Source organism: Myotis daubentonii, chromosome 5, assembly GCF_963259705.1.
Source record: "Myotis daubentonii chromosome 5, mMyoDau2.1, whole genome shotgun sequence".
Lineage (NCBI taxonomy): Eukaryota > Metazoa > Chordata > Mammalia > Chiroptera > Vespertilionidae > Myotis > Myotis daubentonii.
The window spans coordinates 33,598,797-33,734,696 of NC_081844.1; the positions used below are offsets into that span (position 1 = coordinate 33,598,797).

At 54.9% G+C, this 135,900-nt stretch overlaps 7 protein-coding genes and 1 non-coding gene across 16 annotated transcripts in view; 4 read left to right on the forward strand and 4 right to left on the reverse strand.

The window, feature by feature from the left end:
• Window positions 1–1,723: 1,723 nt before the first annotated feature.
• TRNAN-GUU (transfer RNA asparagine (anticodon GUU)) lies at window positions 1,724–1,797 on the forward strand. The gene has a single exon. It is a non-coding gene; the product is annotated as a tRNA-Asn (tRNA).
• Window positions 1,798–1,964: 167 nt separating this feature from the next.
• NDUFS7 (NADH:ubiquinone oxidoreductase core subunit S7) lies at window positions 1,965–10,862 on the forward strand. Its single transcript, XM_059697387.1, has 8 exons — window positions 1,965–2,066; window positions 3,270–3,303; window positions 4,383–4,451; window positions 4,977–5,094; window positions 7,109–7,288; window positions 7,362–7,408; window positions 8,282–8,370; window positions 10,696–10,862. Exons 1-8 carry the CDS (start codon window positions 2,051–2,053, stop codon window positions 10,791–10,793), a joined length of 651 nt encoding a protein of 216 aa, XP_059553370.1. The 5' UTR covers window positions 1,965–2,050; the 3' UTR covers window positions 10,794–10,862.
• A 714-nt stretch (window positions 10,863–11,576) lies between these two features.
• GAMT (guanidinoacetate N-methyltransferase) lies at window positions 11,577–14,840 on the reverse strand. The gene is made up of 6 exons (XM_059697386.1): window positions 14,579–14,840; window positions 13,554–13,699; window positions 13,330–13,393; window positions 12,931–12,998; window positions 12,681–12,791; window positions 11,577–12,143 (listed from the first exon to the last, which is right to left on the reverse strand). Exons 1-6 carry the CDS (start codon window positions 14,757–14,759, stop codon window positions 12,003–12,005), a joined length of 711 nt encoding a protein of 236 aa, XP_059553369.1. The 5' UTR covers window positions 14,760–14,840; the 3' UTR covers window positions 11,577–12,002.
• Window positions 14,841–27,824: 12,984 nt separating this feature from the next.
• On the forward strand, window positions 27,825–83,662 carry SBNO2 (strawberry notch homolog 2). Of its 4 annotated transcripts, XM_059697388.1 has the most exons (32): window positions 27,825–27,942; window positions 41,179–41,370; window positions 48,521–48,582; window positions 49,206–49,302; window positions 65,002–65,163; window positions 69,547–69,630; window positions 69,927–70,023; window positions 70,452–70,606; window positions 70,788–70,921; window positions 71,003–71,093; window positions 71,182–71,324; window positions 73,668–73,786; window positions 74,149–74,254; window positions 74,920–75,073; window positions 75,925–76,101; window positions 76,627–76,724; window positions 77,385–77,467; window positions 77,855–78,046; window positions 78,300–78,469; window positions 78,873–79,004; window positions 79,492–79,627; window positions 79,742–79,854; window positions 79,971–80,042; window positions 80,123–80,231; window positions 80,412–80,486; window positions 80,567–80,710; window positions 81,078–81,172; window positions 81,249–81,341; window positions 81,521–81,652; window positions 81,923–81,999; window positions 82,258–82,448; window positions 82,542–83,662. In XM_059697388.1, the coding sequence occupies exons 2-32, from the start codon at window positions 41,251–41,253 to the stop codon at window positions 83,009–83,011; spliced, it is 4,083 nt and encodes a 1,360-aa protein (XP_059553371.1). In that variant the 5' UTR covers window positions 27,825–27,942; window positions 41,179–41,250; the 3' UTR covers window positions 83,012–83,662. The 4 variants fall into 4 exon arrangements, with proteins under 4 accessions (XP_059553371.1, XP_059553374.1, XP_059553372.1 ...); XM_059697391.1 differs by lacking the exon at window positions 75,925–76,101; XM_059697389.1 differs by lacking the exon at window positions 65,002–65,163.
• Window positions 83,663–84,815: 1,153 nt separating this feature from the next.
• On the reverse strand, window positions 84,816–87,234 carry GPX4 (glutathione peroxidase 4). 2 transcript variants are annotated; one of them, XM_059697394.1, is made up of 7 exons: window positions 87,079–87,234; window positions 86,020–86,114; window positions 85,802–85,946; window positions 85,517–85,668; window positions 85,389–85,413; window positions 85,144–85,203; window positions 84,816–85,069 (listed from the first exon to the last, which is right to left on the reverse strand). In XM_059697394.1, exons 1-7 carry the CDS (start codon window positions 87,160–87,162, stop codon window positions 85,037–85,039), a joined length of 594 nt encoding a protein of 197 aa, XP_059553377.1. In that variant the 5' UTR covers window positions 87,163–87,234; the 3' UTR covers window positions 84,816–85,036. The 2 variants fall into 2 exon arrangements, with proteins under 2 accessions (XP_059553377.1, XP_059553376.1); XM_059697393.1 differs by lacking the exon at window positions 87,079–87,234 and adding an exon at window positions 86,387–86,628.
• Window positions 87,235–96,471: 9,237 nt separating this feature from the next.
• On the forward strand, window positions 96,472–103,470 carry POLR2E (RNA polymerase II, I and III subunit E). 3 transcript variants are annotated; one of them, XM_059697405.1, is made up of 8 exons: window positions 96,481–96,684; window positions 98,949–99,123; window positions 100,922–101,037; window positions 101,685–101,765; window positions 102,093–102,151; window positions 102,255–102,333; window positions 102,564–102,648; window positions 102,967–103,120. In XM_059697405.1, exons 1-7 carry the CDS (start codon window positions 96,628–96,630, stop codon window positions 102,627–102,629), a joined length of 633 nt encoding a protein of 210 aa, XP_059553388.1. In that variant the 5' UTR covers window positions 96,481–96,627; the 3' UTR covers window positions 102,630–102,648; window positions 102,967–103,120. The 3 variants fall into 3 exon arrangements, with proteins under 3 accessions (XP_059553387.1, XP_059553386.1, XP_059553388.1); XM_059697403.1 differs by lacking the exon at window positions 102,564–102,648 and having other exon boundaries at window positions 96,476–96,684; window positions 102,967–103,470; XM_059697404.1 differs by lacking the exons at window positions 101,685–101,765; window positions 102,564–102,648 and having other exon boundaries at window positions 96,472–96,684; window positions 102,967–103,470.
• Window positions 103,471–113,165: 9,695 nt separating this feature from the next.
• Window positions 113,166–125,669, reverse strand: ARHGAP45 (Rho GTPase activating protein 45). 2 transcript variants are annotated; one of them, XM_059697396.1, is made up of 23 exons: window positions 125,431–125,669; window positions 124,275–124,605; window positions 121,345–121,488; window positions 121,046–121,130; window positions 120,893–120,965; window positions 120,717–120,783; window positions 120,459–120,596; window positions 120,294–120,358; window positions 120,015–120,125; window positions 119,860–119,940; window positions 118,205–118,393; window positions 117,885–118,022; window positions 117,598–117,788; window positions 117,363–117,481; window positions 117,180–117,263; window positions 116,931–117,035; window positions 116,652–116,824; window positions 116,292–116,480; window positions 116,061–116,198; window positions 115,571–115,797; window positions 115,280–115,487; window positions 114,254–114,362; window positions 113,166–114,160 (listed from the first exon to the last, which is right to left on the reverse strand). In XM_059697396.1, the coding sequence occupies exons 1-23, from the start codon at window positions 125,518–125,520 to the stop codon at window positions 113,829–113,831; spliced, it is 3,387 nt and encodes a 1,128-aa protein (XP_059553379.1). In that variant the 5' UTR covers window positions 125,521–125,669; the 3' UTR covers window positions 113,166–113,828. The 2 variants fall into 2 exon arrangements, with proteins under 2 accessions (XP_059553379.1, XP_059553378.1); XM_059697395.1 differs by lacking the exon at window positions 125,431–125,669 and adding an exon at window positions 125,244–125,352.
• Window positions 125,670–127,151: 1,482 nt separating this feature from the next.
• The window catches only part of ABCA7 (ATP binding cassette subfamily A member 7), a 19,597-nt gene continuing 10,848 nt past the window's right edge, over window positions 127,152–135,900 (reverse strand). Inside the window, exons 29-46 of one of the 2 annotated variants that reach the window (XM_059697398.1) lie at window positions 135,517–135,804; window positions 135,278–135,310; window positions 134,980–135,157; window positions 134,724–134,893; window positions 134,274–134,451; window positions 133,934–134,049; window positions 133,488–133,632; window positions 133,277–133,400; window positions 132,794–132,923; window positions 132,601–132,721; window positions 132,464–132,526; window positions 131,519–131,625; window positions 131,191–131,332; window positions 128,953–129,087; window positions 128,770–128,873; window positions 128,355–128,447; window positions 127,535–127,775; window positions 127,152–127,428 (exon numbers count right to left, since the gene is read on the reverse strand). In XM_059697398.1, coding sequence (XP_059553381.1) covers window positions 127,273–127,428; window positions 127,535–127,775; window positions 128,355–128,447; window positions 128,770–128,873; window positions 128,953–129,087; window positions 131,191–131,332; window positions 131,519–131,625; window positions 132,464–132,526; window positions 132,601–132,721; window positions 132,794–132,923; window positions 133,277–133,400; window positions 133,488–133,632; window positions 133,934–134,049; window positions 134,274–134,451; window positions 134,724–134,893; window positions 134,980–135,157; window positions 135,278–135,310; window positions 135,517–135,804 — 2,524 coding nt within the window. In that variant the 3' untranslated portion in view covers window positions 127,152–127,272. Of the gene's footprint in view, window positions 127,429–127,534; window positions 127,776–128,354; window positions 128,448–128,769; window positions 128,874–128,952; window positions 129,088–131,190; window positions 131,333–131,518; window positions 131,626–132,463; window positions 132,527–132,600; window positions 132,924–133,276; window positions 133,401–133,487; window positions 133,633–133,933; window positions 134,050–134,273; window positions 134,452–134,723; window positions 134,894–134,979; window positions 135,158–135,277; window positions 135,311–135,516; window positions 135,805–135,900 lie in introns of both variants that reach the window. The other variant, XM_059697397.1, reaches the window with a different exon arrangement.

Below are 135,900 nucleotides of genomic sequence, written 5' to 3' on the forward strand. Positions count from 1 at the left end.
GGTTTTGGCCTAAGGCCCACCCCACACCTCTCATTCCCAAGGGACCTTGAGCTCCTTAAGATCAGGGACCAGGCCTTGCTTTGCTCAGTACCAGCACAGACCAGGGAGTGGTCCTGCTAGGAGACCAGCTCTGTCACTTACCTGCCTTTGCCTGTTTGGGCCTCAGTTTCACCGTACATAAAATGGACAGAACAGCTACCTAGCAGGATTGTCAAAATGAAATGATATACAAGGGGAAAGTGTTCTTGAAATCTATTTTGCCAGTTTTGATGTTCAGTAATGTTTGGTTTTACAATTAACACTGGTTCTAATGCTATCACTTTTTTAAAAAATTGGGTTGCCCTGGCCTGTTTGGCTCAGTGGATGGAGCGTCAGCCTGCGGACTGAAGGCATGCCTGGGTTTCGGGCTGGATCCCCAATGGGGGGCGTGCAGGAGGCAGTCAACAATGATTCGCTCTCATCATTGATGTTTCTATCTCTCTCTCCCTCTCCCTTCCTCTCTGAAATAAATAAAGAAATATATATTTTTTAAAAAGAAAGAAAAAAAAAAGAAAGAAAGAAAGAAAGAAAGAAAGAAAGAAAGAAAGAAAGAAAGAAAGAAAGAAAGAAAGAAAGAAAAAGATTGGGTTGCTCCTTAGCCAGTTTGGCTCAGTGGCTAGAGCGTTGGCCTGCAAACTGAAAGGTCCCAGGTTTGATGCTAGTCAAGGGCACATGCCCGGGGTTGTGGGCTGATCCTCAGTGGGGGACTTGCAGGAGACAGATGATCAATGATTCTCATCATGGATGTTTCTATCTCTCTCTCCCTCTTCCTTCCTCTTTATATTAAAAAAAAAAAAAAATTGGGTTGCCCTGGCGGGTGTAGCCAGTTGATTGAGCATCATCAGCTCCTGCACCCAAGTTTCAGATTCCCGGTCAGGGCACATGCCAGGGTTTCAGGCTCAATCCCAGGTAGGGGGCGTGCAGGAGGCAGCCAATTGATGTTTTCAATCTCTCACATGGATGTTTCTCTCTCCCTTCCTCTCTCTCTAAAAATCAATAAAAATATTTAAACAGAAAAAACCTAATCATTGATTTTTTTAAAAATCGGGTTGATGGAAGGGAACGTTTAGGTTGGAATCATAGTCTTGGAGGTGGGGACAAGGGGTTTTGAGTGCAGGATTTGAGTGCCTTGCTCTGTCCTTCCCACGTTGGCATGAGTGGCAGCCCTGCTCTTCATCTGCAGAATGAGGACACATTCTGGTGAAAGGACAAACTGCACCAGCTGCGAAAAAGGGTAATGATGCCCCCTGGCGGCCGGCCTGCGTGGCTCAATGATTGAGCGGCGAGCTATGAACCAGGAGATCACGGCTCGATTCCCAGTCGGGCCATATCCCGGGTTGCAGGCTCGATCCACAGTGTGGGGCGTTCGGGAGGCAGCCGATCAATGATTCTCTCTCATCATTGATGTTTCTATCTATCTCTCCCTGTCCCTTCCTCTCTGAAATCAAAATATGTTAAAAACAAAAACAAAAACACACGATGCTCGGGGGCGCTGAAACGCTCGCCGAAACTCGGGATTGAATCTGCCATCCAGCTCTTTTCCAAATGAGCTTTTCGTGGGCGTGGAAGGGTCCCTGTCGTTTTCATTTCGCCCCATTCCGCGGCGCACACAAGTGTGGTTCGCCCTGCATTTACCGACCGCGCATGCCTTGTAAGGTCCTGTCTGGAAGAGGACTGCAACTCGGTCTCTGTGGCGCAATCGGTTAGCGCGTTCGGCTGTTAACCGAAAGGTTGGTGGTTCGAGCCCACCCAGGGACGCAATCTTCCTTTTGCCTCTCTGGTGAGGAAAAAATGGTGCGGACGCCTGCATTTTTGAAGGCGGACTCCCCTGTCTTATTGTCCCTCGTGGGGCGTTGGGGGCGCACAGTGTCGGGGACGTCCACACAGGCGGAACGTTCTGAGCCTGGGTTCCGTTTTCCCTCAGCAGCCGAACCGCTTTGGGTGACGGCCCCGGGGACTCGGAGAGCTAAAACGGACGGACTGCAGAGGTTATCTGAAGGCCGAGGCCAAGATGGCGGCGTTGGCGGGTGAGCGGTCCGGGGCGCCTGGGTCAGGGGCCCCTGGGGAAACTGAGGTCCGGGTAGCGACGCAGGACGCCCTCCCCCCCCCCCCCCCCGCAGCCTCGGGAGGGCCCCGGAACGGGCCCTGGAGGAGCCCAAGGGTCGGCCCGGGGAGCTGCCCTGCAAGTTCCCGAGAGAGAGGTGGCCTGAGATTGCAACCCGGACCGGCGGGGAAACTGAGGCCCGGAGGGGTGCCGGCACAGCAGGCGTCCCACTTGCCTGCTCCCGGGACCTTCGTCCCGAGATTAGTGATTAAACGCATAGGATGAAACCCGCAGGGTTGCAAAGGAAAGCAGTTATCCCGAAATCCAGCGGCAGGTCCGAGTAGTGGTGTAGGGATGGGTGAGATGTCTGCAGCCCTGGTGACACCGTTGGGAAACGTCCGTGCTTTCTGTTGGTGAAAACCAGGGGTCCTGCCAAAAGGGGCCCTGTGGTTTGTTGGCGACAGGATGGAAAGGAAGGCCAGTTTTCAGTAAGACGGCGACCAAGAGGGTATCTATTCTTTCCCGCGCAGGTTCACAGGTCTGCTGACCTGTGAAGGACATTTACTGGGCTCAGTTTATGCAAAGCCCTACGTTTTCAGGCGGGGAAACAGGCTCGGAGAGGGGCAGCTCCAACAGGAGTCGGGCTGGGCAGTCAGCCTGCCTTCCGTGCTGGTGCCAGTAGGTTTGTTTACTCAACACACACCGCCCAAGGCCGAGGCTGTGGGGACCCTGGAGGCGCTCGCAGTGCCGAGGAGGCAGGCACCACACCAGCAGGCACAGGTGGTGATCGGACCGGTGCCAGGATCGAGGGGGCCTCGGGGGGCGGGTGCTGCTGTGAAACCGGCCCCCGAGGCGCTGGCCTGTGCACATGTGGGGCGCCGGGTGCCCCCCGCGGCCGGCACAGCCCGTGGCCGCACCGAGGCAGGGAAGGGGGCCTGGTGAGGAGCCTGGCTTGGCTTCCAGGGGCCGTGGGTTTAAGCAGGGGATTGGCACTACCCGGTTCATATTCTGAAAGACCCCTCTTCACCAAACGTTGGTTAAAGTAGAATTTAGAGAGACCGAGGGTCGAGGGGAGGCCACCAGGCAGGAGGCCTGAGGGGCAAAGACCTGGCTGGCCCAGGCCCCTGGGCGTGTGGCCTCTGGTGCTGTCCAAACTGACGCCTGCGCCCTGTGGTTCTTTCTGCAGCTCCCGGCCTGCTCCGCCCAGTCCTTGCGCTGCGGTGAGTGCCTGCGTCTGCGTCTCTGGCCCCGGCCTCCATGCAGAGGCCCTGGAAGGGAAGGGGGTGGGATCAGTACCCCTGAGCTGGGAAGGGTGAGCAGCTCCGGCCGGGTCCTGCCTGCTGAGTCACACGCGAGCGAGTTGGGGCAGCCCTGGGACTGGCAGCTGCTCTCCAGCAGGTGATGGGCCGGCCCCTCTGTCCATGTTGTGGCAGCACCTGGGTTCGGACCCTTGTCCACCTGCCCTACTGCCCTCAGGACTCACTTGCTGCCAAAAATAATCAGTGCGTTTGCTCAGGTGACAACCCCCTGCGGGCACCTTCAGGACAGGAAGGCAGGTAGCACGGGGGCCTCGTTAAGGGCAGACCCTGGAAATCAAACCCCCAGGTCCACAGGATCCGGGACATGACAGATCCAAGGAGAGGGTTTTCCTAGGGGAGAGAAGTCGGGGGCTTTGAGGTGGGCACAGATTTGGGCTGAGTGTGGTTTGGTTTGATAAAGTCTTTTCCCTAAGGATAAACTACATATTCACCATAAAATGAAGGGAAAAGGGGAAAATGAAAACCAGGCACTTTGTCTCTGGAGGGCCAGATGGTAAATGTCTTTGGCTGTGCAAGCCAGGTGGTCTCTGCTGAGACTGATCGCTGTGCCTTTGTGAAAACAGCTGCAGACCACACAGAGACAGATGAGTGTGGCTGTGTCAATAAAACTTTATTTACAAAAACAGGTGGCCCTGGCCAGTTTGGGTCAGTGGATAGCACGTTGGCCTGGGGACCAAAGGGTTCTGGATTCGATTCTGGACAAAGAATCGGATCCTTGGTCGCAGGCTCGATCCCCGGCCCTGGTCAGGGCGCATCCAGGAGGCAATCAATTGATGCTGTCACATCGATGTTTCTCTATGTCTCGCCCTCTTTCTTCCACTCTCTCTAAAAATCAGTGGGAAAATATCCTCGGGTGAGAATTAACAAACATAGGTGGAGGGCCGAATGTGGCCACTAGCCCCACCCCTGCTACAGTGCAGCCCCTGTAACAGCATCTCAGGTGCCCCAGGCTCCTCTTCATGTGTGCTCTCTCTCTGCAGCTCCTGTGTGGGTGCGGCTGTTCAGGGACGATGTGTCCATGCCAGTTTGGCTGCTGACAGCCCAAGCAGGTGAGGCCAGCCTTCCCAGTGGCCCGAACACGCTGAAGCACCCACCCCCTCCAGCACAGTGTACCCGCGGTTACTCCAGGGCCCCCCACAGCCAGCAGAGCTCTGAGGTCCCTGCCCTTGGAGCTCTGTCCAGACCAGTGGCTGCACATCCCCAATCCAGAAGGGCCTTTGCCGAAGAGTGGGTCAGTTGGCCCCTGTTTTCCAGATGAGGACACTGAGTCCCTGAGAAAACAGAGGCCTCTTGGGGCCACAGCCAGGCAGGCTGAGGCACATCCATGCCATCTTTAATTCCTTTGTTTAGCAGACCCAGTCCTGGGTACTGAGATGCTGCAGCCCCAGGGTAATCCCTGGCCCCGTGGCTCCTCCCATTACTGCCCTCAGGACCAGCTGTGACCATAGCTTTGACCTGTGCTCTGCGAGTTGCTCTGTGTTAGGTTACAGGGTAGAGGTTGTGGGGGTAGCCAGCGTTCCTTTCCTGGGACTCCTGCCTGGCTAACACCTCCCTGTGCCATGTCCCACGCCCAGCACTCAGCCTGCCATGTCCAAGGCCGGAGCCGTGGTCTCCCAGCCCAGCTCACTTCCCAGCAGCCGGGGCGAGTATGTGGTGGCCAAGCTGGATGACCTGGTCAACTGGGCCCGCCGGGTGAGCCCCCAACCCTCCTCCGTCTCTCCAGCCTCTGCTCTTTGCTTGCACACTGCACGTGGACAGCACGCACGCTCACTGCCCCTGTGGTTCAGGAGCCCAAGAGGCTCGTGATTATGTCAGGATTCATCCTCTGCACCTCCTGCCCTGCCAGCTCCTGGCTATGACATCCCCTCATGTCTCTGTCCCGTCCCCTGTCTCTCCCCCAACCCTTGGTGAGGACTGCCCACTTCCCTTCTATAGTTGTCTTCTCTTCATGCCTCTTTTTTCTCTTAATGTAAAAGTAATCTTTTTAGCTAGAGAAGTAATGTGTGCTGAAAACAGTAACTCCTTCCTGGCAAAAATTTAAAAAGCCTGCCCTGCCCCTAGCATCAGCCACGAAACAGTTTTTGTCTTGTATCCATCCCTTAGGTCGCGTCCATGGCATGGCTCCCATTGGACATATGTCCTGTCTCCCAAGACAGAGGCTCCTTTCGGTGCCCACGGGGTGCTGGGCTGGCTAGGCCACCCTAACAATCTCTCATGGACGGCTCTGCACTCGCACAGTCTTTTGTGTGTCTGTGTGTCTCACACAGCACCACAGCAAACATGCTACTAGGGCAGTGATGGCGAACCTATGACACGCATGCCAGAGGTGACACGCGAACTCATTTTTTTGGTTGATTTTTCTTTGTTAAATGGCGTTTAAATATATAAAATAAATATCAAAAAATATAAATCTTTGTTTTACTATGGTTGCAAATATCAAAAAATTTCTATATGTGACAGGGCACCAGAGTTAAGTTAGGGTTTTCCAAAATGCTGACACGCCGAGCTCAAAAGGTTCGCCATCACTGTACTAGAGCCTCCAGCTCCATGACAGAAATGTCCACTGTAGCCTTGTTTATGACTGAACACCCAGAAATGAGGTCAGGGTCAGGCAGCTCAGGTGCTCGGTCAGTCAGGTGGCCTAGCCATGTTGGGCAACACTTGGACTGTCCCCTGCACTCGCACATTAGTAGGGCAGTGGGGGGCCACTTCGTAGTCCCAGATTCGATGCAGAGCAGCAGAGAAAGGCCTAGCCAAGGAGCACGGCTGTGGGGAAATCAGACACCAAACAGATGAGTCAGACGGTGCTCAAGGCCATCCAGGAGGACTTCCTGGAGGAATCGGCATTTGGAGATCTTAGACACCAGGGGTGTCCAGAACAAGATCCTCAGAGTTAGGCCTGTGCCACATGTGGCTGCCAGGCACTCAGAGCAGCAAGTGCCCACATTGGAAGGATGGGGTTTAGGGTGTACTAGGTTACATCAGTGGTATGAAAACTAATTTTACCTTTTTAAAAAATTTATTTGCTTTTTAAAGATTTTATTGACTTCAAAGAGGAAGGGAAAGGGGGAGAGAGAAACATCAATGATGAGAGAGAATCGTTGATCAGCTGCCTCCTGCATGCCCCTACTGGGGATTGAGACCACAACCCAGGCATGTGCCCTTGACCAGAATTGAACCTGGGACCATTCAGTCCGCAGGACGATGCTCTATCCACTGAGCCAAACTGGCTGGGGCTGTTTTTTTTAATTTTTTTTAGAGGAAGGAAGGGAGAAGGAGAGAGAAAGAGAAACATTGATGCAAGAGCTGAACATCTATCAGCTGCCTCCTGCATGTCCCCTACTGGGGATCAAGCCTGCAACTCGGGCATGAACTGGCAACCTTTCCTTGCACAGGATGATGCCCAACGAGCTGCCCACACTGGCCAGGACAACTTTTTTTTGTAATGTGGCTATTGGCAAGTGCTGACCCACAGGCCTAGCTCCCTTTACCTTCTTATCGGGCAGCCCTGGGCTGGGGCAGGCAGCAAGCTCAGGCTAGGACTGAGGGGTCTGGAGGACACGTGGTTGCTGTGTGGGGAAGTGGGTGGGGAATAGCTGATGTGTCGTTTTTCAAGAAATCTGTTTTTCTCTGTGAAATTGCCCAGTTTCTTTAAACATGATGGGCCAACTGTCCACTCACGGGTTAACCACCCTGGCCCCCTCAGAGTTCCCTGTGGCCTATGACCTTTGGCCTGGCCTGCTGTGCAGTGGAGATGATGCATATGGCAGCACCCCGCTACGACATGGACCGCTTTGGCGTGGTCTTCCGAGCCAGCCCACGCCAGTCAGACGTCATGATTGTGGCCGGGACACTCACCAACAAGATGGCCCCTGCACTCCGCAAGGTAGGCCTGGCCCGGACCCCACCCCTCCACCGCCCAGGATTGAGCTGCACATAGACCCTGTCGTCTCTTCCAGGTCTATGACCAGATGCCAGAGCCTCGCTATGTTGTGTCCATGGGGAGGTGAGTTCCAGTGGGGCCGGGGGCCATAATCTGGCTCCGGGGACGAGACATACCTGTGACACACGGTTGTGTTTCCCCCCAGTGTTTTATCTGGGCTTCTGTCTGATCAAGGTCATGGAGGTATAATTTATACTCAGTAAAATCCCACACCTGCAGGGAGCCGAACGGTGACTCTGACACTCTGCTATGTAGACTACCCCCTCCCAGAATGTTCCTTCCTGTGGGTTATTATTGCTCTCTACCCCAGCAGCCCCTCTGATTTGCCTGTTTCTTTATGAATACATAAATGATATCACCCTCTTAGACTGTACATTCTCCTTGCCTTTTTAACTTGTAGTCATTCTCTCCATTGTTAAAACCTGTTTAATCACTTACCTTTTTTTTGTTGAGATAGAATTCACATAACAGAAAGTTCACTCTTTTAAAGTGTGCGGTTCAGTGGGCTTTAATGCAGTCACAATGTATAAAACTATCCCAACTGTCTAGTTCCAGATGATTCCATTATCCCACTGTAAGCCCTGTCCCCGCCTCAGCACTCACCTCCCACCCTCTTTCCCAGCCCTTGGCAACCACACCCGTTTCCTGTCCTGTGCCTGTTCTGGACATTTCATATAAAGGGTATCACACACTGTGGCCTTTTGAGCCTGGCTCCTCACTGAGCATCATGTTTTCAAGGTCCATCCATTAATTTCTGCTCTGCCTGGTCTCAGGTGACTGTTGTCTTTCCTATGACTTCATATCCCTTCTTGTCATTTTTGGCAGGCTAGGCACCTGCCTGCAGTTGAAGGCGGGTGTGGGTTAGGGAAAGGGCCCTGAGGAGGGAGCAAGGGCAGGATGGCCAGCGAGGCCCTCACACCACTCTTCCCACTCCAGCTGTGCCAACGGAGGAGGGTACTACCACTACTCGTACTCCGTCGTGAGGGGCTGTGACCGCATCGTGCCTGTGGACATCTACGTCCCAGGTAAGTCCACTGCCTTGACTCTGGGCAACCAGGCCTTCAAGTCCCCACAAAGGAGTCCCAGTACCCTATAGACATGGTGGGCTCTCCCTGTTTTAAGGATGAGCAGATTTGGCCTGGCTGACGTGGCTCAGTGGTTGAGCATTGACCTATGAACCAGGAGGTCACAGTTCGATTCCAGGTCAGGGCATGTAGGAGGCAGCCAATCAATGATTCTCTCTCATTGATGTTTCTATCTCTTCTTACCTCTGAAATAAAAAATATATGTTTTTGAAGAAAAAAAGAGCAGATTTGGGTCTAAGAAGAGTGACACCCCATTCTCTCCTTTTTGTCGTTTCTTCATGGGCTCCCCAGTTTCATCCAGATGTTGGACCAGGCCAGCATCAAAAGGGTCAGGGTGAGCTGTACAAAATTGCTGATATTTGGCCATTTTTAAGCTGCAGTTTTATATGATTCCACCTAATAGAAACCAAACCCAATAAATGCAATTAAAAAACAGAAAAAAGTTCCTGGAGGACATGAATAGCGTCTGCGAGGTCTCATACTCATGATGGGTGATGAGACCCCACCCTGCTTAGACCCAGGATCATCAGGGTGTCCAAGTTCAGCAAATAAAAATGCAGGGACCCAGTTAAATTTGAATGTCAGAGAAACAATAATATCTTTTTCATTATAAATATATCCCATGATATTTGGGATATAGTTATACTAAAAAAAAGTATCAGTGGTTTGTCTGAAGTTTACATGTAATTGGGTGTCTATTGTATCAAACTATCCTGCAGAACTCCCTCCTCACCATGCCAGTCAGCAGGGGGTGGCCTCCTGGGCATGTGCTGGCACCTCCCAAAAGCAGAGAAACAGGTTTCCACATTGGATTAGAGCTCATTGGAAAATGGCATTGATTTGTTTAACATTCTGCAAATATTTATTTTTAATCTTGAACATCAGATTCTTTTCTTTTTATTTAAATACTAGTAGCCCTGCGCACAAATCTGCACCAGTAGCTCGCTGCCGCCCTCCAGTAGCTCTCCACCCGCTGCCCCACCCTCCTGTAGCTCCCCCTCCCCCCGCCCCCTCTCATAGCTTGCTGCCCTGCCCCCTCCTATAGCTCTCCGCTGCCTCGCTGCCCCACCCTCCTGCTGATCCGTGATCCAGTCTTTAAGCAGTCGGTTACTCTTCACAGGGTAACAGCCATTTGCATATTTCATCTTTATTATATAGGATATTTTTGTTGATTTCAGAGAGGAAGGGAGAAGGAGAGAGAGATAGAAACATCAATGATGAGAAAGAATCATTGATTGGCTGCCTCTGGCATGCTCTACACTGGGGATTGAGCCCACAACTGGGGCATGTGCCCTGACTGGGAATCGAACCACGATCTCCTGGTTCACGGGTCGATGCTCAATCACTGAGCCAGACCAGCTGGGCTGCAAATATTGAGTGCATTTTCTAGGCCTGGGCCTGGCTTGGGCAGCACTGGGTCCTAGAAAGGTCCCATCACCAGACCAGGCCCTGGGGAACCCCCAGGTTGGGGGGGATGGAGCCTGACACAGACATGCCCCACCCCACCTATTGTGTAAGACTTTGAAAGATGCATAGAAGTCTATCCTGCAGGCTTGTTAACCTTGACCAGGAGCCAGACCCTTGGTCAGTCGCTGCTTGTTTGACCCATGACCTCAGGCAAATCTCTCCAAGCCTCAGTTTCCCCATCTGTCAAATGGCCATTGTGATCCTACTGTCCGGCACTGAGCACCCCAGAGTCAGCTGGAAGTAAATGACTGACAGTTCTTCATCCAGCCTCCCGAGGTGGCGGGCCTGTCAGGTCCTGGCATGTCCTCCAGGTGGCAAAGTGTCTCTCTGCTTCTTCCACCTGAGACACCCGGGATGGAGACTGTGAGGACTGTTTCTCTGGGAGTTTCCTTCTCAGTCTGTGAGCCGCCCCGCCCTGCCCACCTTGCTTGCTACTTCCAGTGATGGGCCAAACTATCCACCTCCTTCGTGCATTCTTTGGATGCTGGGGTGAGGGTTCTCAGCCCTCCCCACCATGGGAAGGCGTCAGCCAGCCCTTAGCCCACCTGCAGCTCCCAGGTCACTCTTCCTAGGGCCTTGGGTAGCCCAGGCCTTTCTGCTCCATTTGGCCGGTAGTTGCTGCCCCCAGCCGGACCCTTTGACCTTCCTTCTGTTTCATGTGCCCTTTGCCAGGCAGCAGGGAGAGGGGTGGTGCCCCAGTAGGGCCCAGATCCAGTCACTGGTCAAGGGCTCCTGGCAGAGCCAGAGCTGTGGGCCCCCTCCCCATGGGCAGACACTGAGGCAAGGTCCCACCCCCAGGCTGCCCACCTACCGCCGAGGCCCTACTCTATGGCATCCTGCAGCTGCAGAAGAAAATCAAGCGAGAGAAGAGACTCAAGATCTGGTACCGAAGGTAGTGCCACCCGACTGCCACCCTGTATCCTCTTCGTCATCCTGAGAGATGGTCAATAAACCTGAGAAACCCACTGGCATGGAAGCCTGCCTCAGTGTGTATGGGCAGGGGGTCCTGGAAAGTAGAGAGGTGCCCACAGGGCAGAGAGTACCCCTGTGCTGGGTGTAGGTGGGCGAGTGCTTCCTTGGTCAGGGTCAGTCCTTAGAGATGCTGAGGCCCTGGAGGCAGGTGGCTCGGTCCACATCAGCCCCTCTTAGGGGCCTTACACCTCATCTCCTAAGGCCCCACCGTGAGGAAGGAGAACCCAGAGCATCCCCTGGAGCCAGGTGGGGGCTGGGCTGCCTCTGCACTGACTGAAGGGGATGTTGAGTCAGAGGAAACGAGACAGTGGGAGAGTGTCAGGCCTCAGCAAATGACGCTGCACTTCACGAGTGGCTGAGGGTCCTGTGAGTCCAGATGTAAAAATGTTGCTTTATTTTGAAGTTCAGCCTGACTTGGTGGGACCAGAAAATCCTCCTCAGTAGCCTGAGGACCTGGGCCTAGAGCTGCTACCCTCCTTGCAGTCCTGACCTAGTTCTGCACCCCCCTGGACCCCAGGTGCCAAGCACAGGGAAGGGAGGGGCAACCGCCCTGGATGGCTGAGGGACAGGACCATCGGTGATTGATTGGTGATGTCTCCCTTGGGCAGGATTGGGTTCACTAACTTGTACACAATGGAGCATATAGCTCACGGATCAGCAGATGCTCCTCATATAGCTTGCCCACTGAAAGTCCAATAACAGATTGCTTTTTTAAAAATATGTTTTTATTGATTTTAGAGAGAGGGGGAGATAGAAATAGAAACATTGATGAGAAACACCCCTCCGCTGGCTTGCACACCCCCTACTGGGGTTTGAGCCCACAACCCAGGCATGTGTCCTAACCAGGAATCTTGGTGCATGGGACACTCCAATTGATTGACACAAGCCGTGCAACAGATTTTTCTTTTTGGAGGAGTGAGAGCACACTTTTGCAATGTGTGCTGATTGGCCAGCCTAGTGTTAGCATTTATTTCATCCCTGTGACCCCAGAAGAAGGCTGATACTGGTACTCTTGCAGAGGTTAGGGAAGGTAGCTGGGGTCTTACAGCTGGTGCTGCTTCAACTAGAAGCTGGGCTGAAGCCAGAGCCCGAGCTCCTGGCCAGGAAGGCACTCAGAGGGTGGCGCGCCAGACTTAGTGCTTGGTGACCAGGGGTGTGATCATCTGTGGGAAGGCATAGTAGCGGCAGTCAGCAGGCGGGACCAGCTCCATCACCTGCGTGTGGATGTTCTCCCGGCGGAAGCCCGACTCCAGCAGCGCCGGCACTTGTGTCTCCTGAGACAGGGAAGCGCCAGGTTATGTCCAGGCTCTGAGGACTCACACACGCACACCCGGTGCCTCCCCTTCCTTGCACAGCATAGTTAGTGCCAAGGCCCCAGGGCTGCAGTAGCCTCTACCCCAGGCCCAAATGCTGAGACAACGTGGGAGCCCACGTCTGAGTGGCAGTCTCCAGGTGTCTAAACTCGGGCAGCAGTTTCCCGGCTGTCACAGGCCGTCACCAGGCTGCCCAACTGCTCCTCCTGGCAGGCAGAGGAAGAGTTTGGTCAAAGGCCCTGCACAACAGGGGCATCCTGGGTAGAGGAAAGCCGAGTGAGGAGTATGGGGCCTGTCAGCCAGGTGGAGAGCTTGGGTTGAGTCCTATGTCCCAAGGGCACTGGGGAGTACCTTGCCTGATCGCCACACAGAGCACACAATCTACCTAAGAGCAGTCCGGAAGCAAGGGACCTTCCCAGTCCAAGGTGACTGCAGCTGCCTCCCCAACCTGCCCTGGTGGGTGGGGGAAGGGAGGCCCGGGGAGCTAGGCTGCTGCACCTCAAACATGGTACTGATGTTGGAGTACTTGGACTTCATCAGTTCCCCCCAGGAGGTGAGGTTGCAGTAGGTGAGGATGCCCCCAGGCTTCAGCAGGCGAAAAGCATGGCCCTGAGAGGGGGACAGAGGTGGGGAGGAAGATCAGAGAACCAAGTGGAAGGAGGGGTGCCCTGTGTGGGTGGCAGATGCCCCCACCCAGCTGAACTCCCATGCTGGTGGCTGCAGACCCTATCCCTCCGTGGGGTCCTACCCTGATGAAATTGAACTGGTGCGTGTGCCAGGTTTCCTCAGACAGTGGATACGTGTCGTACAGGATCCCTGCGTGGGAGGATGGAAGTCACATGGTCAGGGCCAGGGGCAGCCACACCAGGACAATGGCTCCACGCGAAGGTGGAACTTGAACATGGCCCAGGAACCCCAGCAGCCATACCCCAAGTTCACTATGCTGCCACCACCTCTAGATATCACGTGCAATTCAGCCATTCCTTTAGGCATCCTGCTGAGTGTCAGGTCTGTGTCTGTGCCCCCTTCCCAGACCCCGTTGGCCCAGTGACATGTCAGCCCCTGTGTTCTTTACAAGGTCCCTCAGCAAGTGAGGAGGAGATTCAGGCAGAGGCTCCCCCTCACCCAGTACCCAGAGTCCCCTCACCATCAAAGTGACCATCTGGTAGGGTGGGTGCCACCTCTTCCCACAGGCCTTTCAGGGGAACCACCTTGAGGTAGGGGAGAAAAAGAAGGCTGAGGGTCAGAGGGATCCCCGGGACTTCTCCGCTGTAAGAAGGAGGGCAGAGGAACTCCCACGGAGGACACTTCCCCCATCCCTGCCCGAGACTGCCCCAGGAGTGGGAGGGGGCCTGCAGGCAGAGGTAGCACCTTGTGTGGCTGCCGCTGGGCCCAGTCCTGGAGCCGCTGGAAGACACCGTCGTTGCACTCAATGATCCAGTGCTCGTCGATGGCAGCTTCCTGCACCTTGGTTGCTGCGATGGCCATGCCAAAGCCCACCTCCAGGACCCGGCCCCCTGGACACAGAAAAGGCGGGGGCTGGGGAGACTATCTAGACGAGGAGGCTCAGGGGCAGCGCCTCGGCACAGAGAAACTAGGACAGGAGGGCACAGCAGACATAGGGACACAGTGGCCCTGAGAGGGAACAGTGTGGGCCCTGGCCGGCGGCCAAAAAAGGATGACCTGCCAGGGAGGCAGCAGAGCAGCTTTTGGGTCGGGTATTTGCGGGGGGAGGGGTCAAAACCTGGACTTTGAGCCTGATTCTGGCTGTGTACACCAGTGGTGCTGATGGCATGCCACTGGTGCAGCTTATCTTTTGGTTACTTTTCTTTCCCCCTCCCACGTCCCCACAATGAAGTTCACAAGAGAAGGGCAAGGGAGGAGGAGGATCCCAGGCCAGGGCCTGGAACAATTGGGGTAGGGGTGGGGGGTGGTACCCACTGCACTACAGCCAGAGGCCTACAGGCCAGGAGCCCAGCCCTTGGGGGACCTGAGCACTCTTAGGGCCCTGACACCGGAGGGCAGGGTCACCCCGTCACAGCTGTCTCCCAGCCTCAGCTTTCCCAGAGCTATTCTTAGCTGGGGCGGGTGGGGTGTCCAGCCAGGGAGGCTCCCCACGTGTGTCTGGGCAGCAACCTTCTCCAGGCCCCCTGTTCCCGATCTCAGGGGGGGATGCGGGCGGCCGGCACCTCATTTCTCCTGGAGAGGAAGTTCTCGATACTTAGGGGGCGCCTACTGGGTGCATGCCCCGTGCCTGTAGCACCCCTTTTTGTTCCCCATTGTCGTCCCCCAGTAGCAGCCCCATTCTCCAGGCTAGGAAAGAGGCTCCGATGCGCATCAGCCAGAGAGCTGGCTGGCATGGGCCTGGTCACCCTCGGGCCGGACGCAGAGCTAACCTCTGGAGGCGGCGGCGACCGCCAACGCGTGCATGTAGGGAGTCTCCCAGCGCTCCATCACTGGCTTGCCCAGGATCTGCAGGTGCATGTCCGACGCGTCGTAGGACGCGGGCGCCGCCAGCCACGCAGGCCTGCAGTTCTCTCCAGGCGCGAAGATGGGGGTCGCGGCGGGGGCGCTCATATTGCAGGCGGACGGGCAATCCTGACTGTTCCCGAGGCGAAGGGTTGGTCCCTGCAGAGCCTTCTGGGCCGGAGGGTGTGACCATGACTGGCGGGGGCGTGGCCGAGGGCGTGAGGTGCTGAGGACCCGCCTGGAACCCGTGAGCGGACTGCCCTGCGCGAAGACTCCAGTGCCCTCTAGCGGCCGTAGAGCAGAAGACGGCTCCACATGGGTCGGGCCCCGCTCTTCGCTGAAACTCCAGCGCCTGCTGGCGAACTAGGCACAACAGCTGAGAGCCCTCAAGGTCTGTAGCCTCGCCTTTTCACTCTCCTGCCTCAATTTCCTCATCTGTCACTGCCGCAGAAAAGCCCCCTTTCCTTGCTGGGGTGGGAGGATCTAATGATTTTCCTGGCGCTGTTGGAAGTGCTTTAGGTATTTTAAAAAAATCATTCAGCCCTAGCCGGTTTGGCTCAGTGGATACAGCGTCTGCCTGCAGACTGAAGGGTCGCAGGTTGGATTCCGGTCAAGGGCATGTACCTTGGTTGCAGGCACATCCCCAGCAGGGGGTGTGCAGGAGGCAGCTGATCGGTGTTTCTAACTCTCCCTCTCCTTTCCTCTCCGTAAAAAATCAATAAAATATATTTTTTAAAAATCATTCAATCTTCAGAGATGTCGCAGTGGATTTTTATTGTCCTCATGTCACAGATGGGTAAACTGAGGCACGGAGAGGCACAGCCAGCAGTCTCATGGCCATGGATGTGGGTGGGTGAGGACTCAGGATTAGAACCCTGATAGTCCCCACTTCGACCACATGCCGAGCTGCCTCTCCTCTTTCAGGAGCTCACTTCACATCCCCATAAGCTGGTGGTCACCCAGGATCCTGATGGGGGTGATCACCATGCAGAGGCTTGCAGTCCTGGGGACCCAAATGTGATCCCAGCAGTCTGCTGTCCCTTACACCCAGGAAGTTGGATAGGGCAGCCCTGCCGGGACATGGGATTGAGGCCTTGTCCCAGCCCAGGGCAGCCCTTGAAGTCAGCTGCATCTTCTGCCTGCCTGCCTGCCTGGGACCTACCCACAAGCACTGGCCTCCAGGCTCTGTAATGTGACTTCCCTTTTCCAATTCTTTGCACATCAGGCCATGAGCCCTAAACACTCCATTCCTGCCTTCCCACTGAAAAACTGAGGCCCAGAGACGCTGTGGTCACAGGGTTTGAACCCAGGCAGCATCTTTTTTATTTTTTAAAATATATAAACAGCCAAACCGGTTTGGCTCAGTGGATAGAGCGTCGGCCTGCGGACTGAAGGGTCCCAGGTTCGATTCCGGTCAGGGGCGTGTGCCTTGGTTGCGGGCACGTCCCCAGTGGGAAGTGTGCAGGAGGCAGCTGGTCGATGTTTCTCTCTCATCGATGTTTCTAACTCTCTATCCCTCTCCCTTCCTCTCTGTAAAAAATCAATAAAATATATTAAAAAAAAATATATAAACATATCTTTATTTTTATTTTAGCAAGAGAGTAAAGGGAGAGACATCAGTTTGTTGTTCCACTTTTTTTATTTGATTGTTTTTTGTTAATCCTCACCTGAGGATAGTTTCCCATTGATTTTTAGGGAAAGTGAAGAGAGAGCAAAAGAAAGAGAGAAATATGGATGTGAGATAAACACATCGATTAGTTGCCTCCTGCATGCTCCCCAACCAGGGCCAGGGCCAGGGAGGAGCCTGCAACCAAGGTACGTGCCCTTGACCAGAATTGAACCCAGGACCCTTTGGTCCACAGGCCGACACTCTATCCACTGAACCAAACTGGCTAGGGCTGTTCCACTTATTTATCCATCCATTGATTGATTCTTGTATGTGCCCTGACCGGGGATCAAACCTGCAACCTTTGAGACAGTGCTCTAACTAACCAACTGAACTACCCGACCAGGGCCCAGGCAGCCTCTTAAACAGTTCTCGAGTTTGGTCACTTCCCTGCATCTCTGTGACCATCTCTCATAGTCCTGACTGACTGAGCTTCAGACTACTCCCCACAACCCCTGCCCACCATCTGCAAAGTGCTCCTGTGTCACTCCTGCCTCCGGGCCTTTGCACATGCTCTTCCCTTGACCTGGACAGCTTCTCCTTTCTCCTGACTTGGTGTGGCCATCATGCTTGAGCCCATACCTCCTCTGGAAGGCCCCCAAGTCCCCCCAGGCTCTCTTATCCCTGAGTACTTCTCCTTGGCATTTCTCTAACTGAAGGTATTTATTTCTTCATGGCTCTATTGTCTGTCTGATGGGCTGGGTGCATAGAAAGTGCCTGCTTGATAAATCCTGAGGGCACATTGGGATCTAATATAGTCTAGATATAACAAGTCTGATTTCACAAGAATCTCAGGAGTAGGAGGGATGAGTAGATGCCATCAGACTTCTGAGTTGGTCTCATGCTGCTTTTTGCCTCACATGAGTCCTTTTGGTCTGGTTTCCCCATCACCAGCCACCACCATGGGCACCAGGATGGACATTTTGTGGGCCTATATTCCAACATCCTTGTGCTGCCCAAAGGGCATGTCCCAGGATGCTCCCTTGTGCATCCCATGTAAATAGGTGGCACTCGTTAAATGTCACCCAACTCAAGGAATACCCTGGAATGGCTGCCTGAGACAGGAGGAGGCTGTGTTCATTAGCACTTGCTATGTAACAAATCACCCCAAATGTAGCCGCTAAAACAAGGCACATTTATGAGCTCAGTTTCTATAGGTCAGGAATCCAGGTGCAGCCCAGCTCAGTCTTCTGCTTCTCAGCGTCTCCCAGGCTGCAGTCAAGGTGCCACTGGTGCTGAGGACTCATGTGAAGGCTCAGCCAAGGAAGGGTCCTTCCCAAGCTCACTCACTGGTTATTGGCAGCATTCAGTCCTTTTGGGCAACGGGCCCCCAGGCCTGAGTTCTTGGTCATGTGGGCCTCCCCCGTGTAACAATGGGCTTCATCAGAGCCAGAAAGAGAGAGCCTGCTAGCAACAAGAACTGGCACCCTTTTAAAAAATATTTTTATTGATTTCAGAGAGGAAGGGATAGGGGGAGAGAGATAGAAACATCAATGATGAGATAGAATCATTGGTTGGCTGCCTCCTGCACACCCCCTACTGGGGATTGAGCCCGCAACCTGGACATGTGCCCTTGACCAGAATCAAACCGGGGACCCTTCAGTCTGTGGGCCATTGCTCTATTCACTGAGCCAAACCAGCTAGGGCAAGAACTGGCACCCTTTATGAATTCATAAGCATCAAACTCCAGCAGGTGTTAGGTGAAAAGGCAGGGTGGAGGGGAAATGTAGAGAGTGCCACACTGTGTGACAGGTGTGTGTGTGTGTGTGTGTGTGTGTGTGTGTGTGTGTGTGTGTGTGTGTTTGTATGTGTATAGACTGGAGCATTGTCTCACATAGATTACCCTGGAAGGACACTCAAGGATCTGATCATCATTGATAGGGCACTGTGAGGGGAGATTTTAACCCGGGTACACATTTATTGTGGTAAAACACACGTAACATAAAATTCATCATCTTGTCCTTACTGGTGTGGCTCAGTTGGTTAAGCATCATTCCATGCACCAAGCAGTCACCAGTTTGATTCCAGGTCAGGGCACATGCCCAGGTTTCTGGCTTGATCCCCAGTAGGGGGCATGCAGGAGGCAGTTGATTGATGTTTCTCTCTCTCTCTCTCCCTCTCCCTCTCTCTCTAAAATCAATAAAAACATATTTTTTAAAAAGTTTACCATCTTTTTAAAAAATATATTTTTATTGATTTCAGAGAGGAAGGGAGAGGGAGAGAGAGATAGAAACATCAATGATGAGAGAGAATCATCAATGATGAGAGAGAATCATCAATTGGCTACTCCACACTGGGGATCGAGCCTGCAACCTGGGCATGTGCCCTTGACAGGAATCAAACCTGGGACTCTTCAGTCCACAGACTGATGCTCTATCCACTGAGCCAAACCGGCTACTCACCATCTTAACCATTGTTTTTGTTTGTTTGTTTGTTTTTTAAATATATTTTTTTTATTGATTGATTTTTTACAGAGAGGAGGGGAGAGGGATAGAGAGCTAGAAACATCAATGAGAGAGAAACATCAATCAGCTGCCTCCTGCACGCCCCCCACTGGGGATGTGCCCACAACCAAGGCACATGCCCTTGACTGGAATCGAACCCGGGACCCCTCAGTCCGCAGGCCGACGCTCTATCCACTGAGCCAAACCGGTTAGGGTCTTAACCATTGTTAAGTGCATGGCTCAGTGGTATTAAGTACACTCATTGTTGTGCAACCATCAGGATCATCCATTAAACACCAAGTCCCCATCCCCTACTCCAGCCCCTGGTTCCCACTATTTTCTGTCTCTATGAACTTGACTCCTCTAGGGATCTCCTATGGGTGGAACCGCACAGTATTTGTCTGGCTTACATCACTGAGCATCATGTTCATCCACATTGTAGCAAGTGTCAGATTGTCCTTTTATTTTTTGTATTTTTAAAAATGTGTTTTTAATAGATAGAGAGGAAGGGAGAAAGATAGATAGAAGCATCGATGAGAAACATCATTGATCAGCTGCCTCCTGCATGCCCCCTACCAGGGATCGAGCCTGCAACCTGGGCATGTGCCCTTACCGGGAATCAAACCAGCAACCTCTTGGTGCATGCATGGGTTGATGCTTAACCACTGAGCAACACCGGCTGGGCAGAATGACCTTTTTATTTTTATTTATTTATTTACTTATTTACTACTTATTATTGATTTCAGAGAGGAAAGGAGAGGGAGAGAGAGATAGAAACATCAATAATGAGAGAGAATCATTGATTGGCTGCCTCCTGCACGCCCCACCCTGGGGATCGAGCCGCAACCCAGGCATGTACCCTAACCAGAGTCTAACGATGACTTCTGGTTCATAGGTCGATGCTCAACCACTGAGCCACCCCGGCTGGGCTGTCCTTCCTTTTAAAGGCTGACTAATATTCCAGTGTATGGATGGACCATGTTTTGTTTGTCCGTTCATTTGTCCATGGACACACCTTTGGCTGTTGTGAATCGGGATGCTGTGAATAGTTATGTACAGGTAGGTATCCAAGTCCCTGCTTTTAGTTCTCTGAATTTGAAAGGAGTGGAGCTGTTGGATCATATGGTGATTCTATATTTAACATTTTAACCAACCCAAATTTTCTGCCCAGGGTTACTCCCCATGCTTCCAATCCAGTCCAGAGGGTTCTCACCCTAATGGCTAACTGCATATTCCACATTGACTGACATCATAGGGTACTCACTCCATTGGCTAACTCCATATAACCATGTGACCTCCCACCTTATCCAATCAGAGCTTTCCATTGCTTGGTCACAACAATCGATTGAACAAGGACATGTGACCAAGGTTGGGCCAATCAGAACCTTCCCTTGAATTTTTGCTACCTCTTTTTGGGAAGAAGTGCTGACCTGCTGGGGCTGTTAAGCTAATGGAACTGATGGCACCATCTTTGTCCCCACAAGAAGTGAGACTGTTGAGGTAAAAAGCCAAGAGAGAGGATGACGGAGCCAAGGGACGGAGAGATGGATGAATCTTCATGCGCTGTTTGAAGGTCCTGGATCCAGTCAAGCCTGAAACTAGTCAGCCAGTGTGTCTCAGCCAGGGATGATTCTACCCCCCAGGGAACACTGGGCAATATCTGGGGACATTTGTGGTTGTCACGACTGGGGGTTCTCCTGGCATTGAGCAGGTGTGGGTCAGGGGTGCTGCTTAACACAAAGAAACATCTGATCCTGCCCAGCTGGTGTTGCTCAGTGGTTTAGCATCAACCCATGAGCCAAGAGGTCTCTGGTTCAATTCCTAGTCAGGGCACATGCCCAGGTTGCAGGCTCCATCCCCAGCAGGGCGGGTGTAGACAGCAGCCAATTGATGATGTTTCTCTCATCAATGTTTCTATCCCTTTATCCCTCTCACTTCCTCTCTCTCTAAAATAAATAAAAATGTATTTTTTTTTTAAAAAAAGAAAGTAACATCTAATCACAAATGTCAGCCACGCTGAGGGGAAAAACCCTGATTTACATCTATCCCTGGACCTTTCAGTTCTATGAGCAAAAAGTTCCCATTAAAGGAAAAAAAACAATAATACACTTTCAGTTTCTGTGAGATGCAACAAAAGATTCTAACCAAATTGGGAGGTAAGACACATGCAGGGGGTTTGTGAGATGGAAGCTGCAGATGGTTGGCCTGGGGCTTCACCTCCATAAGCAGAGCATCCTGGATGGGATCAAGAACCAGGTGGAAGGACATGGGTCAGGCCCTATACTTGGATTATTTTTTAACATAGACTTAGTTTCAGATTTATAGAAAAGTTGCAAAAAAATATGGAGAAATGCCTGGTACCCACTTTCCTCTCTTAACATCTCATGTTAGTGTGGGACATCTGTCATTTATACATTATTATTACCAAAAGTTCTCAGTTTATTTGTGTGTGTTAAATATATTTTTATTGACTTCAGAGAGGAAGGGAGAGGGAAAGATAGAAACATCAATGATGAGAGAGAATCATTGTTCTGCTGCCTCCTGTAAGCCCCCTACTGGGGATCAAGCCCCCAACCTGGGCATGTGCCCTGACTGGGACCTCCTGGTTCATAGGTCGATGCTGAACCATTGAGCCATGCTGGCCAGGCTGTTTTTTCAAATTTCTTTAGTTTTCCCTTAATGTCCCATTTCTGACCCAGAACTGCACCTGACATTTAGTCGTCATGTTGCCTTAGGCCCCTCTGGGGTGTGACGGTTTCTTAGACTTTCCTTGTTTTTGATGATCTGGACAGACTTGAGGACTGGTTGGTAGTTTATAGAATTTTCCTTCATTGGGGTTTGCCTGGTGTTTGTCTCAGGGTTAGTTAGAATGTGATGGGTTTTGAGGGCAAGACCCCTTTCTCATTCCATCAGATCAAGAGTCCCTGCTGTCCACACGGCTGATCACAATCAATGGCCACGGAACCTCTCTGGTGTGTGGCCTGTCCATCAGAACCAGAGCCCTAACCTGAACATTAGCAGGTCTGCAGCATTAGTATCAGATGCCAGGAAAAGCCAGCTGTGACATTTATCACTCCTTTAATGGCCAGGGTTGATTACCTTCTTTTTTTATTTTGGTGAAATCATATACAATTAACCATATTAAAGTGTACAGTTTAGTGGCATTTAGTACAGGCACAATGTTGTGCAGCCACCACCTCCCTCTAGTTCCAGATCATTCCACCACCCCAAAAAGAAGCCCCTTCCCCATCAGCAGTCATTCCCTTTCCCCTCCCCCAGGCCCTGACGACCACTAACTTGTGTCCCTGTGGATGTGCCTCTTCTGGACATTTCACACGGTGTGGCCTTTTGTGTCTGGCTTCTCTCCCTGAGCATCATGTGTTCAAGGTCCCTCACATTGTAGTGAGTGTCAGTGCTTTGCTCCTTTTCGTGGTCGAGTGATATTCCAGTGTGTGGTAGGCACATTGTGTTTTTCTGTTCATCTGCTGAGGTACATTTGGGTTGTTTGCACTTCTTGACTGTTATGAGTACTGTTGCTATGAATTTGTCTCTTTAAACATTTTACCATGAAGCCTTCACCACATCCCAAGTCTCACTCCAAACACTTAACACATACTGGTCCTCACCAAATTCTCACAAAAACTCTCCAAGAAAGCCCAGCTGGTATGGCATAGTGGTTGATCATCGACCTATGACCCAGGAGGTCATGGTTCGATTCCCAGTCAGGGCACATGCCTGAGTTGTGGGCTCAATCCCTAGTGTGGGGCATGCAGGAGGCAGCTGATCAATGATTCTCTCTCATCATTGATGTTTCTACGTCTCTCTCCCTCTCCCTTCCTCTCTGAAATCAATAAAATATATACATATATATTTTTAAAACCCTCCAAGAGAATTACTATGGTTGTCCTCATTTTGTAGATGGGAAAACTGCGGCACAGAGAGGTTAAGTAACTTGCCGGGGGTCACACAGCTACTGGGTGGCAGAGCTGGATTTTGAACCCTCCAAGTCTTAACCCTGGTACTCTGCTGCTGAAGCTCCACTCTGCAGAGCATACTTGCAGCCCTGGGGACACAGAGATGACCAACAGGGGCGGAAAAACATTGTAAACCAGCTCCAATACTCATCCCCAATAGCTCCCCTGTTGGAACCCAGATTCTGGCCTTTGCTCTGTAGATTGTGATGGGGACGCCCTGACTGGGACTGGGGAGTCTGGCTTCTTTCCCGCCACTGGGACCTGATGTGAGTCACCCAGCCTGGCTGCCCTGGAATTTCCCATGGGGCCAGGCAGATCCAAGGTGAAGGTTCAGGAAGTCCCAGTGCAGGTGACGTCAGTGCTCAGGGAAAAGGGGTGGGGGTGGGGTAAAGCCTGGGAGAACAGGGAGGCTCCATTCACCTTCTCAGATCCTCACCTGGTACTCAGGTTACAGGGACTGGCCAACATATCAATGGAAGGACCAGGAAGGACCAACATATCAATGCCCTGTCCTGCAGGGCTGTTCCATTCCCTTGTGGGCCAGGAGCATCATGGGATAGGCTCTGTTCTCCACTGTGTCCTTGGGAACTGGCCCCAAAAGGCACCCAGTAAATGCTTCTCAGATGGATGTGTGGCCTCCCCTACCTTTTGACCCACCTCTTCCTGTGATCATCTCCCCCCCGCCCCCCAACCTCCACACACACCCTAGCTCCATCTCCCCTGGTGCTCTAAATCCCCCCATAACTCCCCATTGTTCAGTTACAAAGCCAAGCCAACTCCCTCTCTGGCGTGGGGTTGGGGGTGAGGGGACATCCTGAGGGTCCTCCCCCCTCCCCCACCTCATCCCTTCAGTTCCAGCCTGGTTCACACTGGGCCCTTGATAGAAAGAAATCCAAAGTCTGACCGCTTCTCTTGGCTTCAGGCAGCAGGTCAACTTCCATGGCCTCAGTCTTGCCACCAGATGAGCTTCAGAGATGTGGCCCCTCAGTCCCACCTAGCCCAGCCATGTGGGCAGATCCAGTGACCTCCAATCCCATCCTGACCATACCACTCCATTGCTCCATAACCTTCCGTGGCTCCCTACTGCCCTAAGGATAAAGGCCTCCTAGTTCTCTGGGGCCCCCCATGATCCCACCACTTCCTTCCCAGCCTTAATGCCCTACTCCCTGATGCATTTCCCCCTGAGGTACTGTGCCCTGTTCTTAACAGTCCCCCTCCTCTGGGCTTGACTGGTGGACTGCTGATCTTTCTTCTTTCCCACCTGCTTCCCACCCTCAGGGCCCAGCCCTGGCCCAACCTGGGGGGTGCCCTGTCAGGTGTCACCCTCCTGCAGCCTGGGTGTCCCAGCCTCAGGCAGAAGTGGTAAGGCCTGTCTGGGGTGGATCTCAAACCCAAACCTGTTGGACGGGTTGGCTGTTCCCTGAAGTTGCCCTGGCTCAGAGGCAGCCTTGGCCTGGCCTGGCAGGATCCTGCTAGGGGCTCAGGCTAGGCCAGAATGGTGTCAAGGGAGCTGCAACCTGCCAGCCAGAGCCACCTGAGGAAACCTCAGGGCAGGTGGCAGGCCAGGGTACAGGGACAGTGTGGTGGCTGAAACAGGTGCGGCAGACTTGGTTAGGAGAGGGGAGGGTGGCTAGCCAAAGACTGAGATCGAGGTTTGAACAAACTGACAGAGATGGTGAGAGAGAAAGCGGTGGGGAGGGAAAAAAGGAAAGTGAGGTCAGGGGACATAGAATAGCTTGTGCGACCTGGGCAGGCCCTGAAGCTCTTGCCTCAATCTCCTCTTCTGCACCATGGGAGGGGTGTGATTAAGGCTAGAGAAGGAGAAAAAAGAGGGCCATGGGAGAAGAGACTGGAAAGAAGGGGAGAAGAAGAAGGACTGGGAAGAGGCGGGCAGGAATGGAGCCACTGGCCAGGGTAGCGGAGTGGCAGTGAGGGGAAGTGGGTGTGGAAAGGAGAAGTGGTGAGGGAACCAGGCCTGGGAGCGGCTGGGAGGGAGGTGCTCCCACTGATCAGGAAGGCTTGGGGCTTTCCAGAATGTGGAGAAACAGGAAGTGGCTTCGTCCCCTCCCCCACATGGGCCAGGCCCACCTGCCCTGCCTCACCTGCCCAGGTCTGCGAGTCTCGCTTCCCTAGACGGGCCCTCAGTTTGCCTCTATCTCCTTGACTGCAAGATGGGCATAGCCCCAGAGTGCTCCCCAGAAGAGAAACTGAGGCTGGGAGTGGGAGGAGCTCCAGGGTGGCACTTCTCAGAAGGGAAACTGAGGCTGGGGGTTTAGTCAGTGGCACCTCCCAGATGGGAAAACTGAGGCTAGCCCAAGAATCTTGTGGGTTCACAGGGAAGCCCCAGGGGACCTGACCTTCGGGTCTGTCTTAAGTTTTCCGCTGTTTGAAGTCATTAAAACAGCTGAGCTGCACTTCAAGCTCACTGCACACCCTCTCCTGTCTGTGTGTTGTGTCTTCTATGTCCCTTTAGCAGGGGTGACACTGAGGCTCAGAGAGAGGCAGCTGCTCCCCAAGCCTCCCAGTCCTGGCTCTGGGAACCCATTTCTTTCTTTCTTTTTAAAATTGTTTAAAGTTTTACATATGTCTCCTTTTTCCCCAATTGACCCCCACCCCTGGGCCCCATTTCTGTCTGTGATCTCCCCACATTGGGTCTCCCAGTTTCATCAATAAAAATACAGCACCCCTGTGTAGATGTGAATTTTAGATATACGAAGGCTGCTTCTTTAATGTAACTATGTTCCAAACATTGCCTGGGACATGCTTACACTAAAAAAGTATTCTTCGTGCACCTGCAATTCAAATGTAACCGGGCATCGTGTCTTTTATCTGGCAACCCTACTTCCACGAGCCTGGTCACAGTGTCTAGGGGCACCTCTGGCCTGTGTGAGCACTGTCCCGCTGCTGATGGGGCCCTGGGCACACGTGATCCGTGAATGTTCACTTAGGTGACCCTGTGGTCCAGAGGCGTCACATGCAGACACCCTAATGGCATACTAGGCACTGTTCACTTAGCTGTTTAAACAACTTAAAAGGCAACTACTGTTATCATCATCACCCCCACTTTACCGGTGGGGAGACAGAGGCACAGAGAGATTAAGTAACTTTCTAGGGCCTCATAGCGTGAAAACATAGCTGCACCGGGGCTGGGGCTAGAGCTCCAGAACTGTGTCCCTTCTGCTCTCTCATGCGATTCCCTGGAAATCCCCGAATCTGACTAATTCTCTAGACATCCCCAGACTTGGCAGATTCCTCCATGAGATGGCTGGACCCACCCTGGCTTGGGCAAATTGCCCCCACTTCAGGCGAAATTACCGGTAAAGACGGTAAAGACCTCATGGTTTCCCAAGGTAGACCTGGCAGAGTTCAAGTCCACGCCTGCTTGCCACTCAGTTCTGCACTTCAGTTTCCCCACTAGCGAAATGTAGGTAACACCAGTCCTTGCCTCTGAGGGACTTGAATTTCACTCAGGCCCTGCACTCAGGGGTCAGGAGCCTTGGTTCAGTTTAATCTCTGCTGCCACCACCTTAAAATTCTGAACCCTTTTTGAACAAGGGGCCCCGCATTGTCATTCCTCATTGGTCCCTGAAAATTGTGTGGTTGGTGTTGTGTAGGAGGACCTGGGAAAATGCAGCTGGGCACCCTCCATCCCCCAAATCTGCTTGTTCACCCTTTTGAATCTTCAGTGCCTGTTGCTCAGTTGGATTTATTTTGATTAGTTCTGAAAAACAGTTCCAAAGTCAGGGTTAGAACCCAGATTGCCAAAGCAATACTCACTCTGGATAAATCACTTCTATCTGGGTCTCAGTTTCCCCATCTGCTCTCTTGTGCTTGTGGGCTTGGACACAGTGGGTCTTTGGCCTGAGTTTTGTAGGGCAAACAGGTTTTAAACATACTCTTCTCCCTTACCAGACCAGTCATTTGAACAGCTTTTATACTTTGCCTGGACTACCCTTCCTATTCTTGTGTGTCTAACAAACTCCTACTTAAACTTCAAAGCCCTAGCATCAATATCCCCTCCTCCCTGCAACCCTCCATGATGCCTTAGGCAGAGACATCACACCTCCCTGGGCCCCAGGCCTGATCTTGCAGATGAGAGTGTCTGGCTCTGTCTCCCCTAATCTGGGGGCTTCCTGAGGCCAGGGCCGAGAACTGCATTCTCTCGGGCCCCAGCTTTGCTCAGCTCAAGGCCAGGCACAAAGTAGCATCCATTAGAGTTCACTGAATAAATAAATAAATACATGGAGAGGTGACTTGTCATTTCAGGGGGTTGGAATGGGTTCAAGAGGCACTGGCTGGTGGTAAGGTGGGTCCAGGGAAAGAGTTGTAGCCCCTTCACTGCTGATAACCTACCTGGGGAGGGAGTTGTGCCTCCTGCACTGAATCTGCCTGAACCAGCCAGCCCACCCCACAGTGAGTCCGGTGGGCTCAAGTCACAGGAAAACTGCTTTCTGTGCCAAAGCCTGGCCCCACCCTCTTCTTGGCAGTGCCCCAAATCTCATGTTTCAGCCCCTGGAAGCCCTAATGGGAAGGGAGCCACTCAGAACCCTCAGGTCCTGCACAAGAGGATTCCGCTCTCTCTCCGGGGGGGCCCCTGAGACACCTCCCCCCCCACACACAACAGACACCCAAGTGACAGGCTCCGTGTGGGGTGTCGAGGGCGGGTCCTAGAACGCCTATTGGGATGGGAAACAGATCAATGAGCCGACTACTATTGATGGGGAGGCGATCAAGGGAGGGAGCATGACTGGGTGGTCAGGGGCCATTTCAGATGGTTGCAAGGAAGTCTCTGAGGAGGGGCTTTCCAGGCAAGATCTGGGCTGTACAAGAACCCCAGTGGCTTACGGTCAGGGGTGCGAGTGCTGAGGGCACAGTCCGCACAAACAGCCAGGAAGTCGGAGTGGTTGGTCCTAAACTCATGTTATAGAGGAGGAAACCGAGGTTCGCAAGGGTAAGCTCCGCGCCAGGGTCTCAACAGTAGGTGGCGGGGTCGGAATTGAAATTCAGAGCCTACGGAGCGTGCCAGCCCCTCATCAGGCTCGGGAGCCAGGAGCCGCGCCACGCCCGCCAAGGCCCCGCCCACCCAGGCCCCGCCCCCCGACATTACCGGAAGTGCCCGGTCCCCAAGATGGCGCCAGGGGAACCAGGAAGTGAGCCAGGCCGCGGCGAAGCTCAGAGAACCGGAGGCGGCCGGACCCGGCTATGAGGTGAGGTGCGTCCAGCCCGACCCCCGGTCCTCCCCCGCCGCCCCTGCTTGGCCCGAGTCTCGCTCCCCGGCCCGCGTTGGCCCGGGCTCGCCGGGCCGGGGTTTCCGGGATTCCGGGAGTCGCGGGGCGGGCGGGGGGAGCGCGGCGGCTTGTCCCCGCCCTTTCCCGCGACCCCCGACCCTGCGCTGCTCTCTGACCCCAGCCCGACGCGCCGGAGCGGCGAGCCCCTCCCCAGCTCGGCGGTGATTCCCTGACTCCTTCCTTCTTGATGACCCGCTATCCCGTGCTTTTTGCTGACCCCGAACTTTACTTCTTTGGTGACTCCTAAGTCCATACATCGCGGTGACATCCCAGAACCTGTGTCCCTCACTGCCTAATCTCCTCCGCGACTCCCTTCTGGTGGCCCTCAACCTCCGGGACCCCAGCCCCTCCCTTTCGGAGGGGCCCCGATCTCACCCATCTTGGTGACTCCTGACCCCAGACTCCTTGGAGTTTCCCTGGACCCTCCAGCGCTCCAAGAAGGGCAGACACCCTCGCTCTGGGATAGGGTCTTGCTGGTACCAGCTGACCTGGCAGAGCATGTGGGGTGGGAGTGTCACCCAGAGTTGGTAATGAAACCCGGCAGACAAGGACAGGGCGGGGGTGGGGGTGGAGGTGCAAGGGTGGCCCCCACCCCACAGGTGAGCGGAGGAGCAGCCTGTGTGGGTGGATGGGGAAGGCAAGGCTGCCAGGCGGGTCCTGCCCACCAGAGCTTCCCAGCAACTCAGAACCCCAGAGCAGGAGGCTGGTGGGGCCTGGAGGGACTGGGCGTGGACAGCCAGGCAGGCAGGAGCCAGGGAGGCGGTGGGGTGTCTCCCTGCATAACATTATGAAGATTCCACAAAGGGAAAAAGAATTGAGTAAAAGGTGTGTCTAGTCTAGGGCAAACCCGGCGTCTGCTTCCCTGAATTTGCCTTGGACCCACTTGCCCTGCTGTCCTTTCTCCCTGTGCACTAGCCTCCCAGGCTGGGTTTAGAGCCATCTGCTTGCACGGAGTACGGGAGAGCTCCTGGTTGGAAGCTGACTGTGATGAAGCTTGCTGGCAGTTTTGGGGGTGGTGGTGAGTGTTTCAGGGTGTAACAAGGGAGCTGGTGGTGGACTGAATGTAGCCGGGAACCTGCTTACCTGCTGCCGGGCATGGTGAGTCTGTCCCAGTAGGCGCTTCAGAAAGGTTCAAGGCAAATGGGGCTGGGCCTGGGGGTTGGGGGGCCAGGCTCCACAGCCCCTGGAGGGCAGAAAGGCTGCCTGTCACAGGCATTGAAACCCCAGAGACGGGTTGGAGGCCGGCCTCAGCCAGCAGCTGTGAGGCTGGCCCCTTCTCCCGGCCAGGCAGTACCCTGCAGTGGCTTTTCCCTGCTGGGGGCAATGTGCCCTTTCGGACCCTGTGAGCAGAGGAGTGGCGCTTTCTTTGCGACTGAGACCTGGGACCCCATTGGTCAGCCAGTTTGTGTCCTTTCTTCCAAGCACCCTGGATTTTCCCAGGGGAGGCCCCAGGAGTGGTGGTGGTTGCTGTCTGGTTGGGGCCACTGGCCTTGTAGTGCCTTCTGCCTTGAGTCCTTGTGGAGAACACTGTGAAATCTGGGCTGATGGGTGGGTGAGACCAGGGGAGGGGGGCCCAGGGTCCTCCATGGTGGGGGAGACACATGCAGGTGCCCATCGGACCCTGAGGAGCCGTGTGAGTGCTGTCCTCAGGGAAAACCAGTGCTGGTACCTGGGCGAAGGTGCTCCGGAGTTTTAGAAGACATGAGGTGCTTTTGTTTAGCTGAGTGTCTTAGCAGACATCTGCTCACACCTGCCTGGAGTGAGGACCCGAGTGAGGACCTGCCCAGTGTGTGTATGTGTGTGTGTGTGTGGGAGAGACATCTATGTTCTCACAGAGGGTGGGAAGTCCTGGAGTCAGACAAGGGCCTGGGTTTCTAGGGAAGGCCATTGGTTTTCAAGTTGGGGCTGGCAAGGCAGGCTGCAGGTGGGCAGCCCAGGATTAGTGCTCTCCAGGCTGTGTGATCTTGGGCCAGTCACTGCCCCCACCTGGGCAAAACCACAGCCAGACCTCTGCAGCTCATACCCCCGTCCCACCCCAGGGGTTTGACCAATCCGGGCAGGCCCAGCTCTGTTTTAGCAGTCTCAGATGCCCCTCCAGCCAGGGCTGGCTAGAACTGCTGACCCAGCTCAGGACTCTGGCCGCATGAGAGAGCTTGGTCGGGAATAAAGAGGCAACTGTGTTCAGGTCCCCGGAGGCGGCCACCCCCCAGGATGGCCTCTGCCTTTACTGCCAGCATGGGGGGGGGAGGGAGTAACGTAATCTCAGAGTGTAAACACAGCACGAGGCTGACATGGTTGAGTTAGGACGGCAGCTTCCCATGGTGCCAATACAATCCCAGGGTCTGAATGTGTATGCAGGTGCAGGTTTTATATGAAAATGTAGGTCACACTGCATGTTGTATGTGGGCATGTGTGTGTTTTGTGCTGAGTACATGCATGTTTGTGTCCATGTCTGTTGTATGCATGTATGCATGAGTGGGCTCTTGTGTGTATGAGTGTGCAGGTTTGGGTGTGCAGGTGGGTTGCATGTGTACACTTGAGATTGGATGCAAGCATATGTGTCATACATGAGTGCACATATGTGTGCATGTGTGTGTGTGCGGTTCATTGTGGACAGGTTTGGCACATCTCCATCACTTTTTCCCCAGCATAGGGCAGCGTGGTCACACTGCAGGAAGGCTGGGCATAGCCAGAGAGTGCGGTCTCTGCCCTGTGTGTAGCAGAGGAGGGGACCCTCTTCCCCAGCAACTGACCTCTGCTGGGTGTAGCCAGAGAGTGCGGTCACCCAGACCCAGTCTAGGCCTGGTCTGGATACTGCTCACCTAGCTTTGGCCTCAAGTGCTGGTGTCCCTGAGTGCCTAGCAAGTGTAGGTCACCTCTCCCCTGAGAGGAATCTCCAGTCCTTGTCCTTTGGAACTACCCTCTCCCTTGTCCTGCCACTGGCAGGTCAGTCCCACATGAGTGGCCTGAGCAGAGCTAAGACAGAAAGCAAACTTCCTTTATCGTCCTGCCATCCTGCCGATGGTGACAACTGCTCTGAGGTCTCCTGCTTTTCTCACTGGGAGGGTTGGCTGCTCTGCTAGCAGGCGGGTGACTCAAGTGAGGGCCTGAACTGTGGTTTCTGATGCTGGGGCTCCATCACCTGTTGCCCTGGGCTTGACAGTGGTGGCCGAGACAAGACCTGTTGTTTGTATTCTAAAACGTAGATGAATCTTCAAAATTATGTTCATTGATAAGCCAGACACAAAAGGCCACACAGTGTGTGATCCCATTTATGTAAAATGTTGAGAACAGGCAAATCCACAGATTTGGGAAGTGAGTTTGTGGTATTCAGGGACTGGGAGGGTGATGGAGGTGACTGTAGATGGGAATGGGGCCTCTTTTAGGGTGATGGAATGTTCTGGAACTACATAGTGATACTGGTTTCACAACCCTGTGAATGTACTAGAAACCACTGAGATGTGCATTGTAATGGCTGAAGCATGTGACATGTGAATTGTGTCTCTACAAAACAAAGTGTTAAAAAAGGAAAAGAAAGAAAGTCCATCCTGTCCTTCCCCCTCTGATGCTCACATGCTATGGCCTGGGGTGGGTGCATGTATACATGGGTGGGCTGAGCCTGCCTTCCGCTGCCAGCTCATACATGGGTACTGGATGGTTTGCCAGGCGTCTTCTCTGTGCCCCACGCGGGGTTGGCAGAGGAGGTGCTATCTGTTTTATGGAAGGTGAACAAAGCTCCCCGCCCCTCACTAAGCCCCTACTCTGTCCCGAACCAGTGCATCCTGCAAGACGTGGTCCTAGGGGATCTGGACTCATGGTACAGGGGCGTGGGGTGGGATGCGAGTGGGTGGGGTTGGGGGGCTCAGAGAGCACCTCCTCCCCGAAGGTTACTCCGTGGGAGGTGGTGGGTTGAGGGCTGGCACTTCTGTGAGCCTCCTGTAGGTTTCCCTGATTGGCTGGCTGGGACCCTCCCACCACTGAGGCCAGGTGACAGCAGGGAGGAGAGTGATCCCAGAGAGTCAATGCTGAGCGCCCCTCCCTCCCCAAGTCACCCATTTACGTGTAACTCTTCCTGGGTCAGTCGCTGGGGGAGAGGGTCCCCTCCTCTGCTACACACAGGGCAGAAGGAGTGTCCATGGTGTCAATGGCAGGGACACAGCCCAGGGAGGCCAGCGAGGTGGTGAAGGAAAGGTTCGCTTATGGTCTCTGATGTTCTGACACCTCTGAGCATGTCACCTGCAGCAGGAAACCTTCCCAGGCTGTGCTTAGGCAGAGTTCCCTTAACTTCCAGAACATGCTCCGGAGGTAACCTCTAGCCACATTGTGCTTCTCAGTGGGCGTGTAGACCAGACCCCCAGTTTCCGGTCAGATTGGCCTCAGTCCTCTTAGGATAAATACCAAGTGAAACTGAAAGAGGCCTCAATCCTTTTGCTCCAAGGTCTTGGAAGCGGAGTGTCCACACCCACCAGGAAGGCTGTCTGTCCCCCATTTCCTGGGAGTCCACCCTGAGGGTGAAAGGTCGCTGACACAGGAAGCGTCCATGGTGGGAAGGAGGGGTCCGGCTGGGGTCCTAGCGGGCAGTAAACTTTTATGGCCCTGACTCATCTGCAGCAGAGATGGCCCACAGGCACTGGGAGTGTCTGCTGTCCTTGCCGCCCAGGGCTCTGAGTCTGGCCATAGCAAGAAGGCATCTTCCACCCCACACGAGGTAAACTGAGGAAAGGCTCCCTCCCGGGCACTGGGACAGCACAGGCGTCGGTGGGGAAATTGCGCTCAGGCTCCTTCATGCCCTTGGCTGCTCCTGTGGCCAAGTTTGTGTGGCCAGAGCTCAGCAGGGCTGCTCCAGGGTCTGGGATGGTCTTGGCATTTTGGAAGGTGCCCTGGAGGCTGTAAAGTGGGGGTGTAGGGCCCCTTCCTGCCCCCACCCAGCCTAGGGTGGGTGCTGGTGACACAGGGTGTGGGAGCCTCTCCTGGTGTCCCAGCATATATGTGAGCTGGCGGGGGGGTGGGGGGGGGGAGGACGACGGTGTTCATTAGATTCTGGCCCTCCAGGAACTTGACCCACTAATTTTGGGGGACTCAGGGTGAATGAGATCCCAAGTAGATATGGGGGGCTGTAAGGGACAGCCCTGGAGGAGTAGTGGGTAGTAACAGAGGGTCTGGGAAGCTCCGCTGTTCGCACCGTGGGAACTTGGAGGAAGGTGCCCCACAGGGAGGGTTGGGCATGATGGCTGGACTTCCAGTTTTGAGAAATCAGACTTGATTTCTCCAAATCCGGACTTGCCGCTTCTCTTGAAAAACCAGCCCTTCTGGAAGCCTGGACCACATTCCTGCGCCAGCCGGCCCCCCACTGCCCGGCCCCTCCAAGGGCCCTGGGGAGGCTTCCGGGAGAAGGGGCCACGTGGGCTTTGCATCTATGGGGAGCAAGACCTTCATCCCCAGAGCCTGTCACTGGGGGGGGGGGGGTGCTTGCTGCCTGCTGGTCTACTCTTGAGCTGTGTCCTATCTCAGTAACACCCCACAGCTGTCCCCATCCTGGTCCTGGGACCTGCGGACATGTCACCTCATGTGGCAGAGGGGTTTTGCAGATGGAATCAAGTTGAAGATCCTGAGATGGGGGTGACTGTGGATTCCTGGGAGGCCCAGTGTCGTCACAGGGACCTCATAAGCGGAGAACTTTCTCCACTGGAGGCTGAAGAGAAGTGAGAGACTTGAAGTTTGAGGGGACACATGTGCTGCTGCTGCCTGTGAAAATGGGGGCAGAACATCGCGGGGGAGGGGACATGGGCAGGCGGCCTTCCAAAGCCAAGACCCAGCCCTGCTGGCAGCTACGTGAGCTCAGAAACAGCTTTTCCCCAGAGGACGCAGCATAGAGCCTGGCCTGGGAGCCCCAGGGCTGAGGTGGCGGTCTGGCCTGGACTTTCAGCCCACAGAACTGTGGGAGGGCCTACTGTGCCATTTTAAGCTGCCAAGTTTGTGGTCACTCGTCATGGCAAGAGTAACGGATCCAGCCCTAGCCAGTTTGGCTCAGTGGATAGAGTGTTGGCCTGCATTCCAAAGGCTTCCGGGTTCGATTCCGGTTAAGGGCAAGTACCTTGGTTGCAGGCTCCTCCCTGGCCTGGGCGCTGGTCAGGGCTCCTGCAGGAAGCAACAAATCTATGTGTTTCTCTCACATTGATGTTTCTCTGTCTTTTCCTCTCCCTAAAAATCAACGGAAAGGTATCCTCAGGTGAGGATAAGCAAACAAACAAAATCAATGGAAAAATATCCTTGGGTAAGGATAAAAAAAAAAGAGAGAAATGGGCCCAGGTTCTGTTGATAGGTCTTGGGATTCTTGCTACTGTGATTTGGGGGCCTCTGCCTTTTCCCCAGAGAGGGCACAGGGTCTAACCCAGCTCAAAGCCAGGAAGGACCTCCTCTTCCTGTAGGACACCGATGCCCTTCAGGCTGGGACAAAGGCCCCTAATGATGTTCTTGGCACCAAGATGGACAGAAGGAGACCAAGGAGAGTGCTGACTGCTCAGACCACTCACCTAGGATTAGTGTTGAGTAGTAGCTGCTCGGGGCTCTCGGAGGAATTGGGTAGAAAGACCTGGCATGCTGGCCAGCCCAAGGAATGCCCAACATCAAATAGGGACAGCAGCAAGTGGCAGAAGGGACAGTCCACTCTCTGCATGGACTCCAGAAGACTGCTCAAGTAGGTGTCAAAGGACCAGGAGGTCAGAACCAGGGGGGATTTGGCTTAACATTTATTCAGGAGAAGAAGACCTGAGGTCAGAGGAGACCACAAGCTCAGCGTGTCTAAAACTCTAAAGACCACAAGCAAGCACAAGACCTCAGTAGGCATTTACCAGAAGAGGATGCCCGCACGAAGATGCTAGGCCTCCTGAAGGCTGCACAACTCTGCTGTGTCCTTATAAACTCAGAGGCTGCCCTGGAATCTAAGTTGCTTTATAAAGCACCCACCTCACCAAACAGCTGTCAGAACATCATCATTCCGCCTTGCCCTGCATGGGACCATCACAGTGGCCAGCTGGTCTGTCCTGGACAAGTGGGTGGGTCTGTGGGCCCACAGTTGGCAGATGCATTGGCTGGAGACAGCCAGCCAAGGTTAGCCCTAATAGGTGCCCCTGGAACCTAGTCTGAGGGTCTCCTTTTCTGCATAAGTGTCTGTTTCACCAAATACCAATGGCTGGGTTCTGCTTCCCCAGGTGCAGTTTCTCCTATGGGCCTTCTTTCCCTTCTGGCTCTTTGCCTGTCAGAGGTGTGTGTGTGTAGGGGGAGCATCAACACTCGCTGCGTGCTTTGCCAGTTGGGTCTATCCTTCGGCATGTACCTGTCCACTGTCCCGGGCTCCTATGCCAGTAGCATTGTCCCTGGGGTGGCATGTGGAGTCACAGTGAGTGTCCCCCCCCCTTGCTTGTCCCACATGGTCCAACTCTGCAGCTTTCACTCTTGGGAGTGAAGGCTGGGGTGACAGGCTGTGCGGTCGCCCCCTCACCTGAGTCTCCTCCATTCATTGTTTGCTTACCGGTCCTCTGTTCAGCCAGGTGTTCAGGGCCAGGGTATCAGTTGAACAATCTCCCTCCTCAGCCTGGAGAGGAGCTGTGGGGTCCCTGTCCTGCTGGGTGGCCACCTGGTGTCTTGAACTGGAGCATGGGGGACAGGGGCTTCATGTCTAACGGGTTGGGAGGTTTTGCAAAAGATGGTTGCATTAGTTCAGACACCCTCTGTGGGTGAAGTGTGTGAGTTCCACCCAGGTGGGGGCCAGAAGGGAGTCCTGGGGTCCTGTAGGCTACCTTTTACCACATTGAGTGCAGAACTGGAAGTTCAGTCTGTCGTCCTGCACTCTCAGATGGGGCTTCCTTGTGGCCCACCTTGTTCTTCTTGTCCCAGAGGGATGGGCTCCCCACTCCCGCCCGCCCAGCATGTGCCTGGGGCTGGGGCCCCTGCCATCTTTGGCATCCCAGAGCTGCCATGTTCCAGACACCTCTTGGGGCTTTGTAGAAATTTGAGGTCATATGCTTGGTGCCAACCTGGCCCCAGTCAGTGGAGGTTCTGGTCCCCAGGCATCACAGGGATTTGGGCCAGGGGTCAGGGTGGCTCCAGCTGGGGTTTGCCTCCTGGTACAGTTTTACTGACCACACATTGGGTGGCTGAAATCACAGAGATTTGTGCTCTCCCAGTTCTAGAGGCCAGAAGTCTAAGATGTAGGTGCCACAGAGCCATGCTCACTCTGAAGGCCTTATGAGAGTCTTTCCTGCCTCTTCCAGCTTCTGGGTGCTCCAGGTGTCACTTAGCTTGTTGCTCCATCTTGACATGGCTTTACTTCCGCGTGTCTGTGTCCAAATCTGGGGGTCGGGGGTGGGGGGAGGAGCAAGATACCAGTTTGTATTAGGCTCACTCTGATCCAGCGTGACCCCAGCTTAACTAATTTCACCTACAAATTTCCTAATAAGGATCCATTCAAAGGTTCCCAGTGGATGTGAGTTTGGTGGACACTGATTGCCCCAGTACACCTCCTCTGGCCACCCCCCCTTCCTCCTGAACCACTTCTCTTCCCAAGTCCCAGATCCCCTATTATTCCCAGCTGGTGTCCATCCCTTTGTTGGCCCTTGAGCCTTGGGGTCTCACCCTGGTCTTGTGTCCTCCCTTTGCTGCCTTGTCCCCATGCATCTGACCCAAGTATTCCTCAGTGGTCAGTAGCTAAGGAATGGGCTCCCGAGGCTTTTGGTAAGGAAAGAGCCACAGCTGTCACATCCCTCAGGACCCTCCCCTCACAATCTCCTTTTGTCCTTGGGTCTAGCCCATCCATGGAGGTGGCTGTCCAGGTGCGAGTGCCCCATTGGAGGTCTTGGAAGAGCAAATGCCCCATTGGGGGTCCTGGAAGAGCTGAGCTGAGCCCAGGCAGGACCTTAGTACAGAGCTGGTGCCCCCAAGTCAGGCTGCTGGGTCTCACCCCACGCTGATCTCTGCTGGCTTGACCCCTCTGCCTACAGCTGCCCATTTCTCCCCCTGACTCCAGCATGCCCTATTTCGGCCCAGCACCTCCATCTAGGAGCAGGGCAACCTCTTCAGGATGCCCCCACTCTTTTTCCTTTCTGGGTCTCTCATTAAGGACTGACCCCAGACTGGGCCTGAATAGTGAGGCAAGGAGAGGGCTCCCTACACCCAGCTCTGTCAGCTTCATTGACGGCCCTCCCCCAGACAGTCCTGGTCTGCCAAGTCAGGCCCAGCCAGGCCTCAGGAACCACTGGGGCCTCTGTCCTAATAGCTGAGCCTCGTGGAGCCCTGGCCAGCTCCTGCTCCGCTCTGTCTGGGTCTCAGGGCCCTCACTTGGAGCCTGAAGGAGGGAATGGCTACTGTCCATTCCAGCATGTCCCTGCCAGCCACAGATGTTGTTCCAGGGGGACAGCCTCGCCCTGGCCTGGGAGGACACAGAATAGGTAACGAGTGGCCAGCAGGTCCAGGCACCAATTGGAGAGTCTGGGCAGATGGAGTGTGTTTGGGGGCTGAACCAACACAACAGCTCAGTATGAGGTGAGACCCTTGGCCTGTCCTGGGGCTCAGGCTTTCCCAAACCTTCCACCGCGAATGGTCGTGTGCAGGCCACTGATTCCTTGATCTTTGTCTTCTGTGATGACTCATGAAAACCTGATCTCAAAAGGAAATCCTGTGAACATAAATCATGATGGCGACTGCAGGCCCCTACCTGCCGAGAGCACTGACGCTTCTGTAATGAGGCTTGCATCTAAAAATACTCACCAGGCCCACTGCACACCGGCTCTGATCTTCGTGCCCCAAGATCCCACACTGTGCCCCCTCGGGTGGGTGCCCTTTGAGACGTGACATGTTCACACTCAGGGGCTGGGGGCAGGGTCCAGAGCTCAGGACTAAGGAGTGGGGCAGTGGCAGTTAACAGGCCAGAAAGTGAGGGGATGGTACAGCCTGTGTTTGGGGGGACAGGGGAGCAGGAAGCCTGACACTGTGGAGGCACCAGGGCACTGAGAGGTGATGTTGGTCCTGGGCACTGGAGGAAGGGGCACCATAGGAATGGCTTCTGGTGGCTTGTGGATGGTAGTGGGCACAGTGTCCCTCCTTCCTTCCCAGCCTCCTCTCCCACACCTGGCACCCACTCACCCACTTCCTGTCTCTGTGGGTCTCCCTGTTCTGGACATTTCACATAAATGGAATCACACACTCTAGCCTTTTGTGTCTGGCTTCTCTCACCAACTCTCATGTTCCAGGTTCATCCGTGTTACAGCGAGTGTCAGTGCTCCACTCCTTTTCATGGCTGAGTAATATCCCTAGTGCAGTGATTTTTGCCCTTTTCATCTCGTGGCACACATAAACTAATGGCTAAAATTCTGTGGCACACCAAAACATCTATTTCTTGCCGATCTGACAAAATTAATTATAATTTTGATTCATTCATACTGGACGGCTGCTGTTGTGTTGGCTGTTGTAATCATTTTTATTTGACATTCTAAGGGAAAAGAGGTCGGTGCCCCTGACTAAATAGTCAGGTATTGCATGTTTTAAGAAATCTTGTGGCATACCAGTTGAAAATCGGTGTTCTAGTGTGTTTGTCAATTTATTAGCTGTGGACACTTTGGTTGTTTCTGCTTTTTGGCTGTTGTGAATCACGTCACTATGGACATCTAGGTCCAGGTTTTATGTGGACAGGAGTCTTCCTTTCTCCTGGGTGGACACCTAGAAACAGAATTGCTTAATCTGTGGCGACTAGGTTTAACTATTTGAGGAACTGCTGATGTCTAAGCAGCCATACCCGCCTGCTATGTGTTCCAGGGAACCCTAACTCTGTCTGCGAAAGGAGAGGATGCACATGCTCCCCAGGACCTTAGCTCCCTGGGTCTCAGTCCTTTGGGTCCTGGCTCCCAGTGGAGCCTGGAGCCTCCGCACAGGTGACAAACCTCTTTCTCTGAAGGAATGTGATGGCTGGACCATGGGTGAAGGAGGACATAGTGCTTGAGCCTTCTAGGGCTGCCAAACAGGTTCCATGAGGGGTTTGTGGACACGACTGATTCTGGTTCCTGGGACAGGGGCTTCTGGGGCTCTGGAGGGGCAGGAGGAGCCATGCAGGCCAGTAGGACATGGATGAGGAGTGAGCGTGGGGAGGGGGGGATATGCTGCGGGTGTGAGTCCCTTGGGCACAGTGCAACCTGAGGGCCAACCGTGGTGACACCCCCACCCCACATGCTCGTTGGCTGCAGGCTTTGGACAGTGCTTTCCAAGGAAGCAGCGAGCCCTGTGGTCACGGCCCAGAAGCACCCTGTGTAGATCGGGGTCTGCTTTGTTCGGGGATGTGGCTGCTGTAAGGGGGAGCCGTGGTGGGGAGAGTCTTGGGCCAGGGACATGTCCTGTCCTGAGTGTTTGCTGCAGAGACGGGACAAGAGTGAGCCAGCCAGTGCCTTTGGTCAGCTTTGTGAGCTTTCTCTGTTGAGTAGAGGTGGTTTCCACCTGCCTGCTGTCCCAGGTGCTGAGAGCACACTTTTCCTTAAGGTATGTCCCTGAAGCAAGGCAATTCCTGGGGCCACCAGATTGCAGAGGCCTCTGGCTCTGCTAAGGGCCTGATGAGCCTTGTCCACAGAGCCCTGACCAACCAACCCATTCTCCAGATAAGCAGGTGGAGGCTTCAGGAGCCAGGGTGCCCCGAGGTGCCCAATTATCCAACCATTCAAATCTTCAACTTGTCTGCCTGACCCCAGAGCTTTTATAAATACCAGCCAAGACCACAATCAGAGTAGGTGTGTGTTCATCGCAGGCAATCCCAGGGCTTCCCACTTGCAGCGTCCAAGCCTGTGTCCCACCAGGTCTGGTCTGCGGGAGCCTAGAGGGTGCATTCTGGAGGTGACTGGCATCTCCCAGGGTCCAGGCCTCTGGGGGGTGTGGGAAAGGTTATCCTGCCAGCAGACATGAGCCTGAGAGCCTGAGGGCGGAGGCTGGAGCAGGGCCGAAGGATGAGGGGTGCATGGCCAGCAGGATACAGAGTAACCCCCCCCCCCCCCCCCCAGGATTGCACAAGCTGCTCTTTCGACTGTGATTACTGGAAGTCCTTAGGATTTCTTCACTCAGGGCTTGGCTGGGAGTGGCGGCTGCCTCCCCTTCCTGCCTGCCTCCCTGAGTGATTAATGTCCTGAGGTGGCCTCTTTCCTGAGGAGCATGCTGGCCCGCTTAGGGTCCCTGCTCATAGTGAGGGGTGGGGCCCAGGGTGGGGGTGCTCTGTCACAGGGAAGGTGGAAGTCATGGGGAGCTAGGGTCACTCCTGTGCCTTTTCCTGGCCGGTATGCCTGCCCTAAAGAATGGGGACATTCTTAGTGGGAACACTGTGTGTCCTTATTCCGAACCAGGTCTGGGGAACTCTTCCTGGCTCAGCTTGGCCCTGACTCCCCAGAGACCCTCTTGGAAGCCTCTCATGGCTACAGAGGGGCAGGGCTGGCCCATGGGCCTGGTAGGCATCCCCAACTCAGAGGTGCCAGCTGGTTGGACTCTGCCTCCCAGGCATATGTGCTGGTCACAAAGCCAGGTCCTCAGGGGTCACCCCTCATATCAGGGGTCCCAGAGCTCATGGCTCTCTATGTGGGTATCAGGAGTGCTCTTTAGAGCCCACATATTTGTTATTTGGGGGGCCAGGCTGCCTGAGATGGTGCTGTGACCAGCAGGGAGGGAATGAAGTGGGGTCAGCTGGCCTTGCTGAAGAGGCTGCCCTCATCCCCCCAGAGGTCCAGACCCAGTGTCCCCAGTGGGGGGGGCCAGGGTAGTGGGTGGGGCCCCCTATAGGCTTTGAGCATGGAGGCCAAGTGGGGGTTCTGCCCTGAATTCTAAGGGGCCCCCTCCCCAGAATAGCTGCTGGGGAGAGGCTGGGAACTAAGGGGCATCCCCGGCACCACTGTGGTGTTTGGGGAGCCTCCGCTCACATCCTCCCATTGAGGTGGGGTAGTCAGGTGGGTGAGGGTGCGGTGCATGGCCCATGGGGCCCTGTGGCTGAGGCAGAGCCAGGGGAGAGGGAGGGCTGATCCCTCTGTGTAAGCCCTGCCTAGCTGTCCCTCACCCACTGTCCCTTGTCCCTAGGGAAGGGGTCTTTGCCCGCTGAGGTTAGAGGCTGACCTCAGGACATGTCGTGTCTCTCCCCAGCTCATGATGCCTCCACCTTGGAGCAAGAAGCCCAGATAGACGCCCCCGTGGCCCAGGTCGAGGAGCTGCCTGATGCTGGCAGTGGGGTCCACCATGGACAGGGAGTTCCCACAGCATGAAGCCCAGCCAGCTGGCAACATGATGTGCAGCCTGTCACCTCTGCAGAGCCCACGGTGTGGGCCCAGCGTCCAGGTGAGCCCCTCCCCCCAGGATTGACCTTGGGGTGGGACACTGCCTTCAGCGGGGAATCCTGTCTGCCACCAAGTTCCTCACTGTGAGCTACTCGGTTTCTTCTGCAAAGATCATGACTGGCCCTCGGGGAGCTACCTGGGCCTAGTGGCTACCTTCACCTGTGGGACTGGGACCCCTGCAGTGGGTCATGGTTGTTTATTTTTCTTCAATATTTGTTCTTTGTAATTCAATAGACTATATATTTTTAAAATATATTTGTATTGATTTCAGAGAGAAAGGGAGAGAGGAGAGAGAAGGAAACATCAATGATGAGAGAGAATCATTGATCGGCTGCCTCCTGCACACCCCCTACTGGGGATGTGCCCGCAACCAAGGTACATACCCTTGACCAGAATCAAACCTGGGACCCTTCAGTCAGCAGGCCGACTCTCTATCCACTGAGCCAGACCGGTTAGAGCTAATATATTTTTATTGATTTCAGAGAGGAAGGGAGAGGGAGGGAGAGAGATAGAAACATCATCGATGAGAGAGAATCATGGATCGGCTGCTTCCTGCTCGCCCCCTAGTGGGAATCGAGCCTGCGACCTGGGCATGTCCCCTTGACTGGAATCGAACCCAGGGCCCTTCAGTCCACAGGCCAATGCTCTATCTACTGAGCCAAACCAGCTAGGCCAGAGAAGCCAATATTGACACACATTGTGATCCACAGTGGACATCATGGTTCTCTCTTGGACACTCTATATGTTGGTTCAAATGTACAATGAACCACCATTACAGCATCATTCAGAGTAGTGTCACTGCCCCAAAACCCTCTGTGCTCTGCCTGGGTATCCCTCTCCAACCCTGGTATCCTTCTTAGAAGAATGACAAGTCTGTGCTCTGAGCCTGAGGGTTTTTTTTTGTTTGTTTTTTCAGAATATCCCAGAGTTGGGACCATATAGTATGCAGGCTTTTCAGATTGGCTTCCTTCACTCAATAATATGCATTTCAGGATCTTCCATGCCTTTTCATGGCTCCATAGCTCATTCTTTTTAGTGCTGAGTAATGTCCCGTAGTCTGGATGGACCACAGTTTTATCCATCACCTCCTGAAGGTTGCTCCCAGGTTTTAACAACTGAAATCTATATATATAAAAGCCTAATATGCAAATTGTTTGACTGGGCGTTTGATTGGGAATTCAACCGCTTGCTATGACATGTGCTGACCACCATGGGACGGTGTGGAACATGGCGGGCAATGCGGCGCTGGCAGCAGGCAGCAGTGGAGGCACTGCCAGTCCCAATGGGCCCTGACAAGAGTGGGACCACGGTGGGATGGTGGAGCAGGTGAGCGGGCCGTGCCAGTCCAAGGCGGGTGCAAGCAGGGGCTTGATTGCCTAGTCCAATGGTCGACAAACTCATTAGTCAACAGAGCCAAATATCAACAGTACTTCAAAATAGACTCGCCCAGGCCGAAAACCGACTTCTGCGCATGAGCCATGAAGTTTCAATTGCACTATACACGCGCCCACATGTGGTATTTTGTGGAAGAGCCACACTCAAGGGACCAAAGAGCCGTATGTGGCTTGCGAGCCACAGTTTGCCGACCACAGGCCTAGCTGATTGCCCCACAGATGGCGACCAGCAGCAGCGGGCGGAGCCATTGCCCAGCTCCCAGGCTCTGAAGGAGCCAGGCAGGGGGCCCAGCCCCGATCGACTGCCCTGCAGGTGGGATGATGGAGCAGGTGAGGGGGCAGCGCCAGGCCACAACGAGGTGCCAGGCGGGGCTGCGAGGCTGGGGGCGCGAGCTGGGGCTCGATCTCTGCAGGCCACCCCGAGGGACCCCACCTGTGCATGAATTCGTGCACCGGGCCTCTAGTAAGTAACATAAGTAACAAAACCACTACAGGTGCCAGCCTAAGTAACAAAGCCATCACAGGTGTTGGGCCCTCATGTCACAGAGGCACAAGTGGCCCCAGGAGAAGGGTCCAGAATTCTCCAGAAAGTCAGGCCTGGCATCTCTTTCCTGGGTGGAAGCAGAGCTCCTCTTCCACTGTAGAAAGGAAAACTGCATTTTTCGCCCTAGCTGGCTTGGCTCAGTGGATAGAGTGTTAGTCTGTGGACTGAAGGGTCCCAGGTTTGATTCTGGTCAAGGGCACATGCCTGGGTTGCGGGCTTGATCCCCAATGGGGGTTGTGCAGGAGGCAGCTGATCAATGGTTTTCTTTCATCACTGATGTTTCTATCTCTCTCCCCCTCTCCCTTCCTCTCTGAAATCAATAAAAATTGTATTTAAAAAACAACAACAACAAAACTGCATTTCTCAGTGGGGAGACTGGTGAGGAGAGCAGGTGTGGTGCTGAGTGGCAGAGAACAGCCTGAGAAGCAGCAGGGATGGGCAGAAGGCTAGGTGGGCAGAGGGAGCAAGATTCAACCTCAGGGTTAAGAGGAGCTGGGAAATGGGCCACAGATCAGGTGGAGGTTCTAGTGCTAGAAACCACCGAGAGGCATCAGGCCTACAACCGGAGCATCAGAAAGGGCTGGGAGGACTCGGACCCTGAATTCCCTCCAAACTCAGCTGTGCCCACATGATGTCTTAATATGACAGGGCATGGAATCCAAACTTACTCAGAGTTGGCCTTGAATACTGGCAGGCAGTGAGTTGATATACCACCTGCAGCTCAAAGCCTAGCTGAGGTCCAGCAGGGCCTCTCCAGGGTCCAGGTCGCGCCATGAGCTGGTGTAATCTCTCTCCTTCTTTTTTTTTTTTTTTTAAATATATTTTATTGATTTTCCACAGAGAGGAAGGGAGAGAGACAGAGAGTCAGAAATATCGATGAGAGAGAAACATGGGTCAGCTGCCTCCCACACATCTCCTGCTGGGGATGTGCCCGCAACCCAGGCACATGCCCCCGGCCGGAATCGAACCTGGGACCTTTCAGTCCGCAGGCCGACGCTCTATCCACTGAGCCAAACCGGTTTCAGCCTCTCTCCTTCTTATTGAAGCTGTGTCCACATGTCCCCTGACCCTCTTGAGCCTCTGCTCATGTTGTCATAGCTGATACCTTCCTGTTCCTCCTCTGATCCCCTTCATTGTCCCTTCATGCCACCCCTTGAGTGGCATCGTGTCTGTTTCTGGGGACCCATTGTGCCAGTTTCATAGGCTCAGAGCACAGGCTTGCCATTCTTCTAACACACAGGATTCTTCCTTCTCAGTGTCTCATAATTTGCTTAATTATTTCCGTAGTGTTGGGCCTTGGAAGCGGTTCCAATTTTCTGTTAGTATATATAGCGCCCTGTGTTTTCCTTCCCCTCCTTGATTTGTCCCACAGCTGTTTCTGGAATACAGTTCCTGGGTCAGAATGTGCACTGACTGGGTAGCCGAGGACAGAAATGTGGGTTCTTGCCACGTCCCCTTTATGGTGACTCAGGAAGCCAGCAGAAGGCCAGGATGTGAGCTTTGCCTGAACAGCCTGTGAGGACCTGAGGGGTTCAGAAACTGGCATATAGGGCAGCCATAGGGACCGTGGTGCAAGGAAGGCTTTGGATCTGGGCTCCCCTCTGGGCAATCAGATCTATCTGACCAAGGCCGGGCCACCCCTCCCCAGACTGTGCACTCAGCCTGTTCCTCTTGGGCCACCAATTGTGGGGGTTGCTCCTCAGGCCACATCAGGTCTGGCCAGGGAGCTACTGGCCTGTACAGTCTTCAGGTTTGCCAGAGTCGGTGTGGGCGACATGCTTCTTTCTTCTGCCTCCTAGCTGGGTGGAACCAAGCTCAGGACGGGGAAGCAGAGTGGACCAGGTGAGAGGTGGAGCTGGCCCCGGGATATTCAGTGTCACTAAAGTAGCCAGATTTAGCAAATAAAAACACAGCTGTCCAGTGAAATTTATGTTTCACATAAACACACATAATTTTTATTGTGTGTGTCTCATGTAATACTTCACACTAAAAATCACTTACTTGTTGCTTATCAGAAATTCCAATTTCACTAGATGTTCTGTATTTTATCTGCCTCCCTGGCAGGAGTTTTATCTTCCTAGTCAGATTACAGGTAGCCTGGGCAGCCAGGGCTAATGACCCAAGGCCTGCCCCTCCCCAGGAAGAGGGCTAGCTTCTGTCCACAGATGGAGAATCCCAGGCAGGCTCTGAATGGCTGGCTAGAGTCAGGGGCTTGTCTCTGGACCAGTCACATCCCAGGGGCCTGCCCTCAGAAGGCAGAGCCACCATTTCTGGCTGCACTGGAAAATCCCAAGGAAGACTCTGATTGGCTGATTTATGGTGCCACCTCTGGGGGTGGGTGTTTGAAACTGGGTTGTTCCCCCTTTTTTTCATTTATTTATTTATTTAAAATCCTCGCCTAAGGATATGTTTTGTGTATATCTTGTTTTTTAATCCTCACCTGAGGATATTTTTTTCATTGATTTCTAGAGAGAGCGAAGGAAGGGAGGGAGGGGGGAGAGAGAGAGAGAGAAAGAGACAGAAAAATTGTGAGAGAGACATATCGATTGGTTGCCTCCTGCATGGGCCCCTACCAGGGCTGGGGAACCTGCAGCCGAGGTATGTGCCCCTGACCAGGAATTGAACCAGAGACCCTTTGATCCCAGGGCCAGCGCTCTAACAACTGAGCAAACCAGCCAGGGCAGTTTTGTATGTTCTTTAATTGATTTTTTTAGAGAGAGAGGAAGAGAGAAAAAAACATCCATGTGAGACAGAAACATCCATTGGTTGCCTCCCATATGCGTCCTGACTGGGGGGATTGAACCTGCAACCTAGGTGTGTGCCCTGATCGGGAATCGAACCCCCAACCTTTTGGTGTATGGGACGACATTCCAATCAATTGAGCCACCCGACCTGGGCCAAACTGGGTTGTTCTTAATTGGCAGCCTTACTAGAGCGGAGTACTGGGGAGGAGATTGGGGTTACTGGGTAGACAAACCAGGAGTGACCCCCATCACCCTGCCTCCCCTGCTGAGGCCTTGAGTACCTCAAGAACCTAGGGGTCCCCTGGCCTAGGAACTCCACCAGGCTCCCCAGACCTGATCTAGGTGTAGGCGGAGCAGGTTGGGGAATGAACAACCCCCTTGGTCCTCCCCACCCCAGACACCCACAGCCCCCAGGCCAGCTGTGCCCCTTGTGAGCCCATAGTATGGGCACCCACTCCCTGAACTGGCCTGGCTGAGGTGCTATCCACACGTCCTGTTTATGCTAGTTCATCTAAGGAGGCCGAGCTTGGTCTAGAGTAGAATGTTCCAGAAGTGCTGGTGACCTTGGGAAGTTCATGTCCCTCTGGAGCTTTATTTCTCTTTTCAAATAGGGCCACAGGGGTTAAGTGACCTTGGACCAGGGCCTTAGGGAGAAATGGGGTTCCTGGAGACCCCATCTTCTCCAGGCCACAGCATGGCTTCCTTCTGGAGGCTTCCACAGCGGATTCATTGTAAGAGTGTTTGTGCTGCTGGTATTCGTGCTGGGGAGAGGCCTTGTGCTTCTTCTTCCCAAAATTATTTATTTATTTATTTATTTATTTATTTATTTATTTATTTTTATTGATTTTAGATAGAGGAAGGGAGAGGGAGAGAGAGAGAGAAACATCAGTGATGTGAGAAAATCGATTGGCTGCCTCTTGCATGCCCCTACTGGGGATAGAGCCTGAAACTTGAGCATGTGCCCTGACTGGGAATCGAACCGGTGACCTCCTGGTTCCTAAGTTGATGCTCAACCACTGAGCCATGCCGGCTGGGCCAAATTTTTTATTATATTTTTAAAGTTTGCAGCCTGTGCGAAAACAGAACGGGCAGGCTACCCTAGGCCTCTGCCAGTCAATAATGTCTCGACGTGTCTCTCTCCTCTTCTTTCTTGCATTGATTCTCTGGGACTGGACATTTGGACACTGGAAGGCCCCTTAGGGGTCAGGGGTGGGGCATAGTGATGGGAATTCATGGCTGGCTCCCCCCTTGGCATGGAGGGGACACAGAAGAATAGCGCTGTGGTGGTTTCAGACATCTGGGCTGGTTCTGGGCCAGATTTGGGTCAGGGTCTCAGAGAGGGAGGGCACAGTGGCCTAGGGAGTTGCATCCAGCCACTTTACCAAGGACCAGGATCTGTGTGGGCCAAGTGGTGGGAGGCTGCCATCTGCTGGGCTCCTGCCTTGGACTTGCCATCCAGCTGGGCCAGCTGGGACCACTGGAGACCCTGACTGCAGCCAGTAGGCCTCTCCCCAGGGGACAGCCTTCCTGATGGGGTCCTGTGTGGGCTTCATTGCTGGTGAGGCTGTGGCTTGTTTTAGGGGAGGGGACTCCTGCCCAACTGACCTGTGTGTCATTGTAGGACATGCCACTTCCTTGTACAGAGGGGCTGACGTGTTCACAGTCCCACACTTTCAAGCTAGTCCTGTCAAATCCCAGTGCAAGGCCTCTTGTATACCCACTGACCTCAGGCTCACTCTTCCTGCCACCCATTGGTGTTTCCCAAAGCAGGTTCCTTGGAACCCCTACCCATACACTCTTGGACCAGACAGAGTTGGCTGATGCTGGTAGCTCCCTTGGCCCATGGGAGCTCTGATAAGTGTGACACTCCCCCCCCCCCCCCCCCCGACCAACTTGACTAGGAGGGGTTTGACCATGAAGGTTTTGCTATGGCAGGGGCCAGTTCATGGTGCTGGAGGAAGCCCCTTGCCCTGGCCTTTGCCCCCACCCCTCTGAGAAGTCCTATCTCCCTGGGTAAGCCACACATCTTCCCCATGGGGCCTGGCCCTGCAGGGACTTGCGCTATCTCGCTTTGCGTCTGGTCTTATCCTTCACTTTGTAGAATGGGGGTGGGGAGCCGCCAAGCATGGTCTTGGATCACCAACATGCAGGCTGTTAAATACAGTTTCCCAGGCCTCTGGGATTCTGGGACCATACCCACCCATCCCCACCTGGTCCTGTACGTGTATTGATCAATACCTTCATCTTTGTTGCAACCGTCTCAGTGGGTTCTCCCATGCACGTGGAGAAACTGAGACACACAGCGGTTAAGTGAGTCCCAGGTGACCCAGCTAGGGGCCAAGGGTGGGCTTGTACCCTGACCCTGGAGGCCTTGACTCTGGACCACTGGAACCCTACCCAGTGAGTGAGGCAGGTTCCCTCTTCTCCCATCCCCTCGAGTCCCCTTATGATGCACTTGCTCTTTTGCAGAACGCCATGCTACACTACCCGTGGTGGAACACCCAATATCCAGTCTTCTCCAGTGAAAGCCAGTAAGTGCCTCAGCCCGGGTCTCAGCCAGCCCCACCACATTCCATAGCCCCATCTCACTCAGGGCTTCACTCTGCCTTCCTGTTCTGTAGTCATGAATTAAATAAAATGCAAACTCGCACCTGGAGGGCTTCAACCTCCTGCCAAGTGGGCCATGGGCCTGGTCTTGGCTGCTTAGAAGCAGTTGAGATCAACCAGCTGTGATTTGTCTTAGTGAGAACCCACCAGGGAAAAGGGCAGAGGTGGTGGGATAAGCTAGGGGGGCTCCACTGTGGGAGGTGACAATAGGTGGGGGAGGGTGAGAAACTTTGGGGGCAAAAAGAACCAGGCATGCATCTTCTTCCAGAGGGCATCAGGAGCTGGGTTTTGTAGGGCAAATAGGAGTTTGCAGGGGTGCATGCCTGAAACCAGGTCAAGGAATGGCGTATGGAAAGCCTTGAAGCACATGTAGCTTGACCCTCTTTTTCTGGGGCATGGGTGCTTGGGCCCCTCTCTGAACTGAATTTCCCAGAGACCAGAGTTCTTCCTGTTCGTGGGTGGCCCCACTCCTGTTCTGCACTCAGAGTGGGGAGCACAGTGGCCCTACTACACCCTACAGCTCACCTTCTTTCCTGTCTCTCTCCAGCCCTTATATGAACATTGTGGGCCAATCCTGCACAGACACCAGCTACAGCCCCACGGCCGCCACTCCCAGCTTCCTGCCAAAGAGTGACTTTCCTCAGGTAGGAGACTCAAGTTCGAGCAGCCCCTCAATCCCAGTGCCTACCCACAGGATCCCTGCTGCATCTCAGGTTGGCGCCAATAATCTCTGTTGAGCCGTGTGCCATGTGGAAATATGGCTTATTTGGGGGGAATAGCAATGCTCCTTGGCCCTGCCAGCCTGAACTACAGCCCCACTGTTCTGATCTGTCAGAGGCAGTTTCACCAAGTGGAGAGCTGGGTCAGAGGTCATGTAACAAAGGATGGGGGCTGTCCCCATCGCGCCTTTGCTCACATCCCGTGTATGGGTGGTGTGGCAGCCTTTTAGAGCTGCTCCTGATTTGCTTTCCCCAAACCTCGGTGCCTTCTTCCTTCTCCTAGCGTAGGCCCTGTGTTCACCTTAGTGTCTAGGGGAGGATCCTCCGTCCCTGTGCCCCCAGGCAAAAGCGGTGCCCATCAGATGCAAACACCACAGTGAGTGTCTGTGGCCTCAACCCTAGCGGCCATTTGAAAACATGACACACACTAGTCAAAGGAAGATAACGGTTGATTTATTCTCTTGGGGTACATGGGGCAGCTTAGCTCCCAAGGAATCAGGCAGACCCTGCCTTCCTGGCCTCACCATCAGAATTCTTGCGTAGCGCCCCATCTCTTCATGGCAGCTCTGGAAAACTGAGCTCCATGGAGATGATTCTCAGGAAGAAGCCCACCTTTGGTCTAATGTTGGCACCTTTGCTCGAACGTGATTACGTGGGACCGCCAGAGCCACGGCACTGCATTTCCCTGGGAAACTTTTTTTTAAAATATATTTTGTTGATTTTTCAGAGAGGAAGGGAGAGGGATAGAGAGTTAGAAACATCAATGAGAGAGGAACATCGGTCAGCTGCCTCCTGCACACCTCCTACTGGGGATGTGCCCGCAACCAAGGTACATGCCCTTGGCCGGAATCGAACCTGGGACCTTTCAGTCCACAGGCTGACGCTCTATCCACTGAGCCAAACCGGTTAGGGCTCCCTGGGAAACTTCAAATACTCCCTGAGCCTGTTCTTGGTGGCAGAGGAGGTGGAGGCCTTGGCATATGGTTTGGGAACCACCCAGGTGTGAGGGGGCAGCAGCCGCTCAGCTCCCAGCCTCAGTCTTCCCCTGTGAAGTGGGGGATGTGAGGCCTGCAAGAGGACAGGCTGTGGCGGGATGCAGCATAAACCAGTCAGTTCAAACCCACTGGACTTGCTTGGATCCAGACAGGCCATTCATCCGTCTCACACCCACTGGAGCCGGCCATTCTCCACACTCAGGGCTTCAGCAGGACCGGGCAGAGAGCTGGACCGGGGGGTCTGTACTGTGATAGCCAGTGCCCCCCCTCAAATCCACATCCACCTGGATCCTCAAAATGGTCCTTCTTTAGAACTAGGGTCTTGGCAGGAATAATTAGCTGAAAGTGGAGTTGAGAGGATGCTGGTTATCTCAGCCGGCCCTAAACCCGGCGAGTCCTTAGACAGAAGAGGAGACACAGAGGACAAAAGCATGTGACCCTAGAGGCAGAGACTGGACCATGTGGCCACAGCCAAGGACACTGGGAGTAGGAGAGGCAGGATGGACCCTCCTGGGATGTTTGCCCTCCACAGCTGTAGGAGCAAGTGTCTGTTCTTTAAGCTGCCCCTTGGTGACCCTTGTGGCCACCCAGGAAAAGACGAGGCTGGGCCTCGTGGAGATGGGAGCATGTGGCTTACCTGCCCCTCGGGGGCCTGCAGAAGAAATTTGGGCCCCCAAGTATCCCAGGATAAAGGCAGTGATGATAGAGATGAGAGGCCCTATGGACATGGCCCGACACTCTTTCCAAGTGGGTTCGAAGTTTCTTCCTTCAGCTCTGGAGCATGAGGACACCCTGGGCCTCTGGTTTAGCAGGTGCCATTGCACAACCTTGGGAGGTGCCATGGTCCGGAGAGGCAGGTCCAGTGGGGGTCAACCTCTCAGGGTGCTCTGGCTGTCAGCTAAGACCCTCCCCCATTTTCTGCGTCTCTGGGTATTGGCCTGTCCTGCAGGGCTGGTGACCTTCTCAGAGCTCTGATTAAGTTCCTCTCCACTCGTCTCGGACATGACTCCTTGTTATTTCCTGACGCTGTTTCCCCAGTTGGGGTATCACCTGACATGTGAATGAGGAAACTGAGGCATGGGGTGTGCAGAGTCCACAGCCCTTGGAAGCCTCCCAACCCTTGTGGCCACCCACCTGGCCTTACTCCCCCATCTCTCTCTCTCTAATGCATTCAGCTCCCGCCACCTCCCCTGCTCTGCCAAGAAATGGTGCGGTTTCTCAGCCTAGAACCCCTTGGGACACCACAGCCGCCTTTCCTAGCACTCAGAGTTCATGTATCCATCCCACAGATGTTTATTGAGCGCCTGCTGAACACGTAGCGCCCTGCCCCTACTCTAGTCTCCTTGTTAGGGCACTTGGACCCAGTTCTCCCTTTTAAACCAGCAGAACTGCCCTGGCCCGATGGCTCAGTTGGTTGGAGCATCGTCCAGTGCATCAAAAGATTGCGTGTTCAATTCCTGGTCAGGGCACATACCCAGGTTGCAGATTCTATCCCCGATTGGAGTGCGTACAGGAGGCAACCGATCATGGGAGGTAGCCAATCAATGTTTCTCTCTCCCATCAATGTTTCTGTCTGTCTCTCTCTCTCCCTTCCTGTCTCTAAAATCAATTAAAACAAACACACACATTGCCCTAACCGGTTTGGCTCAGTGGATAGAGTGTCGGCCTGCGGACTCAAGGGTCCTGGTTTCAATTCTGGTCAAGGGCATGTACCTTGGTTGCGGGCACATCCCCAGTAGGGGGTGTGCAGGAGGCAGCTGATCGATGTTTCTTTCTCGTCGATGTGTCTAACTATCCTTCTCCCTTCCTCTCTGTAAAAAATCAATAAAAATATATATATTTTAAAAACAAACACACACCAAAACAAACAAACAAAAAAACCACCGTATCACCCAGCCAGCGTGGTGGCTTAGTGGTTGAGCATTGACCTATGAACCAGGAGGGTTTCAGGCTCGATCCCCAGTGGGGGGCATGCAGGAGGCAGTCAACCATGATTCGCTCTCATTGATGTGTCTAGCTCTCTCTCCCTCTCCCTTCCTCTCTGAAATAAATAAAAAAATAATTTAAGCCCTAGCTGGTTTGGATCAGTGGATAGAGTGTTGCCCTGCGGACTGAAGCGTCCTAGGTTGGATTCCGGGCAAGGGCACATGCTGGAGTTGCAGGCTCAATCCCTGGCAGCGGGCATGTAGGAGACAGCCCATTGATGTTTCTCTCTCATCATTGATGTTTCTGTCTCTCTCCCTCTCCATTCCTCTCTGAAATCAATTAAAAATACACACACACACACACACACACACACACACACACCCCAGATCCTTGGGTGAGGATTTAAATAAGTAAGTAAGTAAATAAAGCAGACCCTTCCTCCAGCAAAATCTCACCCCAGTGCTGAGTGTGGGATCAGACAAACATGAAATCAGAGTTTGCTCAGGGTGAGGGGTCCTGAGGCCCTGTTGGCCAACCTCAGGTACCTCCCACATGAGCCCCATGAGCCCTAGGCCTGTGATCCAAGCCAAGAAGAAGTCCAGACGGAGCTTAGTATTCAAGACCCTTTACAGCCTGCCCCTTCCCACTGGGCCCACCACAAGCACCCTCTGCTCCTGATTCAGGCTGTGACATCAGCATGGAGGCTGGCTTGAAGACAGCTCCAAAGATGTCCCCATCCTGGTCCTGGGGCTATGGACATGCCTCCTCATATGGCAGAGGGACTTCGCAGATGAGATTAAGTCAAGGATCCTGACATAGGATTGAGCCTGGGTTACCCAAGGAGCCCAGGATCCTCCCTTCTGAGGCACCTGGGCCTCTGTCTGGGCCCCTGGAGGAAGCTTAGTGCTGGAAAGCTTCTCTGTGTCTGCCCCATGGCCAAGCCAAGTGCTCCTCAGACCCTCTGACCCTCTGACACCCAGCTCTCTTCTTTATTTTATTTATTTATTTTTAAAATATATTTTATTGATTTTTTTACAGAGAGGAAGGGAGAGGGATAGAGAGTTAGAAAGATCGATGAGAGAGAAACATCGATTAGCTGCCTCCTGCACACTCCCTACTGGGGATGTGCCCGCAACCAAGGTACATGCCCTTGACCGGAATTGAACCTGGCCCGGTGAGTCCGCAGGCTGACGCTCTATCCACTGAGCGAAACTGGTTAGGGCAAGCTCTCTCTTTTTTAAAGATTTTGAAATTGAATTGATTTTTAGAGAGAGAGAAAGAGAAACATGGATATGAAAGCAGAACATCGATCTGCTGCCTCCTGTATGCCCCATACTAAGGATTGAGCCCATAACCGGCCATGTGCCCTGACAGGGAATTGAACTGGTAGCCTTGTGGAGCTTGGGATGACCCCCAACCAACTGAGCAACAATGGCAGGGCAGAGACATCTGGCCTCTAAAACCCTGCATATACAGTTTGTTTTAGAGTCCCTGACAAGGGAGCTGGGGGGAGCCCAAAAGAAAGAAAGAATGCATTTCACTGAGCGGGTGTTAGAACGCAAGCCCAAAGATGTCCCCATCCTGGTCCCTGCACCTGTGGATATTACTTTGCAGATGGGATTAAGTCTAGGACCCTGAGATGGAGACAACCCTGGATTCCCCATGTGGCCCAGTGTCCTTATATTAGTTGGGTCCTCATAAGAGGAAGGCAAGAGGGTCAGAGTCAGAGAGATGGAAGAGGCTGTGCTGCTGGCTGTGAAGATGGAGGAAGGGGTCAGGGGTGCGGTGCCTCTAGAAGCTAGAAAAGGTCAGAAAGTATTCTCTCCGGAGCCTCCAGAAGGACCAGCCCTGCCACATCTGTGTTTAGATCCGTGAGACCCATGTCGAGCTCTTAACCTCTAGAACCATGAGGTAATAAACTTGTGTTGTTTTAAGCTAGGAAGTTTGTGGTAATTTATTACAGCAGTGAAAGGAAACCGATACACCATGCAGAGCCCTCCTGAGGCCCAGGGCACACTCTAGAAATGTTCCCCATTGTGTAAGTCAGAAGGAATTGGGATGGAAAATCTAGAGAGGGATTGGGGTGAAGAGTAGATATAAACCCATAGGCCTTAATGTGCTTCCTAGTAACTAAACTTGATTCCCAAGTTTCCTGGCAGCCAAAGCAAAAAAAGCAAGATGAACTCTGATTCCTGTTACCTACAAGGAGAAAGCTTCTTCCACTTTCCCTTTAGGGCACAGAGCAATTCCCCGGGGTCAGCATTCTGCCCACACCTCCGCAGGGAATACATCCAGACCTGTGGTTCTCCAGCCTGTGGTTGGTCTCGGCCTGGCTTTGCTGTCTGAGGTCTTTGCTCTTCTCTTGTCTCCTGGCATGGAATCCCAGGGGTATTGGGTCCCTCTCTTGATTCCAAACAGGAGCCAATCCAGGCCCAGGAACATTGGCGGCAGGGCGGCCATGCCTCTGTGGGCCGCCACTTCGCAGATACCAGGGGTCCTCCCGCCTGGGGGATTCTGCAGTTCATATGCCTCCCGGAGGTAGCTGTGCTGGGTGTGGTCCCCCATCACCCTTCCCTTCCCTGCCCAGGGCCTGAGACCCAGGTCTCTGAAAATTTAAGCTCTGACGCCTTTTTTTTTTTTTTTAATGTTTGAATGTTTTCACAACAAAACAAATTTTAAAATATTTTATATTTACAGAAAAGTTGCAAAAACAGTACTGAGAATTCCTGGCCACCCTCATTCACCTAGCTTCTGTGCATTCATCATCCTATATGACCTTGGCCTATGTGTCACAGGTCAGAAATGAGCTTGATTCAGTGCTGGTGACAGACCCGAGTGCCAGGTGGACACAGGCCTCTGAAGAGTTTGCCTGGGGACCTCTTCTGAGACTGGGGCTCTGTGCTTATGGCAGGAGTCGCACAGACGAGACCCTGTGTCTCCTCATTGCTTTGTCTCTGAGACCCTGGTATTGATGTATCTCATTGCCATTGGGATTGACCTTGACCCCTGTTGGGGCGGGCTCCACCGGGTCCCTCCACTGCCCACTGTCAGGCTGCTACTTGTCCCTCATCCTGTGAGAGAGACACAAGGCTGTGCAGGTATCCTGGCCCCGTGTGGTGGCGGTGGGAATGACCTTGTCATCTGTCGGGATTGTCGGCGACAGCAGTTGTAACCGAGGTGTCCATCTAACAGAGGCTGTTGTCTTTCCTGCTGTAATGATAGCTAGCATTCTGTAGGGACAGCTGCCCCCTCCCCTTACTGTTCGTTCATTCATTTATGTCAGTGTGGGCTGTCATCAGGAGTGTCTGCTTTGGATTTCCTGTGTCCCCATTGGAGCACTTCCTCCCTGTAGCCTCCCGGGCTGGCCTTCCCTGCCTTGGCCCTTGATCACCCACCTCCTGGAAGAAGGGCCTCCTGGCCTTCCACCTCCTGTTGGCACGAAGCCACTCAGGCCCCAGGTCCCTGGTTGGTGACCTGAATAGCTCAAGGGGCCCCACATGAGGCCTCACACCGGGTGTGCTGAGCACTGGGGGATGTGAACATGCAGCTTTTCTTTCATCGTTTTATTTCTATTTTTTATTGATTTCGGAGAGGAAGGGAGAGGGAGAGAAAGATAGAAACATCCATGATGAAAGAGAATCATTGGTTAGCTGCCACCTGCACACCCCTAACTGGGGATCCAGCCTGCAAGCTGGGCATGTGCCCTGATCAGAATCGACCCTTGACCTCCTGGTTCATAGGTTCGAAGCTCAATCACTGAGCCACGCCAGCCGGGCTATTTTTAAATTGAGATACAATTTGCATATCATACGATTCAGTGGCTTTTAGTACACTCATTATGTTGTGCACCCATTACCTCTGACTTCTATTAGAACATTCCATCACCACAAAAAGAAACCCCATCCCCATCAGCAGTTATCCCCCCTTTCCCATCCCCCAGCCCCTGACAACCACAAATCCACTTCCTGGATTTGCCTGTTCTGGACATTTCACATAAATGGAATCACACTGCGTGGCCTTTTGTGTCTGGCTTCTCTCACTGAGCGTCATGTTTTCAGTGTTCATCCACGCTGTAGGGAGTATCAGCACTTCACTCCTTTTCATGGCTGGGTAATATTTTACTGTGTGAATGGACCATGTCGTGTTTATTCATCCATTGGAGCTGTGTCTACCTTTTGGCTGTTGTGAATCCTGCTGCTGTGAACGTCATGTACAGGCCTTTGTGTGGACATGTGTTCCAGATGTAGCTGAATCTGATTGGGGACATGTCAGAAATGGATTGGGGGCGAGAGGCTTCGCATTCCATCCCCCTGCCGTCCCACATGCTCATTTTCTGGAGTAGATGCTGCCCTGACACCTCCTCCCAAGACCACCTGGACCTTGGCCAGGCTCTAGAGACGTCTCTTTCCCACATGCTAAACACACACACACACAGGAAGCATTGCATCTCGGGGCTTCTGGGAAGCCAAGATGAGGTCATGGCTCAGAAAATACTTCGAAAACTCTAAGCAGCTCCCTATTTGGGGAGGGGCGAGTGGCCTCAACTGACTGGCAAATGGATTTCATGGGGTCAGAGGTCTTGGCTTACAGCGTGGTCTTAGCAGTTACCAGCATTAACAAAAAGAGAGTGTAAGGGTTTTTTTTCACAAGAGCCTGTTGGTTTACACTCGGCCATAGCCAGAAACCCCTCCAAGGTCTGTGCTGAGGGCCAGGACCCTGTGGGAGCAGGAGCGTGCGTGGTATCTCTAGAGGGTCTCTGTGTGGAAGTCGGGGTACACAGACACCAGGGAACAAAGAGGTGAGGGAGGTTTGGGAATCCAGGGGCTGTCCCACAGATTATTAGAGGGTCCAGCCCCTCCTGATTGCACTGCTGGAAAGCAGTCAAGGGTGGCGTGCTGGTGAGGCCACTGGGCCCACTCCAGGCAGCCGTTCCTTCGATGGGCTGACAGAGCAGAGCTTTCTATAGGGTTGTAGGGCTGAGTGTCCTGGGCTATCCCACCAAAGTACCACAAACCTGGCAGCTTAAAACCATAGAGATTTACACCCTCCCATTTCTGCGGCCAGATGTCTGAGGAGGAGGTGTCGCAGGGCTACTTTCCCCGCTGAGGCTTCAGAGAAGGGTGCTTCCTGCCCCTCCCAGCTTCTGGGGGCTCCAGGCATCCTGGGCTGTGGTTGCATCACGGTGGTGTCTGCCTCTGTCTTCATGTTGCCTCTCCCTGTGTGTCTGTGTCCAAATTTCCCTATTCTTGTAAGTCATTGCGTTAGGGCCACCCTAATCCAGTGTGACCCCATCTTAGCTAATTACATCTGCAAAGACCCTATTTCCAAATAAGGACCAGTTCACAGGTTAGGACTCAAACCTGTCATTTTGGGGGACACAATTGAGCCCTCAACAGGAATATTCTAGCAGTGAGATGTGCTGCTCACTCGCCAGCCTCAACTGAACTTCCTGTAACTCGGGGACAGACAGGCCATCTGTGGCCCAGGCATGTGGTCGCCCGAGCACTTGAGTGTATGTAAAGAAACTGGTGGGATAGGTGGAGAAGGTAAGGAGTGAGACCTCAAAAACAGATGGGGGTGGGAGGATTCTCAGGAAACCTGGGGCAGTTGGGCCACGCCTACCCTTCTGTACTCAGCCATGTGATGGAGGGTCAACCTAGGGACCACTAGCTGGGCAACCCCACAGCTCAGAGAGACACTAGACAGGAACCAGCCACACTCATGGGGCTGGATCCACAGCCATCCATGTCCTCAAGCGTGACTGGCACCCAGGTCACCCGTTTCACCTTCACAGGACCTCTGCTCTGACTGACTCAGCCCCCTTCCCCCATGCCCCTTTCCAGTCCCATCCAAGACCCACAGCCCTTGGTGGCCAGGGTGTAGGGCCATTGGCAGGTCAGACTGAGGGGTGGATGAGGTGGCCAGGAACCCAGTGGGTGATGACTTCCCTAGAGAGGGGCCCTTCCTTGTCCTGGGACCACCAGCTACAGCCTGGGCTTCCCTGTCTCCTTCAGGTCACCTTTGCTAGTTCGTCAGCCATCTGGTGACGAGATAATGAGAGGCAGAGGTTACAAACTTTGCTAGCAACTTGACAAATTTTATGCCCATTAAATCTAGTAATAAAGAGTTTGGTGTGGGTTTTTTATTTTGTTTATAATTATGTTTTCCTTTCATTCCAGATTCCAAATAATTCTGTTTAAAATTGAGACAGAATTCACATACCTTAAGACTCACCCTTTTAAAGTATATTCACAATGTTTGTGCAACTATCACCTCTCTTTTTTAATATAAATATATTTTAATGATTTCAAAGAGGAAGGGAGAGAGGGGGAGAGATAGAACATCAATAATGAGAATCATTGATTAGCTGCCTCCTGTACGCCCAGGCATATACCCTGACCGGGAATCAAACCGTGACCTCCCGGTTCATAGGTTGACACTCAACCACTGAGCCACGATGGCCAGGCCGATCACCTCTCCCCCATCACCTCTCCCCCATCACCTCTCCCCCATCACCTCTCTCCCATCACCTCTCTCCCATCACCTCTCCCCCATCACCTCTCCCCCATCACCTCTCCCCCATCACCTCTCTCCCATCACCTCTCCCCCATCACCTCTCCCCCATCACCTCTCCCCCATCACCTCTCCCCCATCACCTCTCCCCCATCTCCTCTCTCCCATCACCTCTCCCCCATCACCTCTCCCCCATCACCTCTCCCCCATCACCGCTCCCCCATCACCTCTCCCCCATCACCTCTCCCCCATCACCTCTCCCCCATCACCTCTCTCCCATCACCTCTCCCCCATCTCCTCTCTCCCATCACCTCTCTCCCATCACCTCTCCCCCATCTCCTCTCTCCCATCACCTCTCTCTCGTAGAACATTTCTTCTCCTCATCCCCCTTAACAGTCATCCCCAGCCGCTGACAACCACTGACCCACTTCCTGTCCCTGTGGATGTGCCTGTTCTGGACATTTCACATAAATGGAATCACACATTGTGTGGCCTTTAGTGTCTGGCTTCTCTCACTGAGCATCATGTTTTCAAGGTCCATCCAAGTTGTAGCAAGTGCAGTGCTTTACTCTTTTGTTCTTTTAATTGATTTTAAAGAGAGAGGAAAGGTGAGAAGGAGAGAGGAACATCATGTGAGAGAGAAACACTGATTGGTTGCCTCCTGCACACAACCCAACCGGGGATCAAACCCACAACATGGGTATGTGTCCTGACTGGGCCTCAAACTCGCCACCTTTTGGGCGACACTCCAACCAACTAAGACACTCCAACCAGGGCACTTCACTCCTTTTGACGACTGAGTAATATTGCAGCGTGTGCTTGGGTCTCATTCATCTGTTGCTGGACATTTGGGTTGTTTCCAGCTTGTGGCTGTTGTGACTGGCCTCAGTGGATGTGTGTATGGTTTCTGTTGGCATGCTTGCATTTCTTCTGGATGGACACCTAACAGTGGCATTGCCGGGTCATGTGGTGACTGTGATCTTTGGAGGAACTGGGTGTTGTTTTACAGAGAGATGCTTATTGCATATTCTCACCAGTTTGTTGGAGGTTCTGACTCTGCTGCGTCTGCACCAGCACTGTCACTATCGTTTGTTTGAGTTGAGCAGTCCCTTGGATGTGCAGTGTATCTCATCTCACTTGTGACCTCCCTTTCCCTGTTGCCCTGAGGTGTTGAGTATCTTCTCATGAACTTACTGCCACATGTACACTTTCCTCCCACCCATGGCAGCCAGGGCCTGGTGGGGCATCCCACAGCTTGCTCTGTTGTTGGGGTCTGTGTTGCGCTCTGGCTGTATGGGGAGACAGGATAGGGGCTGCTGTGGGGGCCTCATTGGACTGCAGGGTTGGACCCTGTGACTGTTCATTCGCCCTGACTCGGTGGGAGGCCCAGGGTCCCTCTTCTCAGCCTGTGAGGAGTGATCTAAACAGTCATTCCCCCTGGGTGGGTACCTGTGCCTAGGCTCTGAGCCCACAGGGTATGATGGTTTTGCATACCCTTCCCACAAGCCCTTCCTGGTCCTACTCCTGGGCTGGACTGAGGGAGGCAGGGGTAGGTGGCATGGGGAGGAACAGAGCTTCGGGGGCAGGCAGAGCCCTTGGCAAGTCTGGAGGATAAGGAGCAGGGTGGGCCTGGGTGCCAAAAGGAGGAGCTCTAGGCAGAGTCCTAGCATGGGCAAAGGCCTTGGGGTGCCCAGGAGGCACTGGTGATGGCTCCGGGGTGGCAGGTGAAGGCCATGGACCTGGGTCCAGGCTGAAGAGCTGGGGTGCTGGGCCTGCGAGGGTGTGGGGGGATGTGTAAGAGTGGGATGGACCTGTCTCCTCCCGTGTTCTGGGGACCTGTGCCCCTTAGGATCACTGCCGTGGGCATCTCAGGAGCAGCAGAGGGTCCCTACCAGGCCCAACTGTCAAGGGGAGGAGGCCAGGTAGAACAGAACGCAGTACACCACCAGTGTGGGAAAACTGAGGGAGGGTGGGGAGGGTCTGCCTGGGGGTCCCAGCTGTGCCCCTCAACATCCCATCTGAAACCTGAGTCCCTGCAGAGGAGCCTGGCCACAGTGGATGGGGCACCCGGGACCAGCAGGGCGCAACCTGGCGGGCTGGTGCATTGTTGTTAGCGTCTGTGGCTAGATTCCGCCCCGTACAGTAATTGTCCCTGCACTGCCAGTAATCGCCCTGACTTACCAGGCAGGCATCATTTCCTGAAAGTCAGCAGGCCTTAGGGGAAGTAGGCGCTGGTGGTGACTAAACCAACATGCAAATGCAGCCGGGCTGAGGGCTGAGAGCAGAGCCATCTGCGGGCCCAGCACCGAAGGTCATGAGGGAGTGCTCCTTCCAGGGGACCCACCGGTGGCCAAGCCATGTCCCAGCTGCAGTTCTGGCTGCAGTTTGCAGCACTCAGCAAGGTAACCCTCCCGCTTTGCCTCAGGGGTCAATCGGTCCCCTCCCACCTGGCAGGCAGGTCAGGCCACTGTGAGGACTGACTGGACCCACCAGACCTGGGGCGTCCCCTCCCCCTGGTCCTCCTGGCTCCCTTTGGCTTTTTTGGCAGGGGCAGTGGATCTGCAGGAGTTTTCTGAGAACTGTGGGTTGGGACGAGGGGAGGGATCAGGGAGGCGCTGCAAAATGAAAGTGCTTGTGGCCAGCGGGGGAGGTGGGAAGGGCTGTGTCTGTGTGCCTGCTCTGATCTGGGTGTTCCTGGCGTTGGACCTTGAGAGTTTTGTGGGCTCTGGGATGTCCTGGGGCAGCCATCAGAGTCTCTGCCAGCAGCAGCGGACACGGTTTGGGATGGGGTTTGACTGGACAGGTAGGAATGGGTATCTAACTCCTCCTCTCCCTATGACCCAGGCAAGTGGTTAGTCCCTGCGGGGGCTTGGGGGAGGGGTCGGGGGAGGCAGTGAAAGAACCCATTTGAAGATCATTTCCTAGAGGAGGCCCACAGCCCGGTCAGGTGGAGGGGCCGTCCTGTCCCATCCAGCTGGGCTGGGAGGAGGGTTACTGTCTAGACAGCTCCTCACCTGGTCCAGGGGACCCCCAAAATGCTGCAGATATGGTAACCACAGCGAGTGACCCCACACTCTCCTGGGTAACCAGCTGGCTCCCTCTCCATTCAGGGGCTGCAGCAGGAAGAACAGTCTGGGGTCTGGGGTCTGGGGAGCAGGTGTTCCAGGTGGGGACCCAGGGAGGGTGGTTCTGGGTTTGAGTGGTCTTGGGGGTCTGCTGGTGGCTGCTGGGAATCAGGTCCCCACACAAGCTGGTGGGCAGGCAGCCCACCAGGGAGAGGTCCCTTCTCACCCCCATCCAGCTGCCCACCCTGCACAGGGAGTGGAGCTTACCTCCCCCTGATCTGTGGTGACCTGCATGAGGCCCCTCCTCACTTTGCCTGAGAATCTGGGAGCCCCCACATTGCTAGCTGTTGGTCTGGGCATCTGGAGGTGGTGTCCACAGAGTGGGGCAAAAGCACCCACTTAACAGATATTTTTAAAACAGTTTTAGATTCACAGAATTATTACAGATGGTGTATATTCCAGTGTGCCCTGCCCAGTCCCCCTGCCCACACTGATGTCACTGCAATACCTTTGTCACAGCTAATGAGCCAGGACTGAGACATCATTAATAACCAAAGTCTATATTTACTAGATTGCCTCAGTTTCCCCTGATGGCCTCTCTCTGCCCCAGAACCCCATCAGGATCCCCTGTGATAATTCAATCATCATGTCCCCTTAGCCCTCCACCCCCCATCTGAGTCGGTTTCTCCTCTTTCCTATGTGGATGCCCTGGGCTGTTGTGTCCTACAGGATGTCCCCCGTCAGGGTTTTCTGGTCTTTCTCATGTTTGCACTGAGGGATGTGCCCTACTCAATGTGCCACATCAGGGTCCCTGTGTCCCCATGGCTCCTCATGGCTAACTAACATTGATCCTCATCTCCTGGCTGGGACACTAATCAGGCTTCTCCACTGGGAAGTCCCCTCCCCTTCCACTGCCTGCTCAGGAGGGGATCTCTGCACACCCACATTTTGCCAGGACCAGTCTTCCTTCTCTGACCCCCAGCCTTGCCCACCGCTCAGGGACCCTTTGCCTTCAGAAAGCAGAGCCACCTCTCAGGGTCTCAGGAGCTAGCATCACTCTGACCAGGCTCAGGCAGGACCCATCACAGACCTGCTCAGATGTGGCCCCAGAGGGATTTCAGCCAAGATATCTGGCCACCTCACCTGCACCCAGACCCCATCCAGTCCAGCCTGCTGGAGTCTCTGGCCCTATCACTTATAGAGACCAGGTTGCAAGACTTACAGCCTGGCTCTCCTTGGCATTGGCCACCAGGCTTGGGCTGGGCCACCTCTGACCACCCCTGACCTGGGAGGGGTAGAGCCCAAGGGAGGTCCAGCCTGAGGGTTGTAGGGCCAGGATCACCCATAGTTGTCTCAGTTTCCCCTGAGACAGCTGCGCTGGTCTGAGTTGCTGGGCTCTTGCATGAGTGGGCTAGACACCCCAGGAGCCTCAAAGTGCACCCCCTTCGGTTCCTGCCTCTGTCCTGGAACTTGGAGCTTTTATTAACCTACCCACGCCACCATCTGTGGTGCCTGAGCAGGTCCTGCCTTCTATGGGGCAGCCGAAGGCCCGGCCTCTTCCTCTGACTATCCAGGTCATAGTCCTGCCCGCTGGAGGGGGGGCTGGGTCTGCACTGCCTCCTGCTCCCACCCCCACATGGATCCAGGCTGCTTGCAGCTGGGGGGCAGGCAGGGGTGAGGAATGGCCTGGTTGGTGGTCTGAGCTCTCTCCTTGCACGCCATGGGAATGTGTGGCTGGCCCCTATGGCTCCCTGTGTGCACAGATGGCCAGGGCTCTGAAGGGTAGGTAGCAGGAGGCTCATTCAAGGCCCCCTGACTCCTGGTTGGCACCAGGACCGATCTTGTCCAGCAGATGGGTAAGACTGAGCCCTTGCATCCAGCCATCTCAGGGGAGACTGCTGGGTGGAACCCAGTTCTATCCCCTCCCCACCCATTCCCTTGGAGCTGCCTCTTCCTGGGACTGTATATACACTGGTGTCAGAGTCAGAACTTCTGGGAAGCTGATGAGGTTGCCTGCAGATCCCCCCAACCCCCCACCGGAATAGGAATAGGAATAGGAATCTGATTCAGATTGCTGAGAGGGGAGCCAGGAAAATAGGCCTCACAGGGGCATGGGTTAGGCCTGGGCACTGGCTGAGACCCAGACCAGTTAATTGTGGCATCACAGGTGCATTAGGGTAGGTTCCAGGGTCCCCTTCCTCCCTGGAGTCCATCAAACTGAGCCCTGAGTCCCCCCACACATCAGCCATTCTTCTGTCTTTACCCATGTATCCCAGCACACCTGGCCATAGCTCTTCAGTGCCTCCAGTGTGTAAGTGGTGCACAGGGTCTGGGGCTCCAGGAGGGCAGTCCTGCCTGGATCCTCACTGTGGCCTCTGCCAAGGCCACTGGCCCTGCCTGCTCGGGAAATGCTCCCACAGACTGACTGAAATGCTTAGGGCCCGATATCAGTGTGCCTGGCCCTCTATGGCTTCTGCTGAGCAGGCTGGAGGGGAGGTGCGCATCTGGGAGGTGCTTGTAGGGCTTTCTCCTGGTAGTGTTGGCTGAGGGCTGCTCGCCTGCACCCTCCCCAGCTCCTGTTCTTTCCAGGTCCCTGTCTGCAAAACAGATACCCACTGCAGGGAAGTCTGGTTGGGGGCTTGCTCCCTGCCTGTCCAGGACCCCTGAGGGCTGGTCTCCACATGTCCCGATGTCCAGTGCAAGCCAGGCACTTGGTGCCTCTGACTGAGGGATGGGGGTGTGGGACAGCACGAATGCCTGACATTCCTGTTTTTCTTTAGATTTACATTTATAAACTGTGTGTAAACTCCATGCAGCAGGCTTCTCCCAAAGGTGCAGGGCCCCTTAGTCCTGACAAATCCCTACATTAGTGTCACCCACACAAGAATGGTCCAGAGAAGGCATGAAGCGGGTGTCACCTTCTAGTGTCACTCAGTGGGGTCAGTGCACAGCTCATGGGGTCTGGCTTCTCTCATAAGTGTCGTGTTTTCAGGATTCATCCACGTTGTGGCCAGTGTCAGAGCCTTGTTCCTCTTATAGCTGAGCAGCATCTGCCCCTTGGCTAACCCCTCCTGCACCTGTCATGAGGCCGCTCTGGCTGTGCCCTCACCCAGCCTGTCTTCCAGGAATCCTCGTACCTCGATGACCTCTCTAACGCCTCCATCTTCTCCTCATCTGTGGACTCCCTCTCAGACATCGCAGATACCCCTGACTTCCTGCCCGCCGACAGCCTCAGCCAGGTGCCCACCATCTGGGACGTGAGCACCGGCCCCTCCGCCCAAGACAAGGTCAGTTCACCCTGAGGCCTCCATGGCAGTAGACAGGTCAGGGCTGTTCAGACGCTGATGAGGCTGTTGGTCCAGGTCCTCACGTTTCCTGTACAGCCCAGAAAATGCAAGTGTTTGCGGAGGAAGCTCCTGTGTTGGGCACCTTGCCCCTCCTTCTGTGTAGGTGCTGTCATAGCCAGGCACCACCCCTCCTGTGCCTCCAGTGGCTCAGTCTCCACGCCTTGCTCTGTGTTGGGCCTGCTGGGGAGATGGGGGTCCCCAGGATATGAGCCAAATGTCATTTCTCATGGTTCTCACCCTGGATGGTCCTGCCCCCAGGGAAGACTGGGCCATGTCTGGGGACATCTGTTGTTGTCACAACTGGGGGTGCTCCTGGCACCAAGAGGGTGGGGGCCAGGGATGCTGCTCTATCCTCCACAGTACTTGGGTCAGCCCCCTACAGAGAATGACTCAGCCCCAATTTCAGCTGTGCTGAGGGGGAAAGATCCTGGGCTTGCTAAACATAAAGTCACATGATGGGATAGAAAGGTGGTGGGAATCCTATCTAATAAAAGAGAAAAATGGTAATTGGCGTACGACGATACCCTTTTCATTGGCTAATCAGGGCTATATGCAAATTAACTGCCAACTAAGATTGGCAGTTAACTGCCAATAAGATGGCGGCTAATTTGCATATGTAGGCACAATGCAGGGAGGCGAAAGGGAAAGCAGGAAGAAGCCCCCTGCCACTGACAGTGATCAGAAACCCAGGGGGGAGCTAAGAGCTGGGGGGCAGGGCAAAGACGGCCCTGGGGCCGCCTTTGCCCTGCCCCCCAGCCATGATCGGAGAATCAGGCACCTTTTCTGCCCTGGCCAGTGATAGCAGGAAGTAGGGGTGGAGCCAGCGATGGGAGCTGGGCACGGTCGAAGCTGGCAGTCCCGGGAGCTAGGGGTCCCTTGCCTGGGCCTAAAGCGAAGCCCACGATTGCGGGGCTGCTGCAGCTTCGGGTCCCCGCTGCCTGGGCCGGACGCCTAGGCCAGAGGCGTTAGGCCTAGGCAGGGGCGGAGCCTGCAACCGCGGGGAGCTGGGGGTCCCCTGCCCAGGCCTGACACCTCTGCCGGAGGCCTCAGGCCTGGTCAAGGGGCCGATCCGGTGATTGGTGATCGGAGGGTGATGAGGGTCAACTCCTCTGGCCGAGGCATCAGGCCTGGGTGGGGGGCGGAGCCAGGGATTGGGGGGATATGAAGGTCCCCTTGCCCAGGCCTGAAGCCTGGGTCAGAGGCATCAGGCTTGGGCGGGGGGTGGAGCAAGCGATCAGAGGGAGATGGGGGTCCCCTGCCCAGGCATGATTCCTGGGCCAGAGGCCTCAGGCCTGGGCGGGGGCCAGAGCCAGTGATCGGGGAGAGATGGGGGTCCCCTGTCCAAGCCTGACACCTCTGGCGGAGGCGTCAGGCCTGGGCAAGGGGCCGATCAGGCGATCGGAGGGTGATGGGGGTCTACGCCTCTGGCCGAGGCATCAGGCCTGGGCAAGGGGCAGAGCCAGCAATCGGAGGGGTCTGGGGGTCCCCTGCCCAGGCCTGACGCCTGGGCCAGAGGCATCAGGCCTGGGCTGGGGGCAGAACCAGTGATGGGGGGGAAATGAGGGTCCCCTGCCCAGGCCTGATGCCTATGTCAGAGGCGTCAGGCCTGGGCAAGGGGCCGATCCTGCGATTGGAGGGTGATGGGGGTCAACGCCTGAGGGCTCCCAGTATGTGAGAGGGGGCAGACTGGGCTGAGGGACACTCCACCCCACACACACACCCAGTGCACGAATTTCGTGCACCAGGCCCCTAGTCCCTCTATAGAGGCCATTTGGGGCTGCGGGCTGGAGGAGTCATTGGCCAGGACAGGTGGCAGGAACAGCTCCTGCAAGGACCCTGTGATGCCCAGCCGGTGTAACATGCTCAGTGGTTGAGTGTCAACCTATGAACCAGGAGGTCACGGTTCAATTCCTGGTCAGGGCACATGCCCAGGTTTCTGGCTAGGTCCCCAGTAGGGGGTGTGCAGGAGGCAGCTGATCGATGTTTCTCTCTCATCGATGTTTCTAACTCTCTATCTCTCTCCCTTCCTCTCTGTAAGAAATCAATAAAATATTTTAAAAAAATGTATTTTATATATATAGTAGAGGCCCGATGCACGAAATCCATGCAAGGGTAGGCTTTTGCAGCCCTGGCTGCTGGGGCCCTCACAGCCCATGGCACTGCCCATGTCCGCCACCACACACCCCCAATTTCCTGGTTCTGCGGAGCCCCGCCTGGTCAGTCATCCCCCAGCCAGTGACCTGGGCCTCCCTCTTTGGGGCGATTGTGGAGCCCCCTGGTTGATTGCCCTACTGGCTGGTGGCCTGGGCAATGGTGGGCCCCCTGACCAATCACATCACACCTGCCTTGGCTGGCCTGGTGCCAGTGCATGTCATAGCATGGTCGTCTGGACAGTCGTTCTGCTGTTCTGCCATTCAGTCGATTTGCATATTACACTTTTTTTATTATAAATATATATATTTTTTTTTATTAATATTTTTTTGTTGTTTGTTTTTTTTTATTTTGTATTGATTTTTTACAGAGAGGAAGGGAGAGAGATAGAGAGTTAGAAACATCGATGAGAGAGAATCATCGATCAGCTGCCTCCTGCACATCTCCTACTAGGGATATGCCCGCAACCCAGGTACATGCCCCTGACCGGAATCGAACCTGGGACCTCTCAGTCCGCAGGCCGACGCTCTATCCACTGAGCCAAACTGGTTTCAGCTATAAATATATATTTTAAAAAAACAGACCCTATGATAGGAACTAGCCTGATGGACCCCAAGGTCAGTAGTAGGCCCTGTGCGTGGCCAGGTGGGAACCAGGAGATGAGGCCAGCCCAGAGCTGTCACAGGTGAGCAGGGTCCCCAGGTATGCCAGGCCCAGACTCCAGCATATGCCCAGGACCAGGCAGTGGGGGCACCAAGCATGGAGCCTGCAGGGGGACAGGGAGTGCCCAGAGCAGCCCAGGGAGGTCCCTGTCGTTGGCAGCTTTGGTAGACAATTCAGGCCCATCTCAGTGTCAGGGTGAAAGGGCCCAGCAGGACAGGGGCGTTACTCATGCCTTCCAGGGCCCTTGGGTGGCTTCCTGCTCCTGGGAAGAGGGTGTGAGGGCAGCCGAAACCCAACACTCACACCATGCAGCGAGCCAGCCCACCCTCCCGGAACCCTGACTCAGCCTTCTGGGAACCTGGCTGAGGTTGTTTGTTTTTGTTAGTTTAAAGAAAAAAAATGGAGAGGGACTTGAGCATAGGTTTCTAACTTCCCTGAGGACACTTTCACTGATTTTTAGAGAGGCGAGGGGAGAGGGAGTGGAAGAAAGAGAGATAAACATTGATGTGAGAGAGAAACATGGGCTGGCTGTCTCCTGAATGTGCCCCAACCAGGGCCAGGAATCCAACCCGCAACCGAAGCACATAGCCTTTCAGTGCACAGGACCACACCCCCACCAACTGAGCCAGGGCATTTTAGTTTCTTAAAAAGAAAATTTTGGCCCTAGCTGGTTTGGCTCAGTGGATAGAGTGTCGGCCTATGGACTGAAAGGTCCCCAGGTTCGATTCCAGTCAAGGGCATGTACCTTGGTTGCGGGCATATCCCCAGTGGGAGGTGTGCAGGAGGCTGCTGATCGATGTTTCTAACTCTCTATTCCTCTTCCTTCCTTTCTGTAAAAAATCAATAAAATATATTTTTTAAAAAAAAGAAAAAAGAAAATTTTGGCCATAGCCGGTTTGGCTCAGTGGATAGAGTGTTGGCCTGCAGACAGAAGGGTCCCGAATTCAATTCTGGTCAAGGGCATATGCCTGGGTTGTGGGCTTAATCCCCAGTAAGGGGCATGCAGGAGGCAGCCAATCAATGATTTTCTCTCATTGATGTTTCCATCTCTCCCCCTCTCCTTTCCTCTTTGAAACCAATAAAATATATATATATGAAAACTTTGGCCATGTTCTTAGCCTTTGGAAAAAACTGGAGTCATAAAATCAAGTTGGTTATCACATTACTGAATCCCCTGGTGACCCTTGTCCCTCTGAGACTGTAAATGACACTCGTGGTCCAGGGCATCCAGCACTCACAGTCATCGGTCTTGAGATGGTGGGGGTCTGTGTGGGGCGGAGAGGATGGCCCATGTTACTTCCATGAAGCATGTTTTGTAGCCACATAGTAGGTCTTGGCCGCCAGAACTAGCTGGCAGGCAGCAGGAAGGAGGCAGACAGCGAGTCCTGGGCAGAGGGCATGAGGATGGCATGGAAAACCTGAGTCTAGGCCAGTGGCCCTATCCAGGTGTTTCCTTGGCATGCCCAGCCTACAGGCGAATGTCCACTCTCCCCTTCATCTCTCCTCCAGTTGTTCCTGCCCGGTGGGCCATTCACCGGCCTTGAGGACCCTGTGTCCTCCCTCTCCAGCACCCCACTTCTCGTCAGCTACCAGGTGAGCTGGGCCCTTCCCCAACCCTGCCCACCCCTCCTGGGACTAGGGAGGGCCATTCACACTCAGGCACCTACTATGTGTCAGACCCTGGGCTGGCTTAGAAGCAAGGTCTGCCCATTTCACAGGTGGGAAAACTGAGGTCCTGGGAGGTACCATATTGGGGCAGGAGACAGGTGGGCTCTCTCCCCACCACCCCCGTCACTGGTCTGGCTGGTGGACCAGGCCCCTGCCCCTTGGGGGAGGCTGGCCATGCTGGGCGACAGGACTGTCCCCACTATGACGACACTGGCCTTCAGTCTCAGAGTCAGCCAGAGGAGGAGGAGGAGGCGGAGGAGGAGGAGGCAGAGGAGCTGGGCCACACGGAGATCTATGCAGACTATGTGCCATCTAAGTGTGAGTGCACGGCCTCCCCTAGCCCCTGGCATGTGGGAGGAGACCCCTGGAGGACACCCCTAGCAGGCACCACAGGTCTACACAGACCCACTGGGCCTCACGGCTCCTGCAGGGAGGTGCCCAGTTCCAGGGTCCCTGAAGCAGCGAAGGTGGGCCTGTTAGGGGTGGAGGGAGGGGTGGTTCTATAGTTGTGGTAATCTGAACCTTGCCCGAAACTGAGGTGGCTCAGAGGTTGCGATGGAAAGTAAGCCCACCTCCTCCCAGCCCAGCATCCCCCCTGCCCAGCCAGAGTGTTATGGGTCTGCCCCCTTCTCCTTTGTGCAAAACTCTGATGGGCCCCCTTCCCCCACCCTGCTCTGCTGGCCCCCATCCCGGTCCCTCCCACATCCTGGTCCAGCCCAGCTAAGACCCTGACCACACCCCTCCAGCCAAGGTCGGGAAGCAGCATCCAGACCGTGTTGTGGAGACCAGCACACTGTCCAGCGTCCCACCACCAGACATCACCTACACCCTTGCCCTGCCTACCTCGGACAGCGGGGTCCTGTCTGCCTTGCAACTGGAGGCCATCACCTATGCCTGCCAGGTGACTCCAGAGTCTCCCACCGACCCATCCCTAGTTGGATGGTGTCAATGCCCCACCTGACTCTGTACCCCATGGGGGGTTTTTGGTGCCCACCCAATCCATCCCATAGGGCGGGGGTGTCTGGTGCCCACCTGACTCCGTCCTGTGGGGGGGTCCTGATCATTGCCCCACACACCTACAGCAACACGAGGTCCTGCTCCCCAGTGGGCAGCGTGCAGGCTTCCTCATCGGCGATGGTGCTGGCGTGGGCAAAGGGCGCACTGTGGCTGGCATCATCCTTGAGAACTACCTGCGGGGCCGCAAGAAGTCCCTGTGGTGAGTGTCCCCCCTATACATGGGGTGGACGGGACCAGGGGTGTGGGGGATAGCTGACACCCACCAGCCTGCACCCTCCAGGTTCAGCGTCTCCAACGATCTGAAGTACGATGCTGAGCGTGACCTGCGCGACATCAATGCCCCTGACATTTCGGTGCACGCGCTGAGCAAGGTCGGTGGGTAGCCCTCTCCCCCATCTCCTGGCGAGGGGTGGGTCCTGGTGACCTTGCAAACGTGCCTATACCCACCCCTCTCCCCAGATCAAGTACGGTGACAACACTACCTCAGAGGGTGTCCTGTTCGCTACCTACTCCGCCCTGATTGGGGAGAGCCAGGCTGGTGGGCAGCATCGCACTCGAATCAGGCAGATCCTAGAATGGTGTGGGGCGGCCTTTGATGGCGTGGTATCCTAGCCCACTAAGGGGTGGGAAGGAAGGAGGGGGCAGAGGGGCACTGGAGGGTGGGAGGGGGTTGGAGGGAACAGGTACAGTAGAGGAGGGGGCAAGGTGGGCACCAAGGGGAGGAGGAGGAGGAGGAGGAGGGGACTGGAGTGGTCAAAGGAGGGGGAGGAATGAGGGTGGGACTGGGCTGGAGGGGGCAGGGCCTAGGGTGAGGGGAGGGAGGTGTGGCTGCAGGGGTGGGGTTCAGGGTAGGGGCCTGTGAGTAGGAGGAGCAGGGTTGAGGGAGGCGCTGGAGGGGCTCCGGGAGCCCTGGAGGCCAGGGCGTGAAGCTGGTGGGGAAGGAATTCCTGGGAGAGGACCCTGTGCCTGGGAGACTCGTCCCCAGGGGAGGCTCCCTCTCAGTGACCACTGCTGTCTGCCCCTCACCGTCTGGCTGGGCCCCCTGGTTCCAGCCCACAGGACTGTGACCACAGGCTCTGGGTGGTGTTTGGTAGTAGGAAGGTGCCACCTGGGCAGGCGTGTGGAGTGCGGACCTCTTCCTCCTGTCCCGACCCCAAGATTTGGGGGTCTGTAACTTTCCCTCCTTCGCTCTCAAAACTCGGATAATTTCGTCTTCCACTCCTACCGACTAGAAGAGCAAAAAATAGGAAAGTGGCAGCAAGAGCACAGACAGTTTAACATGTCTTCATTAACTTTTGCAAACCCCAGCCCCCAGGTTCACCCTGTAAGTGGAGCACCAGGTGGGAGGCCCTCAGTTCTGGGGATTTGTGCAAACCCCCCCCCCCAAACTCCCCTGTACTCACAGGATCTGCCCTGGCATAGAGGCTGCTTCCCATGTCCCCTCTGTGCAGCCCTGGGCTGGCTTGGTGCTATGGGCATCCTGTGGGTGCTCATCCTCCATCGTGCCACCTTCCCAGGTTGTCCTCTGTGTGCCATCTCATGTTGCTGTCCTCCCCACCTTAGCCGGGGCAGGTTTGCTTGTCACCGTGCAGCATGCTGCTCTGTTCTGTCCTTGCTCAGCCATTTCCCTGTCACAGGGGCACTCTGGGGGTTTCCAGCTTCTGTGTTATATGCAGCCCTGTGTGAGCCCCATCACCCCTTCTCATTGTGTCTTGGGTCATTCAGAAGGGGGGTGACCAGCTCTGGTGCTCCTGGTCCCAGTCAGAGATAAGAGAGGCGTGGGCCCTGTGTGTCCTTTCTGGTCACGTGGGCAAGTGTATGGATTTACTGGTTAAGTAATGCAGAACAGCTGGGTGCCCAAAGAAGAAACAAGGTTATTGGTCCGTCCTGGGCACCCAGATGACACCTTGCACAGCCTGGGGGAGAGGATAGTGTAAAAAAATGTGTTCTACCCCAGGGGCTGCATGCTCAGCCCCAAACTCACCTTTTCATTTGGATTTCACAAATCCTCTGTCCCCCTTTACATGCACATCACGTGTACATGTGCACCTGTGGAAACCTTGTTTTTAAAATAGGCTCAGTATAGGCATACTTGTCTGTAACTTTTGGTTTTCAAATTATAAGTGAAAGTTTAGAAAGTTACAGAGGCAGTAGAAGTGAGCCAGCTGGGCTGCATAGGCTCAAGAAAGAGGTTTCAGAAGCAAAAGAAGGGCCCTTGTAGCTTAGGAGAGGGAAGGGCAAAGGTAATGTGCTGGGGGCTGGGGGAGGGTGGAGAAGAGGGAGGTGGGACAGGGGAGGGCATGCTCCTGAGAGGGAGAGGGCCTGCCTGTAACTTTTCCCCCCTTAAAATATTAAGAACTTTCTACATCGTATGATAATTTGTTTCTTCAATATATATTTTTTAATATATTTTTATTGATTTCAGAGAGGAAGGGAGAGGGAGGGAGAGAGATAGAAACATCATCGATGAGGATGTGGGGATTGAGCCTGTGACCCAGGCATATGCCCTTGATCGGACTTGAACCCAGGACCCTTCAGTCCGCAGGCCGACACTCTGTCCACTGAGTCCAACCAGCCAGGGCTGTTTCTTCAATATATTTTTTTTAATGGGATTAGTGTAGATTTGTGAGAAGTCATAGAGACCCCAGCTTCTGGTGGGAAGTCATGGCCCCCCTCTCTTTTCCAGAGGCTCCTGTGATTGGTGCCCGTATGTGTCAGTGTCACCTGTAAGCTCTTCAAAAGGCTGTCACACCCATTTCCGTCAGTAGTTGTGTAGGGGCCGAGAGGCTGCTTCTCACTCATTCTGGTGGCTTCACATACTCCAAGGCCCCCATCTGTGGTCAGACACACATATACCCCGGGCACCTTGCGGAGCTCCCTGAACCAGGAGGGGGCAGGCTGGGATGATCACCTTCCAGAACAGCCCTTAACTCACACCTACCAACGATCGTGTTTGATGAGTGCCACAAAGCCAAGAATGCCAGCTCCACCAAGATGGGCAAGGCCGTGCTGGACCTGCAGAACAAGCTGCCCCTGGCCAGGGTGGTCTATGCCAGTGCCACAGGTGAGGGGGCAGCTGCCAGGGGCAAGGAGGAAGCCTGATCACGTACACACTCAGTGCTGTCTGGCCTGGTGTAGCCATAGTGTGGGTATCACAAATGCCACCCACACATTGACCTCGAAGCCTGGCCCAAAGGTGGAGCTCACTCCCTGGGCCAGTGGTAACTTCCACATTGTGGATGCCAACCCCTGTCAGGGACTCCCCTCTGCCAACTGGCTCCAGCTCCTTGGCTGTGGGTGCTTTCTTGGGACCTTCAGGTCCCTGTACATGGTCCCTGGGTCATTTCTGGTGCCATGTCCCTTATCCCCCCCCAAACCTTGCTGGGTTGGAGGAGCTGAGGGTGACTCCCACCTCCAACTCCCCAGGCGCCTCTGAACCCCGAAACATGATCTACATGAGCCGTCTGGGCATCTGGGGTGAGGGTACACCTTTCCGGACCTTTGAGGACTTTCTGCACGCCATTGAGAAGAGGTGAGTGCCCCTCCCTGCCTGTGTCAGGGGCAGCTTAGAGGCCCACAAGGGGGCTCATCACATGCAGAGGCCTGGCATCAGTGTGCCCAGTCCACATCCGGGCCCACACTCCTCTAGCAACCAGAGTGAACTTAAAACACAAATCCTGCCCTTTCTCTGTCTACACTTTCCATCGTTCTGGGACAGGGGTGGGCAAACTTTTTGACTCGAGGGCCACAGTGGGTTCTTGAACTGGACCGGAGGGCCGGAACAAAAGCATGGATGGAGTGTTTGTGTGAACTAATACATGTTAACACTGCTGCTGGTGAAGGAGCGGAGGGGAGAGCAAGAGAACCCTCCGCTCTTTCGGCTCTGCGGGCCGGATAGAACAGCCGAACGGGCCGTAGTTTGCCCACAGCTGTTCTAGGAGAAAGGGCCCCTCCCTGCTTTTCCCGCAACCCCCCCCCCCCAACCGCTCCTCAGCCCAGGAGGGTCAGGCAGATGGGAGCAAAGGGCCTTTGCACCTGCTGTCTTCATTCCCTCTGTGCACCTGTCCCTTCCTTGCCCTCCAGGGCTCAGCTCCGGGTGTCAGCCCTTCCACAGAACAGCTCCACCACTTGATGGGACTCAGCATGTGGTCAGGCAGGTCCCTGCCAATGCTCAGGCAACCTTGTCTCCATCCACAGGGGCGTGGGTGCCATGGAGATCGTGGCCATGGACATGAAGGTCAGTGGCATGTACATTGCTCGCCAGCTCAGCTTCAGTGGTGTTACTTTTCGAATTGAGGAGATCCCGCTGGACCCGACCTTCGAGCGGGTCTATAACCGTGCAGCCCTATTGGTGAGCAGGGTGCCCAGGGGTCTCTAACTGCATAGACACACATTCATTTCCTCTTGGAATTACATCCCTGTCACCTTCAGCATCTGTCTTTAAAAACACTACAGTGATTTGTCAGGTTACAGAAAGGAGGAAGCAGCCAGCCCTCCTGTCAAGGTCTGTGGCTGGAGCCTAGCGACTCAGTTCTGTTCACGGCGGGGACTCTTATGTGACTGCGGTGATGTGGGCACGCAGCTGGGCCTCACCAACCTCCCCGAGATGTCATGAGTGCTTTCTAAGCTGTTTCCAGTGTCCACATCTCTGTACACTGTGGCCTGGCCCTCATCTTCACCATCTTCTCCATGTGTGAGGGTTCCTGTGTCCTCACTGTCAGAACACACCTACATGAGACAACCCTGAACACTGGCTCTGCCTGTGCTGTATCCTTACCTCCAACCAAGACAGGGTCTCCCCCTCAGCACTGCTGACATCAGAACCAGGTCATCCTATGTGGGCGTCCGTCCTGGGTGCTGAGCAGCATGACTGGCCACCCACTTGATGCCAGGAGAACCCCCAGCGCCCAGTCATGACAACTACAGATGTCGCAGACATGGCCCAGTGTCTCCTGGGAGCAGGATCACTGATAACTGCCGCAAGAGTCACCGCAGTTGCCCTTTCCCTTTGTGAAATCATGGCCCACAGGCTGAACCACATGTTTTGGTTTTTTAACATTTCTGACTGTTCAGGTATCGGCAGAGCCTTTGTGTTACTCTGCACACAAGCCTCCCCCACCCTGGCCCCACATTACAGCAGGGTGGGGCCCAGGGGACAGTCGGACAGCAGTGAGTTGGGCCGCGTGTGGTGTGTCGTTGCAGTGGGCCGAGGCCCTGAGCGTGTTCCAGCAGGCAGCTGACTGGATTGGCCTGGAGTCCCGCAAGTCCCTGTGGGGTCAGTTCTGGTCGGCCCACCAGCGCTTCTTCAAGTATCTGTGCATTGCCGCCAAGGTGCGCCGGCTGGTGGAGCTGGCCCGGGAGGAACTGGCCCAGGACAAGGTGAGTGGGCGGCAGTGGTAGCTGGGCCTCATGGCTGCACCCCAGATGCCTACACTGGTGCCTGAGGGAGTGAGTTGGTGGGACAGGCACCAATATCCATCTCACAATTGCAGACAAGCCCTAATGTAGCTGGACTGAGTCCAGGAGAACAAGGGTGAGCTGAGGTCCGAAAGGTTCTGGTCCCACCTGACTCCAGCTCCCTGCAGCAGCGGGCAGGAGTGGCCTTGCCCTGGGCTCTCCATGTCCAGAATGGGCAGGTCCCCAGAAGAAACAAGACACACAGTGATGAGGGAGTTTGGAGAGCTGAGGTCAGATGTTAGTTTCAATGCAGAGTTCCTTCATGGGTCTGGGTGTGTGAGGCCCTAGCAGCTAACGAGACCCAAAGGGAGGAAGGAAGAAAGGAAGGAGAAACTGAGGCAGGCTGGGTTTCTGACTTCAGGGGCTTCCCTCTGGCCCCCTGGGGCCATGCTCCAGAGCTATGGGTGGGGGTTCCAAGTGGGCTCACCCCCACCTCATCCCCCACAGTGCGTGGTCATTGGGCTGCAGTCCACAGGCGAGGCACGGACGCGGGAGGTGCTGGATGAAAGAGATGGGCAGCTTGACTGCTTCGTCTCAGCCGCCGAGTGAGTGATGCAAGCGGGGGTGGGCAGGGTGGCCACACCAGGGAATCCCTCACTCTGTGGCTCACTGGGCCTCCCCACCAGTGACCTGTGGCCTGGCCCTGCCCCATGACTTCACTTGCTGATCCCTGTCCTTACACCTCAGGCGCAGTTTAGCTTTAAAGCCACAAGGGTTAACTGTGGTGACTTGGGGATCAGAGGGTGGAGGGTACCAAGATTTCAGAATGAAGCTTCTAGGAGCCTGTCCCCCATGTGGGGATAGTGCTGTTTTAAGAAGGACTCCTCAAAATTTAGGGAGTGCCCTTCAGGGTCCCCAAAACCCAAGCCTCTCTTCCCAGCCCATAGTAAGCATGGGTTTCAATGTGCCGCTCCCCCTCATTCTGGCTTATCCCCATGGCCCAGCATTGCCTCCTTTCTCCAGGAGCCCCCAGCCCCCCATACCCAGCCCACCTACCCTGATCTTGGGAGTTACCAGATGTGTCCATCCCCATGTCCCTCAGAGGTAGTCAGCTCCACCCAGACCCCCAGCCCTACACCCAGTCCATCGCAGCAAAACTGCCCCTTGAGACTCTGCCCCACTGTCCTCTGGACCTAATCGCACTCGGCGGACAGGACAGCATGCTCTTCTTCGTAGTGAGAATAAACTCTGCTTCTCACTTTCAGGGGCGTCTTCCTGTCACTAATTCAGAAGCACTTTCCTTCAACCAAAAGGAAGCGAGACAGAGGGGCCGGCAGTAAGAGAAAACGTAAGCACCCACCTGCCTGCAGCTTTGGCTTGTGGCCCTCCTGGGCCTCCCTCCCATCTTTCCTGCTGCCTCTCTCCAGCCCCTCCTTTCTGAGCATCATCCCAGGTCAGCTGGTCACTCTTGCTGCTCCCTCTCCTGCACAAGGTGCCCAGCATCCACCTGCAAAGGTGGGCTAGGGAGGCGTGAACTCACAGGCATCCTGGAAGGAGGGCATCCAGGGGGCAGTAAGAAGGGTGCCCCGACCGCAGGTTCCCAAGACGAACTGGTGGGGGCAACTTCTGGCCGCACTGCCTGCTCATGTGTTGCCATGTGCTGGACCCCAGGCCAGACCCCCCAGGATGGAGAAGCAGGGCTGGGCCAAGGTGACCCCTGGCTCCTCCCCTTCAGGGCGGCCGAGGGGCCGTGGGGCCAAGGCATGCAGGCCAGCATATGAGGCAGCAGGTGTGATCCGAATCAGTGACGACAGCAGTACCGAGTCGGATGCTGGCCTGGACAGTGACTTCCACTCCTCCCCCGAATCCCTGGTGGACGATGACGTGGTCATCGTGGATGCCATTGGGCTTCCTGCCGACGACCGCGGTGAGGCCTGTGACCCACATTTCCCTTTGCCTACGGGGAATAGGTTCAGAGAGGGGAAGTCAGCACCCCTCAGCTGGTCAGCAACAAAGCTGGTTCATACAGTCGGGTTAGGGAGAATGTCGGGGCCCCCCACCTACCCTGTACCTGGCTGTCCCTAAGGCTGGCGGGGACCATTCTTGAGTAGGCTGAGTCCTGTGAGCGGGGTTGTGGGCAGGTCACCTAGCCGGTCCCTCCTGACTCTGTGGCCCCACAGGCCCTCTGTGCCCCCCACAGCGGGACCCCCATGGCCCCGGCATCCTAGAGCAGGTGGAGCGGCTGAAGCAGGACCTGCTAGCCAAGGTGCTGGTGCTGGGCCGGGAACTGCCAGTCAACACCCTGGATGAGCTCATTGACCAACTAGGGGGCCCTGAGCATGTGGCCGAGGTGAGCTCTGCCCCCCCCGCACCCCCCCGCCGCCCAAACTGAGGCTTTGGTGCCCCCTGGTGGCCACTCCAGGTCTCTGCCAACACTGTGAGATGGGGGGCAACTGCAGGGTCCAGCATGGGGTTGGGGGGGCAGAAAGTGCCTATCTCCCATGACACCTTGTGTGCCCCTGGACCTGTCGGTTCTGGGTGCAGCCCTCAGGCCCCAGGCTGGACCCCCACCCCCAGTTTTCCCTGCATGTCCTCCCTTCCCACCCACACTAACTATGCTCTTTCCTGGGCTGTGCCTCTGGTGCCACCTCATATCCTTTGTAGCCCCACGTTGGTCTTGGGGCAGAGACCATGCCCTGACCCCTCCCCTCACACACAGCCTGTTCCTTGCCCTTGTACCTGCCCTGCCACAGATGACCGGTAGGAAGGGCCGTGTGGTGTCCAGGTCTGACGGGACTGTTGCCTTCGAGTCTCGGGCAGAGCAGGGCCTCTCCATCGACCATGTGAACCTCAGGGAAAAGGAACGCTTCATGAAAGGGGAAAAGGTGAGGGGGCACGGGGGCATGGGGGCAGGGTACCCCTGTGTGCCAGTGCACATGGGCAGGGAGGAAAAGCTTAAGAGAGGCCCCGGACAGGGGAGGCGCAGGGGTCTTGAGTCCTAAGGGGCTACCTCTGGACCCACTAACCACCCCATCCCTGTTATGGCTGTGTGCATGCGAGTGTGCATGTGTGCCTGAGTCGGGGGGCGGGGAGGGGGACACACATCTCCCTGGCTGTCCTGCCTTCGGTCCGGGTGGAAGCCGCCTGAGGAAACAGGGAAAGTGGGCATCGGTGGGGCAGCCACTTGCTCCAGGAGTGACCCAGGGATGGTCCACACTCCATTCTAAGCCCTCCTGGCCACCCCCCGCCCCCAGATGGAAGGTACCTCAACTTGCTGTGTGGGTCACCCTAAATACATCAGGGTGACCCAGGGCATAGGTACGTGGGAGAGTAAGAGAAGACCGCCAACCAGACCCGTATGCATTCCCCCAGCTCGTGGCCATCATCTCAGAGGCCTCCAGTTCTGGAGTCTCCCTCCAAGCTGACCGTCGGGTCCAGAACCAGCGGCGCCGGGTCCACATGACACTTGAGCTGCCCTGGAGTGCAGACCGTGCCATCCAGCAGTTTGGTGAGCCCTGCCCCTCCCCAGGATACCCGGCTCTTCCCTGTCCCTGCCCCAAGCCTGCCCTAGCCTTGGTCCTGCCCCACTGGGGCAGCCCCTGAGGGCCCCCTCTGTCTCCAGGCCGAACCCATCGATCCAATCAGGTCTCTGCACCAGAATACATCTTCCTCATCTCAGAGCTGGCTGGGGAGCGCAGGTTCGCCTCCATTGTCGCCAAGCGACTAGAGAGCCTGGTGAGTGGTTGAGCTGAACCAGGATGAGCTGGGCGAGAGCTGGTCAGGGGGGCTGTTGAGGGAGCTCCCTGATGAGGGGAGTGGGGAAGGGTGTGACAGCTCCCCATCCCTGGCAGGGGGCTCTGACACACGGGGATCGCCGCGCCACTGAGTCCCGAGACCTGAGCAAGTACAACTTTGAGAACAAGGTACCAGGGCGGTTGGGTGCTTGGAGAGGAGGGGTTTCTGGATACCCAAGCCCAACCTCTGATCTGGCCTCTCTGCTCAGTATGGTGCCCGGGCTCTCAACTGCGTCCTCAACACCATCCTGAGCCAGATGGAGAACAAGGTGCCCCTGCCCCAGGGCTACCCAGGAGGGAACGCTGCCTTCTTCCGGGGTGAGCTGGGGATGTGGCACATGGGGGGTGTCACTGAGGACCAGTGCGGGGCACTGGGATTGGTAGACTGAATTTGTGTCCAAGTAACCCTCTGACACATACCAAAGGGACACTAGTGGCAGAGGGACCTGGGGCGGGCTTGGGGCAAGAGGCACGCGTGAAAGCCCTCCCTTTCTGCAGACATGAAGCAGGGCCTGCTATCGGTTGGCATCGGTGGGCGGGAGTCCAGGACCGGCTGCCTAGATGTGGAGAAGGGTGAGTCCCCCTCACCTTCCAGTGGGCTGGGTAGGGAGTGGGTGGAGTTGACGCAGCCTGAGGCCCTCCTGCCCCCACAGATTGCTCCATCACCAAGTTCCTCAACCGCATCCTGGGACTGGAGGTGCACAAGCAGAACGCACTGTTCCAGTACTTCTCTGACACCTTCGACCACCTCATTGAGGTCGACAAGAAGGAGGGAAAATACGACATGGGCATCCTGGGTGAGTGCCACCAAGGTAGAGGGAAGGGCCTAAAGGAACCGACAGCCAGCACCCACACACCAGGCCCTCACCAAGAACACCAAGGGCTGAGGGAGCCTCGTACCAATAAAGCTTTTATTCATAAATTTTGCAGAGAGCATAGACCCCTACTTTACTTAACTGCCCCCAGGACAGCTGTGTGGAGAGGGTCCTGAGGGGTTCATTGTCTGTTGGGCCAGGCTTACTCTGCTGGGGAACCTCTCCCTCTGCGGGGCACCTGAGAACTTGGGGTTGATGCCCCCCCAAAGCCCAGAACTAGAGCCAGCTGAGCAGCACCAGGCACCTGCCCTCCAGGTGGCACCCGTCTCACCTGGTGTCCTCTCCCCAGACCTGGCTCCGGGCATTGAGGAGATCTACGAGGAGAGCCAGCAGGTGTTCCTGGCCCCCGGCCACCCGCAGGACGGGCAGGTGATCTTCTACAAGGTGAGCAGACACCAGCCTCCCCTGACCCCGGCCTCATGCCCCCACCCCCATCCTTAACACCCACATGCCGTGGCAGATCACTGTGGACCGTGGCCTGAAGTGGGAGGAGGCATACACCAGATCACTGGAGCTGACAGGCCCCCATGATGGCTTCTATCTCTCCTACAAGGTGGGCAGACCTGGGGGCAGGACCCCAGGCTTAGGGAAATGGGGACAGTGCTGGAAGCGGGGTACAGCAGAGGGGGGTTTCCAGCTTCCAGCCTCATCCCCTCCAGCACACCCACCATGGGAACCCCTACCTGGGTTGTGTCCCTGTCTGCCCCAACCTCACCAAGATCCCCTGCCCAGGCTCGTGGCAACAAACCGAGCTGCCTCCTGGCTGAGCAGAACCGCAGCAATCTCTTCACCGTGTACAAGCCCAACATCGGCCGGCAGAGTCAGCTGGAGACCTTCGACAGCCTGTGCCGGAAGTTCTACCGGGTAGGGATGGGGGCGGGGAGGAGGCAGGCAGAGAGGCCCCCAGGATGCTCATGTCCCTGGGCTTATGTATCCCTATTATGTGACCCTTCCCTGCTGGGGCTTCTGCAGCCCCAGGCCTGCCCTCTCTGCCCAGCCCAGCTGGCCCAGGAGAGGGCTGCCAAATTTGAGATGAGCCGGCCTGGGGCACTGCAGGCTTCAGTTTCCCCAGTTGTGCACTAGAAGTGTGGATGGGTCTCTCATTCAGGGTCTCACATGACTGTGTTCCCCTAGGTGACGGCGGAGGAGGCCAGGGAGCTCTGGGAGAGTAACTATACCTTGTCGCTGAAGCACTGCAGCCACACTTCATGGTGAGGGCCCGGGTTGGACTGAGTGGGTGGGGGGCACACTGCATTAGACAGTCCTGCTCCATTTCTCTGGGCAGCTCTACTAGGGATGGTCCCACACACCACACAGGGTACGGGGCCCTTTGGGCATCTGAGGCATCTCAGGACCCCCAAGAGGTGGCACAGAGATGAGCTGAGCTAGAATGGGGGGGGAGCCTGCAAGTCATGGGTAGGTGTGGGGGGCACTGAGTGTCTGAGCCGCCCTGCCTGCCTGCCACGCAGGAACCGGCAATGCCGGCTGGTGCAGGAAGGCAAGGACTGTGTGCAGGGCCTGAGGCTACGGCACCACTACATGCTGTGCGGGGCACTGTTGCGCGTGTGGGGCCGCATCGCTGCTGTCATGGCTGATGTCACCAGCAGCAGCTACCTGCAGATTGTTCGCCTCAAGACCAAGGACAAGAAGAAGCAAGTTGGTGAGTGGGTGGGTGTGCCAGTGGAAAGGGGGTTATGGAGCTTGGTGGGCTCTGCACCCGAGGCCCTGACCTGCCACCCCATACACCCTGCAGGCATCAAGATCCCTGAGGGCTGCGTGTCCCGTGTGCTACAGGAGCTACAACACATGGACGCAGACGTGAAGCGCAAGAGAGCGCATGGCCAGGGCTTCCCTGTGCCATCACCTGCCCTGTGCCCACTTGCACTGCCCTGTGGTCCTGGAGAGGTCCTGGACCTCACATACAGCCCACCAGCCCCGGTCTACCCACCGCCCTCACCCTTCACCTTTCCACTGCCCCAGGACCCTGCGCCCACTCTGCTACTGGGTACCCCTGATGCCTCAGCTGACCCTGCTACCCTCGTGCACCAGGGCTGTGACATCAACTTCAAGGAGGTGCTAGAGGACATGCTGCGTTCCCTCAATGCTGTGCCGCCCCCAGAGCCCCCTGGCCCCCTGGGTGGCGGTGCAGGGGTGCCAGGGGGTGGGGGGGGCCCCGAGCGGCAGAGCGTCATCCAGTTCAGCCCCCCTTTTCCCAATTCTTAGGCCTGGGCTGTGCCCCCAGCCAGGTGTTCTTTCTGGATGAAACTTATCTGTAATACACCAGGTCTACACAGATAAGGTCTTGTACCAAAGTGGGTGGTGAGCAGGGCTCGGTCCCCCTGCCAACTACTGAAAGGAAGGGGGGCTAGGGTGCCCCTCATCCAGATAACCAAGGCCTCCACTGTAGTGCCTTCCTGGTCGGTGCCTGGGCAGATCGAGATGCTGCCACTCTGCCCAGGGCGGCAGCAGGTGTGTATGTCCCACTCAGGGCTCAGGCAGGGCCTGGAGGTGGAGCTGCCCTCTTTGTGCCTCTCCTATCCTGCCCTCCAGCCCACCTTTTCAGGCCTAGAAATGCCAGAACTCCTGAAATACACAAAACTGGGTGGCCCCTAGAGCTGGAAACTCAGGAAACCCCCAGTTCTCAGGGCCTTGTCTCTGGGAGGTTGTGTGAGGCAGACCCCCCATTAATATATGCAATTCCCCCTCTCCCTGCTCTCTGCTCCCTAAATTATTGCCCAGTTGCCTCTTCCAGACCTCAGCATCTGCCTGTGGAGCTGGAGGGAGGGGTGGGCGGCCCCTGGTTTCTATGTGTATTTATAATTCAGTGTATATATGTAAAAATATCTTTTTTAAAATATATGTGCCTTTTCACTACTTCCTAGACTGTCTGCTCCTCTGGCCCGCAAGGGCGGTAAGGAGGGAAGGTGGGGGTGGGGGGGTGCCTGCTCCCACTTTGGGCAGTGAGGTCAGGGATGGCTACCATCTGCAGGGCATAGGGGAATGTGTGTGAAACTGGCCCACTCTTTGCCCAGACACCCCTCCCTAGGCCGTTGCTTTCAGTCACAAGGGCTCATCCCACTCACTGGCCTTGTGGCTGAGGACCAGGCAGGAGAAATACATCCACCCACTGGGGGCATTGCCCCCTGTGGTCCTGGCACCAGCATAAGTCAGCTGCCTCTGGACCGGCTGAGCCAGGCTCGTGATGTCTTGGAACAGACCCTGCCTCCTGCCCACTAGAGATATGAAGCCCATCTGGGACCCTCATGGTGGTGAGGCTCCCTCCCCCCAGTGTGCAGGGCTTTGGCCTCAGTTTTCTCCCAGGGTTTCCTTCCAAGCAGGCAGGGCAGCCCAGAGACAGGAGAGCTCAGGCGCTGGGTCTGGTCTGGAAGGCAGGAATGGATACCAGGCCCCTCCTTAGAGCTGTGGGGAGCACATCAAGCCTCTGGTCCAGGCGCAGGGGACTGCCCCCAGCCAAGAAGCTGGCAGAACCCACCTCCTCCTGCAGGTACCCACCCCCTACTTCGGGCTTTCCCTGAGGCTACTGGAAGATGGGGACCCACTTTCCAGCAATACCACTCCCCAACAGCTGGTCAAATTACCCCCGTCCTCTTAGGGAAGACTGTGGACTACTCCTCCCCGATTACACCAAATGAGGACCATGCGCAGGCTTGGGTGCCCTGGTTCAGGGTCCATACAATGAGGCCAGTCGATTGAGCAGGCCCTGCCCACCATGGCTCTGAGCCAGGAGCAGCTCTCGGATGCTGGGCTCCAAGTGCCTGCTTCCCTCACCCTCCCACCTTGGCCCACTTGGGAAGACTACTGCCCTGGGCAGGTCCTGAAAAGAGGCCTCAAATCATGGCTCGGAGCCAGGAATAGCACCAGTTAAGAAGAATTATCAGCTCTGCCAGTGCCCAAGGGGTGGGGCTGTCAAGATTAGAATCAGGGCTGCAGGGTGAATTGCAGGCATCTGAACCTCAAGGGAACTCCACCCCCATGACCTCCCAGGGAGGCAGAAGCACCCAGCAAGCCAATTTGTATGTTTTATTCCCACAAGGCAGCCAGGGGTGGGGGTGCAGAGCTGCGAGCCAGGCCGGGCCGAGGGGCCTTCCTCCGGCAGAGGTGCACGCCGGGTTCTCGGGTCTGTCCCACCAGCAGGCTGGTTTTTAGACAGACTGTCATGAGTGCCGGGTGGAAGGCTCTGAGGGGCGCAGGCGGTGGGCTCAGATGTGGGGGTGCACACTTGTGGAGCTAAAGGTAGCAGGGCAGGTCCTTCTCTATGACCTGTGGGAGAGGCAGGGTCAGAACATCTCTTCCCAAGGCACCACCCCAAGCAGGCTCCCTGGAAAGGCACCTACCTGGGGCTCTTCCATGGGACCATACCGCTTCACCACACAACCATTCTTGTCAATGAGGAACTGCCGAGACATGGGGTGTTAGCAGAAGAGTCCGCTGGGGGGCCCCTGCAAGAGGGCTGGGGGCAAGCAAGCAGCCCCCACCTGCTGCCCCATTAGGGCCAGGCCTAGGGCCTCTTGGGATGGGGGCACTGAGCTGGCCTTGGACACAGTCCTGGCCTATTCTATCCCCCAAAACCCTTCCTTACCTTGGTGAAGTTCCATTTGATGGCACTAAAAAAAAAGCAAGAATTCATGAGGAAACCCCATGGCAACTACAGCGCCCCCTCAGCCCCTGGGGAACCATCCTGCCCTGCCCTCTGCTCCCCCCACTTACTTTCCCAGGATGCCCCTCCCCTTGGGCTGGGCTTTCATCCACTTCCACAGAGGGTGGGCATCATCTCCATTCACACAGATCTTGCTATACATATCGAATTTGACATTATAGCCGGCAGCGAACTCTTTGATCTCGGCATTAGTCCCTGGCTCCTGTGGCAAGCAAATGAAGGTACTGGGGTCAGTGTGTGTGGGGGGGGGGGAGCGTGTACCCCATTTTAGTCCTCCCTTCCACGGGCAGACCTTCTCCCCACGCCCGCACAACAGGGGCACTGGGGCCACGCACCTGCCTCCCGAACTGGTTGCAAGGGAAAGCCAGGATTCGTAAACCGCACTCAGCATATCGGGCGTGCAGGTCGACAAGCTGAGTGTAGTTTACGTCTGTTTTGCCTCATTGCGAGGCCACGTTGGTGACGATGCACACGAAGCCCCTGGAGGTGGGATGGGGTGGTCAGAGTTGCTGACCCTCCCTCTGCCTCCCCCACCAGGCAGGTAGGTACCCACCGGTACTTGTCCAGGTTAACCATGCGCCCGTCGATGTCCTTGGCTGAGAACTCGTGCATTGACTGAGCACAGCGCCAGTCGTCACGGGAGGCGCACTGCAAGACACAGACACGGGAGCGGCTGAGCGGATGGGGGACCTCGAGGCCCGAAGACCCCGGCCCACTCGTCCAGCCATGTCCCCACCGCAGGAGATCCCAAATGGATCCCTGCTGAGACGGGCGGGGCGGGGCGGGGCCTCAAAGGTGCATGCAACCTTCACGGGGCGCGTTTAACTGCAGACACTGAGGCCCAGGGAGGATTGGGGATCCCACCAGGTGCCCCAGCGGGCGGGGGACACCGCCAGCGTGTGTGGGGCCCCCGCGCGCACCGGATCCTGATACTCGGCATAACAGCCACTCTTCCAGGCCCTGGGCTGTGCCTGCCTCCTACACTCGGGACAAAGCTCCTTCCGCCCGGGGCGCGTCCTCCTGCGATCGTAAGCTGGAGCCTTCCGCCGCCCGAGGGCGCGGCGCCGCCGCCGCCTGCCCGGCAACCGGCGCCGCTGCCTGCAGCGACCCGGGGAGCCGGCGGCTGCGCGGCCCATGCCAACCTTTCGGACGCTCCAGTGCCCACCAAGTGCGGCATCCGGGGGACAAAGGGCCGGTAGCCAGGACTCCCGGCCGCCCATCTGTGACGCCACCTCGCAGTGTCCCAAGGCGTACAGGGCGGGGGAGGGGCGGTGACGCCCCGAGGCGCATGACCCCGGATTAACCAAGGGGCTCCCCCACTCTCCGGGCCCCAGTCTAGGGGCCAGTGGCCGAGGGGCACCCAGCTGTCCCGATGCAGCAGCCCCTCCACGGCCCGAGGGTCCCGACCGCTCAACCCTTCACATCTAGCCAAGACCCCCAGCCATGACCCTGTCTGTACCCCAGCCCGCGCGCTACCCACAGTCCCGACGGCCGCCCGCCTGCGTCCGGCCAGCGAGTTCCCACCCAAGGTCACCATGGCCCTGCGCGCCACGTTGGAGGCCGCGCGCCCGCCCCAACGGCCCGCCGGTCCGGCCGCCGGCGCCGCACTCACCATGGTGCTGGCCACACCGGGCACGGCAAGAGCACCACACAGAAGCGCTGGCTTCAGCAAGCGGCACAGACGGCTGAAGCTCATCTCGGCGGCGGGGGCACCCCGAAGGCAGCAGCTCCTCCCCTCGCCGAGCCGACCAATGGACGCGCGCCGGCGCGCCTGGCCTCCCATCCTGCAGCCACGCCCACCAGCGCCCTCATTGGTCAGCCGCTAGGGCGCTGTGACGCGTGACAGCGACAGCCATTGGGAGGCTGGGGTGAGGGGTGTGTGGGGGCGGGGCCTGAGCGGGCTGCGGTTTTGTTGTTGTCTGTGACTGCGCATGCTCGCTGGCGGGTGGGCGGCCGCCTCCACGCAGGCGGCTCGTTGGTGGCCCGTTAACAGTTACCCGGTAGTTGACCACGGCGCCGCGGGGTGCCACACCACCTGAGGAACTACTGGAAACCCGAAGGGAGGGGTTTTGAACTGGCAGAAAAATCGCTCCAGCTCATTTGAAACTGGGGGTTTTGTTTTTAATGTCAATAAAACCAAACTGGGGTCCAGACACCCGTTATCTTGGGACTGCGGGAGGCGCCTCGGCCCCATCTGGGCGCCCAGCGAGGGCCTGGGGTCACCTAGAGGCGGGTGTCCGGGCCAGAGTCGTCCACTGCTGCAGTGTCCGCCAGCGGGGGGCGGGGGAGCATCACGGTCCTTTAGCCACTTACATAAGTCACACCTGAGCCCTGGCGGGCGGGGGAGGCGGAGTCATTAAAACAGGCTCCGTGGGATCCCGCCCCCGGGAGAACACGCGGGGGTGCCCAGGTGTGCGCTTGCAGGGAAAACAACCCCAGAGCGACGCCTCCACTTCTAACATTACAGGCGGTGTGTGCACAGCTCACAGCACGGGAGGCCCCCACCTCTGAGCTCAGGCACTTGGCCACAAGGGCAGAAAAATGACCCACCTCATTCTTGGGACCTGAGTCATGGAATTCCACAGCAGGCCTGGCTGCCCCATCCCCCAGCCATGACTGGAGCTTGACCCTGGGACTGCAGAGTGCTTGCAGCATTTTTGTGCTTTGTCAACTTCTTATCCCTTTGTTGGGCCCTCCCATGATCGTTTCTGCAGAATCCAGGGCAGGGGGCAGGATTCTTGGGGCTGGGTTCATTTGGGAGAACCATTGAGCCCCCTCCCTCTGCCCCTGACCCAGGCCTGTCAGAGGTTAGAGCAGGGAGCTTACGGGTGGAGTTGGGAGGTAAAGGCAGCAGAGGGGAAATGCTCCCCTGCCCTCTGCCGGGTTGCTACGTGCCCCTTCTTGCACAATGGTCTTCATCATGGCTTCTTCCCTCCAGCCGGGCCTCCATAGTTCTGCGAGTCACCCCAGGGGGTGGGGCATTGTTTCAGCTGCGCCTCCTCACTTCTCAGGAAACCCCCCTCGTCCCTCCCCTTGGCAGCACTGGGTATCCCAGACAGTCTGTCCTTAGGAAGACGCAGCTGTTTCCACTTCTGTTTAAGTTGGGATCCATTGTTATTTGCTGTTACCCATTTCAGAGTTGCCAGAAAAACAGCACAGGGCGAGGCCCCCAGGGAGTACACCAAGGGTAAGAGATGGAGGGTGGGGGCTTCACCCCATTCCTGACTTCCTCCCAGATACACAGGCATAAGAACAGGGGTGGAGACAGGCCCGTGGGGCCCAGCTGCCCTGTGGGGAAAGTGCACCCCAGGCTCTGGGCGGGGTTTGCCTTTGATGTTTCACAGCTTTTGCCAAAGGGACCCCATTTTACAGATGGAATTCATGGGGACTTGGGGCAGTCTCAGGCCTCAGAGAGGCTCCCCTGTGGCGGCTGAGGTCCCTCAGTAAGGAAGGTGAGTTGCCCACTGGCCAGAGGCCTTTCCAGGGTGGCAACCAGTTCCAGGAAGGACTCGATCCCCAGTGTGGGTCATGCAGGAGGCAGCCAGTCAATGATTCTCTCTCATCGTTGATGTTTCTACCTCTCTCCCCTCTCTCTTCCTCTCTGAAATCAATTTTTAAATTTTATATAAAAAAGAAACCCTGGCCGAAACCGGTTTGGCTCAGTGGATAGAGCGTCGGCCTGCGGACTGAAAGGTCCCAGGTTCGATTCCGGTCAAGGGCATGTACCTGGGTTGCGGGCAATCCCCAGTGGGGGATGTGTAGGAGGCGGCTGATCGATGTTTCTCTCTCATCGATGTTTCTGACTCTCTATCTCTCTCCCTTCCTCTCTGTAAAAAAATCAATAAAATATATTAAAAAAAAAAAAAAAAGAAACCCTGTCCCCATTAGCAGTCACTCCCCATTATCATTAACAATCATTAACCCACACCCTGTCCGTGGCTTTGCCTGTGTATGGTAAATGAGAACATGGGCCCCTCCCCCTCCCACCCTTAGGAAATAAAGTGAAGGCTGTCAGTCAGCGGACTGTGAGACCTTGTGTTAAAGGCACTGCTCACAGAAGACCAGAGCGGTCTTATCAAACAGCACCTTGAGACAGCAGAGAGCTGTCCCACCCTGGTTCTTGTCTTCTCATATAAATGAATTTAAATGAGAGACCCTGATTTTGTTGTGATAAAACCAATTTATTAAGGTAATCAAATTTATTAAAGAAGCAAGGCAGCCCTAACTGGTTTGGCTCAGTGAGTAGAGCAGCGGTTCTCAACCTGTGGGTCACGACCCCTTTGGCGGTCGAACGACCCTTTCCCAGGGGTCGCCTAAGACCATCCTGCATATCAGATATTTACATTACGATTCATAACAGTAGCAACGTTACAGTTATGAAGTAGCAACGAAAATAATTTTATGGTTGGGTCACAACATGAGGAACTGTATTTAAAGGGCCAGAATGCCGAAACCGGTTTGGCTCAGTGGATAGAGCGTCGGCCTGCGGACTGAAGGGTCCCAGGTTTGATTCCGGTCAGGGGCATGTACCTGGGTTGTGGGCATATCCCCAGTGGGAGATGTGTAGGAGGCAGCTGATCGATGTTTCTCTCTCATCGATGTTTCTAACTCTCTATCTCTCTCCCTTTCTCTCTGTAAAAAATCAATAAAATATATTTTAAAAAAATAAATAAAGGGCCAGAAGGTTGAGAACCACTGGGATAGAGCTTCACCTGCGGACTGAAGGGTCCCAGGTTCAATTCCGGTCAAGGGCATGTACCTTGGTTTCGGGCACATCCCCAATAGGGTGTGTGCAGGAGGCAGCTGATCGATGTTTCTCTCTCATCGATGTTTCTAACTATCCCTCTCCCTTCCTCTCTGTAAAAAATCAATAAAATATATATATATTTTTTTAAAAAGCAAAGCAAGCAAATCTATCATCCGGCATAACATGCACGAATGGGCTCTCAACTAATCTGAAGAGCAAGTTGGTTGGGGGTTTGAGGCATTATATACCCTCTTGTCTATAGGTTTAAAAACTCCTCTGCTGAGCCTGGCTGGTGTGGCTCAGTTGGTTGAGCACTGTCCTATGCACCAAAAGGTGGTTCAAATCCCAATAGGAGGTCACCTGGGTTGTGGGCTTGATCCCCAGTAGGGGGCGTGCAGGAGGCAGCCGATCCATGTTTCTCTCACATTGATGTTCTCTCTCCCTCTCCCTTCCACTCTCTCTAAAATCAAAAACATTTTTTAAAAGTCCCCTGCTGAGTATTTTGGTACAGATTAATTCTCAAGGTCCCTTTTTACTTTGTTGTGGCCGTCCCAGAAATCATGAGAAGCACCTGGCATTTTTATCTTGTTAAGCCTTGAGACTGCTGGGTTCTCTGCCTAGGCACAGTGGTTCTCAACCTTCTGGCCCTTTAAATACAGTTCCTCATGTTGTGACCCAACCATAAAATTATTTTCGTTGCTACTTCATAACTGTAATGTTGCTACTGTTATGAATCGTAATGTAAATATCTGATATGCAGGATGGTCTTAGGCGACCCCTGTGAAAGGGTCATTCGACCGCCAAAGGGGTCGCGACCCACAGGTTGAGAACCGCAGGCTAGGGCGTTTATAAAAAAAAAACTGCCCTTTTTCCTTTTCCCTTCCTCAAACAGCTGATTCCTTTGTTTAGTGGGTGAGAAAGACTTCCCCATCTCTCCCCCTTTCCTGCATTCTCTCTTTGGGGAGGCTTTTAACCATTTCTCTCCTGTCCTTGGCTGGGGAAGATAATGGCTTGTTATTTGCAAGCTGGCTGCAAATTGCCCACACTGTTTGGCCTTGTTTTAACTTTCTTGTCTCAGTTTCCCTATTCCTCTTGCCATGGAATTTTCCTAGCTTTTCACTGCCCTGTAACCCTTGTGAGCCTGGCTAGCTCCTCAGTCAAGAACACATTGTTTTGGTCTCACACAGCCGTTTACACATTCCCCTCCTCCTGCCTGTCCTGTTTTTCTCTGTTTTCTGTCCTCTATAAAAACCTTGTATTTGGAAAGTCTGGGTGTCATGCAAAACAATAGCACCAGGGCCCCCCCCCCCCCCCCCCCCCCGGTTCAGCCAGGCCTCAGGCCGGATGGGGCTTCCTGGTTCAACTTCAGCGGTAGCAGCCTAGAAGTCCTAATAAACCTATGTCTTTCACAGCCAGTCTTCTGGGTTATTTCTTTGGAATCCGAAAACAATATGCTGAGGTTTTCTGGGACATCAAACTTTGTATAACAACCTGTTCTGGACATCTATATATATAAAACACAAATATGCAAATAGACGGAACAGCGAAACAACCAAACGACTGGTCACTATGACATGCGATGACCACCAGGGGACGTGCATAGAACATGGAGAGCGTCGGCCGTGGCAGGATGGTGGAGCAGGTGAGCTGGGGCGCCAGACCAAGGTGGGGCGCCGGTCACTGTCATGGGGCGAGCCTCTGGTGGATACTGAAAATTCTTTGCTCCTGTGCTCTGTGGTCCCACCTGGCACTCACACCTGTGCCAGCACGGGCCCCAATTACCCCTCAGGGCTTCTCCACCTCACCCTGCTCCTGAGGGGCAATCAGGACCAGCAGCTGCCTCTCACACCCGTTGCCAGCACTGGACCGCCACTTGCACCCACTGCTGGCACATGGCACTGGTCCCAACTGCTCAGTGCCAGTCAGCGGGTGGGAGCAGCGGCTGCCGGCCCTGATCACCCCTGAAGGCTTCTCCATCTCCCCCTGCTCCTGAGGTGTGACTGGGGCAGCAGCCGCTGCTCACACCCACTGCTGGCGCCGGCCCCAATGGCTCCGCGCCCGTCAGCAGGTGCAAGCAGGGCTGGCACCACCCAACAGCATGTGGGAGCAGAGGCAGCAGGAGCGGGGTTGCCAGCAGAGAGAGGACCAGGCTATGCAGCAAGAGGGGCTGGGTGGGGGAGTGGAGAATGGGCCAAGACCCGCCCCTGTACTGACTGCAGCCTCGCAGTCCACAGTTCCTTTCAAGGTGCACAAATTGGTGCACTGGGCCCCTAGCTTTACATAAATGGAATCACATACTCTGTGGCCTCTTGTATCTGGCTTCTCTCATTGAGTGTCATGCTTTCAAATTTCACTCATGTTGTATCGAGTGTTAGTGCTTCACTCCTTTTCATGGCTGAGTAACATTCCAGTGTGTGGATGGACCACTTTCTTTATCCATTCATCCCTTGATATACATTTGGGTTGTTTTCACCTGTTGGCTTTGTAATGCTGTACAAGTTTTTGTGTGGGCATGTTTTCACTTCTCCTAATGTTAAGGGCAGAAATAGAACAGGAGGAACGCACAAGACCAAAATGGTGAGGGATGACAAATTTATTCGATCATCCGCACACCAGGTGGCTGAGCCCCAAATGGCTCCAGCATCCTGTGACAGGAATCAGCGGTTTTTAAAGGACTTTTGGCTGGCTTTTTCCAGGCGGAGAATTCTCTGTGCAAGTCCAGAGGGGAGAGATAATGGAATGTGGTCTCAGCAAAAAGGAATGATCATAGTGAAATGGCCTAAAGGTCAGTTCTCAGGGGATGAGGTATCTATTCAATTATTTGATCAGACCTCACAGGGACTAGCTATAATTATAAATTATAAGAAATATTAATTATGCTCTGTTAACCGTGATTGTTCTGTTCTGATTAGAGAAAGCACATTCTACCTGGCTGAGAGCTATATGCCCCGGGAAATAGAAATTAACCTAGGAATGCAGTCAGTCCCGTTTTCCTTTTCCAAGAACTGCCTGTCATCATGGAAAGATTAACAGCCTTGTTGCTGAAACAATGTGGCCCAGGAGGCACCTGCCCTTTGCCAGCCCTTTGGACCCCAGCCCGCGTGGCCTGTAACCTAGTAACCATTATACCTTGCCTACTTCCCCATGTATATAAGTGGCTGGCTTATGGGAAGGAGCAGAGCAGATTTTTGTGGATGACCTGCTGCTCTCACATACAGCTGCCATTTTTGGAATAAATGTTCCTGTATGATTCAACCCCGTCTCTATTTAACTGGCTCAGACCCATTGTATGTCCCGTTTCACTTGTGCACCTAGGAGTAAAAATGCTGGGTCACGTGGTGACTGTTGAGGAGCGGCCCCATTTTACATGCCCACCCATGAGTGTGTGGGTGGGGGCCTGGTCTCTGGGCCTCAGGCTCTACGAGGTGGCACAGCATGGAGAGGGGTGTGAGGAGCAGGTTGCTACTCTGCGTCCTGGTGCTGGGGCCACTTGATCGGTGGCAGGACTCTGAGTCGTCGGCACTGTGGTGTGGCTCTGCCAGCCTCTCTGCTGTCCTGAGGCCTCCCTGCCCTTGTGAGCCCTTCTTCCTATTAAAACCCACCCTAACCTTCTCACTCTCCAACTTTGTCCCCTGCTCCCCTTTGCATATATTCTAGCCACATCCCCAATTCCTTTCCTCCTGCAAACCTGCCCCATCCAGGCATTCAGTTCACCTGTTCCTTGGATCTGTTCGCCTCATGGTCATGAACAACACCCACTTAGCTAACTTTTGCCCAATCCTCAGGCCTGTTCAGACTCATTGCTTGGTGGCTTTGATGGCTGCTCCCTATCCCTCCTCCGGACACCTTTTCACCTGGTTCCAGAACACCTGGCCACCTCTCGCTGCCCTTATTCTATGTAAGAGAACTTACATAACATTAGTGTCAGGTGCTGAGTCATTAGCAGGTCACCCTAGGAAGTGGGTGCTGCTTGTGGCACGGGGGAGGGAGGCAACGAGGCACAGAGGTTAAATAATGTGTGCTTGGGTCACATAGCCAAGATCGGAGCCCACGCAGCCGGTCCAGGGTCTGTGCACACTTCTGCCTTCTACAGCTCCCTTTTCTCCTCCTGGCCTCTGGTCTGGATCTGCTCAGTGAACTCATTCAGGCTCCCAACTCCAACCTCCACCCTGTGCCCATCGTGCCCACATGTCTGTCTCCACTTGAACCTCACCTTGAATTCCAGACTCGGATCCTCCCCATTTCCTCAATGTCTCCCCTTGGGGTCTTACCGGAGCCCCCTAAGCTCTGCGCATCAAAGAGTCCTTCCCTGTCTGCCCACTGAGTCTTCCCATCCCAGTCAGGGCAGCTCTATTTCCCCCATCTCCACGTCCTGTCCTGCAATCCTGTGGGGACACCTGGATCCGGACCACTGCTCCCCACTCTCTGGTTAGGACATCCTCCCCAGCCCCTTCCTTGGTCTCCCTGAATATAAAACCCAAATGTTTCAATTCAATCAACAAGGCCTCCCAGATTTGACCACTCCACCCTCTGACCTCCTCTCCTACCCCGCCTGCACAGGCCTCCTGCTGCCAACCAGGCAAGATGCAACCACAGAGCTTTGGTACAGACTGTACGTACCCTCGGCCTGATAACGCCTTCCTCCAGACAGCCACACCCCCCTCCTGCTCCTCCTTTGGGCCTTTGCTGGAGCTGCTCCGCCCCTTTCCTAACCTCCCATTTCCCATAGCCGGCCTGCTCTTCTTACAAAGCATTGTCACCTTCTCACATTATTGTCTGATATGTTCTCCGTGTCTATCCTGTCTCTTCTTGGAACCTAAGGGGTGCTTGCCCTGTGGTTGTTCAGTAAATATCTGAATAAATGTGTCACTGAATGAGAAGTTACCGATGCCTCCACAGTGACAGGGGCTGGGCTGGGTGAGCCTCCTGTATGAACTCAGGGAGAGGTCCAGGCAGAGACAGGGCTGGAGCTCAGGGGTCAGGAAGGGGAGAGGACCGATGCCAACCTCCTTCCAGACATGGCTGTCCCTTTGAATTCTCAACTAACCCGCTCTCTCTCTCTCTCTCTCTCTCTCTCTCTCTCTCTTAAGTTTATGATTTCTTTAGAGAGAGAGGAAGGGGGGAGAGAGAGAAACATTGATTTATTGTTCCACTTATTTATGTATTCATTGATATTTTTTTTTTTGCTAAATATGGTTGTCTTTATTTTCTTTTTCCTTGCCCAGCCCTATCTAAACAAAATAAAACTACAGGACTGAAATTAACAACCCATTGAAATCAGCAGTAAGTTATTAAAATCATAAAGCTTTTTAAAAAATATATTTTATTGATTTTTTACAGAGGAGGGGAGAGGGATAGAGTCAGAAACATCGATGAGAAACATCGATCAGCGGCCTCTTGCACGCCCCCTACTGGGGATGTGCCCGCAACCAAGGTACATGCCCTTGACCGGAATCGAACCTGGGACCCTTCAGTCCGCAGGTCGACGCTCTATCCACTGAGCCAAACCGGTTAGGGCCATAAAGCTTTTAAAAAAGTAATTATGGGTAGTTAAATTATTTAAAGTATACAAAGTTCAAAGAGCCAGGGGTAAGGAGGTCTCCAAGAAGGCTTCCTGGGGTAAGGGAGAGGCGAGGCCAGGGAGAAAACTTGGGAATTTGAAGGACAAAGGGAACACATGACATCAAAGTGCAGGAATTTCACTTAAAATAACATTTCTGAAAATATTGATAAGAGCAACAATAGCACCTGCACAGTGGGACTGTGAGGAGAGTATCCATTGATTCTTGTATGTGCCCTGACCAGGGATCAAACCCACAATCTTGGCTTATCTGAATGACACTCTAACCAACCGATCTGCCCAGCCAGGGTCAGCCAGCGCTCTTAAATGGGGACAGTTCATTACTTCCATTGTACAGATGGGAAAACTGAGGCTGGGACCATTAGGTTGCACATGGCCCAGAACCAACTGAGAGGACCCCCTACAGTTGAACGCACAAACATTTATGGGGGGACTGCTACGCAGCTCCCCGGGTCCTGAGAGGAGAGCAGGCCTCTGGCTCGGTCTGGGCCTGTTTCCCCAGCCTCCGTCTCCTCACTTCAACTAGTTGGGATCCTAAACTGCCGCCCTAGACGGGTGTTGAGGGGAAACTGGAACTCCAGAGCAGCAGCCAAAGCCGCGCGAGAGCTCCCAAACCGCGAGTGGGCGGTGCCATTCGCACTCCTCAGGCACAGCCAGCAGCCGCTCGGGCTGCCCTTGGCACTGCCTGTCCCAGAGGCCGTTGCATTCAGGCGTTCGCTGGCGACAGCCCTAAACGGAGAGGCTGAGGGGGCCTGAACGGGGCTTCGCAGCAGCTCAGTCGGCTCTGGTCCTGGCGGCGGGCACAGGCGCAGTGAGTGTGAGCGGCGGTCGGCATGGATGACGAGGAGGAGACGTACCGGCTGTGGAAGATTCGCAAGACCATTATGCAGGTGAGAGCGCGCGGGGCTTGGCGAGCGCAGAGGGCGGGCCTCGGGGCCCAGTCGTGAGTCCGAGCGGGGCAGGGAGGCGGAAACGGGAGGCTGGGGTCTCTCTACCCGCATGTTAGCTGCCTCTCGTGTCGCGGCGTTATCCACGTAAAGAGTGCCGAAACCTTAGAGAACTTTTAAAAGAGTTTATTTGAGCCCTGGCCGAGTGGGGCGTTGTCGTCCTGTACACCAAAAGGTTGCGTGTTCTAGTCCTGGTCAGGGCACTGACCTAGGTTGTGGGTTGATCTCGGTTCGGCGCTCGCTCGCGCTCTCCCCCTTCCCATCCTCTCTCCCCCCTCCCCCCTCCCCCCTCCCCCATACCCTTGGCCCAGCTGGTGTGGTCCAGTGATTGAGCCTCAACCGATGAACCAGGCGATCACGGTTGGATTCCCAGTCAGGGCACATGCCCAGGTTTCGGCTGAATCCCCCTTGCGGGGCGTGCAGGAAGCAGCTGATGGATGTGTCTTTCTCATCAATGCTTCTTTTTCCTCCGTCTCTCTTTCTAAAAATCAATAAAAGTCATAAATAATAAAAAGTTTATTTGAAGCAAAAATAACGACTTGCTGGGAAGCAAGATCTCAAATACCCTGGAGAATAACGGTTTTGCAGTTTCTTTTTTTATTGATTAAGGTATTACATATGCGTCCTTATCCCCCCATTGCCCCCCACCCCCCTGCAGTTTCTTTTATGCACTTGCAATGAAGGAAGGAATGTAAGGACGATTACAGGAAGGCGGGAGGAAGCCATGCAGGGACTGGATCACAGGGAGTTGTCTGTAGTTGAAGGCGGTCATGCGTATTTCAAAGGTGTGTTATCCTGGGCTCACAAGAACAGACAGGGCTCACTTAAGACAAAAGTAAACCTTTTACTAAACAAGTTCTAGGTCTGGAACGTGACTGCCCACCATGACCTGCCCAGTTAGGGATTTATGATCAGGTTACCTTATGAGGTTACTTTCCATGGAACCCCTTTTTTTGTCTACAGTCTCTTGGTTATTTCCTGGAAGGCTTCCACACTACCCCAGTGCATAAGACAGAATCACAGGATTACGGGACTGCAAGGAACCTGGGCCAGCTGTCTACCTGCCACCATCCAGTGCAGACATCTCTCTCTGACCTCTGTCTGGTGGCTACTTCAATGCTGTACCCACCAACTTTGAGTTACTCGGGATGGAGCGAAGCAGCAAGCTGGCTGAGCAGCACTACACGCCATGTGCTTTAAGCTGCCCTATTGGAGGGGGCCACTGTGATCCCCAGAAGCCCACCTCTGCCTTTGCACTCCCCTTGTAGGAATCCTGCCGGGTTTAAGGGTTTAAGGCTGGGCAGCCAAACCCAGCCCCTTCACTCGTTTGCAAAGCTACCCCAAAGATAGGGACTGAAACAGCTGTGCTACAGGCCGGCAGTGTTGTGGGTCCTGAGAGAAAACCAGGCTGTGGGGACTTCACAGAGGAAAGGGAGTGTGGGGGGCCTCAGGCAGGCCAGGCTGAGTAGCAGCTCGGACCTCCCCTTTCTTTACGTTTTTAAAAATATTTTTATTGATTTCAGAGAGGAAGGGAGAGGGATGGAGAGAAACATCAGTGATGGGAGAGAATCATTGATTGCCTGCCTCCTGCACAACCACTACTGGGGGGATCGAGCCGGCAACCCGGGCATGTGCCCTTGGCTGGAATCGAACCTGGGACCCTTCAGTCCGTAGGCCGATGCTCTGTCCACTGAGCAAAACCAGCTAGGGCCCCTTTCTTTACTTGGATCTTCTTCCTGTCAGCCCACTAAAGAGCCCCAATTTCCGAGATGAGTCCTAGAACTCCTGGCCCTCAAGCTTTTGCCTGGTTTTCAACTAAGGTCTGTCCAGGCAGCCTAGCAGTGCCCCTCCCACCTAACTGTCTTTTTCTGCCCCAGACCCCAGGGCCCCAACTCTAGGCTCAAATGGCTCCAACCCAAGTCCCAGTTCTGCAGCTGTTTCCCAATCCCAGCCTCTCACGGCCTCAGTTTTCAGGATAAAATGACAGCACCCATGGCAGCTGATTAACTGGATTGACACAATGGCTGTGTTGGGGTGTGCCCCGTATTTGTCTCTACCGGCTTCATCCCTCTTTTCTGGGTTCTACACACACCTGCCACACTGAGCCCCAAACTCCCTGTATTGTCCTCACAGTGGCCTCTTTTGGCTCAAGCTCTTGTTGCCATTCCTCCTCTCCCTTGGGGTCACCTGGCTCTTTCTGTCCACAGCTGTGCCATGACCGAGGATACCTGGTGACTCAGGATGAGCTGGACCAGACACTAGAGGAGTTCAAGGCCCAGTTTGGGGACAAGCCAAGTGAAGGGCGGCCACGGCGCACGGACCTCACAGTGCTGGTGGCCCACAATGATGACCCCACTGACCAGATGTTTGTCTTTTTCCCAGGTGAGTGTCTTGCTGGTGCCTGAGGGGTCACTGAGAGCCATTTGATGGCCTGTTTAGGATCCAGCTTGTAACATTCCCCTGCTTGTAACACTGACTCAGAGGAGAGAGTTCCCCCTCACCTTATGTGCTGTGGGCGACATCACTGATCTCTGACCCTTCTGAGTACCTTTTCCAGTTTCCTTCTTGGTCGTCTTCCCCATTCTCTATTCCTTGGCTGTTTTCTCTGACCACGATTATCATAGGCCTTCCGGGAGAGCCCCCAGCTCCTGACCTCAGACCCACTGTTTCCTCCTCTGTCCACCACCAGCCCAGCTTCCACTCTCAGCGCCTGTGTTCCCTGCAGCTCCTTCCTGCACCGTTGCAGGGTTATTGCCTCATATTGCCTATCCCCCGCCTCACCACACCCTTTCCTCCTCACTCTGCCTCCTCAGTGTCCAGACATTGTCCCTGGAGACTACACTCAGGTGCCTCCTCTTTCAGGATCCCCACTGAGCCGTGGGTTGAGCGAAGAGCCCACTGAGGGGTGTCCTGGGATCCCTATGTTCCTCTCTTTTGGCACCTAACCCATTGAGGCAGCCTCGCTCTCAGGCCTGCAAAAGTTGGGGGACTAGGCTTTTCAGCACCTTGGTATCAACTACATGCCTAGAATGAAGGGGGTGGGCAGAAAACATTTGCAGAGCAGAACCTGGTGACACTTTTTATGATAAACGTCCCTGTGTATGAGATATGATTATTTGAGACCTTAATGCCTAATCACAGGCCTCCCACAGAGCCATCTCCAGACCTGTCAGGGATTAGCTTCTCCCTGGAGTAGGAGTTCTCCCTGCATTTCCTGGTGTTCGGTGACATGGAGGTGTCACTGCTCCTCTGGGACATGCTTCAGGACAGGGCTTAAGTTTCTGCCTGTATTGGTTTGCTGAGGCCGCCATAACAAAGCACTGTAGATGAGTCCTGAAACAACTGACATTTATTGTCTCCAGCTCTGGGGGCTGGAAGTTCAAGATCAAGTTGTCTGCTGGGTTGGTTCCCCCTTATGTTTCTGTCCTTAGCATGTTAGACGGTGGCTCTCTCCTCCCTGTGTCCTCACAGGGTCCCTAATGTCTGTCTCAATCTCTTAGAAGGACACCAGTCAGATTGGATCAGGGTTCACATGACTTCATGTTACCTTAATTATCTCTTGGAAGGCCCCTTTACCAAGCACAGTAGTTATTAGTTACCTCCTGAGGTACTGGGGACTAGGACTCAAACCTGGGGATTTGGGAGGACTCAGCCCAGGATAATGGTCATCGGTGGAGTGATTTGCACTACAGAAGACAGAGGCCCAGCGAGGAGCCTCACATGAATCCTGGTGGCCAGAGCCCTGTGGCCGAAGCTCGTAGGGTCCAGTGTTTCTCTGGTGACAAAGCCCCAGGCCCCTAATGCTACTGAAAAAGTAACGACTTCTACCGCTGGGGATGGGCGGTCTGTCTCCATGGCAGGTCAGCCAACCTCATCTCACCTCTGGACACCCAGCCATGCACTTTGTGGGCTCCCAGATTAAACAAGCCACTTAGCTTGGGGGTTCTCAAACCTTGGAACCAGTGAGGCACCCAACTAAACCCAGATTTCAGACCCCACTTCAGACAGGGACCTTTGAAGTCCAGGGGCATAGGCACCTTTCAGCTGCTTGGTGATCTGGAGGCAGCCAGCTCCCTGTTCTACAAACTGAAAAACTGAGGCCTCAGAGAGGTGCCACACATGCCTGGAAACGGGTCGGTAAGGCCCTGGCATTGTGGACCCGCATGCACTCTGTCCACAGAGGAGCCCAAAGTGGGGATCAAGACCATCAAGGTGTACTGCCAGCGCATGCAGGAGGAAAACATCACCCGAGCCCTCATCGTGGTGCAGCAGGGCATGACACCCTCCGCCAAGCAGGTGGGTGTCCCCACAGCAAAGAGCCTGACCACTTCCCTTCCTGTTCTGTCCCGAGCCTCACTTTCCTATGGCACCTAAGAGGCCCCGCCGCTATCTTCACCCAGGGCACCCACTGCACCCTCGGCAGCACTTGCCTCTGGCCCCTCGTTCTAATGTGGGAGCTCAGGGTCTGAGAAGGAGCTGCTGTCCTTTGTGGGCAGCATGGGGCATCCCCAGAGCAGGCCCAGCATCCCCCGTCTGTGTTTGGAGAGGCCTACGTGGGATGGGAGGAGCAATGCGCACACTCTTCCCTGTGCCTGTGGTCCTTGCCCAGAGTCCTTGCCATCTTGGTCCTCTCTTGGGGAGTGGCCTCCATGCCAGCTCAGGGACCAACCTCCGGACTCATTTGACAGATAAACTCATTTCCTGACACCAGGCTGAGGTCTGGAGATGTGCCAGGGGCCAAGGCAGTGGGGAGAAACCCATGCATGCCATGGGAATGCCTAGCTTATGATGCCTGGCTTCTTGTTGAGGTACAAGATCAAACCCATTCAGCTTTCCCACCTGCCATGGCCTCTGAGGAAGAAACGAGCCAGGTCTCCAGTCCTGTGTGTGTGTGGTGGGGGGGGATGGAGGGAGGAGGCCATATCTGAGGATCTCTCTTCCAGTCCCTGGTCGACATGGCCCCCAAGTACATCCTGGAACAGTTTCTGCAGCAGGAGCTGCTCATCAACATCACGGAGCACGAGGTGGGGCCTAGGGAAGGTGGGGGGAGTTGGGTGGTAGGGAGTGGGGAGATGGTAAAGAAAGTAGAGCCAGGCTCTCAAAGTGTGGCCCCCAGGTCCAGAGCAGCAGCAGCAGCAGCATTACCTGAGCCTTGCTGAGAATGTGGGTTCCCAGTCCACACTGCTGACATGGCGGATGGGGATCCCAGGTTGTGTCCCAAGGTCCCTCTGCATGACAGTTGTGGGTGGGGTGTAGACTAGCTGAGGACACTGTACCCCTCCCCCGTGTGGGAGTGTGGGGCACAGCGGGGTCCTGGCCCTCTGGAGACACAGGTTCTGTTCTCTTGGCAGCTGGTCCCAGAGCATGTCGTCATGACCAAGGAGGAGGTGACGGAGCTGCTGGCCAGATAGTATCCTTTCTGGACCTCCCATCCTCTCCCCTCCCCAATCCTCTGGGCTTCTCCATCCCTCCCAGTCAGCCCTGCATGGCTTTTTCCTGACTGAGCTTCCCAGTAAACTCCGAGAAAACCAGCTGCCCAGGATCCAGGCTGGAGACCCCGTGGCACGCTACTTTGGGATAAAGCGAGGGCAGGTGAGAGACCACCCTGGCAGGAGAGCCCTACCCCCAGCCTTTTTCCTCTTGGGCAGGAGCCTCAGCACTCACCTCCCTCCCCCAGCTTTTTGAAGAATCAGGGCTACCCCCAAGTCTCTTTTCCTGGTCGGGGTCCTGGTGCCACCTGCCCTGCTGCTGCCCCCACCAATCCCACACACACCTGGGTCCCTGGGGAGGCCCTGCCCAGCCCTGCTCTCACTCTGATGCAGGTAGTGAAGATCATCCGGCCCAGCGAAACCGCAGGCAGATACATCACCTACCGGCTGGTGCAGTAGCCGTCCTACCACCTAGCAGGTGAGATAGATGCCGCCCCAGCTGTGGCGGGGAAGGGGGGGGTCTGTGTACACTGGTGGTGCAGGAAAGACCGAAGTCTTTGCCTGAGTGGGCCCATCTGTTACCTGCCCCACTAATGTTCTGACCCGGAGCCCTGAGCTCAGCCCCTTCTTTCCAGACCTGCTTTCCTCTTCGTTGCCCTAACCTTCTCCTTCCAGGTTCCACCACAGCCTGTCACTCTCCACTTCCTGTGGGGCCCAGGAGTGGCATCTGCCCCCTGGGTATGTCTAACCCACGTGATAGACTAATCACATGATGGCCTTTTCTTCTCTCCTCCAGCCCCTGGGAGACAGACAAATGGACTGTAACCACCTTACCCAGGCAGTTGGCCTGCTGGCCGTCTGCCCTGCTGTGATCTGCTCAACCCTGGAAACCTACCTGCTGCTTCTTTGGAACCCAGGGCAGGCTGTGTGCTTGCCCTCCTGGGCTGAGGGCCCTTGTGGCCTCACATGGACACTGAGCCCCACCTGGGATCCTGTGCAAATGGTTCCTCAAGAGGACAGGATGCTGAGGGGAGGCCAGTGAGCCAGCCAGCAGCCAAGATAGTCCTAGGTTCTTGCCTGTCCCCCGAGGCACTCCAAGCTGGCTCCCCACAAATGGGACCTGGGTCCAAGTCTCCGGGTAAGCCCCCACTTCCAGCTTCCCTCCTCCATGCTCCTCACAGTGGCCCTATCCCTGACCCGTGGAGGACTCTGAGGTCAGCCGGCAGGGAGATTAAAATACCTCTGGATTTGAGTTGGTATTGAAGCTGGGTGTTTTTAAATTAAAGGTGTTTTGAGTAAACAGTTTCACTTGTCTAAAAAAACAAGGTGGGAGGATAGGTTTGTTGTGGCTTCAAGATAGAGTCTCTGTGACCCCTCCCTGCTCCCCACCTGCAAACTGCACAGCCATACCTGGCTTTCTGTCCAGTGTTCACAATGCAAAGGTGCATCTGTCCTCTCCCTTCACCCAAAAGGCAGGATTAATGTCCGGTGCTCACTTGCAGCTGTGCTCCCTTATGCTTTTCTTGCCTAGAAGTTTGGGGTCCAACGAGCCTCTCCCCCGCCTAGAGTGTCTGGTTCCAGAAGACACAGTCCCCCCCCCCCCCAAGTTAAAAGAAATCATGTATATTCTTTAACCCTTTGCGGTCGTATTAAATTTGGACATGGGTGTCGTACTGGTCGGAATTAATTTCCATTGAAAGAGCAGTGATACATAACATGCAAGATTATGAAGGATAAACAAAATTTATTCTTTTTTGGAACTACGTAACTACTAGTAGAATCACTACAAACGTTATCACTTTCTACGTCAGAGTCAGTATTCAAGGTGCCAAAATTAAACTCTTCATCGTTACTTTCAGATTCGCAGTACACTTCTTTCAGTAACTTTCTTTTTGCCATTTTGGAGTATTATTTTAAAATATCTTAACAAGCGCGAATGCCTAATTACAGTTAAACGTAATTTGTAAAGCTTTATTTGAAATTCTGCGAAGTATCTCCGAAGCTTGTCGATTTCTTCACTCTCAAAAGGCGACTGACTCGCCAAGGTGTTTTGCATGGCGAGTGTGGAACGACCGTGTTTGTTTATATTGAGTTTCGATATCTCCGATTTGTCGGGGCAATGTTTTGGTTTGTGACAAGGTCGCTTAGACACTTAAGAGCTTTCAGAGAAATTATGAACTGATACAGGAATGAATAGAGTTAAGATTCGTTACGGTTCCTTGCTGTGGTGGCTGAGAGCAGACTTACGACCGGAACGGTAAAAAAGCTTTGGTGGCTGAGAGTAGACAAACGACCGCAAAGGGTTAATAGCTTTATTGAGACATAATCACCATACAGTTCACCCATTTACAGTATATAGTTTAGTGATTTTTAGTGTGTTCCCAGCTGTGCACACATTACCACCAGTTCTGGAACATTACATCATCCCCAAAAGCAACCCCAACTCCAACAACCACCCCTTGTTCCCCACTTCACTTCCACTGTCACTTTGGTTGGCTATATAGGTTAACTTTTTATTTTAAATTGAATGTATTGGGGTGGCAATGGTACCCACCTTGGCCTGGTGCCACCCGCTCACCTCCACCATCCCGCTGCGGTCCCACTCTTCAGGGCCAGCCGCACCTCGTCACCGACACCCACCGTGTTCCGCACCACTCCCTGGTGGTCAGCGCACATCATAGTGAGCTGATGAGCTCCAGGTCGAGCAATTTGCATATTAGGCTTTTATTATAAAAGACTAGAGGCCCGGTGAATGAAATTGGTGTAAGGGGTCGGAGCCGTCCCTCAGCCCTGAATGTGTATTCAGGTCTTTGCCTTTAGTTTAGTTGGCTTGTTTGTGTTTTTATTATCCTCACAATCTGGGACCCCTCTGGGGATGTCGGGCCTAAACTGGCAGTTGGACATCCCTCACAATCCGGGATGCTGCATGCACCAGTGACCATACTTCTGAAAAAAATTTTTTTAAAAATATATTTTATTGATTTTTTTTTTTTACAGAGAGGAAGGGAGAGGGATAGAGAGTTAGAAGCATCAATGAGAGAGAAACATCGATCAGCTGCCTCCTGCACACCCCCCACTGGGGATGTGCCTGCAACCAGGGTACATGCCCTTGACCGGAATTGAACCTGGGACCTTTCAGTCCGCAGGCCGACGCTCTATCCACTGAGCCAAACCAGTTAGGACGACCATACTTTTCATATAGGTGAAAGGCATCTTGCTGTTGTATGTGCAGTTACATTTTTTTTGCCCTGATTACAAAAAGTAGTACATAACATAATTCTTCTGAGGCAGTAATATCATTTTCCCCATCTTATGGGTGGAAAAAACTGAAGCAGAGAGGTTAAGTAATTGGCTTTGTCACACCGTTATAAGTGTCAGAATCAGGGCTGATCACAAAAGGTGCAAGCCACAGTCCATGCATGTCATCGCTGCATCCTGTTTTTTCAGTGTTGGAGTACCCTTGCCAGGTTTTAATTTTTAAATCTAAGAGACCATTCCCAATATATAGGTAGGGTCCCTAGGCGTGGCTGGCGATCAGGGCAATCTGTAGGGTGACCCGTGGGGGGGGAGCGATGTGGGGGGGGCTCCACTAGCACCCGCCTTGGCTGGTGGCCGCTGGCTGGCCCCACCCCCTGATTGCCGCTGCTGGTCGCCTGGCGGGGGGGGGGGGGGGGGGGGGGGGGGGGCAAACACTCAGTGCAGGAGCTGCCCCCTGGTGGTCAGTTCACATCATGGTGACCAGTCATTCAGCCGTTCAGTGGTTTTATTATATAGGATTGGGCCATTTGGCTCTGCCCTCCCTGAATCAATTCGTTTGCCTAGTCTGCTCTCTTTTGTAAAATACATGTGTGTTCCTGAGGCTTTTCGTAAGGACCATGTATGGCTGCTTTGGTGTGACCGCTTGTTATGCTTAAAGTAAAACAAATGCTCCGAGATCCATTTGTGCGGTGTCCTTCTGAAGAAAAGGCTTATTGAAGCTGAGGTCAGGCTTAGTGTGTACACTTTAATTCATTTTCTAGTTACTTCATGGTAGCACTGAGTATACCAATAAATTAATTGATAATTGTTTTATTTATTGATTTTAGAGAAAGGAGGTGAGAGAGAGAAACATCAATTTGTTGTTCCACTTATTGGTGCATTAATTGGTTGCTTGTGTGTGCCCTGACCAGGTGTGCCCGCAACCTTGGTATTGGGATGACTATCTAACCAACTGAGCTACCTGGCCAAGGCCTTAATAATTTTTGAAAACTAGGAAGCAAATTGGGAATTTTTATTTCCTAGTGGCTGGAAAACTAGGACTTGAAGTGTAACAGTAAGCCAGAAACTAGGCAATAAGCCATTGGCTATGATGTTACAAATCATCTTGTTTCCCATTTGGGATTTTTGGACAAGAAAATACAGTGTTGCCCTGGCCAGTGTGGCTCAGTTGGTTGGAAAATTGTCCTGTACACCGATCATACAATTTAAAAAGTGGTTTCAATGCATATCAGAGTATTTATTTAATCAAGTAGCATTTTGTACCGAAACCGGTTTGGCTCAGTGGATGGAGCGTCAGCTTGTGGACTGAGGGGTCCCAGGTTCGATTCTGGTCGGGTGCGTGTGCCTGGGTTGCGGGCACATCCCCAGTGGGAGATGTGCAGGAAGCAGCTGATCGATGTTTCTCTCTCATCGATGTTTCTGGCTCTCTATCTCTCTCCCTTTCTCTCTGAAAAATCAATAAAATATATTTTTTTAAAAAAAGTAGCATTTTGCTTGCCTAAATTTAAGGATCCAAGTTGAGATCTTGTGCAGAATCCATTAACCGAATCTTGGTGTCTTCTTGATTTCATTGTCAGGTTTCTTTGTGGGGTTTTTTTTTAGGGGGGGGGGGGTGTTAATACTTTTCTCAGCACTATTAATTTATTTTGCTCTTAAATTTTTTCAATCTTTATGTCTAAAATTAGTTGGCTTGACCCTGGCCAGTGTGTCTCGGTTGGGCGTCGTCCCGTGCACCAGGAGGTTGCCCATTCGATTCCCAGTCAGGGTACATACGCACATTTTGGGTTCAATCCCCAGTAGGGGCACTTGCAGGAGGCAAACAATTAATGTTTTGTTTTAAAATATATATAATTTATACTTATATTTATATATTTTACTGATTTTCCACAGAGTGGAAGGGAGAGGAATAGAGAGCCAGAAACACCGATCAGCTGCCTCCTGCACACTCCCCACTGGGGATGTGCACGCAACCAAGGTACATGCCCTTGATCAGAATCGAACCTGGGACCCTTGAGTCCGCAGGCCGGCGCTCTATCCACTGAGCCAAACCAGCCAGGGCTTAAAAATATATTTTATTGATTTTTCACAGAGAGGAAGGGAGAAGGATAGAGAGTTAGAAACATCAATGAGAGAGAAACATTGATCAGCTGCCTCTTGCACTCCCCCTACTGGGGATGTACCCGCAACCAAGGTACATGTCCTTGACCGGAATCGAACCTGGGACCCTTCAGTCCAATGCTCTATCCACTGAGCCAAACCGGTTAGGGCTAATGTTTTGTTTTGTTTTCTCTCTCTCAGCCGCCCTCTAAAATCAATTTGAAAATAAAAAATAAAATTGGTTGGTTTATAGAAGCCTTCTATTTCATTATGTTCTTGATTTGTCAGTTCTTAATTTGTAGGATAGCTCAATAATATTGAGGTAATATTGCCACCTTGCTGTAAGTGCTGAGTTCACTACTCATTTTATTTGCCAAGGATACATGCCCTGCTCTGTGACACCCACCGTGCGATTCCTGGGGGTCAGGTGGGATGAGGTCGAGACCTGGCACTTGATAAATTGCAGAAGATTTTGGAACAAAAAAACCATCCTCATCAGCAGTCACCCCCATTCTCCAGAACCTGACAACCTTGGACTCACTTTTTGTCTGGATTTGCCTGTTCTGGACATTTCACATAAAAGGAATCACACTGTATAGTCTTTTGTGTCTGGCTTCTCTCACTGAGCATCATATTTTCAAAGTTCATTCACGTAGCGAGTGTCAGTGCTTCACTCCTTTTCATGACTGAGTAATATTCCAGTGTGTGGATTGACCATGTGGTGTTTGTTCATTAACTGTTGTACATTTGGGTAGTGTCCACCTTTTGACCATGCTGCTGTGAACAGGTTTTGTGCAGGCATGTGTTCAGTACCCTGGATGTACACCTACAAGGGGAATTGCAGGGTTATATGGAAACTCTGGATAATCTTTCCAGAAACTGCCAGATTGTTTTCCAAAGTGGCTGCCCCGTTTTGCATTCCCATGAGCCCCATACAGAGATTCCAGCTTCACATCTGTGTGTCCATCCCAGTGTGGGTGAGCGAGGCCGAGTCTTTCTGTGGTTAGGAGTCATTTTCCCCAATGACTGATGTATCTTTCACATCCTCATAGCTGTTTTGCATATTATCGTTGGATAAATGTTTATTCTTTGCCTTTAGTTTAGTTGGGTTGTTTGTGTTTTTATTATTGAGGTGTAAGAGTTCTTTATTCTAGATACAAGTCCCTTAATAGATACATAATTTGCAAAAATTACCTCAATTTGTTTATTTCTTAAATTCCCAGTTCTAGGTATATTTACATGGGTTCTCAACCTTCTGGCCCTTTAAATACAGTTCCTCATGCTGTGACCCAACCATTAAATTCTTTTCGTTGCTACTTCATAACTGTCATGTTGCTACTGTTATGAATCGTAATGTAAATATCTGATATGCAGGATGGTCTTAGGCGACCCCTGAGAAAGGGTCGTTCGACCGCCAAAGGGGGCGAGACCCACAGGTTGAGAACCGCTGCCTTAAATCCTGGGGTTTGCTTTTGGGCACCCTGTGATCCAGGATGTCATTCCCCTCCCTCCAAACAGTGATCTCAGCACCGTGGAGTATGTGGAGTGCCTGGCAGATCCTTTGGTGGCCTCCCTGGATTGCCTCTTCCATGTAGACTCACAGACGGTTTGCTTTAAGATTCTTGCAATGCTCAATTTAGGTTTTAAAAAGCAGTGTTTTGTAGTGTGTCTAATGGTAAAACAAGTCTCCTTTTCCTCCAAATATCCACATTCCAAAATGAGCCAGGCACAGAGCACTGTGATTCCACTCACAGGAAGTCCCTAGAGGAGTCAGACTTAGAGACAGAAAGTAGATGGTGGGAGCCAGGGGCTGGGGGAGAGGGAAAGAGATTTAGTGTTTAATGGGACGGAGCTCCAGTTTGGGAAGATGAAAACGTTCTAAGATGGATGGTGGTGATAGCGGCACCATGTGAATGTGCTAATGTTATTGAGCTGTGCACTTAAAAATGGTTAATGTGGTAAATTTTATGTATATTTTGCCACACACAAAACATCTTGGTTATTCCTTAGTATTTACTCTTTGAGTGAATAGAATCGGCTCATGAGTGTCTGTGGAAAGTCCTTTACTGTGGTTGGTGTGCTCTCTCTGAAGCTGCTGTTGTCCCTTTGTGAAAGGTCCCAGCCGCCCTTGGTTAGGTTTCCAGCTGCAGAGGCATGGGCATTATTGTCACCTGTGGGGGCACTGTGGTCTCTGTGCCCTCCTCCCAGCAGCACCTGGCTCCCCTTTATTTCTTAGAGACCTCATTCTGCCTATGCCACCAAGCACAGCCTGTCCCAAGTTCTGAGATGGGCTCAGGGTGGCTCCCTGCTCTGTGACACCCACCGTGCGATTCCTGGGGGTCAGGTGGGATGAGGTCGAGACCTGGCACTTACATAGTTCCCCGCCACCAGGACATGAAATTGGCCCACCCCGTGAAGGTGCCTCTAACAAGTTGGAGGCCATTGTTTGCAGACCCATTAGGTTCCAGAGATGCTTTTGCATCTAAGAATGGGGTTCTTTGCATGACATTTGCTTTCTGACTAATGCCGATAGTGAAAAGCTGCTGTCTAGCTGAACTCTTGACTATTAGTTTCAGCTGTTAATTCTTCTGTCCTTTAAAAAATGTAGATTAAAAAAAAAAGTAGATCAAAATGTACATGTCTTTTGTGTAAAGGGCCAGGTAAGTGTTTTCAGAGTTCAATGACCCACCTCTCTAGGGCACAAGTGGCGTACAAGGTGGCATGTCACCGGGAGTGTGTGGCTATGTGCCAACTAATCTTTGCCCAAAAACGGTACCGGGCTGCAGTGTGCTGGCGTGTGGTCTCCTTTTCTGGCTTTCTTAGGAAGTTTCTGCAGAGACGAGGCCTGCTGTTGCAGTGCCCTGACTGACTCGTCACGGCCACTTCTTAGCTATGCCTGGGGTGTGCTGTGGTTTTGGGGGTCTGTTTTGTATCAGGAGGGGAAGCCCTTGCTCCCTGGCTGCTTTTGTTACAACTGGGTGTGGATTCTGCCTAATTCTCCTGCGCTGAATTAAAAGTTGGGGCTCTTCCACACACTCTGACTCCATAGCCCAGTGGTACCAATGTCAGGCCATTGGGCTGTGGAGTCAGTGTGTGGTGACTGTCAACAAATGTAGCTTCTCAAAAACTCAGTTGTGGTGGAAACTGAATAGCGAATGTCCTGCCTCTTCTTAGTAAATGCCTGTCAAAATCATTCAGAAGCTCTAAGTTATAGAATTTTGTTATTTGTAAATCACAGAAGATGGAACATATTTAGAATTTTTCATCCCAGGATTTTATTTTTTTTATTATTATTATTTTTAATATATTTTATTGATTTTTTACAGAGAGGAAGGGAGAGAGATAGTTAGAAACATCGATGAGAGAGAAACATCGATCAGCTGCCTCCTGCACATCTCCTACTGGGGATGTGCCCGCAACCCAGGTACATGTCCCCGACCGGAATCGAACCTGGGACCTTTCAGTCCGCAGGCCGACGCTCTATCCACTGAGCCAAACCGGTTTCGGCCCAGGATTTTAAAGTGACTTTTCAATGTATTTACAGGTATTTTCATAACTTCTTGTGGAGAGATTATAAAAATAAAAATAAAAATACTTAATGAGAAAAGCTTAAAGCAAAATTACTGTTAACAGCATACATGTACATTTTGTATGTTAACATTAAGTTCTTCATTTGTACACCACAAACCGCTGACATTTAAACGAGAGCCAGGGATGTGTTTTTGCCTCCAGTGGAGTAGGGAGAGATTTCCAGACAAAAGGGAAATGCCACCCGAAGAGTTTTAGGTTTTGTTTCTGGTAAAAATGGTAGAGCAGACTAGTCAACTGATCAGAGACAAACTAAAGGGAAGGACCACGTTCTGTTGTTTAATACTTTTTAACCCTTTGGAAAATCTTGTTTGACCTCAAGTGATATTTATGCAGAAACTCAAATAAAGCTTATATATTTGTTAATATATATTGAAAATTTGGAGCTCTTCTCTGCTGGGCTGCCCTCCAGTATAAACCTGGCTGTGGGAAGGTAATATGCATTGGGGGGAGTCCTTACCTGCCCCCCCTCTGCTGTCCCAGATGGTGGCCACCACCCTCCTGATGCTCTTCAATCTAAATAAACGAAATGAAATGTGTAAGAGCTCCTCAGGTTAGTCAGGCCTAATTTCAAGGGCTGAGAACCCATGGGAAATGCAGCCAGCCCTGGCTGGGTAGCTCAGTTGGTTAAAGCATCCCAATGCCAAGGTTTCGAGTTCAATGCCTGGTCAGGGCACATACAAGAATCAACCAATGAGTGCAGAAGTAGGTGGAACAACAAATCCATGTTCTCTCCATCTCTCCAGTCAAATTTTGTTAGCCCTCACCTGAGGATATTTTTTCCATTGATTGTTCAGAGAGAGTGAGACGGGGAGAGAGATCAACTGGTTGCCTCCTGCACGTGCCCAACCAGGGGCAGGGAGAGAACCACTAACCCCGGTAAGTGCTCCTGATTAGGAATGGAACCCGCGACCCTTCAGTCCATGGGCCGGCGTTCTAACCACTGAGAACACCGCCAGGGCTCAAATCAACACTTCTTTTTTTTGTTTGTTTTTTTCTTTATTGATTAAGGTATTACGTATGTGTCCTTATCCTCCCCATTGCCCCCCCATCCCCCAACTCATGCCCTCCCCCCGCCTGGTGTCTGTCCATGGTCTAATCGATGCTTCTCTGTATCTGGATCTGTTTTTGTTCATCAGTTTATGTTGTTCATTATATTCCACAAATGAGTGAGATCCTGTGGTATTTATCTTTCTCCGACTGGCTTATTTTGCTTAGCATAATGCTCTCCAGGTCCGTCCATGCTGTTGCAAATGGTAAGAATTCCTTCTTTTTTACCAGTGTAGTATTCCATTGTGTAGATGTACCACAGTTTTTTAATCCACTCATCTGCTGATTGGCACTTAGGCTGTTTCCAAATCTTAGCTATTGTAAATTGTGCTGCTATGAACATAGGGGTGCATATATCCTTCCTGATTGGTGTTTCTAGTTTCTTGGGATATATTCCTAGAAGTGGGATCACTGGGTCAAACGGGAGTTCCATTTTTAATTTTTTCAATACTTTTTTTTTTAAATATAATTTATTGATTTTTTACAGAGAGGAAGGGAGAGAGATAGTTAGAAACATCGATGAGAGAGAAACATCGATCAGCTGCCTCCAGCACATCTCCTACTGGGGATGTGCCCGCAACCCAGGTACATGCCCTTGACCGGAATCGAACCCGGGACCTTTCAGTCCGCAGGCCAACGCTCTATCCACTGAGCCAAACCGGTTTCGGCTCAATACATTTTTTAAAAAAGGAAATGCAGCTGGTACTTGAACAGCACAGATGAAGAGTGTTTTTTGTCTTCTGGAAGGTTCTACTGGATAGTGCTGAGGCAGCGTTTATTGAGGTGGTTATCTAACATGTACATGTTTGCACAGCTTACCTCAAAGGCTCCCTGGGCTCACACACCTCACTGGGCCATTTGGGGTAGACTTTCCTTCCTCACACCCTCCCCAGCGAGGAAGCAAAGGAACCCCGTGTCCCGTCCCCCAAGTTGCCATTCAGATTAACAACTTTATTTTAAATGTTTTTTAAAATATACATATTTTTTTATTTCAGAGAGGAAGAGAGAGGGAGAGAGAGAAACATCAATGAGAGATAAACATCTATCGGCTGCCTCCTACATGCTCCCTACTGGGAATCGAGCCCACAGTCTGGGCATGTTCCCTGACCAGAAATTGAAATGTGGCCTCCTGGTTCATGGGTCGACACTCAACCACTGAGCCACACCAGCTGGGCAGCAACTTTATTTTAAGCAAAATATGTACACATGTGAAGGGAGATCCCCTCGTGTACCTAAACCCCAGATGTCCAAACCCAATTCTGCCATCTGGTCCCTGACATTTGTCTGGCTGTCAGAGTGGCCTTCCACAGCCCGGCAACCAAAAGTTATAGGTCAGGGAAGGTCCAAGGAGTGGCCAGCCCTGAGCAGAATGCTGGGGTCACTCAGGCAGTTCCTCTGTCCACAAAGCCCCATGGTGACTCCTGAGAGCAAAGTCCCCAGCTCAGCCAAGCGGGTCATGCAAAGGGGCACTGGGTGGACCATGGACTTGCTCCTGGAAGCTTGTGGAAAAGGTGGCTGTTGATGCCCTCACCACTGTGGGCCATTGCAGCCTAGGCACAGAGCCTGGCACAGTATGGCCAGGCCTGGGGACATGCACAGTGACAGGAGCCAGAAACAGGGTGGTGCTCGGCCCTCAGCCACAGCACAGGCCACCCGAGGTCCCAGCTAGACAAACTCAGGCCTGCTCTCCGGGCCAGTGCCTGCTATGACATGCCTGTCACCATGCTTCATGGCGGGCAGCGGACTCTCAGCTACATTGTTGGACTGGTTGGTGTTGTACTGGGACAGCCCCTCCCAGTCACCATCCTCCCCAGCTGAGGGTCCCAGCTGCTCCTCACTGCCGCTGTCCCCAGCCTCCTCCACGCTGGCCTCACTGCCCTGCTTCTCCAAGAAGCTGAGGCGGTGCAAGGCTCCCCCCTCTGCCGGGGACAGCAGCTCTGGGGCCTCCTCCAGTTCTGAGTCAGAGTCGTTGGAGGCAACATGGGATTCTGGTAGGTCTGTGAGAGGGAGAGACAGAGGGAGAGGCATGAGACAGAGGGAGAGACAGGGAGAGGTATCTCCCATTGCGCTCCCTAGGCCGATCCACTCACCTGGGCCTCCGTCCTCAGCTGCTTCCTGCAGGGGGAAGGCAGCCTCCTCGTTGGTCTCCGAGTAGGGTACCTGGAGCAACACCTCAGCCCGCTGGGTTGGCATCCCATACTGCAGGGGTGGCAGGGAGGTCAGGGAGGGGCCTGGAATCCAGCCTGTCCAAGCTCCATTTTCTGGCTTGTAAATTAGCCATATTTTTAAAATCTCTAACAGTTGTCACCACCCGCTGCATCTGAGGCTGAGGGCCCCGTTCCCATGTCATGAGTGACAGCTCTCCCAGCAGGGGCAGAAGGCTCTGACAGTTGGGTTGGGTCCTGCAGGGACAGCCAGCAAGGACACTGTGATCCTGAGGCCACACCCAATCTTGCCTCTGGAGACCAGGGACCTGTTGCCCAAACCCCAAGAGATGCCTAAAGACAGATAAAGACTCAGGCAAAGGGACTGAATACTAGAGCAGGGCCCTGGCCAGGTGGCTCGGTTGGTTGGAGCATTGTCTTGTATCCCAAAAAGCTGTGGATTTAATTCCCAGTCAGGATGTGTATGAGAGGCAACTGATGTTTCTCACATCGATGTTTCTCTTAAGAGTTGCAGGCTCGATCTCCCCATAGGGGGCATGCAGGAGGCAGCCAATGAATGATTCTCATCATTGATGTTTCTTTCTCCCTCTCCCTCTCTGAAATCAGTAACAAAACATATCCTCAGGTAAGAATTTAAAAATATATATACTAGAGCAGGGGGCTGTTTGGACACACAAACCTGCAGAAACAAAAACTGTTGGCTTAAAATTAAGACCCAGCAGCCAGGTAAAGTAGCAAGTTGGACCCAGCCAGGGGTCTGGCTGTAGGACACAGGATGAGCCAACTCCTCTGCACTGAGTGGGGTATCCCCCAGATTTGAGCCCACACTTTGCTTAAAGGACCCCTCGGAGGCTGTCCCTGTGGAAACCAGACACCTCCCAGTCCTCCCCCACCTGCATCCCCCCCATGAGCAGACCCTTGCACCTTCCCCTGATCCACCTGCCACCTCACCTGTCCCCTGTTCTCTTCAGGCTTTTCCTCGAAAACCAGGTCATAGTGGGTGATGAGGGTCTCCACGATGCGGGCCTGGTGGGGGTAATCGACCAGGGAGGAGAGGGACACGGTGGCCTCTGTGGGCCGTGGCCGCAGCAGCGTGGGCCCGAACACAATGCCGAGATTCCCGGGGGTCATCTTGTTGTCCTGCTCCACCTCCACAATCCTGAGAAGTCGAGGGGTGCAGAAGCAGGTGAGGGTGGCTCCCTGGACCCAGCCACCCTGGACCCCTGCCTGGCTGACCCTCACCTGCGCAGGTGCTGCAGCAGGTACTGCAGTGAGGCCTTGTTCTCGGATGGCAGGTCACGCAGGAGCTCCCGCAACCGGCCTACCATAGCCATGGCCACAGCCTCGCTCTCAGCCATATCCGGACAATTCCGGGACGCTGCCTTCGCTTCAGCCTCTGCCTTCAGACTGTCCTTGGCCAGCCCCACAAGCTCATGGTAGAGGCGGAAGGAGATGAGTGGCTCAGGCAGCTGCCAAGTGACAGGTGGGGGCAGGAGGAGTGGGGATGGGGGGTTGTCATGAGTGATCCTGGCCCAGTCCCCTCCTGTCCTTCCCTGGCCATGCCCCTAGCATCAGCCCGACCTCTATCAGGTGCTGGTCCCACCCCAACCCATAACCAGATCTGCTCTTGCCCTGGCCACATCCCTGGCCTAGCAGCCCACAACCCCAAGAAGCCCCGCCCCTGCCAGGCACAGGTCCTGCCCAGTATCTGCTCTTCCCCCATGGGGCTCACCTGGCGCAGGTAGAGTTTAAGGACGTTGCTGATGTCGTGAGGCGAGGCCTGTGACAGCTCCACCAGCTCCTTGCCGTTTTCAAAGGCCTGGCACAGCTTCTCCACACGCGTCTTCACCCCATTCACCCGGTATATGCCCTGTGGGGGTCCACGGTCAGCCTCAGCCCACACCTGCCTCCCCTCCCTGTGCCTCTGGGATGAAGCCCCTGCTGCTGTCCCCACAGTAGTCACCTTCGTGCGCAGAGCCCGCCGCTCGATCTCACAAACACACTTCTTGACAATGAAGGGCACGCCATCGGGAGTGGCACGGGCTGCCTGGCCAAAGTCCTGGCCAAAGAGCTGCAGGCGGCCCTGAAGCTTCTTGTGTCCACACTGGATGGCCAGGGTCTCCAGACACTTCTTGTGGCAGGCCAGGCAGCACTGGGGGCAGTGAAGTGAGCAGAGAGCCTGGGTCCCCCTTCCCTCCTCCCTGAAGCCCTCATGACCCAGTCCCCCACAGGGCAGTTTCTGAAAGACAGTCCCGATGGTCTCTCCCAGAGTCGCCTGTGCTCCACATGGGACCTTCCAGCCATCCCTGGGGCCGCCACTCACCTCCTCACACTCAGCGCCATGGAAGTAGACATAGCTGTTGCACTCCCGGCACTTGGCTGGGGAACGGAGCTTTCGGAGCCTGTGAGTTCGGGCTGCCTTGGAAAGTCCCATGTGGCGGAAGGGCCCACTGGGCACAGCCACTGGAAGCTCAGGGGTCATGCCGTTGAGGTCAGCTGGGGGTGGGACAGGTGGTCATTGTCGCCAAGGCAGGTCAGGACCAGGCCCACAGGCAGAGTCTAAACCCCTCTCCCCTTACTGCCGGGGTCAGAGGCCCCTTACCCTGCTCAAAGGCCGATGCCCCTGCACTGCCCTCCTGGTCCACCAGCTCCTCGCTGGATGACATGGTGCCGCTGGATGACATCCGTTCAAACTTCTTAAAGTCCCCTGAGCAGGAAATAGGGGTGTCAGATACCCCAAGCCCAGAGGGAGCAGCATCTGGTTGGCCAACTGCTCTCCCAAGGGCCCTCTCCATCACCCTGACCACATGGTGAGCTGTCCCCGGCCAGCAGGGCAGGGCAGGTCCTTCACCTGAGCCAGGACTGGGGTCCAGACTGCCATCTGAGTCTGGGATGGAGGTTGGCCATGACTTGTGCACCTGGTGTCCACGCCCACCTGCAGAATGGCGCATCTAGTGAAGGGCTGAGAAGGGCTGGAGGGAGGCCTCACCCACCCCACAATCCTGCCAGGCACCCACCCCCACTGGGCACTCACCCCTGCGCTCCTTGGCAAGCGTCCCATCGCTGGGCCCACCTTCATCAGGGGGGCCACTAGCAGCCTCTGCAGCGTCACCAACATTGAAGCTGCCTTTCCGGGCACGCATGACAGGGGACCTGGTGGGAGTAAAAGCCGGGAGGAGGAGCCATGATGGGGGTCAGAGGGGCCTCATCATGCTTACCCCCATCTCAGGTGCGAAGCCGGCTCCCAGGGCGCGTGCACACAGCCGTACCAGTTGCTGGTGGGGACATGAGGCTCAAAGTCATAGTGCACATCGGGCTCCTCATCACGCTGCAGCTGGCGCACGTGGGAGGCGTACTGCTGGCCCGGATCATAGAGCTTGCTGCTCTCACACAGCATCTGGAAGTGCACAGGCAGCGGGGCCGTCTGCATGTGCATCATCTGGTAGTAGGAGATGGTCGCCTGCGGGAGACGGGGCATAGGCAGTGAGGTCAGCAGTTTGCACGGGCAGCTGCACAGCCTGCCAGCAGCCAGAGCCTGGGAGCGCCTTGCACCCACCGACTTGATGGTCTGGTCACTCTGCCGGATGACTTCCTGGATCTGTCGAAGCGCCGTCACCTTGGTGTCCTCCAGCTCCTGCTTCTGTGTCTTGGCATCCGCCACACATGTGCGGTATGTGGCCATGGCTTCCTCTGCCTGGGGTGGGGGTCGGGGGCGCACAGAGAGACCTCAGCCTGGGATGCAAGACCCACATAGAAACCCAGCCAGCAGAACGGTGGGAGGGCTTTCCCGGCAGAACAGAGGTGGGGAACTTCACACAATGTGTCAGAACTGCCCCCCCGGGCCTCACCCTCCACTGCCTCCCCACTCACACCCACCTTGTTCTTGGCCTCCTCTTCCAAGCGCCGCCGCTTGTCCAGGGCCTTGGAGACGGTGCCCCCTGCTCCAGGCCCAGTGCCCACCTGCTCCTCCTCCGTCTTGGCCACCAGCAGGCGGGCCTTGTCATGGTCCTCGCAGCGCTGCACGTAGCCCTGTTTGGCCTTGCGAAGGTTGGACTCTGCCTCTTGCTGTGGGCGTGGAAGCAAAGAGACCATTTCCAAACTGTCCTTCAACTGAGCTGGGTCCTGGCTTTCCCCACTTCCCACCCCAGCAGCCAGACACCAAGTCAGGCACCATCACCACCATGTCCCATGGTAACATCCCATGACCCAGTGGGCAAACAGGCACCTGTCCAAGAAATGACAGTAGAAGAATAGGAGGTGACACCTATCATGGACTCCAGGAGGAACTGGATCGATCTGGTGTGCCCATTTGACAGGCCGGGAATCTGAGGCATAGCCTTCATCAGCCCCTGACACCTATACCCACCCCCGTCAGAGCGGCTGGTGACGCACACGCTCTTTCACTTCCCCTCTCAGAGAGAACAGTGCAGCCGCCCAGGCAGGAAGTCAGGCACCCTCTGGGTGGGCAGGAAGGCACTTAGTCAAAACCCATGGGCCTTCTGGGGCCACACCTTGCAGCCTGCACCTTCAAAGGCTTAAAGGTAAAGAACTGGTATAGGTACTAGGAGAAACCACGGGGGAATTTTTTAAATAAAAAATTTTGGTGCAAGACACAAAACCCAGAAGCCATAAAAGAAAAGACTATTGCCCTGGCCAGTGTTGCTTAGTGCTTAGAGCGTCGGCCCATGCACCAAAGGGTCATGGGTTTGAGTCCCAGTCAAGGGCACATATCTGAGTTGCAGATTCGATACCTGGCCCCAGTTGGGGCGTGTGCAGGAGGCAACCAATTGGTGTACCTCTCTCACATGGATGTTTCTCTCCCTGCCCCTCTCTCTCTCTCACCATCCCTCCCTCCCTTGCTACTCTCTGTAAAAATCAATGGAAAAAATATCTTCGGGTGAGGATTAACAAAAGAAAAGACTACTGCTGGCAATCACAGGTTTCTACCTGGTAAAATAGGCCAAGGAGTGGATCTTAACACACACCATCAGAGGCTGAGTTCTTTAATATGTAAAGAGTTCTGGCAAATCAATAAACAGACCACAGTCCAATCCAAAGGGAGCAAAGGATATGGACCGAGCTTCACAAAGGGGGGGAAAGTGCAGCTCTGGTTCGAGGGGGTAGCTTGTACTCTCACACCCCAACCCAGCCATTCCTTTTCAGGCAGAGATCTGAAATAAATGCTTGATCACATATCCAAAAGGGGACAGGCTTGTCACAGCAGTGGTGTTTGAAACAGCAACAGCTCAGCAACAACTAAAAGGCCCATCAATAGAGATTTAGTGAAGTAAGTCACATGATCTCCACAGCTAAGCGCCTGTAAAGGGCCTGGGAAAAGGGAGGAGAGTGGATTGAGGTGGAGCACTCCTCTGGATGTGGGGTGAGTGTAAGAGACAAGACAGGTGCTCAGGAAGATGTCGACGAGTGTACAAGAGGCAGGAAACCACAGTTTGGTGTAGGTCCATGCCTGGGACTGCAGCTCAGAGGCCAGCCCGCCCCACCCTTACCCGCCCGCCTGCCTCCCAAGGTACCAGCTTCCTCTGGGCACGGTGCCAGGACTCCTTGATTTCCTTCCTGCGCTTCTCGTGCTCAAGCCGCCGCAGGTTCAGGGGCTGGGGTGAGATGGGCCGTGAGCAGGAGACCCTGGTAACCCCCCTCCTCACCCAGCCTCCGGGGGGCAGCCCACCTGCATGAAGGTCTGGGTCTGCAGCGTGATCACTGCCTGCACCAAGCCGTGGCCGAACTCCAGGTCCTGCTCCAGGGCCAGCGAGTAGATGGACAGGAGGGGCATGTGGGGCTTTTGGAGAGGGCGGCAGTTAGAGGGGTGGGGCAGCACCCAGGCCCTCCTGGAAGCCCTCCCTGGTTCCCTCGGGTTCCCTCAGCCACCACCATAGCATAGACAGGGAGCCCCTTCCTTTGGGCCCTTCTCAGCTGCAGGGACTCACACCCAGGCACGTGGCCCCACCTCCTGCATGACGCTCTGTCTGCAGTTGTGGACAATCTTCTGCAGGCCTTTGGCAAAGTCCATCTCTGCAGGGCAGACAAGAGGAGTCAGTGCAGAGGGGAGGGGAGCAAGGGGTACGTGAGCGGAGGGGTCCCCTGGCAGATCTCACCCCAGGCCAGCACTCACCCAGGGCAGTCCGCTTCTCCAGGTAGCCAATGAGGTCCTTCATGTACTTCGCCATGTTCTTAGCATAGTTCAGGGCCACATCTACGCCTCCCTCACAGCGTTGCAGCAGCATGTCCACCTCCTCGGGCAGCAGGCAGCCTGCAGAGTGGCCTCTCAGCCCGGGCTCCACCCTCCAGCACACCCTCAGTCCCAGTCCTCTGCCCCTCCATCCACCATTCAAGCACATGCCCGCCCAGCGTGTGTGGCTCAGAGACTCACCAGCATCACAGTCCTCGGCGCAAGGGAGGGCGCCCTCACTTCCCTGTCCGTACAGGTTCTCCATGGACTGTGCAGGGGGAGTCCAGGTGAGCCCAGCCCTGTGCTGGGTCCCAGGTGATGTCCACCCATCAGGAGACCATCATCGCCCCCAGACAGAGAAGGCCATCCCTGCTCACCTGGCTCGAGTCCCCGGGGGGCACTGACAGGAGGGTGCTGCTGTCCACTTCACCCATGAGGAACTCAGACACCCTGCAGGGTCAGGGCTGTCAGTATCCAGAGGTACAAGGGCCCCACACACCCCTGCTCCCGCTCACAGGGCCCGCGCTCACGTGCTGCTGAAGGAGACGGCAATGGTCTCCAAGGCCTTCTCAAACTCCTGCTTGTCTGCCTCATTGTTGCACTCGTAATGGAAGGCTGGCGGGCAGAGACAAGGACGAGGAGGCTTGGCTCACTTTGGGATGTGACCACCCCTACAACTAAGTGAAGGGGGCCCTGAGCCCAGGGGAATCACTGGAGCAAGTGTGCCCATCAGACTCCTAGCTATCCTTCAAAACCCACTTCAAACATCCCCTCCTCCAGGAGCCCTTCCAGGCAGAGAGCCCTTGCTGCTCTGTCCTGGCCAGCTGACCTTTGACCTTGGCAATGAGGGTGCCCGCAGCTGTGAGCGTTTCCACAGTGTTCAGCAGTGGGTACTTGCAGATGACCTGGCGCATCACTCGTAAGGCCTCGCCCAGGCACTCATGGGCCAGCGGCCGGCGGGCCTCCAGGAGGTCTGCGGGCAGAGCAGGTATGAGCAGGGAGGGAGTGGGTGGCCCCAGAGACAACCTGCCCACGTATTCCTCAAAGATCCTGTCCCCAGGTGGGAAAACTGAGGCAGAGGTGGGAGGGGGCAGCTGCCCGAGGCTTCCTATGGGACATCAGGTAGGGCACTGTCCCTCTCTTGGGTGCTGACCAGGGCAACAAAGGCCAGACCTTGGCCTAGGCAGTCCCTTCTGCTCAGAACACTTCCCTCATCCCTCCAGAAAGTAAACTGCTTGTCCTTCAAGTTGCAGTCCTGGTACCTCCTCCTTCCTGCAGCCCACCTGGCCCCTTCCCTGCCCCAACCCTTCAGGGCTGCTCAAGGCTCTATCCAGCTCTCTCCTTTCCCTGCCTGCCTGGATACCAGGCCTCAAGCACCCTGTTATCTCACACTCTCCCAACAGCCGCCCCATGACACAGGCACCGTCATCATCCCCATTTTGCAGACGAAGAAACTGAAGCACAGAGAGGGAAAGTCATTTCTCAAGGATCACACAGCTTTTCCACCTACACTATGTTTGAAGGCATGAGAACGACACACAGAAGGACCCTGCCTGGCTTTATCTCCAGGGAAAAGGGGAACCCTAGGCCAGGGATGGTGAACCTATGACACACATACTCATTTTTTTGGTTGACTTTTCTTTGTTAAATGGCATTTAAATATATAAAATAAATATCAAAAATATAAATCTTTAACTATGGTCGCAAATATCAAAAAATTTCTATATGTGACACGGCACCAGAGTTAAGTTAGGGTTTTTCAAAATGCTGACACGCCGAGCTCAAAAGGTTCGCCATCACTGCCCTAGGCGGTGATGGAGCATAGGGGGTCAAGGTTAGCTCTGAAACTTAGAACTGTGGTTTTAGATGCTCTCTTCAGATGTTCTGAAAAGCAGCATGTGCAGGCAGAACAGTGTGCAAAACACACCAATAAAAACAAAACCATAGCAGTGTCTGTAAGGGGAGGGGACAACTAGGTGCTAAGACCCAGGAGGCCTGGGGGCCGGCTGGGATGACAGCTTTGACACCTGTTGGCCTTCTGTCTCTGCCTGGTGGGCCTGCTCAGAACATAAGTGGAACCTGAAAATAGGCCCGACCGTTTTCAGCACTGAGGACCCCTTTGGATGGCCCTCGTGCCTTGAAACCTGGGGGGTCCTGACACGGAAGCCGACTCAGAGGCATAAAGGGGCTTCAGGGATCCAGGGAAGATGCTGGGGAAAGGCCAGGCCAGGCCCCTTCCCAGGACATTCCTTCCACACACCTGGCCCCTCGCCCCTCGCCCCTTGTGTTGCCTGGCCTCAGCCACCTGCAGCACCCCCACCGGGAAGCTGACGCCAGGGAAGCCGACTCCAGAGAAGCCTGGACATGTTCAGCTTGGCACGGCCAAGCCAAGTGCAGCAGCTGCTGCGTCCCCAAGCGCCATGTGCTCCCAGAGGGCTGGGGACCCCGCACCCTGCTCTGTCCCTTCACCTCGGGGCCCCATGCAGCAGCATACTGGTCCCCAAGACAACACACAATATGCTGAGAACACCTGGTAACAGTCACTATAAGCCTCAGGTATCTTATCTGTGATCAGGGCAACCATAAGCCCTGAACGTATAGATGCCCTGATTCACAGATAAGACACCTGGGCTCAGAGAGGCAGGCAGCTGGTCCAAGGTCTCACAGCTGGACAAGCAGGGGCAGCACAGGATTCAAACCCACATCCCCTCTGCTCCAGTCTCTTTCCCAGGCCCAGGACGCCTGAGGCATGATGAAGTGTGTCCCCAACCCTATCCCAACCGCCTCCAGGACTCAGCCCCACCCAGACCAGGCCCCCAAGGAAGTGCCAGAATAGGAAAGGAACCGAGATTAGCGAGTTTCCCCAGGAAAGAGCTCAGGCCCTGCCTCTGTGACCAGATAACCTTGGGGGTTCCCACTCCCACCCAGAAGGGGCTGGGCCTCTACACAGAGCTCCTCATTAGCGCCCTGAAGACACAGAGGCCACTGTAGGCTGAGGTTGGATCTGGCCCTGGCCCCTCCTTAGCTGGGTGAGCCAGAGATCAGTGCCCCACTCCTGGCCTTAGTTTACCCATCTATAAAATGGGTGCCTACGGCAAGCTGGTCAGAGCACTTGGTGGGGTCTTGGCACTGTGGTTTCCGGGAGGAGCAGGCAGCACACAAGGTGCTGTGCCTGCCTGGTTTGAGGTGCCTGCTAGGGATAAACAGGAAACAGATGAAAATAACTCAGCAGGAAGCCAGGCTGTCAGTCTTGTGGAGTAGAAAACGGAACTGCCATCCCACAAGCTGCTCCCTCCTGCAGCTCACATGCTGTCCTTCCTGCCCCTTGTCCCTTCTGACGCTCCATCAGACCTCAGCCTGCCTCTAGCCCACCTCGGCCCAACACACAAGTCCGACCTCTGCTCTAACACCTCCTGTGGATCCCCACTGCCCTCAGGATAATGTCCAGGATCCTTCTCCCTGTCATCCTCAATCCCTTCAGCTTCACACACTTCATATACTAGTAAATCTCGTTCCTCCAAACACAACTCCATTTCATGTTTCTGAGCCAGTGCACCTGACATCTCCTCTGCTTCAATGCCTTTCCCTCCTAGTTCCCACCAAACTCCTACACATCCCTGAAAGCCCTAGCTGCAGTGGTTGCTTCCATAAAGATCCCCTTCTGACCCTTCTCTTTACCTTGCCTGGACCTCCCGGGGTTTGGGATATCTGTATCTACTTCGCCTCCCCCCAGGCCTCAGTGTCCCTGCTGGCTCTCACCATCACGTAGAACATACTCCTTGAGCTTCTCCAGGCCCTCTGCGAAGCGGGCCACATCAACCAGGAGCTGGGAGATGTCCTCCACGCCATCGGGCCAGGGCCCCTCGACGGGTGGTTCCGCGGGGCTGGCGGCTGTCAGGGGGCTTCGGTGGCTCCGGCCTAGCGTCCAGGAAGTGGCGCCGGGCAGCGGGAAGCCGGCAGCGCTGGCATGGCGGCTCAGGCTGGTGGGCCTCTTGAGCGTGCCTGTGGCCTTGGTGTTGGAGGTCACACTCAGTGGCTCCAGGCTGGGTCCCTGGTACACAGCATCCGCCCCATCTTTCCTGGGCAGCTCCTGGAGGTGGGTGGGGGAATGGGGGGGTAAGGCAGGTGCTCTGGCCCAGGTACTACCTCAGTTTCTTCAAAAGTGAAATGGGGTTCTGGGGGGGGGGTCTTCAACCTGACCCCATGAGGGTCAGAGGCCAGAGGTCAGAGGGCTGAGATTTGGGGCCATGCCCCTCCCACACCTGTTACCCAACATCCTCTTCCCCAGAGCTTTCACAAACAACGTCTACCCAAACCACAGCCAGGGGCGGGGCCTGCGGGGGCGCGGGTACCCCACTTCCTGGTGGGGGAGGGCGGGCCAGAAGAGGGTCCCAGCCCCTCTAGCCCACCTCAGGCTGTGGCAGACGCACCCAATCCCTGGTAACGACACCTCTGTCAACTCCTGGAGACCCCTGAGCCCCATAAACACACGAGACTGTGTACACCCCCTGGGCCGGGAGGCCCTACACCCAGGGACCCTGCTAGATACTCCGCTGTGCCATCGCTCTCACATCCAACAGCACCGGAGCCCCCACATTCTGAGCCCCATCCTACAGAGCCCACAACCAAAGGTCGCCCCCACGCTGGCACCGCCACCCCGCCCCCTGGGCCCCACAGCCGGCCGTGGGCCAGATGAGGGAGGCCATGGCCACCCCAAAGGCCTCCTACCATGAGCCGAATGCCAGGGTCCTGGCTGGACCTGCGCGGCCCCTGCAGCCCTGCCTGGTGGGGGCTGTAGCTGGCGTGAGCCCCCCATCGCAGGCCCGGCATGTTGCTTCTGGGCAGAGGGCGCACCCTGTCCCCCTGTGGCCCCAAGGTCCCCACCCGCTCCTCCTCCCCAAAGAGGCTCACTCACTCCCGAGGGCTGCGGGCTGGGGCTTCCCGCCCGGTTCTTTTTCGAGATCGAAGGGGTTTTCATGAGTTCGCGCTTCTTCCTGGAGAACATGGTGGGGCCAGCAGAGCAGCGCAGGCAGCAGGCGCGGGTGGAGTAGCCGGGGGTCTCGGCGCCGCAGCTCCGGGAGCTGACCACCTCAGGACCACATCGTCCCCAGCCACCCCCTCCCCAGCTGTCAGGCCCACGTGACAGGCCCAGCCCTCATTGGCCCGCCCTCCCCCCACAGGAAAAGGCCTCCGGAGGTGGTGACGCAGACCCACCCCCCCAACCTCCAACCTCCAACCTCCCGGGCCTCAGCCTGCCCCTCCACAGAGTGGGCTTGAAGGAGGGGTCCCAGGCCCCGCCCCCGCCCCGCCCCCAGCCCAGGCTCCGCCCCCAGTTTCCACTTTTAGGAGCTCTGCGTGCGCATTGGATTGAGCGCCCCCTGTTGGCATGGTGGGGCACAAGGAAGCACAGGCTGGCTGTTGAGACGCCGACCCTTACTCAGACACACCCAGATGCACGCAGGAGTACACTGACAGGAGCAGGAGCAGCACAGGGACACCGAGCCATGGGCACAGTGACATGGGAATAGACTCGCTCTCGGGCACAGTGACATGCAGGGACACGGATGCACACGCATGCTCAGACGACAAAGCTCTGCAGATGAAATGGATGACCTGGAGCTTTGCACTCAGACCTGGGACAGACACCCTCCCTCCAGTCCCCACCCTATGTCCCTGGCAACCCCTCACCCTCGTAGGCCCCAGGGCCTGGGCTCCACAGGGCATAGCAGGTCACTCCCTCAGCCTGGCGTCTGCACTGGCCTGGGCTCATCTCCCTACCCCCATGCCCCACTACCTTCCAGGGACACACAGGCTGATTGCGGACATGCCGGGTAGCAGGGCTGATGACACTCCTGAGGCCACCCCGCACCTCCTCACATCCTGGTATCAGCCATGTGTCCAGAACCCCACCTCCCTCCCTCTGCCCTCCCTGGACCCCCTCCCCCTCCCCCATGACCACCTGTTCTTTTGGAGCCTCCCCAGCCTGGGTCCTCTCCCCCACACTTCCAGAGACCCACCCCCCACCCCCCAACTCCCTTATCCAACACCAACCCTCATTGACCTCAGGCGGGAAGAGTGGATCTCCTGGGCACAGGGCATGTGGGCTGCAGCTCCTTATGCCAAACCCAGCCTCCAGGCCCAGGCCCATCTGCACACCCAGCCGAGAAGTCCCTTCTGCCCACCACTCATTGCTCCGGGGGCCAAGACCAGGCGGTAAGGGCAGACTGGCTAGCTGGCGAGCTTCCGGCCTGGGCAGCAAGCCTGAGGTCCCGATATCCCAGCCCGCCCCCCTCCCACCCCCACTGGACTTCTCTAAGCTGCTCTGGACATTCCCATGCCCTGACCTCATGCCCACTTCATGGCCAGGCACTCACTGGGACTGTCCTCAGGCACCAGACCCACGTGGGCACTAGGGGCCCTGGGACTAGTGTCCAGGTTCTATGAAGCCCACATAAAACCCACTTCCCAGGCCCACCAGACGCCTTCCCAGCCGGCTGGAGCTGGGTTCTCGCCTGTGCCCTATGAGCTGCATGTGTCCACAGCCCATGCACGCACAAACTCCAGCTGGATCCAGATGAGTGCACAGAGCCATCTGTGGACACACGTGCAGCCCAGCCCACAGACATACGTGCACAGTTTCACAGGATAGCTTCTTTTTATTTCCTCCGGCAGAACAGGCCCTCTGGGAGCCAGCTCCAGGCCCTCTGTCCTGCCTTTGTCACTCCCAGGGCCTCCCTCCAGCCCCACAGAGGGAGGCTCAGAGCACTGTCTCCGTCATGCGGCGGTCATCCAGGAACCGGGTGAGGAGTTTGGGGACCTGTGTGCCTAACCCAGGGTCCACCCCCACGCCTGCTTCCTGGTGATCCGCCTCGGTCTCCTCCTTGCCCTGGTTCTCAGAGAAGTACAGGAACACCTAGCAGGTGGGTAGCCCGAGGGAACGAGAGGGGAAGTCAGCTGGAGAGCCCGGCCCCCAGCCCCACCGTGGCCTCCAGCCCCTCCCGGGCGGGCGCTTTGGGCACCTCCTCCAGGGTGGTCTGGTTCACTGAGAAGTCCTCCACGCCTTGCTCTGCCCCGTGTGCAGCCAGCTCTTCAAAGACATGAGCTAGGGTGCAGCGCCCTCCTGGTGGCAGCTGGAAGCGCAGGCGACTTCCGTGAGCCTCCCGCAGCTCAGCCCCTGGGAACGTAGCTGCCACGAAGGCCACCACTGGCTCAGACTTCCCCATGGGCACTCGCAGGGTCAGCGTGTGGCCAGCACCGAATCTGGTGGTGAAGAGGGGGGTGGTGAAGGGAGGGTTGTGGGAGGTCATGGGGGATGGGGGATTGTGAAGGTGGGAGTTGTGGGGGTTGGGGGAGGGGGAGGACACACCTACAGCCCAGCCCACCCATCCCACCCTCCTCCTCTCTTCTGGCCCCATCCTCAATGCCAGGCCCCTCTTGACCCTCTACCCAGCACATGTGACCCCAACCCTGCTCCTCCATGTCCTTTAACCAGTTAACTGCCAGGCATCCCCACTGCGTCTATAGACGCTTGTGGCATACAAAGGGTTAAAACGCTCATTCCCTTCTCCAACCCTTCCTCTCCCACGGCCCCACCTCCACCTGACTCCCCTACTCACCTGACCCTTCTCAACCTCCACCCATGGGCCCACCCTTACCCATAAGCCTCCAGCCCACCTGGCCCTGACATGCCCCCTCAACATCTCCCCTGGACAGTCCATGACCCTCACCTCCTCCCCTGTTAGAGCCAAGCCAGCCCTAACCTTAGTCTCTCTTCTGGCCCCACCCTCCTCTAGCCTCTTCCTGCCCCAACACCAGCCCTTGAGGGCTGGCCCAGCTCACCTGCCCTTGAGGTGCTGCGGGCTCCCCAGGCAGTGGAACCGCCCATTCACCATGATGGCCAGGCGCGTGCAGAGTGCCTCACACTCCTCCATGCTGTCAGGGCCAAGTGCTGTGAGCTCCGGCCGGGCCCAGACCACCCACCCTCCCGGCCGGGGCCAGGCTTCCACTCTGAACACGTGCAGCTGGGCCCAGACCTCTCAGTCCCCGGGTTTGCCCCGTGTCCTCACACCCGGGCCAGGGTCAGGACCACCCATCCCGTGTAGCCCTAAGCCCTGAGTGACAGCCTCTCACTGGGGTCTGCCTCGCTCCCCAGAGCCTGGACGGGGGATGGGGGTGGTGAAGGTGGGGAGTTGTGGGGGTTGGGGGCGGGTGACTAGACACCCTGACCCACAGCCCCGACTCACGCCGGGCCCACCTGTGCGAGGTGAGCACCACCGAGCGGCCCTTCCGCACCACAGCCAGGAGGCTGTTCCAGAGGAAGCGCCTTGCACTGGGGTCCATGCCGGTGGTTGGCTCATCCTGGGAGGAGGCAGGGGTAGACTCAGTAAGACCTGCCCTGCCCCGCCCCGCCCTCACCCAGGCCTCAGTGCACACCCACCAGAAAGACCATCATCGGATCTCCCACCAGGGCCACAGCTGTTGCCAGTTTCCGCTTGTAGCCGCCGCTGTAGGTACCCACGGGCTGGTCGGCATAATGCTGGAGCCCCAGGTTCGCCAGGCTCAAGCTTACTGTCTGTGGGTAGGCGGGGGAGGGGAAGTGTGAATGTGGGAGGACCAATTAAAAGTTGAGGGGGCCAGAGTAAGCAGGGAAGACCAGTTAGCACAGAGAGCCAGAGTTAGCATGGGGGGGGGGGCGAGTAATTGTGGGGGACCAGAGTCAGAAGGGGGCCAGCGTGAATGTGGAGGGACCAGGGTAAGCAGGTAGGACCAGAGTAAGTGTGGGGACCCAAGTGAGCAGGGGGGACCAGAGTGAGCCAGGAGGGCTAAAGTGAACTGGGGGGCGCAGATGAACGGGGGGGGGGCAGAATGAGGGTGGGGCCAAAGTTAACAGGAGGATCAACGTGAGCAAGGTAACCAGAGTGAGTGGGGGACCAATGTAAGGAGGGGACCAGTGAATGAGGGGGAACCAGAGTGAGCAGGGGGGGCCAGAGTTAACGTGGGTGAGGGAGCCAGAGTGGTGGGTCCATGTGAGCCAGGGGGATCCCGCGTGGATGTGGCAGGGATCAGAGTGAGTGTGGGGGACCAGAGAGAACAGGGGACAAGACTGAGTAGATGGGGTCCTACCCAGGTAGCTCAGTTGGTTAGAGCATCATCCCAATAAACCACGGTTGTGGGTTCAATACCCGGTCTGGGTACACATAAGAATCAACCAATGAGTTGGTAGAAAAAACTGGTAAATCCACCCACCGATTTTTGGAATGTCTCTAGCTGGGTACATTTTTTTCTTCTCTTCATGTAGTTACAGAGGTACCTAGTTTATAGCTGGTATATTGTGCGCTGCTTGCTAGAAAGTTTAGTTTGGGCTCAGTTTGCTGGGGGTTGGATGGAGTGCTAAAACTACCTTTCTCCTAAAACACTAGCCGGTTGCTCAGTGGTTAGATCGTTGGCCTGAAGACTGAAGGGTCGCTGGTTCAATTCTGGTCAAGGGCACGTATCTCAGGATTTTAGGCTTGATTCCCAGCCAGGAGGCAACCAATTAATGACTCTCTCTCTCTCTCTCTCTCTCTCTCTCTCTCTCTCTCTCTCTCTCTCTCTCTCTCTCTCTCTCTCCTCCTCTGTCTCTGTATCTCCCCCTCCCTTCCACTCTCTCTAAAAATCATTGAAAAAAATATACTCAGGTGAGGAATGACAAAAAAAAGAACAACTCACAAAACACTAGACAGGCAAAGGCAGGTAAGGGGGAGGAAGGAATCGTCACGCTTGTACTTCAGAGAAGTGTGGTGCACCAAGCCTATGGGAAAATGTCATTCTTCAGGGGGGTAGGTGTGGTAGCAGGTGGATTCATTCTTGCCAGGTATTCATTCCTTCGTGTACACATCTGACAGGTACTTATTGATTGCCTACTGTGTACATGTTACTGTGCCCTACGATGCCAGATTTCATACTCAACCAGTTCTGGATCCAAATATTAATAAAATAGACTTTCTCCTCTTAAATAAAAAAGAATCAACTAATGAGTACATAAATAAGTAGAATAACAAACCAATGTTTCTCTCTCTAAAATAAATTTTGAAAAAAGTGAGCATGGGTGGAACCACGTAAGGAGGGGGCCAGAATGAGTGTGGGGGGACAGGACGAGAGTGAATGGGTAGGGGGAGCATTGGGGGCCTTTGGTGGGTCAGAGTGAATGTCGGATGACCAAAGTGAGGGTGGGACCAGGTGGGGGAAGCACAGTGAACGGGTGGAACCTCCTCAGGGCGGGACCAGAGGGAGGACAGGAATGGAGGGGCTAGGGCGAGAGGGAAGTAAAGGGCAATAAAGGGGGCAGGACCAGAATGAGAGCAGGGTGGGACTGACACGTGGGTTGGGGCCACAGTGAATGAAAGATGGGACCTGACCCAGGGGCAGAAAGGCTCAAAGTCCTCGGTCAGAGGTGGAGTCACGGAGAGTGGAGACAGGAGAGAAGGGGCAGGTTCTGAGCAGCGGAGGGGGCGTCCCAGAGCAGGGAGGTGGCAGATGCAGCTTGGATGACAGTGGAAAGCACAGTAGACCCACACGGATGGAGGAGCTGGGGGAGGAGAGAGAGGGCCAGTGGACCTGGGCTCCAGGCATGGCCAAGCAGAGCCAGTGTGGGCAGGGAACCAGAGGTCCCAGTAGAACAAGGGGCAGCGGTCACCTCGACAATCTTGGCCTCGGGGATACCACGCAGACGTGCAAACAGCTCCACGTGCTCCCGGCCTGTCAGCAGCTCAAAGATGGCATCCGACTGAGGACAGTAGCCCGTGCGACAGAGCGCTGCGGCTGGTTCCTGAGTCACGCTGAGGATAGAGAACACGGGGCTCAGGGAACTGGCTAGGCCCCGGGCATGCTGGGGCAAACAGGGGTCTCATTCACCACCCAAGACCACTCTGTTAAGGGACGAGGGTGTCTCCGGGCCCACCCTGTCCATGTTTGGGGGTGTGGAGGCTCACAGCCTGCCCCACCCCTACCCAGAAGCCCCTTACCTGTGGCCTGCCAGTATGACCTCGCCCCCGCTGGGCAGTATGTCCCCAGTCACCATGCGAAATGTGGACGTCTTCCCTGCTCCATTCACGCCCAGCAGCCCAAAACACTGCAATGGCACCCACAGAGGGAGTTGGACAAGCAAGGCCTCGTTCCCTGTGTCCCGGCACTTCTGGCTCTGGGTGGATTTCTAAGTTTCTGTGTGTTGGGCTGTGAGCAAGGGAAACTCCTGGGTGTGTGGGGAGGCAGAGGCTTTTGCTTAGCAAACAAGGGTTGTTGGCACATGGGATGTGTTTAATCAATCCTGGAGCACAGTAGGCATCCTACAGCGATTGCTCCATTCATAGAGGGCACAAGATTTCCAAATATTTCCTGCCATGTGGGGAGTACTCAGGCTGGGTGCACAGTCAGCCCAAGGCGGAGAGGTTGGCTAGCACACAGTAATTACTTCCTAACGGTTCCTGGCACATGTGCGGACACCCGATAGGTGCTCCATAATGAATATGCTTGTCCTCCGTAGGGGCTTACTAATACCTTATTGCACACAGGCGGGTTCAATACATGTAAGCATGCAGTAGGAGCTTAATGAGAGTTTGTTGGCTCAAAATAGGAGCTCAAGTGTTGAGCTCAATAGGTAGGTATTCAATAAAGGGCAGTGGGGCCCAGCCAGTGTGGCTCAGCGGTTAAGCGTCAACTATGAACCAGAAGGTCACGGTTTCATTCCCGGTCGGGGCACATGCCCAGGTTTCAGGCTCAATCCTCAGTAGGGGGCATTCAGAAGGCAGTCAATCAATGATTCTCTCTCATCACTGATGTTTCTCTCTCTCTCCTTTCCTCTCTGAAATCAATCAATCAATCAATCAATCAATCAATCAATCAATGGCAGTGGGTGCACAGTAGAGCAATCTCTCACTGCACCTGCACCAGGACCTCTATTCTGGACTCACCTCACCGGGGGGGATCCCCAAGCATAGACGGTCGACAGCCGGTATCTTCTGCCAGGGGTACACCTGGGAGAAGTGCAGGACCCTGAGAAATGTGAGTGGGCCAATGGGAGCCCCCCCACCTAGCACTCTGCACCAACCTTGGTTAGATCCCGCAGCACCAACACGTCGCCCTGGGTGGCCCCTTCAACCACCCGCTCCCGCTCCCGAGCCACATCCTCATCCTCCTTTCCCAGTGGAAGCAGTGGTCTCAGCTTGGGTCTAGGAACAGAGATATCAGTGGGCCCAAAGCTGGACCCCAGCCCCTGCCACCCTTCCCTGGTCCCCACTGACTGTGGCAGGAGGCGGGTGCGGTGCTGCAGCAAAAGTGTAAAGAGGAGAAAGAGGGGCCCCTGCACCGCCATGGCCAAGAGGTTCTTGCCAACCACCTCCCAGTGCAGGGGCGACTGGAACCGCCCATCTCCTGTGGGAAGAGGAAGGAGAGACTGGGTCCTTGGAGGGGCTTGGCTTCTGAGCCCCTTTTCATCTAAGTCACCTTCAGTTCTTAAGGGATCAGAAACTTGTTAGGCCACTCAACTGGGGTCTAATTGTTATAGAAAACAATGATATCATCACCTCCCTTATTTAGGGCTTTAGACTTCTTGTGATATAACCCAAGATGGAATTAGCTTTTGTGACTGCTTTTCTGAATATCTAACTTGAGCCAAACTTGGGGCCACCTCAGCCCTCCGGCTCTCTTCCTGGGGTCTGCTGTTTATCCTTACCCTGTATAACTGATTCTTGGCTGACACTCCCCACCTGGAGGAAAGTTCTCACCTAAGAGCTCAAAGGCATCAGCCATGGCCTGATTCCTCACCATATCGATGAGCCCCCGACCCAAGCAGAAGTGGGGGAAGATAAGGAAAACCTGTTTCAGGATCCGGCTCACATTCTGCAGTTTCTGCTCAGGGGCAGGAAGGAGGAGGTGGGTCAGAGGCCAAGGCCCCAGCCCCACCCCAGCCTGAGGCCTAGCCTTGCAGAGTCCCACCTGATCAGAGAAGAGCTCAAGCACAAAGGTGGCCATGCTGCCATTGATGCCAATAAATAGGTTGATGCAGGTGAGCACCACGTAGGCCGTGCTGGACACAGAGAAGAAGAAGGAGGCTGGATACATGAGTGGTGTGATCGACCAGCTGCAGGGAAACAACAGGAGTTGCCTGGTAACCACACAGATGGGGGCTGAGTAGCCCTGAGAGGAATACATATCTTCCCTCCCATAGTCTGCATTGTAGACCTATATTAATATGAGTTGGGACAAGATGAGCTTTTAAGGCCACTCTGACACACCACTGAATTAGATCTCACTTGGAGTTACCTCAGACCCCATATTCTTTCTTCTCCTTGGGAGCTACTGAAGAGTCCCATTTCCCTCAACAGTATTGGAGAAGGGGGTGTGGTCAGTAAGTACAGGCCCTGAGGGTCTGGGGGCCTCACCCATATAGTATTAGCAATAGCAGGAGGGCAGGCAGGTTGGCAGGGGACACATATGCCTTCCGCTGAAAGGCCAGAAATATGAGCACCACGATGCATGCTGGCACCAAGTAGTTACACTGCATAGGAGACGGCAGTTACCCCATCAGTGTGCAGGGTTGGGAGCTGCCATCCTTAGCCCTGTAACCCACCCTAACCTCTCTGCATTCTTCTAGGTATCAGGACATGAAGTCCCACAATCCCCAAAACTTCACCCCAGCCATCCTGGACAAGTCCCTGCCCAGAGGGGCCAGAAGGGGAATAGCAGCAGCTGGGCCCCCACCCCTCTGGGGAGTCCCCGCACCATATCCCAGAGAAAGTTGCCAAGCCAGTAAAGAGTGGGGGATAGGCCCCCCATGAACTGCAGGTGTTTGGCTCGGGTGACACGCTCCTCAATGAGGACAAGGATGAAGCTGGCCGGGATGAAGGACATGGCGAAGACCACGCAGATGGAGACAAGCACGTCCACTGAGGAGGCCATCCTGGGGGCAGAGGCACATGAGCTGCTCAGGGCAGAGCTGCATTCCACTGATGGAACCAAGATCCACAGGGCCGGTTCCAGCCATTTTGGGATGAGGGTGGCTGGGTCATTTGGCAGGGAGAGGTTTCACAAGTCTCCAGTAAGATAAAGGTTTATGTGATGAGTACACATGGGCCATTGGGGGAGACTTGAGCTCCCCCTGAACCCCTCCCATCACCCAAAATTAACAGGGAAACTGAGGCGGGAGAGAATATGCAGGGCAGAAAGACTCACAGGGTGGCCTTAGATAGCTGCTCCTTAGTGAGGTTCAGGGGGTGGTTGAGTGTGGTGATACTGTGAGCATGGCGGGTGGGGCCTGGTGGCAGGCGGGCACGTAGGAGTGCATTGTGGGCTCGGTTGACAAAGGCCACCATGGCATGCCAGCCCTTGTTGTTGAACCAGATCTAAGATGGGGTCAAGGCCGAGGGTTAAGGGTGACAAAGTCAGCCCTGCCCCCACGAGCCACCTGTCCACTACCCCCAGTTCCCACCTTGAGGCTGTGCTGAGCATCCAGGCCATGAGCCCATGCTATGAGGTTATTCAGGAAGCGGTCGATGGCCCCACCAGGTTGGGGACTCAGCAGCACACGCAGCATCTCCAGTGAGCGCCCCACCTCACGCCCTGAGGGTAGGCCCACATCTGGGGCCCCCAAGGAGATGCCCCCGTACCTATGGGACATTGGGGGCAGGGAGGGGCAGCTGAGGGCCAGCAAGAATGGAATGGGAGAGCCCAGGAGTGGAACGACACAGGGAGTAGGAAGGGAACCCAAGGCAGAGGCCCCTCCTCACCTGACCTCATCCACCCATTTCTTAGTCTTCAGGCTGAGAGAGAGACAGACAAAAAGACAGAGATGTGAGTGAGACAGAGTGCAAGATGCTGGAGGATCTGGTGAGACAGCGAAAAGGGGGTTGGGCAGGGAGGGCACTCAAGCCCAGGCATCCACCCTGACCTCCCTGTGGACCAGACCACCTCCTTGACCTGAGGACCCACACAACAGCCAGGCACACCAAGTCCTCCTGCTGCTCACCCCTGGTGCACTAGGCGTGGGTAGGTCTTGACCAGAAAGTCAGACAGGTTCCGGCCCGTCAGGTTCTGCACAATTTCGCCCGAGTCAGTCAGAGCCTGAGGTGGTGGGGGGCCACCAGCTGCAGCTGGGCAGTTGGGCAGCAGGTGGCGGGTGCCAGCCTGGCTGCACTGGCAGGCAGGGGATGGAAACTCCGGGGTCCAGTTGCCACTGGCCAAGACCTCCGCCACTTCTGTGGGAATCTTGGGCACGGAGAACCAGCAGACGGTGGGCTGCATACACTTGGGGGGCCTGTGGAACGGGGCAGAACTGTGGGCATGCAGCTTCCAGGGGGTGGGCCAGAACATGGAGGCTCCCAGGTCCCAAGAAGGCATAGAGGGTGCCTGC

Excerpts from the sequence above, each read along its gene's own strand:
- NDUFS7 (XM_059697387.1), top strand. Across the intron at positions 7,409-8,281 it reads TATGTTGTGTCCATGGGGAG|CTGTGCCAACGGAGGAGGGT; the intron begins GTGAGTTCCAGT and ends TTCCCACTCCAG. Across the intron at positions 8,371-10,695 it reads TGTGGACATCTACGTCCCAG|GCTGCCCACCTACCGCCGAG; the intron begins GTAAGTCCACTG and ends TCCCACCCCCAG.
- GAMT (XM_059697386.1), bottom strand. The coding sequence starts at position 14,759 with ATGAGCGCCCCCGCCGCGACCCCCATCTTCGCGCCTGGAGAGAACTGC. Across the intron at positions 13,700-14,578 it reads GGTCGCCGCCGCCTCCAGAG|GGGGCCGGGTCCTGGAGGTG; the intron begins GTTAGCTCTGCG and ends TTCTGTGTCCAG. Across the intron at positions 12,144-12,680 it reads ACATCAGTACCATGTTTGAG|GAGACACAAGTGCCGGCGCT; the intron begins GTGCAGCAGCCT and ends TCCCTGTCTCAG.
- SBNO2 (XM_059697388.1), top strand. The coding sequence starts at position 41,251 with ATGCTGGCAGTGGGGTCCACCATGGACAGGGAGTTCCCACAGCATGAA. Across the intron at positions 80,487-80,566 it reads CTGCCTAGATGTGGAGAAGG|ATTGCTCCATCACCAAGTTC; the intron begins GTGAGTCCCCCT and ends CTGCCCCCACAG. Across the intron at positions 82,000-82,257 it reads CACTGCAGCCACACTTCATG|GAACCGGCAATGCCGGCTGG; the intron begins GTGAGGGCCCGG and ends CCTGCCACGCAG.
- POLR2E (XM_059697403.1), top strand. The coding sequence starts at position 96,628 with ATGGATGACGAGGAGGAGACGTACCGGCTGTGGAAGATTCGCAAGACC. Across the intron at positions 99,124-100,921 it reads GATGTTTGTCTTTTTCCCAG|AGGAGCCCAAAGTGGGGATC; the intron begins GTGAGTGTCTTG and ends CTCTGTCCACAG. Across the intron at positions 102,334-102,966 it reads TTGGGATAAAGCGAGGGCAG|CCCCTGGGAGACAGACAAAT; the intron begins GTGAGAGACCAC and ends TCTCTCCTCCAG.
- ARHGAP45 (XM_059697395.1), bottom strand. The coding sequence starts at position 125,345 with ATGCCGGGCCTGCGATGGGGGGCTCACGCCAGCTACAGCCCCCACCAG. Across the intron at positions 124,606-125,243 it reads ACCCTGGCATTCGGCTCATG|GAGCTGCCCAGGAAAGATGG; the intron begins GTAGGAGGCCTT and ends ACCCACCTCCAG. Across the intron at positions 118,023-118,204 it reads AAGAGGAGGCCAAGAACAAG|GCAGAGGAAGCCATGGCCAC; the intron begins GTGGGTGTGAGT and ends CCCCCACCCCAG.